Genomic DNA, 144179 nt, shown 5'->3' with positions numbered 1-144179 from the left:
ACTTCACATGTAAGGAGTTATCGGTGCATTAACAGTTGTGTGCTGTTGTGAGGTTTTGTCTGTGTGATCTGAAAGGTCTACCTGAGCGCAGCAGCTGTAATGAGTCATGTGCTGGGTGTGACAACTCTGTAATAATTCTCTTGCCACATTTGCTGGTGTGTTAATTATGCAGTGATTCCACAGTCAAAGGGGAGTGCTAATAATCTTTGTAGCTTTTGTCCGCATGAACTATAGAATGACTATTTACCTGTTTGTTCATGGAATTATACCAGCCAGACCTGAGGATAGAACCGGGAGAAGAATTATTGTTAATGTGTTAGTGTCTGTATGGTGAAGGTGAAATATATGATCTTGGGATCGTTATGGTGTTGGTGACATTTTCTGAGCATCTAATTAACTCCCACCAAACAGTAACACAAGAGACAAACAAGAGTGTGAACATTGTGATGGTGACACACACTGCAACATGAGATCGCTCTTCGCCCCTAAGCACCAAGGACAGCGTCTCTGGATGTGACTGCAAGGCGCGTTGGCCAAAGCCTGTCAAAACGTGAGGAGCCAATCAGGAGTGGTCTCTAACTCCTCACCCTCCAGGAAAAGTCTGGCTCAGCAGTAAGGGGAGGTAATAGTTTGAGTTTTGGGAAGTTCTAATGCTGCATCCTTTCTTCTGTGTGTCTACACAGATTTACCTGAGTGAAGAAGACCACACTCCCCACCTGCTGAGCCGAGTCATGCTCCTAGGACCAACTTGCTGCTCCAGCTTCCCTCCATTCTCCAGCACCACTACCCACCACTTGCAAGCTGCACTTGTTTCTTTGTTTTAAAAATAAAAAAGCACGTATATCTGATCCCTGACTGTGTGCCTCTCTGTGCATAACCGTGTTCCCCTCGCTGCGTGTTATGAGTGTTATGATACATATAAACTGCATTGGTTTACGTATTTTTTTAAGCAAATTTACCAAAACTGTCTTATTAATAGTGATTTGTTTTGTCTCTTTTTTTCTATCACTTGTCAGGTGAGATTTAAATACACTAAGAGACTTTTCAAATATCAGATGGTAGTGAGGTCCACAATTTTGGACCATAAGAAGAAAATATCCTATCACCCAGAGTTTGTAAATGAGTCTGAGGGGCATTGAAAAGACCAGAATTGGAGTAAGGTTTGGTGTAAAATGGGTTAAGATCTCAGCCAAATACTGAGCCAGAGCAAGGACTCCAAGACTCTAGAGGCAAGGAGTGCATTGCAATAATCAATGTAAGAAAAGACAAAATAATTGATCTGTGTTTCAGCCACAGAGAAAAATAACTTGGAGCATAATCTTGAATATTTCAGAGGTGAAAGAAATTCATCAATTATTCTGCCTATGTGGAAATAAATGAAATACATTTAAGGAGCAAATGTAAGTAGCTGGAGAGGAAAGCCAATGAGCATTATTTCAGGTGTGTCATCTCTGTGTTCTTTTCCTTGGAATAATGATGATTTGTGCTCAGTGCAGGCAGCTTGTTGAAGAATGGAGCAAAGTGGCCCTTTTTTATTTGAACCCTGAGGTATGCCAAAGTGAACTGAACCCATCATGGTCCTTCTTCCAACCACCAGAGAGACAATCTGAAAGATCTAAACTAATTAAAAAAAGCGGTTGCTAAGACTCCAAAAACAAGAGCGGTTGTTCCTAAATGTCCATAAAATTTGGCCTAGATGTATGAAAGGGACATAAGCAAAAACAAATATTACGATTCCCTGAGATTGACTCTGACAAGCACTGTTTGTGTTCTGATTTGACTGACCACCAAGACACAGTTGGCCAAAATGTAGTTATTTATTTACAATATATACAGTATACACAAAAAGCAAAACCAGCCAGTTAGAAGCAATATCTCAATTAGATGATTGCCATTATCCAAACAGTCCAAGCATGCTCCATTCTCTGCTTCCTCTTCCAGGTTTTCGGGGTGTTTTATCCTGCTCTCCAGACAGGATTGGTTTCATCTGTCATCTGTCAGCTGCATCTCCTGACAATCTTGCTAAACTTTCTTAGTGAAGCTGTTTCTGTACTGTGCAGCTGACAGAAAACCAGATTGAAGAGGTTCAAAAAGATTGTTCCCAGTGAGATGACGGTGTAATTAAGAAGCAAGATAGGAAAAGAAGGAAAAAGGAAAGTAAGGTTAGCGACAAAATAAAAGTTTTTAAAGTTATCCGAGTTAGTTTTAGTCTTTTTAGTTACCATTGCTCAATTCTTCAACAAGATAACTTCACTGAGCACAAATCATCATTATTTCAATGAGCAGAATTCAAAATGAATATAGACAAATGATGAGAGGAATCCAAGCCAGATATAAGAACAGTTTTTAACAGAGACCTTTTGTCATCAAGAGGATCTGATGGAGGAAAAACAACTTAAAGAAGGAAGAAGAAATCAACCTCAGGCAAAGGTCAGGAGACCAGCAAACAGTATGAAGAGGACAAAACAAAACAAAACAGGAATCAGGTAAGTCAGAAAGATGGGAAGTGAACAGGCGTGTGATCAGAGTGTGTATGATTGTATGTGTGACTGTGAGCAGGATGGTGCATGAGTGTTCTGTTACAGTATGTGGAGTACGATGCAGCTATATTTGTAGTCTGTGGTGTCTGTTGGGAGTTGGAGATTGCAGACCTGACACAGTGAAATCAGGCAGATCAACAAATTTCCATTTGCACTATTTTACAGTCTGAGTAAAGGCAATATTTGTGTGTGGTAATTCCATACTAAAAACAAGAAAATGGATGGACAAAAAAAAAAAATCAACAGTGTAAAACATTTGTAATAACAAGGTCTGATGTATGACCTTTGTCCTGTGTAGAACCTTCAACAAAAACAGATCAAATCACTTTTATAACATCTTTGGATGGCAGTGAGACAGGAAGATACACTCAGAATGAGGTCCCCAAAAGAAGTAAAGTGTGGTACAGACATTTGGCTTATGTTGTACTGTAGGGTATCTCCATGATACCACCTTGTGAATGCATCTTTCAGTGGCGTTGCCTGGGTGGGGCTTCAGTACAAGAAACCGTCTGTACATTAGAGCTTATTTTACATGTTCATTCCTCTATACGCACTTTTAAAAACTAGGTGTTAAACAGAACAGTACAGTGCTTGTTTCTGTTTGCAGGTGGCACTGTTGTTAGTATACAGCCATCGGACAGTTGTCATTCATTCATTCATTCATTCATTCATTGGAAGAGTTGGTGAGTCATATTCTCAAAGGCCTATGCCACTCATTTTTTCCAATCCTTGCAATGCTCCTGTTATCCACACAGCAGATCATACAATCCGCATATTTGATTTGGTATAGCTTTTACACCGGATGCCCTCCCTGACACAACCTAGCATAACCCCTCAGTGACAGGATCAGTTCCTTCCCCAGGAATCAAACGTGGGCTGCAGCAATGAGAGTGTGGGATCCTTAGTCTCTTGGCCACCTTTTTTTTTTTTTTTTTTTTAAATTGGGCAACATTTGCTGCTACAAATATTTTGCCCATTCTTCATCTTTGCTCCATTCTTCAACAAGCTAATGACACTGAGCACAGATCATCATTATTCCAAGGAGCAGAATGCAAAAAAGATAATAGTCTAATAGACAAAGGATGAGAGGAATCCAAGCCAGATTCAAGAACAGTATTTACCAGAGAACTTTTGTCATGAAGAGCATCTGATGGAGAAAAACTACTTAATAGAGAAACAAGAAATCTATCTCATTTGCATACTGTAAAATATGAATTATATCAGTTTAAAGAATCTTGTGTCCCTCGGTATTTACTGTGCTCTGTCAGATTGCTCAGCTTTTCTTCACTCAGATAGTCATGTTATCCTTCTCTCATAAAAACTAAGCTGTTAAGCAAGGTTATTGATGATGTTTTAGTTGCCCTGAGATTTAAAGTCACAACCTTCCAATCTGTCAATTAGCAACTTAACCATTCAGCTTCTACTGCCTTATTTATTTATTGCTTAGTAGCTTTATTCATCTATTCGCTTACTTTATTTATTTATATAGTTAAGTAGTTAGTTATCCAGGGACCCTAAAGATGTAAGGTGGCAACACTACCTGCTGCACCAGCATGTTATCTTATTTATTTGTTTGCTTACTTGCAGTTCTTTGATATAAAATGAATTAACCCGTATTCACTTCTCCCTTGGGCTTTACAACTACCACCATATCACACTGGGTATTTCTGCAGTTCTTTATTTATTTGAAATATTGATTACATTAAAATTCATTGCCACATACTAAACAGTTTTGATATCAAAAGGATTGCAAATAGCTGTAATAAATACAAAATTACCATATACAGTAGGGGAAGAGGCAGCAGTGGATCTTCTGAGCCTGAGCAGAGGCACCATCACTGTTGAAGCTGCAATATCATCCAAAATCCCATTTTTATTATACAATACAGAACACCACACTGAATTTTGGGATGACCTCTAAAGGAAGCTTAATCCCGCGGAAAGGAAATGAGTAAGGAAACTGACCCAACATACAGACTTTTATGATTGCATTGGAAAACATGGCATTTCATCATCCTCATGCAGTCACACATTTATTTGTAGCCTATCCAAAGATGGAGTGACTTTTCCTCTCAGGTTATTCATCATACCTTACCTATACAGAAAAGATCAACAGTTTAATATCATCCACGTTATAAGATGCCGGATATATCACTGACATTTATTCATGTGTATGGCAATAGAAGCATGACACTTATTATTTATATTAACAGCATTTGGCAGAGATCATTATCCATCATTATCCTTACAGTTACCTCATTTACCTCATTTACACAGCTGAGCTGAATTTGAGGGTTAAGAGCCTTGCTCAAGAGCCCAGCAGTGGCAGCTTGGTGGTCCTGGGATTCAAACTTGCAAATTAGTAGTCCAACACCTTGCCCACTGATCTTCCACCCATGGCAGCAAACTACCATTTCCTGAAACAGTAAGTTACCTTTACACTAGTGGTGTTTCATTCAGGAATGAAACTTTTAAGTGAACGAATCACTCTCAAATTCCATAATTCATAATTCATGTTCTCTGAATTCCCGTCTGTGCAAAACACGTGACTGCTCTGGCAACTTTACCCAGACTGCAGGGGGGATGCCTACAACAATATAAACAAACTTGGACTTGGTTGTGAACAAAGTCATATCGAAGATATGAGTCTTACTAGTTTAACAAGAGGAAACGGGGATGAGAGCCATGCTATGTAACACTGGAGAAGTTTTATATCTGTGAATGAAGCATAATCCCAATTGAAAAGTGTGTGGGATGCGAAGGAGCATGTCACTGAATTGTATTGAACAAATACACCTCTTACTGATCGAGACTTGGTGTTGAGCCTGAATAAGAGCTTGTACTAAACTGGTAATTGTCATTGACTGAACTGACTGATCTGGTAATTGTCAATCATTGGTGAACAAACTGAACAAAATAAAGATTTGCTGACCCACTGATGTACTGTAGTCATTTAGTTCACGACAAAAAGAGAAAGAATTCAAGTCTGTGTTGTCTTGTTTATAGCAAAATTCACCTGACCTGATACTATTTGTGGATTGGACATACCAATTCTTATAAGAATTAATAACTAAAACTCTCAAAAACGTGCAATTTTTAAATTAATTAACTGAGTAAAAGAAACGATGACTTTGTGTCTAAAAAGACAATCACTGGCATGGTATAATGATAAGATTTTACAAAATGGGCCACTGAATGAATCAGTAAACAAATCTGAATGAATCTTTTTGGTGAATCAACAGATTTGTGTCACTGTGATAAATCAAAATGACCAATTGTACTATACATTTGTAAGAAATCTTTTCCTTTTTAATTGGTTAATTGCTTGTTCTTTTGTGATACAGAATGGTTTCATTCCACATGGTCACATACTGTATTTGTATTTTTTTTAAATCCTTCAGTATAAAAAAGAACTTTATTCACACTATCTACTGCAACAAACTTTTTTAAGTAGTTGGCAAACTGATCTTGGTGACTTGATAGAGTGGGGATTTATCTGAGGGCCACATGGTGGGACAGGATGTATCACTGCCACTTCATAGCTGAACTGATCCTCAACTAAGGTTATTGTCTGTGTGGAGTCTCTGCACATGGTCTGCCAATCACTCTATGGGTAAATTCCAGGTTCTCTGAATATCTCACACATTCTAAAAATTTAAATATCCAGTTTATGTTTGTAAATGTGTGTGCATGGTCCCCATCAGGCATCTCATCCAGGGTGTACAGTAATCCCAAATGATGTCAGTTGATCCTTAGCTTCAGGTCCACCAAGACCATGAGACATCATTTGAAAAAGGTTAATATAATGTACGCAGCTTTCCAGGTATCGCAGTCTGTAAGCAAGAAACTTTCTGCTTTTTCATATCTTTATACTCCATTCACATTAAAAAGTCTATTGTTTTGCTCACAAACATGATAAAACTAAAGATATCTTCAGTCAATCCCTTAATCTACTGAAAAAAATGTGATACAAATTACTGTCTAAGGTCTGTTTAATTTTCACATGAATAACCTGTTATTTATATTACAAGCTCCTCTTACTGCATCAGTTGTTTTTGTCTGGATGAGCTTAATGCACTACATAGGATGTGTGTTTCCATGGTGTTCTCTGATGTGACATCTGCCAGGCAGACAGGTCCATCTGCGGTTCCTGCTACCATGACCAGGGTTTTAAAGAAGATGATAGACCCTTACATTGCTCAAGACCTCGGTGACTTTTTCACCTGTGGCATTTCTGATCTATACATGGCTGCTCTGAAGGGTGGTGTTACAGGGATGTAAATAGTTGAGTTTATTTTCTCTTTACAATTATCTGCTTCTATTTAAAATGGTAGTATCATCAAAAAGCATATTTGCTTCATGTAATACATAGCAATATTCCAGTATTATAAATGTATAACTATAAACCACTAGAGAAAACAAGAAGATAGAAAAATCAAGAGAGAATTATGAAGTAGAGATAATGTAGAGACAGGAAAAAAGAGGTAGAATGACAGGGAGAAAGAATAAAAATGAAAAGATGGAGTGTTGACAGATTCTAAGCAAAATTACTTCTGGTGTGTTGTATAAATATGTATAAATAATGTATGGAATGGCTGATTTTTTTTCAATATGTGGTAGCAAGAGATGTTAACCAGTAACAATAATAGTTTATATTGTTGTAGTACTGTAGTTTATAGTATATTTGTGTTTATATTTACTTATATTAATTCTGCAGGAAAATACAGATCAAAACCTTTTTCAAAACAATCACAAGACAAAATCAACCTATCATGAAGGCATTTGGATCCAGGTACCAGTCACAAGAACATATTAGAATGTGGGAACGTTAGAATCAAGTTTAATTTTTGAAAAAAAAAAAAATATATATATATATATATATATATATATATATATATATATATATATATATATATACACACACACTGTATATATACCAGGCAAAGTAAGGTTTGAGAAACAGAAACAAACCAGGATCACAAGACCAGACCAGGATCTAGGGAGAAGAACATGCATGTATTTGTTTTACAGATAAATGTGCAAGTACAGATGGAAAAATGAAAGGAAAAACAGGTGGCTCTTATGTTACAGGGGAGATTTTTCTGGAATTGTTTGGGTCCACTCACTGCAAAGTGACTGATCACTATTGCCCAGTGATGAAACATTCATACCCAGAGGGGAACAGTCTCTTTCAGAATGGCAATACAATCAGCATGGTGGGGTCACTGAACGGTTTGTTGAGTATGAAAACGATGTAAATCATACGCTATGTCCTTCACAGTCACATCTCTTACAAAGAGATTTTATGAGCCGATTTTTTTTAATAATTAGACAGCGTTTTCACCACCACTATCCCAACGTCAACTGAGCAAATATCTTGAAAGTTATTCATGGAAGGTGTGCTTGTGGCTCAGGACCTTACTAAACCACTTTATTACTGTTTTTCTTTTTATTTGTAATCTATCCATTGCATTACTTTTAGCAGATGTCTTTATGTACCGTAACTTACACTGGGTTTGATAAACACCTTCGGTTAGGTGGGAACTTTTACTGTATACATTTGGTTTTGTATGCAAATGATTGATGTTTTCTGAAGTTCTGAAGTCTAAGGTAACTACAGCGTGCCAGTGTAGAAAGAACAGGGCTAGAGTCTTGGTGAGACTGAAAAAACTGCATCCTGAATCAGTTGCAAGGATCAGGTGACACACAAAGGAAGACTTGGGAGAAGTGAGGTGCAGTAGATCAATCTTGAGATGACAAGGGACGGATACAAGCACCTACCCTATTATCTGTAATACAAGATTAGTAATATGAGGAGAGAAGGATGGTTAGTATGATCATTAGGTTATTAAACAGAGGATGGCAGGAGCTTGACATGGGAATTGCATCTTAGTTTGAATTATTTTCTGGTGATGAGTTGCCATTCATTATGATGATGTCCACCAGACATGCTGAGATCTCTATAGAAGCTTGAGTGTCTGTGGGAGGAAAGGAGAGATCAAGTTTAGCATCATCAGCATAGCAGCGCTATTAAAAAACTTTGTATGGATGTTACTGAAAGAACAGGCATGGAGTGAATACAGGAGAGGACCAAGTGGAAGGGAAGCATTCAGGATCTCTTAAGTAGAAAGAAGACGCTACGTGTTAAGGAGACAGGATGTGTATGGCATGTGCATATAGGAAGGTGTGAGTCTGTTAATCTACTTGTCAAAGAAAAGTCATCAGCTCTCAGGCATGTAAAAAAGTGTTGAAATGTCTTCTGTTGTAGGATCTTTCAGCAACAATCACATTAGAGAAAAGTGATATGAGTGTGATATATGAGAAGCATAGTTCCACTTTCTGATTTCCTTCATATTCTTTTGTCTGCCCTGTCTGACAGCCATCGAGCAGGATGAGAAGACTTTCTCGGGCTGGAAGATAGAGGGCAGAGGTGGTTCCATTACGGGATGATGTGAAGAGAGTAAATTATTTTTTGGTTGATTCAAGGGATATTGAGGAAAAGGAGTCAGGGTGTGGAGGGATTGTTCACATGACATTTGGTCTTTGATTATAAAAAAGACGGGAGTCTTCTTCTTTTTTTTTCTTACTCAGCAGCTTTTTGCCACTAATTAGATTTGCAGGTACGTATTGATTTGCACTAGTCTTTCGTGTGCCCTTATTTCATAATAAACACTGCATGGTCAGCTGTATGTAGAATAGTAATGATTATGCCTGTTTGACAAACGTAATTCAGCATGTTTGGAAAAAAACAGAATTTCAGCCATCTGCATAGCTGCACTCAAACTCAACCGAAATGTTTTAGCTCTAACAATGGAATTGAAAATCACCACAAGCTTTTACTATCTAGTGCTCCTATTAGCTAGTATATACATTATATGGTCCAAAGGGGGGACTCAGATGATTAAAGCTCTGGGTTGTTGATCAGAAGGTTAGTGTTCAAGCCAAGGCCCTTTATCCACTGTATCATAGCTGACCCAGTGTTCAATCCCCAGCCTACTAAACTAGAATATCGTCGCTGTCATTCGGAATCCTCGTATCTCCAAAACCGTTATTTTTCAGGAAATTAAAAAAACGCCGTACCTTATCTGTAGTGCACAGGGTTTAGTCCGCGTTGCAGTGGATTGTCATGCGCTAAATTCCTGTCCTCAGACGAGCACCAGAACTAGCGGGGGTCAAGATTTTTTTTTTCCTTGAGCCCAGTGTTTTGAAGACATTTACCTCAGAAGACGTGTTGATTCATTGCGACTCTTCTTGAGGAGAAATATGCTGCGAATCTCTCCCGCGGAGTGAAGAAGAGGTGGACAGTTGACGTGTCCAATGGAGTTAAGAGATTTGCGCTCAAGCTATTTTCAAGGCTTTAGATTGGTTAATAACGTAAAAATAACAGACCCACGTGGGTACTGACCAATAGCATCGATATGTGAGAAAATATGAATTTGACAAAATTTGGATATACGAGGTTTCCGCCTGACAGCGACGATATGCAAGGAAAGGAATTTCGCTGTGCTGTAATGTATCTGTAACAAAATAATGGCGTCTTATTGTTAGAATTATTGTTTATGGTAAAACAATAAACTCATGCCACAAAGCTTGTAGCACATAACTGTATTGAATATCTTTGTGTGCTGTTGTATTGCAATTTACCTTCATTAGAACTAAGATGCTAGTGGTTAGCACCTTCGCCTCACACCTCCAGGGTTGGGGGTTCAATTCCTGCCTCCGCCTTGTGTGTGTGGAGTTTGCATGTTCTCCCCGTGCCTCGGGGGTTTCCTCCGGGTACTCCGGTTTCCTCCCCCGGTCCAAAGACATGCATGGTAGGTTGATTGGCATCTCTGGAAAATTGTCCGTAGTGTGTGATTGCGTGAGTGAATGAGAGTGTGTGTGTGCCCTGCGATGGGTTGGCACTCCGTCCAGGGTGTATCCTGCCTTGATGCCCGATGACGCCTGAGATAGGCACAGGCTCCCCGTGACCCGATCGAGGTAGCGGTAGAAAATGAGAGTGAGAACTAAGATGCCAAATACTGTTCCAGTATGACAAAGCCCCGGTGCACAAAGTGCGGTCCATGAAGACATGGATTGCCAAAGGCCTATACAGAGCCCATCTATCTATCCATCCATCCATTCATCCAGCCAGCCAGCCTTATGTATATCAGTATCAGACCATTGCTACATGTCCAACACTTTATAAGGTGACTCACTATTCTGTAAATATACTCTCATGAATACTACAGTGATGCTGAACAGGTGGTACGTTTCATCTCTCAAACAATGTGCAATAATTACAGCAACATCCTACACCTTCAATGTGACTGGCGATGACACTGACCACCACTTCAGGATCACTATAGTGTCTATGAGTCACACGCTCAAGTGACAGACACTTATTTAGAAATTGACTAGAACTCACAAACATTCTATTGAAATTCCACATAGTCACCCAAGCCAAAGATCAAACAGAACCAGAACCAGAACCATTAAAACTTCTACAACTGCACCAGCTTTAGATTCTTTTATCAATCTCTGATAACAGAAGAAATTAAGTGTGATATTATGAGATAAAAGAAGCTGTGATCTTGAGCAAAACAACTAAAAACAACTATAAAAGAAAAAAGAAAATAACGATAAGGATAAGGATTCTTTATAAGGATTCATAAGGATTCTTTAAACTTACTGTATGCTCATCTCTGGACCACTGACATGGTCTAAAGAGTTTATTGAAGAGAAATGCACACACACACACATACGCACACAGATACATGCTGTACGGCCCTCATCTTATCCTCACTCAGTATTCGTTCTTCCTTACTTCCCTAATTGTGTCATTGTTCACCCTCTTTTTTTTCTATTCTTTCTCTTATTTGGTCATCTTTTCATTTTTATTCTTTCCCTGTCATTCTGCATCTTTATTCCTTACTCTACATTATCTCTACTTCATATTTCTCGCCTTTTCTATCTTCTTGTTTTCTCTCCAGTTCCTACTATTTATCCCATGTTTCTTTGTTGCTAATATCATCTTCTCTTTCTTTTTCTTCTTCCTCTCCCTCCATCCTTTTCTGTCTATTGTTCCTTCTTTCATGTACTTGTTACTTTCTATGTTTCTAGTACTGTGAATTTTATTCAGGAAATGCAAGTCAGGTTAAACATCCTAGCAAAGCATTATCTTTCAATGACGCACATTTTAACAATTAAACTAACACAGGAATTGTCAAGCACAGCTACGGAATCAAATATATCAGCAAAGTGTAAGAAAAATAAACATTGATTCTTTCTCCTGCACTTTGATTATCTCTAATAACACTCTCTTCTCTCTCCCCAAACTGTCTCCTCTGGCAGTTCTTTCTTGATGCCCTTTCTCTGCCTCCATAATTATTTTACACATGCTACCTCATTACAATGCAACACCTTTTTGAAAAGAAAAATGAAAAAAAAAAAAAAAAAAAGATTTAAACCAGAAGAGAACATGATTGTACTTTTCCTTCTTAGGGTTGATGACTTTTCAGTACCTCACCATTAAATCTGTTAAAAATCTGTCTTTCTGTCTCTCATTATATTCTATATTTTATATCATGTTTGTTCTGGTCATTTTCATTTACATAGCAAAAATATACAAGAGAATTTTATTATTGTAATAGTTGTGCTCTGGCAGTGGTCTTAAGTTGAGTGTAGCGTGTGGTTTTAACATGTCTAGGCATTTCAGCCTGAGTGACTACTCATTTTCAGTGTACTCCATTTGAACAAGCAAATTTTCCACTCTCACTGTTTATTTCCATGGGAAGGACAAACATCAGACAACTACAACAGAGCTTTCTTGTGTCCTGGAGGGTGGTGGCCACTAGACTGAAAATATTTTAGGTGCTTTTTTTTTTAATATTATTATTATTAGTGTAAACCCACAGTGCCATCATGTGCTCAACGTGTTAACTACACTTAAGGTAGCATACCATTAAGACAATATGAATCTGTTTCATACAATGTCTCTTCTCTGTAAGAGGCAAAATCATCCATTTATGAATCATCTACATAGCTTATCTACAGAGCACAAAGCAGGGTACACCCTGGACAGGATGTCAGTCTATCCCAGGACACAATCAAACACACCCATTCACACAATAAGGACCATTTAGAGATACTAGTCAGCCTACAAAGCATGTCTTTGGAAACTAGAGTACCTGGAGGACATTCTGGAAACGCTTGAGAAACAGGTAGAACATGAAAATTCCAACCAGACAGGGCAGAAGTGTGAGGCAATGATTCAAAACCACCGGGCCACTGTGATCCCTTAGAGCCAAAATCAGTTAAACAAATTTATTAGAGTCAAACATGGTCTTTGAAAAATATTACATTTTCCACATACAGTGATGGTGTAAAGAATGGATGGATGGATGGATGGATAGATGGATGGATGATTGGATGGATGGATGGATAAATGGATGGATGGATAAATGGATGGACATGAAACTCACCTGCACATTTAGCACATCACTTTTCATCCTGTAATGTTTGCACAATCTATACTGTTACTACATTTAACAAATAACATACTGGACATTAATATCTATTTCTTTTTATTTCTATTTTTATCTTTCTTAAATGTACTTAATTTATATGCACAGTCTAAGGAGCAATGGCTAAGTTTTCATTTGACTTCCAGTAAAATAAAAGGCAAATAAAATTTTCAGTCAGCTACAGACCTGTGCATTCTGTGATTCTGACTGATGCTGATATTTTGAAAGTTTGAGATGTCAGTCATGTTCATTACCATGTCAATAGCTGGCAGCTGGGTGCAAGGTTCGGTCCCTCTGAGAGATTTCCCACCCATCATCTGGAGAAGCCATGCATTCAGGGTGAGACAAGTAAAGAGCACACTGTCCAATAAACTCCCAGAAGAGCTCAGACCCAGAATGATGTATTAAAGGCAGGTTGTCCAATGAGTGTTAATCTTTGCTCCCATTAAAAATACAGTGTGCTTAAATGTCCCATAGTACTCTTGCCTCTAGAAACTGTGTTTCTACTGTACGGGTGTTGATGAATAAATGGCCAAACAGTGTCATTAAGAGTAATCTTGTTGTTTTATCCAGTAAAAAAAGAAACTCTGTATCTGGAAAATATATTAAAACTGATTCAACATAGTGTGTGTGTATATATATATATATATATATATATATATATATATATATATATATATATATATATATATATATATACACACACACACACTATGTTGACTCAGTTTTTCAGTTTTAATGGAAAATATCATCAGATACTTTATAAGCTGCCAAGTTTCAGTAGAGGCTAATCTCACTTAAAGAACTTTATAAAGAAGATTATAGACTTATACCTAATAACTGCAGCTGTTCTCGTAAAAAGACTATGTTGTATCTCATATTGAACATCCTTTTAACAAAAAATAGTATAAAGTTGTAAAAAGTAATGCCACTATATCACCCAGAAGAGTACAGTTGGTTAAAATTCGCTCCATTGTTGGTTAAATTTGTTGGTTTCCAAAAAATGGCTTAGCATTTTGCTAAAATGGTGACTAATGACAGGAAGAAGCATAACATCAGCTCTCTGTAGTGCATCCTTAAGTGGTGACTGGCTCTCAGTGGTGTAATCCCACGTTGTACTTAAGTGCACTCAGTAGCACCACACATTAAGAGAAGTGTGGGATGAATCAATGATACCAGCTTACCAGGCCCACATGTATGCACATTTTAATGTTATTGTTATAGGGAAATTAAGAACAGCTTCACTTTGTGCCATTTCAATGCTAACAAAAGATTTCCAGCAGTTTAGAGAGAAGGTTTGTCTAGAATCTAGAATTTAGCATTTTGGAACTTTTAGAATAGTTGAAGTGATGTTTAGCCTTTTCTGAAGATATGATAATGTGAACAAGACCATTTGTTGACCTGTTAGACCATTCAAAAGTCTTTAGTTGTTACTTCAAATGTCAGAACAAATGAAAGAGTAATTGTATATTGTGATACCCGTGTATACTCAAACAACCACTCTTTAGATTAATTCCTAAGGTCCTTGGAGACCTAGATATAGTCCACATTCCCAAATCCAGCATTAGAAGAAGTCCAGTTTCATCCAAATGAGTATGAGGTTCCCTTCTCAGTCTGGTTCCTCTCAAGGTTTCTTCCTCATATCATATCAAATCCCCAAGGAGTTTTATCTTGCCTCCATTGCCTCAGGTTTACTCATTAGAGACAGATTTTAGAGATAAATAGTAACTTAATTTTAAACTTTAATATATTAATTTTATATTTCTATACTTCTGTAAAGCTGTTTTGAGACAATGTCTATTGTTAAAAGCGCTACACAAATAAATAGTTCAGTTTTGGTTGCCACCCCATTGTCTCCAAAGCTGTGATTTGAAAACACTGCTTTAGTTTAAGTGTAATAAAAAAATAATAATTAAAAAAATGAATAAATAAATAAATAAATAAACACACAAACTAATGCCATTCTGTAAAGGTGTATGCCTGGCAATATTCCCAGGATAAGCTTTGGATTCACAATGATAAATTGGTTAGTTATAGTTATATTTAATACCGCTAGAGAAATAGAGGACAACATTAACTAAACAGAAAAGCAAACATCATGTAAATGATATAAAACACAGTCGTATACATCTGTAGGTAGACTTAGCAGAAAAGTATAAGGTGTAATTATACTGAAAACAGTAAAAGTGAAAATATTCCCAACAGTTTAGAAAGGAAGGAACACTAATCCTGAACCATGTTTCAGTTCAGCTTGAAATTCTAAGGAAGAGTACAACAATTTCTATTAAAGCTATTAAAATAATCTGAAAAAAAAGCAGCATTATTACAATGCAAATCATCCTAGAATACTTTTTTTAACTATTGACTGTCTTATAAACCCTCTTTCAGTAACTATCAAGGGATCTGTCTCTAAAATTAATTATTTAGCATTAGATCAAGGATCCAGCCTCCCACTTGCGCTCTAGCTTATTTAACGGTCTGCTACCCACGTAATACTTTCAGTGATTTTAATGAAACTCAACTCTTGCCCTTTATAGACCTATTCCCAACTTTCTTTTGAGAATGACTTTGATATTCTCAGCAGGACTATTTTGGGAATAGTACATTTTTTTGTTTTGTTTTGTTTTGTTTTTCCCTCACTTTTCTTTTGTACTTCCCAAAGTCCAAATCACACAGCCACTGACAGACTGTTAATAGTAGTAGTAGTAGTAGTAGTAGTAGTAGTAGTAGTAGTAGCGTCAAAGCTTGAAGTTTCTCAACGTATGTTGAGGCAGAATGGATTAGCAGCATCATACATATATAGAAGCATATAATGTATTTATTTAGCAAATATTTTACTAAGATCCAGTACTAGAGATACAGTATATCAAGTCAACATGAAAGACAATACATTTTAAACACTTTAAAAAGCATGCATTCTCTATTATTGCTAATTATTCTTGCATTAGTTAATGGTTTCTTATGGTGATGATGATGATGATGATGATGATGATGATGTGTGTTGGTGTTGTTGTTCCTTCACATGATTCTAACTATCTCTTTTACTGTCTTTTTATTTTCCCCGTGTCTCATTCCAGTAAGTTTGCTGCTTTGCTGCTCCAACCACCAAACTGAATGAACTATAAACTAGTCATGAAGGTCTACTTCAGGCACATGTTCCTGCTCTGTGCAATGAAGCTGACAAACTAGAAGGCTATCTATATTTGCTCTCTCCATGATGGGGAAATATTGTGATTACTTATCAGGAGGAACTGAACTGTTAGCAAGTGAAAGAGGTAAATGTATGCAAAGCCCTTTTGGAGATTTATGATTACAGAATTACTGGCAAATTATAGGCAAATAATTCAGTATTTTAAAAAATCTGTATTTTAATTTTGATTGGAATGGAATATGAAACTATTATTATATTTTTAGAAATTCAAAAAGAAATAGACATTTTTTAATTCTAAAGTATTTCATAGAGCTCTTCACACTGCAAGCCTAAATACCTATAAAGTACACACCTGAAAGCACATTCCACATTAGTTGGATCTGCTGGTCAAAAGAATAATACAAACTAATATACTTTTAGTGGATTCTGCAGTAGGAGATTTTTTGGGATCCAGCTAACAAACTGGTGCATTCTACTGCTTTGTGCATTTAATGCTACCATCAGCTGGTAGCAATAAAAAAGTGGTGTGTAATGCAATAGGATACTTCTGGGAATGGTTATATCTGAGGTTTACAGTGAAGCTGCTGAAAGAGCTACTTCATCTACATTTATCTCACAGGTGTTCACACAGGCGTTCACTTATTGCTTCATAGGCAAATCTTATCAGTTGTTAAATAAATTATAAATATGTGTAAAATAAAATTGGCTGTTATGAGTGATTTTATTTAATGATGAGTGCCAGGGCTAAGTTAATTGTTTATTATTATTATTATTATTATTATTATTATTATTATTATTATTATTATTATTATTATTGTTGTTGTTGTTGTTATTATTATTATTATTATTATTATTATTATAAATTATTTTTTCTTTAGAATTACTTTATAAACACCGTATTAAAAGTGCATGAAAAGTTCACTGCATGTTTATACAGGTGGGGATAAACAGCTTTGTCTACTGACCAGAAAGTACTGAATCCCAAAGCATGGTGTTTGGTTCAGTGAACCTGAATGGTGGCATCTGTTGTGGCATTTCTGATGCATCTGCTTTTATCACATTGCTGTCCAAACAAAGATCCCACATGCCTTTACCAGAAAGAACAGCTAAGCAGCTGTTACACTGTTATGACAACCTTTTGTTTTGCCATTAAAGCATTTTCCATGTCAGAGTAAACTTTCATAAATATGTTTTTATTTTATTATTATTTTAAACTAAATGATCACACAACTAATGTGTGCAGCACATTTTGAGTTTGTGTATTAGAACAGAATGGCCAGAATCATGATGTACATTGCCTTATAGGAACATGTCCTCTCAGTAAGCAACCTTGAGAGCTGCAATGTCTTTGGTTAGCTTGTTAGCCATTGATGTTTATGATGTGTTTAGTGCAAACGGACGAAGGGAATGACTTTAGCCCTGATACTCTCTTCTCCTTAGGCAGTTCAGTTGTTGCCTCATTAAAATAAGAGAAGGCTCTCATGCACTCACAGACCTTGTTATACTTTTTGGAGGTCAAAGGTGTGAGTGTAGTCCTCAGTATGACCAAAGCCGAACCAATTACATCTCTCAGGTTAAAGAGCAGCTGCAGTGTAGCCTACATACTGTTCCAGTGTGTGTCCATCTACTGTATCAGATGTAAAAACCTATTTTTTGCTAGACCTGAAATACTGTATGTTAGCTTTAGGTTCATCACTGTCAACTCTTTCTTTTCAATCATATTCAGAGCATGTGCAATGCATGTTGTGTATACAGTATATACGTGTACATGTACATGTACAGGTACAGGTTGTTAACAGAAGTATCAGCTACAAGGCATCATAGGACACCTTGAGTATTTTATTAAAAAATAAAAACCACATGTAACTGCTAGTTATTTGTCAAAGTGTACAAATGCTGAGACTCATTACTGTAGCTTTACGCACCTCTTCGTTTGCCTTCTTCTTTTCTTATTTTTATTTAGCCTCCCCATCCTCATTAATGCTTTTTTGGATGGGAGAATGTAAGTTGAATCTAAATTACTGTCCAGAATCACCCACCTGTGTTTTTAGTGTGAGCAACTGGTCAGCCAGTTTTTCTTCATCTTCTTGTAGATCGACTTTAATTTGATGCTTTCACTAATGAGCATGATGTTAGCATTGTCATTCTAACAGAGGTGCTACAGTCCCTGACAAAAGTCTTGTCGCTTGTGTACAAATTGACCTGAAGTGCCGCTGCAATATATTTCTAATCACGTTTTTTTGTTTACAAGAAATGGCTCATTTAAATCCCAACAGCTTTTGTAATAATGTTTCAGTGCAAAACGAAACTGTCAAAAAAGTATTCTAATATTCACAGCTTTGTAAAGCCCATTGAGTCAATTTTTGCAAAGACATAAGTGTTGTCGCCTTGTTATATGAGCTTCACCTGTGACTAATAATGGATCAGTTACGTCTCCGGTGTGTATAAAAAGAACCCCAGTACACTAGACCTTCACATCAACTGCAACTAGACCTCTGCAAACATGCCTAAGATTCACCCTGAGACTAAAGTTTTGATTTCAAGATCAAGAGGCTGAAGACCAGATCCACTGCTGATGTGGCAGACACCTTCAATGTGTCTCAGCGTCAAGTACAGAGTATAAAAAAAGATTTGAAGAGACTGGAGACGTTTTGGACAAGCCCAGGTCAGGCAGACCCCGCAAGACAACTGCTCGAGAGGACCGTTTGTTGTTTTCCAATGCAGCAGAGCTCCACGTGACCTGGTCCCTGTGTCAACCAGAACAGTTTGTCGTATTCTGTCTCGAAATGGCCTCCATGGTCGAATCAGTGCCCCGAAGCCAGCACTAAACAAAAGACTAGTGAAAAACCGTGTGGCATTTGCCAAGGCCCACTTCCTGTTAAAAGGATGGACGCTGGAAAAGTGGCAGAAGGTGGATTTTTCAGAAGAATCTTCTGTTGAATTACACCACAGTCGCCGCAAATATTGCAGGAGACCTACTGGAGCCTGCATGGAATCGAGATTCACCCAGAAAACAGTGAAGTTTGGTGGCGGAAAAATCAATGTCTGGGGTTACATCCAGTATGGGGGTGTGTGAGAGATCTGCAGGGTGGAAGGCAACATCAATAGTCTAAAATACCAAGAAATCTTAGCTACCTCTTATATTCCCAACCATAAAAGAGGCCAAATTCTGCAGCAGGATGGTGCTCCATCGCATACTTCCATCTCCACATCAAAGTTCCTCAAGGCGAAGAAGATGCTCCAGGATTGGCCAGCCCAGTCACCAGACATGAACAACATTGAGCATATGTGGGGTAAGATGAAAGAGGAAGCATGGAAGACGAAACTAAAGAATATTGATGAACTCTGGGAGGCATGTAAGACTGCTTTCTTTGCTATTCCTGATGACTTCATCAATAAATTGTATGAATCCTTGGCAAACCGCATGGATGCAGTCCTTCAAGCTCATGGAAGTCATACAAGATATTAAATTTGGATCTCACAGCACCACTACTTAATTTTCTGACATATTTTTGTATTTGCAGTAAATTTGTTCAATTTCTGTAAAGGCGACAAAACTTTTGTCTTGCCAAAATTTGACCTTTCTTTCTTGATTAAATGATAAATCTTTTTTTCAGTGAAACTAATTTATTTCAGTGCATTAAACATGAGCGACAAGACTTTTGTCAGGGACTGTATAGTAAGCAAATGTGCTGCTCCTGCATACCTGCAAACATCTGTCTAATGACATCAATCTTACTCAGGATGACATCTTTCTCCTGACAAACATATGCCATGCAATATGCCATTGTTTTTATGCTCTTATATAGTGTTTAAATACTGATATTCGGATAAGAGAGAGAGAGAGTGAAGAACAAAACACATTGTTTACACTAGGGACTCAAAAAATGACTTCCATTGCTTATAAACTACTTAAAGGCCTACATCAGATTTCCAATAAGTGAAACTTCATTACACACGTCCATGAAAAATTGTAGTTCCCAATTAAGGATTTTCAAGAATTCTGGCTTTGCGTGGTCTTGCTAATAGCGTTGTAGACTGGTTCATGATTGCACACTCACGCACTGCTCGGGGTGATGGGGCAAATCTTTCCATGTCTGAAAGATTCAGTCCTTGCTTTGGAAATCTGCAAGCAGTTCAGTTGCCATACTCAACATGCATGATTTTATATATCCATCTCAGTAAAAGGTTTTCCTTGCCTGACAATGTCCAATAGCAAAGCTAGCAGCTAATTTCTTTCCAAATCTGCATGTTAGCTTTTGGGCCATGCCTGCCTTCCCTGCTCGTTTACCCTGACTGGGCTACACTGCCAGCCTGCAAATCTTAGCTACTTTCTACATCTACTATGCACAGACATTCACACAAATAAACACAACTACAGACAATCCAGCACTGGTGATAACACAAAAACACATTCTTTAGGTAAGGTGGGAGAGACGGACATTAAGCCCAGCCTACTATGCCTGTCTACCCTGAACAGCCTAAATATGGTCAGGCTACACCACCAGTCTGCCCCTCCCTGCTACCCCCTGCATCCCCTGCCTGTCTACCCATCTGTCTGTCCCACCAATTCACATGCCTTACAATGCATCTATCCCCTGCCTACCTATCAATCTATCCTAACCCTCCACCTACCTATTTACCGAGCTACCTGCCTGCTAAACCACCCAGACACAGAACCAACATAATATTACCTACAGTACACACACATACCAAATGTCACACCTAACTATTCAAAAACGTACCTACCTACACAACTATCCACCTTGCTGACAGACCTACTGTACACACACACCTATACTGTACTTCTGCCAATTTACACACTTCCATACCCAGATCTTCACACCCCTGCACACAACTACAGACAATCAAGCACTGGCATGTGCACACACAGAGAAACAAACACACACACCTACCATAAATATATGCCTATCTACACATCACCTACACATTAGCGTAGGCTAGGAAATGTTAGCTAGATGTGGGTGTTTTGGTGAGGTAAGGTGTATGAGGCAGACCTAAGCACAGTTTACCCTGTGTGGCCTACAATAGCTGCCTTCCCTGCACACCTACACTGACCGGCCTAAATCCGCCCAGCCTATACCACCAGTCCACAATATCCTCCTCATATCCTTCTATGATGTTGATCACATCCTAAATCATATATATATAACAAGGAGACTGACTTCCTCCCCAAAAAAGCCCCCACACAATTATTCAATTCATTGACATCCAGTTTGACAGAGAAGATATACTGTACTATCACAGATACACAACAATATATTTCATTTTACCTCATGTAGGGTAGCATTTGCTATGGAAAAATCACTATATTTATTGTTCTATGTTGTAATTTTTAATGGTTGTTATATTAAAGGTGTACTTTCACATGCTTGTCTGATAAAAAGCCCCTGCCTGAAATTGCCATCCAGAGAAAAAAGTGAGCATGGCAATCGGGTTAGTTTTGCTGGAAGTGATGTTTTAGCGTGAGACAATACAATATCTCAAACTCCTATTTCCTAGAACAGATTGGAAAATTTTGATATATTATGTACAAAAAAAAGATATGAAAATAATTCTGAAGCCCCAAGTTACCTTATTAAATAATAGCAATGCTAGTATAATAATAACAATGACTAAATAAATAATAAATGTTACCTCACCAATCACGGAGAATGATTGTTTGAGCCTTGCAGATGTTTCTTGTGTTGATTTTCTTTGTGCGTTTCCCCAGATGTCTTTTTCTTTGTTTGAGTGTAGGCTTTCTTGACCAAATGCTAAGTATTTATTAGTCCCTTGGAATTCTAGTACTAGGACTTAATACTATAGAGTTTTGGTCTTCCAGAATCCATCAACAACCCATTCTTCTCCAAAATTCATAATCATTTTTCTCTAAATTTGAAAATGATCAGGTAATATTGCATGTTAAATTTTTAGATTTTATATAGGCAAAAACAAATGCATAGTAAAATGGCCAAAATAGCCTGAGATCACAAAAGGGCTAACACCGAAACGGACAGCTTGTAAAAATAGGATTAGAAGTTTAAGTTTAATGGAGCTAGATCCATCTCCTTGCTACTACTAGAACCTCTCCTGATGGATGTGACAGCTGTGCCCTCTTAGTCAGAGGATTACTGAACTGCAAGGCACAATATCCATGCTTTGGCAAATCAAGGATTACGAGGAACTTTTGGATTCCATGTCAGTTTCATTCTATGCTACCACTTTCATAGGCAAAAAGGATACTAATGTTCCCTAAGCAGAATCTCAATGTCAAGCCATTCACATTTCCTTCAGGAAATGTACGTTCTAGTTTATTTTGTTATCCTTGCGTTTTGGTCTACGTTTATCCCCCCTGTCCCTGACATCTATATAGTCGTGGACATAAGAGCAGCACTTTAAATCTTTAAAAACTGAAATAAATGCTTCGAACTGTTAGCATAATTTTCAGAACTTATGTATGCTTACTTTGTTACTTAGATCAGATGAAATTGTGTACTCTGGTACAATTGGTTATTCTTACAAAAACAACCAGAAGTAAAGTCTGCATAATCTTCTACTTATGCTGTTATGATGAAATAGAATGGAAATAGATTCATGTTTTGACTTTTAATAATGGGTTATGGCACTGGGACAGCAGAGATGTGTAATTCTCCATACATGTAAGGGTAACTTGATGCAGACATTATAAAGACATTGTGCCTTAATAATAAAGATATTAGACATCTTTTTTTTTTTTTTTTCTTCTCCACAAAACTATGATAAACAGGATATTGTGGTTACCATTTTATTGTCTGTTTTTGTTTTTCCTATATCACACAATAGATATCATTTAAATTCAGAGGATCGTCTGTTTGCAACATTTTTGGACATGCTGTAAGCTCACCTCCACATGCATGAGCTCATCTGCCACCCTAAAAGCTACACTTTACACACTACAGTTTGCTCCCTCACATCCCTGGTCATGGACGTGGATTTGAACTCACATCCTGTGGATGATAGCATTGAATTTTTTTTTTGCACCGCTTAGGAGCTGAGAGCAACTACAATTTAAATCCATGGATTTGACATGGTTAATATAACATAACAAAAAAAAAGCCATATACCATGTGTCATATACCATGTTACAGAATTTGTTCATCAAGGATGAATGTGCAAGAGAAATTGAGTTGTGAAGGGAATGAAGACAGGGTGCAAAGTCACCTAAACATATTTTTAATCATTTTATATTGATAACTCTCTTTTCAGCTAGCAGTAGATATGATGTAGATCAGATGTCCCCAGGCCCCCAGACCTCCCAGAATAACCAGCTTTATTAGGCATTGCCTGTTTCTATCTATTTTGACAACCTAGTGACTGGTCAGGGGCACCACGGCGTGACCCCAGAGAAGGGCATTAAGCAGGTTGGTATCATGACCCACAATGAAAGTGCAACCACACCATGGAAGCACCGGTTGTAAGTACACAAGAGAATAATCTGCCTCCATTGCTTGTGTTCCTTCACAAAAAACGATTAGATGGTAGTAGAGTTATTTTCTTTCCCTTCACCCTGACTGGCTATCTTAACAGGAGTGACTTGGGCTATTCAAACCCTATACAATCGCAGACTGTACATGTGTTTTTCTCTGCGAGGTCAAAATTCATACCATTTTGTGTATTTTTCTTGTGCTAAAGAAACTACCTTGTATATTTGGATTCATACTATTGAGATGTACCTGAGTCTACAACTATACCTTCCCACCATCAGCATTTTGATATTATGCTTTTTGAGCCCCGGCTTTTGTCCTTGTTTCCTATGTTTGTATGTATGACTTCTGTTTAAATAAATAACTAAATAAACGGTTTTGATGTGTACTAGTGATGTCATAATGTGTTTCAGTGTGAATATAATATATATTATGTAATGTAATAATGTTATGTAATGTCTCATTCACTTGATTTCTCCCATTTTCTGACTGAAGTTAAGATTCATTTAGGCTGTATTCTGCATTGCACTTGTTACTGTTCCTAATAAAGTGGCAGATGACTGGATTAAGAGGCATGAATTTAGAATCAGAATCAGATTTATCAAATGAGAACTAAAATAAACCCTCTGCAATAAGGTCATCACTTTATTGTACACACTTGAGTACCTCAGAAACCTTTGTTTTGTCTGTAGTGATGAAGTTTACACTCAGTTTCTAAACAACCAACTAACTTCCGGCTTATAAACAGGGATCCAATCAGCTTCGACTCGCCTCTCGGCAACCTATCAGTCACGTAGTAACTCCACGCCGTAACTGCTGCACGTGTCCGATGGAAACATCATGTAAACATCGTGTAAACATCGCTGCTAGACTCTTTATCTTATATCTAATCCACCACTGGAAACTCAGGACACGGAATGGACAGGTTTTGTCCGGATCAAATGTTTAAAAACATCAGTAGAGCTCGACTTGTTAGCATTTTCTGGGTAAGTAACTTCCAGACTTATTGTGTATGACAGCTCGTGCATGTGGAGGTCAAAAACAAACAAACAAACAAACATTTCTTATGGTTATGACGTCAGAAATCATCTATGGTGTATGTTTTCTTTAGGAACTGTGCTCTTGTGTACAGAATTGTGTCACTTTCACTTCATTTCATCTTACTTCTTACTACGTTGTTTAAATTCTAATAAACATCTTTTTGTAAACTTATATCTATTGCAAATACACTAAACAGTCCAAATTCTGACTATAAGAATTTGGCAGACAGATTTATGCAGAGAAATTTACATTTATCACATTTACTGGTTCTAATAGTCCTGATAATTGTTTTATTTTTCTCCCCCCCCCCCCCCCCCATCTTTTTTCTTCCCTAATTTGAATACAATATTTATGTACACTTCACTTAGTACAGGAAACATCTGTGAAGGGACTGAAATTCACTGTCATGTGTTTCTGTGCAGCGGTTTCTAGTAGATAAAAAATCTGTCTGACAATGAGCCTTTCTGAGCAGGATAGACATTGGGGGGAAAAATGGTCACAGAATACCTTTTAGTTATTTCAAGTGTTTTACATTTACATTTACAGCATTTGGCAGACGCCCTTATCCAGAGCGACGTACATAAGTGCTTAAACATTGCTCTAACATTGAATACATTAATGCTGGATCACTAAGTTTCATACTTAAGATACCATGAGTTTAAAACATTTGTTCATAGTTACAATGAAAAAGTGTCAAAGGTGTTTTTTTTTTGTTTTTTTTGTTTTTTATTAAAAATGGAAAAGATAAGGAAAGAAGTGCTAGTGTTTCCTGAATAAGTAGGTCTTCAGCCGCCGTTTGAAAATAGCCAGTGACTCAGCTGTCCGGACTTCTTGGGGAAGTTCATTCCTCCACCTTGGTGCCAGAACAGAGAAGAGTCTTGTAGTATACTTGCCTCTTACCCTGAGAGATGGTGGAACCAGTCGAGCAGTGCTAGTAGATTGGAGGGTGCGGGGTGCAGTGCGAGGAGTGATGAGGGCTTTGAGGTAAGAGGGAGCTGGTCCATTTTTGGCTTTGTAGGCCAGCATGAGTGTTTTGAATCTGATGCGTGCAGCTACCAGAAGCCAGTGTAGGCATCGCAGCAGCGGGGTGGTATGCGAGATCTTTGGCAGGTTGAAAACAAGCCATGCAGCTGCATTTTGGATCATTTACATAGATTTAGTTTTGTGTGACAGACTTAGTGCTGATTAAATGATACGGCTTTCCTGTTTGTTGGTGGTTTGCACGACTGTGTTTGTTCATCTGTCATTTAGAGTAAATGGAATCTTCTTAGCTTAAAGTTTATTGTAGCCACAAATACGTTTTATTCCTAGTGAAATCTATGCAACTACTATACAGTAGTTTTTTTTTCACACTTTACTTTTAACTAAAGTTCGAGGAAAGTTTCATATTTGTTATTTGGAAGTAAGATTAACAATTTCTACCCTGGGTTATGAAACTCTGCTCTGAAGCGGGATTAACACTGATTTTGTGGTGATAACCATGCATTGCAGTCTCACAAGTGTACAGCATGAAGCAATGTGGTGTTGTAATGCTATGGCTAGATGCTTAGGACCGGACACCTACTGTACTGTAAGTAATCCCCAGTATGAAATGTGAAACGGTGTCTGTTTACCTGGAGTTTACAATCACCATGGGGAACTATTTCAAGTGTGAAAAGCTCTTACAGTACATTTCCTGATAACTATATGCACTGGTATTGTGTCATTGCATACAGAATATTCTTAATTTACTGTGCAAAACTAACTAACAATCATGAGTTAAATAGTTATTTTAACTTCATGGTTGCAAATCCAATGAAACTCAGTGACATGATTGGTTATACAGTGGATAACCAGTCTTGAATCCCTAGACATCACCAGATGCCGTGTTTCTTCCCTGGTGTTGCTCTTCCAGCTTCTAGCTTAGTATTTCTTCCTGGTTGAATCTATGCATAAACCTACAAAAACTTCATTCCCGCTGCTTTATCAGCAGTCACATCAGCAAAAACAGTAAACCAGTCCCACTGGCAGCCATACAGGTCCATGATTACAGATGAGATAGTACGCAGATCACGAGCAGTTCTTTCCCTTTTACTCTAACTTAACTATGTGTAAACAATATATATTTATTTGCAATTTGCTGTTTGTCATTCAAATTCATGCAATTCATGCTGTTTGTCTGTAGACACATTCTGAGGATTGGTGACTATAGTATGCTGTGTAAAACAACACAGCAGTAATCAAGAAAGAAATATCCCCTATCCACATAACCATAAACACATCATAACGACTGGTTGCTGTGACAATATCCTTGATAACCTTTTGAAATAATTTGTTTCAGACACTGATCCTGACCATGATGCTGTATCCAGTCATGTCGATGTTGGTTGTTCAGATTTATACAGCCCTGAGCGGCAGTTACCTCGCCGGACATCATTCTATATTGCTCATCAACTGTCCTACTGAGCAAACTGCTAAAGATATCGGCAGGTATTCACACACATATGACCATTCTGAAATGAAACACTCTACTTTAAGCTCAGGGTAGTTGATTGGAGGATCAGAGTTCAAGCCGCTGTAGGGCCCTTGAGCAAGGCCTTTAACCCTCCCTGCTCCAGTGGTGCTGTATCATGGCTGACCCTGCGCTCTGACCCCAACCTCCAAAGTTGTAATGTATATGTGACAAAATAAAGACTTCTATATATTCTGTAATCAGCCAATCATGTGCCAGCTAAAATTATACAGATACGGGTCATCATCCTCAGGTAATGAAACTTCATATCAACCATCAGAATGCAGGGAAATATTTAATCTAATTGGTTTTAATTGATGGTCCCAGTTTGATTATTTCTATAAATGCCGATCTCTTGGGATTTTCACACACAACAGTCTCTAGAGTCTAGTGAATCCCAATAGATGGAAATGTCTTGTTGATGAAAGATGTTAATGAAGAACAGCCAGAATAGTTTACAGAAACTCAACGTTAGATCTTAAGGAGGATGAGCTACAGTAGCAGAAGACCACATCAGTTTCTACTTCTGTCAGAACTGAATAATCAAGAAAACCATTGTTGGCTTCCACCAGGCAGGCGATAATTGTTTTCTTGAGTATTCTTTGAGTATTGTTGTTGTTGAGCACTGGGCAAAAGTCTGAACTGCTTTCATGAACATGTCAATGAGTTTGATGATCTTCAGGGCTATAAAGATGCAGGCATTTTCACATGCGAGACATGTAAACATTGTGTTGGTGTATTTTTAGCAGCACTGTGTTCACTTGGCAAAAAATTGTAAGTTTATGGGTTGTTTGCAGTAACTAGTTTAAAAAGTTGCACAGAGCATGCACTTGTTCACTCTTGTAATAGTCTTGCATTACATTATACATTATACAACACAGTGAGTTTATTGTTTTATTACACAAACACAAAATATATTTTACCTACACTATCATACACAATCAAACAGGACACCGTCTTATAACAATCGAGTCAAAATACAAATAAAAATTGAATTTAAAAAGTAAAAAAAAAATGGAAGTAGGTTCTCAGATTAGTTTTACCGAACTGAGGAAAAATAAATTGACACAATATTTTAAAACTTCAGCATACGAGTACAGTAAAATAACTGATTATATACAGTATATGAACGTGAATATGGTGAAATGAGCACTGTTAATGAGTGTGTATGAAGTTTTGGTTTCTGGATTGGTATTTTGCACATGTAGCACATGTACATGTAGTCTCAATGAATTCCAAAAAGAAATTGAAAACTATTAAATGGATTGGAATTCAATAAAGTTTGAAACAATTTGTCATTTTGGTGTTAAAGTCAACACAACACCTACCGAATAATTTAAAGCAGCCCACATACCTCAGCCTGAAAACAGTAATGTGAGCACTGGAAAATAAATTGATTTTTAAACCATTATCTGATTTCTACGGCATTATTTTGTTTGTACGGAGGAACAAAAAATGTGCGGCTGAGAATGACTGGCGTTGTTTCAGTGGAAAATCTCATTAGTGCAGGCTGTCATGTGCAAGGGATGCATACAAATGTACACCTCGTGATGTGAATATATACAGTACACACAGTGTGTTTGTGTGTGTGCAATTCACGTTATGTACTATATATTTACTTCTAAACATTATTCCATTATTTAGTGAGGTAAGAAAATAATATGCTGCATTCAAACGGCCGGTGTGTGTGTGTGTGTGTGTGTGTGTATGTGTGTGTGAGCAAGTGGGTGAGAGAACACTGGTGTCTTTGACTTGGCATACAGTTCTACAGAGACGGCATTTAGAACTGCGTAATACTCTCTCTGCTCAGACACAGGCACTATCAGTTCACATGGTTAATCTTATAAAAGAAAATTCGGCTCATTTCCAACAGCAAATTTGAAATTTTTTATTTATTTAACAATTTACAATTTACAGTTTAACATCTGACATTGTCTCAAAGCAGCTTTGCAGAAGTATAGAAACAGAATAAAAATATTAAAGTTTAAAATTAAGTTACTATTTATCTCTAATATTTATACCTGATGAGCAAGACAGGTGACGGTGACAAGGAAAAACTCCCTGAGATGATGTGAGGAAGAAACCTTGTTTTTTATTAAAAATGGAAAAGATAAGGAAAGAAGTGCTAGTTGAAGTGTTTCCTGAATAAGTAGGTCTTCAGCCGCCATTTGAAAATAGCCAGTGACTCAGCTGTCCGGACTTCTTGGGGAAGTTCATTCCACCACCTTGGTGCCAGTACAGAGAAGAGTCTTGTAGTATACTTGCCTCTTACCCTGAGAGATGGTGGAACCAGTCGAGCAGTGCTAGTAGATTGGAGGGTGCGGGGTGCAGTGCGAGGAGTGATGAGGGCTTTGAGATAAGAGGGAGCTGGTCCATTTTTGGCTTTGTAGGCCAGCATCAGTGTTTTGAATCTGATGCGTGCAGCTACCAGAAGCCAGTGGAGGGATCGCAGCAGCGGGGTGGTATGCGAGATCTTTGGCAGGTTGAAAACAAGCCGTGCAGCTGCATTTTGGATCATTTACATAGATTTAGTTTTGTGTGACAGACTTAGTGCTGATTAAATGATACGGCTTTCCTGTTTGTTGGTTTGCACGACTGTGTTTGTTCATCTGTCATTTAGACCAAATGGAATCTTCTTAGCTTAAAGTTTATTGTAGCCACAAATATGTTTTATTCCTAGTGAAATCTATGCAACTACTATACAGTAGGTTTTTTTCACACTTTACTTTTAACTAAAGTTCGAGGAAAGTTTCATATTTGTTATTTGGAAGTAAGATTAACAATTTCTACCCTGGGTTATGAAACTCTGCTCTGAAGCGGGATTAACACTCTGTGTGCAGTCCCACGAGTGTACAGCATGAAGCAATGTGGTGTTGTAATGCTATGGCTAGATGCTTAGGAGTTTACCTGGAGTTTACAATCACCATGGGGAACTATTTCAAGTGTGAAAAGCTCTTGCGTTTCCTGATAACTATATGCACTGGTATTGTGTCATTGCATACAGAATATTCTTACTTTACTGTGCAAACTAACTAACAAAATTAAGTTACTATTTATCTCTAATATTTATACCTGATGAGCAAGACTGAGGTGATGGTGACAAGGAAAAACTCCCTGAGATGATGTGAGGAAGAAACCTTGAGAGGAACCAGGTTCAGAAAGGAACTCATTCTAATGTGGGTGACACTGGACAGGAAATAATGTAAATGTACATAATGTCTTTTCTACAACAGTTTATAGTCGAGTGAAATTGTGCAACCAAGAGCTCCTGAGGAACTAAAAGGTCAGTGTCATTTCTGAGTTTGTAACAGACTTAACACTAGTTCCTTTCTGCTGAAGCCTTCAAATGTTCACTAATGAAGACCCGTGCACAAAGCTGACCGACACAATGGCAGTTCAAAGACGGCGTGATTGTCTCCAAGTGGTTCTATCCACAGCAATCCCATGAGTCATGGACATTGATATTATTTCCTGTTCAATGTCACCAAATGAGGATGAGGTTCCCTTCTGAATCTGGTTCCTCTCAAGGTTTCTTCCTCATATCACCTCAGCGAGTTTTACCTTATCACCGTCACCTCAGTCTTGATCATTAGGGATAAATGTTAGAGATAAATAGTAACTTAATTTCAAACTTTAAACTTCCATTTTTTTCTGTATGGTGATTGAATGAATAATAATAGTAATAATCTTAAATAATATTCTTGCTCCCTCAGACACATCATGCAGAAAAGGATGGCAGCGTGTGTGAATATTCTTCCTCCTACATTCACCATGTAAGAACAGACTGACCTTTTTTTCTATTAGCCTTTACACACTACATCTAACACAAATGCAATATAAGGTCGAGGAACGTGAAAACAGAAACAACAAATGTCAATAAATAAGATTAACAATGTTCTATAAGTTTCAGGGTAAACATATTATGGTAAATATTTAATAACTTTGATATGCTAAGTTGGCAAATTTCTTTTGCAGAGTGGTTTTCTGTAAGTCTTATGAGTTAGGAAGTTTTATTAATGTTTATTTCTAGATTTATTTTGCATTGGCTGAGTTCGTAGTGTTGTACAGAATTTTAAGTTGTTGTCTTAGCTGTAGAGGTTTATAACATCTTTGAACAATAATAATTTAGCTTTTAAACTTCAAGTACACAATAATGGCAAGGCACTGACCAAAAGAACTGCAACAATTAAACTCATTCTCGCAGTACACTACAACTTTACCGTCAGATCTCAGATCGATGAATCGGACCTTTTCAATCAGTTTAAACTATTGGGTTTGTGTGTCTAGAGTGTCGTGATTTGAGTGTGTTTAGCTGCTGTAGGGTGATGGGAAAGGGGAGGAGGACATAAGACTGTACAACATCTCACAGGTACATTACGGCAGGGAGGAAACATACTTACTCAGGAGTAACCTCCACAGTACAGTTTCCAATCTGTATTTACTTGTTTTTACTTGCTGCTACTGGACACTTTACATTTTATATTTCATCTAAAAAAAAGAACTTATTTGCATATTAACTGCACTTAACTGTGTTGGGATTATGTTATTTCTCTGTATGTTGCTAATAGTATACCTCCATCCATCAAGACAATACAAGACAGTACACAGTACCATTTTACCAATGGTATAAAGATGGACAACAGAATTAGGAACAATTATTCAGCCGAAACAAGCTGAGGCTTCCTGTGTTTCATAGATAATCAAAAGTTTAGGCAGATTGTAGTGTAAGATTAGAATGAGGCTTCTCTAGTGTTACAAACAAAACAAACAGCGGCAGTAACCAGGCATCACTGGATACAGTAGAGAACTAGTTGGATCAAATTAAGGCTCATCATTCGAACTGCACTTAGTAAAGTCTAATAAATAAAACTTGTGGTTTAAGCTCATGTGAAATGAGTATTAAAGCTTCTAGTGGCAGCAGTGAACCAAGTGGTGATGGAGGAGGTGTAGAAGTGCACCATCATTGTCTTTGGAAGGCTGAACAACTTTGGCTGCTACAGGAAGTACAACTGCCGGTGCGCGTTTTTAATTAAAGAGTCTATGTAGACTAAGATTTCTTTCTCACATTATCTCAAGAAGTGTTTCCTTGCGTCTGTTGCCCAGTGGTTAATATGCTGGACTAATGATCAAAAGGTTGAGAGTTCAAATCCCACCACTGACAAGCTCCCACTGAGGGCCCTTGAGAAAGGCCCTTAACCCTTAACTGCTCAGCTATATAAAATGAGTAATCTAGGGTTTGCCATATATATATATATATATATATATATATATATATATATATATATATATATATATATATATATATATATATATATATACATGCATACATACATACATACATACATACATACATATTTGGCAAACCCTATATTACTCATTTTATATAGCTGAGCAGTATGTTAGGATATAAAGTAATCAGAAACATAGCCAATTATTTAAATATAGATAGATATTTACTAAATATTATTTCTTTTTTTTAGGTTCTACTGGAATGGGGAGATTCAAGATGCTTCTGAAATCCTGCTGGTGTGTCAGACTTTAATCTTTTATCATAAATATTAATTTAGGATGAACGTGAACATAAATGTTCACCTGCCCTAAAGAAATAGAAATAACATAGTTTAAGAAATACATTTTTATTTCTTAGCTGGTGAGGACCAGAACGTCTATGATCCAGCGACTCACTGAGTTTGTAAAGTAAGTGAATTTACTTTTATTTCAAAAGACACTTTTTTTTGCAAAAGATATATTCTGTGTCAAGAATTTAAAGATATGTTATTTGGATTTTTCATGCCAGTCTTTGTGTTCGTCTAGATCCATACATCCATACCATACTCCAGAAATCCTTAGTTTTCCCATTCAAGATGGAAGTGACTCATACTTCAAGTGGATAGATCATGCAGTTCCTGATGTATAACCCAATTGTTGTCCATCGTCGAATGGTTAGAGAACATTTAGTTCTGGTCTTTAAAGGTTGCTATATAATTGAGGAGAGGAAATGAAAAAAGAATCTTTATCACACATTTTACTTATTTTAACAACCAAAGAGTGTGTGAATGAAATGAAGACCTGCACTAACTGTACATCACTACTATAAACCTTTCTTTAGTGCAGATCACACGGAATTAACAAAAGCATACACCAAATGCAACTAGTTATCCATTATACACAGAGTTCACATAGATACAGGTTAGGCTATGCTCCAAAGTAGGCCATCTTCACTTCCTTACAGTCATCAGCCAATTATTTGGAACTAACCTCACAATTAGAGTCTTCAGAGTTATTTTATGCTTTAACGCTACAGTGATTTGCACTTTAGAAGTTCACTCATAATGCTAAAGGAAGTACCCAGCCATCTCTCAGCAAGCTTGGGTTGTTTCCAGAGAACCTTTCAGCCTTGCTTCCTGCCTGCTTCATTCATGTTTCCACCTGCCCCATGTTGTTGTTTCCCCAGTATTGGATTTGGACTGTTTGTTGGCTTGGATTATTGCCTGCCCTGTGTTGTTAAGAATCCTCTTTTGGTTTTGGATTATTGGACCGTTATTCTTACTGACACACACCCCCAACTCGGAAACTCTGAGCTAAAAAGAAAATCCAGACTCTCCCGGTCATACTTACCATCATGCTCAACATGTAAATATAGTTTTTCCAACATGAATTATATGCACCATGAGTCTTCTCCTATAATGTTCAATGAGATTCTTTCCAGATTCTCCAGAGTCCTTGGTCTTCTCTTGTGTACTGGACGCTGCTCCTCAACTCAGCGGTTTTAGGTGCTTTTTAAGTCAGGCCTGATTCTGTAAACTACTGGATCATTGACTTGCTAGAAAGTTCAATCGTAGATTCTTGGAAGAGGGAGATTCAGGGAGAGTTTAATTTCCTCTGAAACCATGGTGTCCATAATGCAATTTATTCTAACAAGGTTTCCATTGTTAATGAGTAAACATACCCACACAGAAAATCCTTAACCATACTCAGGAATGGGGACTGTTTTCTGCACAGCCATCCTTTTCTTTTTTTTTTTTTTTGTTTCAAGCCAACATTGAGTGTTTGTTTGACCGAAAGCTCTTTGTCAAAGTTCAGGTGCATTTAGCAAACAACGGCTGCTTATGCATGTGGATTGATGACACGAAGGCATAGAGATGGCATCTGCATAAAAATGTAACGGTGAAGGTTCAGAAACAGGATCAATGTTTATGTCCTTTAAGTTCACTGACAGGGAAATTTTCTCTACTTCTAGATTTAGAGACTTACCAGTGGAGAAATCTTAGCTGCTAACCTCCTCACCGTTAGTGTGTGGGTAAAATACTCACATCCTCTTCCTCATTAGAGCTCCAGAGGTACTTCTTCATACTTATTGAATTACACATTGTGTCTTAAAGGTGTATTGCTCTTTTCTATATTTATATCTTTATAGACTATTGGTTAAGGTGTTGGACTAGGTTTGCTAGTTCAAATCCCAGGTCCACCAAGCTGCCACTGCTGGTGTACTTCTGGGGAGCTCTCTGCAGGCTTGCAGTGATTTACAATCAGATGTGTTTACTGTATGCATTTTCCCCCACCATTAAATAAACGGCAACATGCATTTATACGACTACAGCTGAGTGTTGGATGAAATCAGATAAAATTTGGTAACACACAACTTTGACCACTGAAATGTCATAAATATTTATTTAATATTATTGAACAATACGAACTACAGCAGTGATCTACAGCACTTGCTCAAATAATAATCATAGTAGTAGTAGTAATAATAATAATAATAATAATAATAGTTTTGTTTGAGGCCACATCTGAAACACAACCATTTACAAGTAGTACTTGGCATTAAAAACAATGGCAATACAATTTTTAAGACACTTGGTGTTTTTTTTTTTTTGTTTTTTTTAACTCTCTTTTTTTTCTTCTTTTTTTTGAGTTTTAATTTCAATATCAGCAACAGATTCAGCGACAGTCTAAACAGATAATATTGATTCAAATACAAAACCCACTGTGAAAACAACGACGATCGCGGATCGGGGAAAACGGTGGGACAGGAGGCGAAGAGAACAAAATCTTCCGTCAGTCAAAAGCGTCGCACGCTCCTTCCTTTAATCATCAGGCGAGGATAAAAACTGCAGTGCAACAGTAATACACTGACGATCTGTATGTGCAGAAAAAATAGTCGCACAATTCCGCTTTTCAATCAGGTTACTACTAGTTTTGGATTACGGTTGTTGAGGCGAATACAGAGTCAGAAAAAAATGAAGAGAGGGCATGCATTAAGCGTAACACGATTCCAGCACTGTCTTTCCTATGTCTATGTATGCCAATGTTTCACGGGCCATAAACATTGGTTACCATTTCACAATTATAGAACTTAATTTCTTTATAGTCTGAATTCAAACCCTTAGCTGACATTAATATGAATTTTTCCCTTCTATGTAAACTGTCTGTGGCTTGTGAAGGTATCAAATCCTAATTCTAAGGTTTCAGTATACAAAATCCCTTTTTCAGTTTATAATTAGATTTTAAGGGAGGCATGCAGGTGTTCGGGAGCCCTTTAAATCCAGAGGCAAAAAAGTTTTTTTTTTTTTTTAAAGAGTGCACTTTGATAGTATCACACGTGCTAATGAAACAATGTTTTTTGTCTCCGCTTAATTGGAATAGCTATAGGTAGTGGTTTCTAGGTGGAGCTACTTGCCTCATGGGAGATGTAGTCAATGTCCAGTCTGATATATAACGCTGCTAATGGGAGTTGTAGTAGGAAAATGGCACTTGTGGGAGACTTCTGCCCTGTTTGCAAAAGGTGTGCGGGTCAAGATTGTTAACTTGGGTGTAACATAACATTTAACTTACCGATATCCTTTATTAATGTTTCAGCACTAAATATATTTAAGAAAGGATTTCTGTGTGTTTGTAACATTTTATATATATATATATAGTTTCTATCTTTTAACTGAAATAATTACAGTGTGCAATTTGACAGATAAATAGACAGATAATCTGATTTTGGTGCTTCAGATTTACATTCAGGTTTGGTTGCTATGCTATGCTTTGGAACTCATCCTGTGACCTGGAAATATAAGCTATGACCTTAAGTGTTCCATGGCTATGTTATCATTAAGTGTTTCGAGAGTCGATAAAACCTGATTGAGGCCCTGTGAGTTACTTCAGAAAGGATTAAGTCAAATCAAATTCTTATCCCAGAGCTTAGCTTTTTTCTTTTCCTTACAGCATTTTGATATTATGACTGTTTGCTAATTTCAGCTTGAGTCTCACTGAGCAGACACACACACGCACACGTACACACACGCACACACAGTGCATTGTAACCTTCCTATCACACTGGTTATTGTAAACTCACTCGGGTGCAAAGCTTTGTTGTTCCATTTCTACATCGCATTGTGTAGATGTGGACAGATACAAAAGTAAAAAAAAAAAAACAAATTCAAATAACATAAAATGTAAAATTAAAAACAACCAAAACAACAAATAGCACGCAGGTGAAGTTAGGAAGGGGCTACAGAAGACACACTGTGGGATTGTCATCACTTCAGGTCTAGAATTTCCTCTTCAAAGGATGCGGAGAGTGTTAAAGTGCTGGTCAGCGGTGGGCTGCCTTCATGGGGCTCCGCCTCTGAGCCAGAGGAACAATGCCGTTGAATATCGATGTCGCCGTCAACACACTCCAACCCGACTCTGGAGGATTAGACAGATCCTGTTTTAAAAAATGTTGTTTACACACTGCATCCAAAATAGCTGTGTTTTTAGACAGGATTACATGTGTAATATATTAAATGTACAGTATGTCATTATTTCATTTGTTTTGTCTTTTATTAAAAATAAAGCTGTATTAAACACTTACTAATTCTCTGTGACTGCAAGTGACTTTTCATGAGGCATAAGCATAATACAAAAAGTCCTGCAGATACTTAAACACAGATAATGACACACAAAATCTCAGTGACTGAACTCCATGGCTTTGACCATGGCATGGTTGTTGTTGCCAGAAAAACTGGTTCTACTTGGAAATGACTTGAGAGAACGATCAGACTGGTTGAAGCTGATGGGTCACATTTACAGTCACACAGGAAACCGATGCTGTCTGTTTAGAACAATATCCTTTAACAGGACTGTATACTCACTCTCACTCATTTTTTTTCCACACTACTTTATTTGTATGGCCTGTTTAGTGTGGATTCATGATCTATAACCCAATTAAGTGTATTTCAGTTACAGGGTGTAACAATTCTAAATGTGGAGTAGTTCAGAGGGACTGAACACTTTGCAAGGCACTTTATTTGAGGACGAGGAGATCATCCCATGACAACCATTTATTTTACAGTTTGGAGACGGAGCACTGATACAGAATGAGTCTTCAGATATTCAGGTCTCAAATAAATACAGAGCTACATCCAAATTGGGTCTGTGCTTGTCCATATTACTGTGGAGAACATAATTAGCTATTCTATACTCCTTTACCTGTGATCATACTTCTCACAATAAATAAACAAGTTTCCTCAAAAATGACTAATCATTCAAGCTACCTAGCATAGCCTGTTAAGTGTCCTAGGTGGACTACACAGGACAAAAAAGTTAGTTATGTTGAAATGATGCTAGTTTTAACCAGGAAGATTTGTTTATATTTGGATTAGCCTCTTGTCATTAGCCGAGATTAATACTTCATAAAGAATTCATCTTCATCTACTTAGCATGCTAACTCTAGTTGAACCACCAAGAAGTTTGGGAGCTGAGCTTTTTATACATTGGTGGAAATGAGGATTGGGCTCAATTAGTAAAAAGTTACAATAAATAAATAAATAAAACAATTTAATTTGCAGACAATTATTTTACCATTCCTGAGACTTATTGCTCAAATCAGACATGTTCCTACAAGTAACAAGTAAGGAGTTGTTTTTGATTCAACATTTATCTCAGAAATGTAACTTACTGCTCAGTGCTGGCGATCCCTTCTGGTCTCCTTTTTTCTTCCTCCTTTGTTTTCCTGCCTGTCTTCCTCTGTTTCGTGGAGCCACTGTCTGACTTGGTGCTGGGTTCTTCAGCTAAACCTGGAAGAAGGATGGAGGATCAACCAAAGAACCTTATTCACTAGTACTGTAGAGGTTTACCTACACACACACACAAACACACACACATACAGATCTCACCCAGCAGTTCTTTCCTTGTTCGGCTGGCGATCTCTTTGATCTCCATGCGAGACATTGAGAGAGAGGGTGTGGTTGAGATCACGGTGGTGGGTCCTATCACTCCAGGTGCTGCACCCATAAGCATCTTACTGACTAATGGCGATTTAAGCGGCCTCTCTATGCTTCGCCCCACTAGGTTACAGAGTGGGATCTTATAGATGTGTTTGGAAGGAGCTTCGCCTGTGATAAGAAGAGAACAAAAGGGACAAAGGCATTAGATATTGCAATTCTCTCTTCTCTCTCTCTTCACTTCAGCAAAGCTTAAAAGAAATGTGTTCAGCTGCAGAAAGTAAACAGAAATTAGCTCTGAATTCCCTTGAAACCTTTACTATGTTAGACTTACTATGTTTCTTGTTTTAAGAAGCTTTTATCCAGATCTTGCTTCCTTTCTTGTTTAAAGTTACAAATTTAAATCGACCTCTTCACTATTCGAACACTATAATCCTCTCCGTTCTGTCCAAACTTGTGTAGTCTGAATAGCATGACAACTTACAACCACTAGAGGTCACTTCTAGGTTAGTCTTTTTTTGGGAAGTCAAATAACATCCACTATAAAGCCATGACGTTAAAGAAGAGAACAAACTCCATCAAAATAAATAAATAAATAAATAAAAAACAGAAACGATAAACATATATACCACAGTCACTGCAAATGAATAGCTTGACCTGTTGTCATACAGTGACACATCAATTACACTTTAGTTCATCCTAAAGAGAAAAAAGGTCAGGAACAGATCATGACCTCAGACTAACAGTCAGCTCCAGGATGTCTTATGAAAAGAACATAAACTTAAAGCGGCCATGAGTGATTTCCTGTTGCGCAACAAGGTGACACAAAAGGCAAAATTCCCTTAGTCATCCATCGCAATGGGGACAGTTAGAGAATTTAGTTTACTGCGCTTCATAAATTCAATTCAATTCATTTGTACAGAGCTTTTAACAATCTCAAGAGCAGCTTTACCGAAATATAAAAAAATCTGAATAAATTAACAAAGTTTAAAAGGAAACCTATCCTCACCTTGGAGACACCAGAAAGTGTAATTATAAATAATGTTCTTTCTATAACTGTATATGGTCAAGTGGAGTTGTGTAAGCAGGAGTGTTTGAGCCATGTATGAATCAGTATAATTTCTGAATTCGATAAAGATTTAAAACTAATTCCATTAAGTATTCAAAGATGAATATAAAAAACCTAAAACAGACAGAATGGAACCTGCCCGAATGACATCATAGATATCAGAGTCATGGTGTCTGCTGTCACAGTAAGTGGGTATGACCAGCAGAGGTCACCATCTCCTGAGTTTAGTCTACTTCTCTCTCTCTCACCCTAGGATCGTTTCCTGAATCATATATGTACTCAGGCATTCCACTCAGTAACTAAAAAGTATCTCCAACCCAGGAGGACATTTTTCCTGTACGTCTGGAGTTGACTGTAGGTTCTGAATGGTATATATTAGGCATCAAAGTTTCCAACAGCTCTGCATTTCTCAATCTTCCAAAGAAATGTAATCCACCTTTATAGTTTAATACGGCCCTATGTTTCAAATAATAATAATTAATAAGTAGTTTGTGTCAGTGTATCAATCATGCACTATTCTGTAGGGCCTATAGGTTATAAGTAGGTACATTTAAAAGCTTTTTTTTGCTTTGACTTGAGTGCCATGAGCATAACTGTGGCATTAAACTAATAAACAGTTTATATCTGATTTTGAAGGCTAGACCAAAAAAATTGTTTTAAAAAAAGAATTAATTTCGAATTTGTTTATTAATTAATTAAACAGTTAGAATTAAGTTTAGGCATTGCATTTTTGACCAATATGCCATACAGAACCTGAAAATACCAAGGCCATGTGGTAATACTGCCATTCTTTTAACACATGCACAGGCGAATGGTTAGGGTTCCAACATATGATTATTTAACATTTACTGATATCTGTACTGTTACGTTTAAGAAATGTTTGAAGTCAGTTCAAACAATTTCACTTTTGAAATCAGTCGTGTATTGACCCAAACCCAAGGAGAAAACATATGTTGTACTCAATATACAATATCTGTATATATACACAACATATTTGTCTTGTGTTTCTGCACCATGGACCAGGAAATATCTATATGAATGCCAAATGATATTAAGATATAAATATGGTATGATTAAAAGTAAATGTCACAGTGTGTTAAACAATAGATGGGAAGATTTGTCCCATGATGCAGAGATGTCAGGTGCAGGTTACTGATAAAAGTACCACAGTACCCTCAGTGCCTCTCTAAACCGTTTGAACTGAATTACTTTGGAGAGAGAGGTAGAGAAAGGAAGAGAGAAAGAAGGTCTCTCTCTCTCTCTCTCTCTCTCTCATTCACTCACTCTCACGCTCTGTAGGATGAGTAAAGACACATTGTGCTTACTGGAGTTCTACTCAAAGCCCAGTCAGCATGTGTCTGTGAATAATGAAGGCTGGGACATGTGTGTGTGAATGTCTGTGTTAGTGAGGCATTCTGGGTAACGCAGGCAAACGCAGGAGTCCCTTCAGTACCTTCAGAATCTTTAGACATGTAGAGGGAAAGCTTGGTGCCGTAGGGGATCCGAATACAATCTGGACCAGGGGACGGAAAAAAGCATTACACCAACCCAAATCACACACATTATTCAAACTGAGAAAGAACAAAAGACGCATTTCGTTAACACACACACAAGCATACACTCCACCACAATGCAGACACTGACAAGAGAAGAACATACTGTCCAATGTGTGAAAATAATAAATGACGAACACACAAGCATCAAAATTCACTGATTAAAATTTCCCCATGCTTTTGTTGACAGTGAAAGATGAATGAAACAAGACATACCGTCTCCAAGAGGTGAGGGGAAAATGGGCATCTCATAGCCTGTTGGGGTTTGAGGAGAACTTTGGGAACTGGTGTCTCTAGAGCTACAGTTGGAGGCAGAGTTTACTGGAGCTGATGATATGAAGTAAATGTCAGACTAGAGGGGCAAAACAAACAAGCCATCAATAGAGCAGCACATGATAATGTCAACATTTACTATTGATCATCATTACTCGGTGTACACTGATTATTATAGCTGATCTAATGTAAAAGAATCATTATAACTGATCTATCTGATTTGTGTCATAGAAAGTGCTAGATAGTAATTAAAACTAAAAATATAGATTACATAGACTTCATAGTGACATTCATGACGCAGTTAATGGGCACATTAGTAAATTCTGCATTGATAAATTAAGAATGTAATGCAATGTATGTATAATTATTTATTTTTAAGTAGACTACAGATTTTGAGTTAGTCTATCACTATTACACTCACCCTAGATGCAATCAGATGAAGTTCTGGGACTACAGCAGTGTAAACCAAGTTTCCATTGACCACCAGTCGGATCTCTATGGAGTCAGTGGTGAAGGCCAGAATGTAGGGGAATGCACACACTGTAACACAGGAAGTGACATGGCACAGAGATCACTAAATCATTCCGATAATGAATGCATAAGAAAGTAAGCGATATTGTAGCATGGGGGATATACAACACTGTCAGTCTCTGGAAGGATGAAAATGACGTAAAACCCTATGAAGGAACGTAATAAAATTCAGTCTCTTACCAATACCATTAGGCATTTGATTCCAGCTGAAGTGAAAGTCTGAAGAGTTGGGCTGAATCATAGGTGTGGCCCCATTGAATGGACACACCTTCTTATAGGCGCAGAGATCTGCAAGTAAATAACTAGAAGTTATTAGAAAGGGAATCATTCATCTGATTGGTTATTTCTTAAAGTTGTCATTCAAAATATGATTCATTCATTCAGCTGCTAATGTAAGTCCATATCAAAAACTGACATCTCTTGACTGACATTTGGATAAGTATTCAGGCTCTTGGCTATGGCACTACAAACATAGTGAGCATTCTGTTTGCTTTGATTATTTTGTCTTGGGAAGCTGGACAGAGTCCATTTTTGGCACATTAAAGTGACTGGACATGACTTAGAAACACAGCTGCCTGTGCGTATACGGTCCTATAATTAACAGTGCATGTCCAAGTAACCCTGCAAAGATGTCTAGTGTCAAACTGTAGCTCTAGGAATTGAAGGGTATTAAACAATTCCCGAAATTTTTAATTTTCCCAGGTGTACAGTAATCATGTGAACTAGAAAATGTTTGGAACGACCGAAAACTTTCCTAGAGTTGGACATCAGCCAAAAGGCAGTAACTCAGCTAGAAGATTATGGGACAGAGAGGTGACCAAGCACATAACCTCAGACTGGGCCAAAGTATCATCTTTCACCATGACAACTACCGAAAGCTTAGAGCCAAATCAGTGTTAGCATAGCTTTAGCATAAGTCTCTGAATGTCCTTATGTGGATCAGCCAAAGCACAGAGTTGAGCACACTCCCCATCCAATCTCTCTTTTAGAGCTAATGAGTTAATGTGTGCATGATTAATGACAAAACAGCAATTGCAATCCTTTACAAAATAAAACTATAACATGAAATGTGCAAATTAAAAGCGCTGAACATTTTTGTAAGTCAATTTTATGGGCTCCCCAAACCTCATTGTTTGCCAGATTTTTCTTGTTCATCCTGGAGCCATTGCTTAATCAGCTAGGCAATAAATACTGTACACAACCAGCCAACGACATGATGTACTGTAAAAGAAAACATGGCCAGTCCACCTTCTTCTATTGATCCATGGCCCAGTTGTTTTGTTCATATTGTAGACACTTTTTCAGTCTTTTTGCTGTAGTAGCTCTTTTGTTGAATTGGACCAGAAAAGCTAGCCTTTGCGGCACAAACATGCTCATCAGTAAGTCTTGGGTGCCTGCAACCCTGTTGCTGGTTCAACGGTTTTCATTTCTTCAACCACTTTTGGTAGCCACTAACATCTGCATATCAGGAAGACCTGCCTTGTTGGAGATGCTCTAGCCCAGTTGACTAGCCATCACAACTGGGCCCTTGTGAAAGTCACTCAGATTCTTATGCTTGCTAAATTTTCCTGCTTAAAACACATCAACTTTTAGAAATTCACTTGCTGACTAATATATCTTACTCCTTGACAGGTGCCACTGTAATAAGATATTCAGTAGTTTAAATGTTATGGTCGATCAGTGTATATGCAGTGGTGTGAAAAGTGTTTGCCCCCTTCCTGATTTTTTATTTTTTTGCATGTTTGTCACACTTTAATGTTTCAAATCATCAAAAAATGTAAATATTAGTCAAAGAGAACACATGTAAACACAACATGCAGTTTTTCAATAAAAGTTTTTATTATTAAGGGAAAACAAAATCCATATCCACATGGCCCTGTGTGAAAAAGTGCTTGCCCCCTAAACCTAATAACCTAAACCTTGGGCCACCCTTAGCAGCAAGAGCTGCAATCAAGCATTTGCGATAACTTGCAATGAGTCTGTTACAGCGCAGTGGAGGAATTTTGGTCCACTCATCTTTGCAGAATTGTTGTAATTTAACCACATTGGAGGGTTTCCGAACATGAACCGACTTTTTAAGGTCATGCCACAGCATCTCAATAGGGTTCATGTCAGGACTTTGTCTAGGCCACTCCAAAGTCTTCTTTTTGTTTTTCTTCAGCCATTCAGAGGTGGACTTGCTGGTGTGATTTGGATCATTGTCCTGCAGCAGAACCCAAGTTCGCTTCAGCTTGAGGTCAGATGGCCGCACATTGTCCTTCAGGATTTTTTGGTAGACAGCAGAATTCATGGTTCCATCTATCACAGCAAGTCTTCCAGGTCCTGAAGCAGCTAAACATCCCCAGAGCATCACACTACCACCACCATATTTTACTGTTGGTATGATGTTCTTTTTCTGAAATGCAGGTTACTTTTACACCAGATGTAATGGGACACACACCTTGCAAAAAAGAAACAGTCCACAGAGTATTTTCCCAAAAGTCTTGGGGATCATCAAGATATTTTCTGGCAAATCTAAGACGAGCCTTTATGTTCTTTTTGCTCGTCTTGGAACTCTGCCATGCAGGCCATTTTTGCCCAGTCTCTTTCTTACGGTGGAGTCATGAGCACTGACCTTATCTGAGGCAAGTGAGGCCTACAGTTCTTTGGATGTTGTTGTCGGGTCTTTTGTGACATCTTGGATGAGTCTTCGCTGCCCTCTTGGGGTAATTTTGGTCAGCCGGCCACTCCTGGGAAGGTGTATTATCCATTTGTGGATAATGGCTCTCACTCTCAATTATTTTCTTTCTTTATGATTTGTGCCTGAATTTCTTTGGGTCTCAGCATGATGTGTAGCTTTGATGAGGATCATGATGAGGATCTTTTGGTCTACTTCACTTTGTCAGTCAGGTCTTATTTAAGTGATTTCTTGATTGCAAACAGGTGCAGCAGTAATCAGGCCTGGGTGTGGCTACAGAAATTAAACTCAGGTGTGATAAACCACAGTTATGTTATGTTTTAACAGGGGGGCAAACACTTTTTCACACAGGGCCATGTTGGTTTGGATTTTGTTTTCCCTTAATAAAAAAACTTTCATTTAAAAACTGCATGTTGTGTTTAGTTGTGTTGTCTTTGACTAATTTAAATTTGTTTGATGATCTGAAACATTAAAGTGTAAAACTAAAAAAATCAGGAAGGGGGTAAACACTTTTTCACACCACTGTACTCCTCACAAACGTCATTCATACAGCCGATATTTTTAAATAGTTAAGAATTATACTCCGTCACGCGTTACATATTCTCACAGCACTTGTGTTTTCAGCATGTATATTATTTAAAGTCAGATATAAAGCCAAATTTTAGTGATGTAAACTTAGTTGTAGATTATTGCATTATAATTATTATTAGTAGTAGTAGTGTTATTATTATAATTGTGATCATTTTCATGGCAGTGAACTTTTTACAGACACTGACTGTTATAGCAGAGCAGTAACCCAGCCTCTCCATCTTCATACACGTCTATAGCCGCCACAAAGTTTACCTGCGAACACACACGTCAAACAATCAGCCATGTGCCAGCTGACACGCTGTACATATGTACACATGTGTATATGTGTGTGCTGCTGACCCGATTGGACTCCACGTGGTGCAGCCTGTAGGCGTCCCCTGTGCTCTCATTGATCAGGTCAAACTGGTGTTTGTATGCCACGCAGATCATGTGATCATTCTCTCCTGTTGGCCCATCGATCAGCGCCATGACAACCGGAGAATCACACAAGCAGATCTCCTGTGTGACACACAGACAGGGAACACAAACAATGGTTTCCTGTAATTCCTGCACAGCGTGGCATATTTTATTCAGCTTCACCAGACATGAAGATTTGCTAACAGAGGTCGATGTTTGCTTTCAAGAAAGCAGTCTAGACAACAATACAAAACAAATGATAAGAGTTATGAGTTACGTGTGAACTGCCGAAAATGTAGTTTTTAGTTCTGATTCCTTTGGGAGGTTTTGACGTCTCCAACTGTCTAGAGAACAGTTCACTAGGATTGAAGAGTTTTGCCTTGCCATACTGTGCTATTTCACTAGTGAGCCTGCTGTGTTAGCTGAAGTCCTCTAACATGCAACACTCACTCACTCACTCACTCATATTCTACCGCTTTACCCGAACTACCTCGGGTCACGGGGAGCCTGTGCCTATCTCAGGCGTCATCGGGCATCAAGGCAGGATACACCCTGGACGGAGTGCCCTGGACGGAGTACCCGGAGGAAACCCCCGAGGCACGGGGAGAACATGCAAAATCCACACACACAAGGCGGAGGCGGGAAACGAACCCCCAACCCTGGAGGTGTGAGGCGAACGTGCTAACCACTATGCCACCGTGCCCCCCCCTAACATGCAACACTGGGGCCATAATTGAATTTCTCTTCCAAGCCTGTGGCAACATACCGCTTGAGCTGAACGGTTTTCCATTGGCATTCACTGTTCTCAGCTTAGTCCGTGAACCTAGCTTAGTATTCCACTAATACGCAGGTCTAGGGCTGGATCCCTCTCCACATACAAGACCCCTCGTTCATTTGTAAGATTTAATGCAGTCAGTGTTTGCATCGTCTGGACGCTGAATCTAGAAGCCTGCGTCATGAATCAACCCAGGATTTCTGGCCAACATAATATCACTCATATTTTATGAATCAATCAGAAAGCTTCCTTGTTTTTCCAAGGGAGTTGGTATTTAATGTAAATAATGGGTTTCTGAAGGTATAGACATGTTTTCGGAAGGTATAGACATGTTTGTGCATGCACACAAAAATTTATTTTTACCTGTGCTTCTGGTTATCTGCTGGTCATAGAACCACAGGCTGAAACATTGCACGGTATACAATTTAAACAAACTTGATTAGTATATGGCGCATTTTCATCCTCTCCTACCCGAATGTACTGGAACTCCTCGACTGGGGAATCACTCGTTCCTATGCTTGTGCTGACGCAGCTGAGGCAGTCGAGTCGAGGGTGTTTCCTTGTTATTAGGAGGAGCTTGTTCCTAATTGCTGCCACGATGCGTAGCTCCACTCCATGGTGTGTGTTTATGGAATACAAATGGCAGCCTAAAGCGACAGAACCAGCAAAAACCAAGAAGAAAACGATTACGAGTGCCCATGATAAAAAGATGTTTTGTAATCATTGCTGTGAATAAATGATGCTAATGCTGCATTAACCCAACAGACCCCTGACCTGCAGGATACTTAAAGTCAAATACTGTCAAATTTTCATATCCTGGGTGCCTCTGATGCTATTTGAGATAAGAAGATAACAAATGACAGAATTTCTATTTCACCACTAAGAACATGATTCATGGCTTGATTTCACACCTTAAAAGTTTATACATTGGTTTGTACAGATGAAGTCTCTTATACCCTTGGTTTTTTCCAGTTTGTTCTCTCTGCTGTCACATTTGGTGCGCACAAGTTGCCGCTCCTCTATTCCTCGCTTGAGAGCGCTCAGTTTGTACACGTAGAGACGAGCGTCTTTCCCTGAAAATCAAGCAACGTCACGTGGCGTGAGAAACGCAAGGCAGGTTATAGCGGTTTATACTGCATCGCTTTCACAACATTCAACAAGCTGTTTTTATGTCAATTCGATGTTGATTGTAGAAGAGACACTGTTGTCATGTTTTGAGTCCAACACAGCCAGGCAATAAATCAAGGCACAGTGGTTCCTCGTTACAGAAAGCTGAATTGATTTTCTTCAATTTGAAGAGCAGGTCTGTTGATTATCACTTTATACTTAACATAGCAAAACACGTACCACAATTCAGCACTGAATCACAATTATTTATGTTCGATTGATACATGCTGGCTTTTTAAATAAACCTGTATAAATTATACTAACTACGTCTTCTTGTCTTCCAAAGATATCCCTATTGAAATTTTGTGTGTGTGTGTGTTTGTGTGTGTAGGCCTGTGTTTGTGTGTGTATGAGAATCTTAACACCTAGGCAACCTTTTTTACACACACACAAACACAGATGTATACACAAACATACACACAAACACAGGTGTGTAGACACACACACAAAAACACAGGCATACACAAACTCATACACACAAACACAGGTGTGTATACACACACACACACACACACACACACGCAGATGTGTACACACAATCACACATATACTGTACACACACAAACACACATATACAAACACAAACCCAAGCACACCTTTATCAGCCCTCATAATGAGGAGATCCTGTGGTTCGAGTACGTGCATTTGTTTGACAGACAGAGTCTTATCGATCACTTGAACCGGAGGCAGGGATGGAGAGTCTGCGTTGGCATGGAAAATAACACAACAAGTAGTTATCTCTTAGCAAAGGGACAAAAACACTTCACCACAAATCATCCAGTATTAGAAATGATCCTTTGATATCATCCGTATTCTCTTCGTATGCAATATTTATTTCTGAGTTGAACATAATCTGTTATTCAAACTGTTATGTATTACAATTAATTAGAAATGAAATATGCAGCGTTTTAATTCACCTGCACTGAAGATACTGTATCTTACCTGCAGTGGAAAGCAAGGGATCTGAGGCTACAAAAAAGAGAAAAAACACACAAGAAGCAAGATTAATAAAATAGATTTCACCTATTTAGATTTAACCTGGATTATTCAACCTATTTATTGTTACTTCACTTCAATTAAACAATGACATCGGTACACATCTACATATACAGTATTCTCATACATTCTACATTTTTACAGAATTCTGGTAATATCCTGGTTAATAACTATAATGACATTTTACTGTATTTCCATCTCCAATGAAAGCAGTTCTTGGTTTGTTCATTTATGCTTCAGACATCAGTCCTGGTGTATTTAGGGTTGTGTTTAAGTAACACTGTAATACTGAGTTAAAATGAGAAAGCACTGATACTCCCTTGTCGGCTAGTAATTTCTGCCTCATTGTTCTTCAGGAAGAGGAAATGTGTTATGTTACATTTTCAGCATGTGCACCAATGGTGACTGATAATGAGATTTTCTTACCCTCTAACAGCATGACCCCGGCTGAGTCAGTGGCTACTAATAACGACTGTCCCCAGGAATCGCCACAGACGATTTCATGTGCAAAGCTACTGCAGAACGACTGAGACTCCCACGGCTGTGAACAGACAGAAAGCCAGTGACGGATCTTAATGTGGGTTTTAAATTTGTGCTCAAATGCAATAACAACTGTATTAGAAAATAATACGGCAACGATTGTTTACATTGCTACCATTGCACACACACACGCACACACACATACGCACACACACACACACACACACACACACACACACACACACCTTCCAGCATATCTTCACTCATTGAACACAATTATGCCTGTAACTTTATCCAAAAAAGGTGCGTTTTTATGCATTTTGATAAGCACAGTTTAAAACAGACTGCTTTTTGATCATGGCACTTTATACTGTGGTATGTGCTTCGCTGTACTGCAAACTGGATATCCTTCTTAATTTTAAGATTTCAATTTAATTTTATTTATATAGTGCTTTACAGAACGTAAAAGGTTTATGTACATTTATTAGAATTTGACCCTAAGCATCTATTCTGAACGGGTTGTTATAAAGGAGCGATCAGACTTTTCTACAGTTTCTACCAGTTCCTCTGTCTCTTACCTCTTTCCTGCAAAGACCCGTGTTTACTAGACTAGTAGGCGCGTCTCCTCTGACTATGGTCTTCAACTTCAGTGCCTGGTCAATCGTAGAAAAACATAAATCGCCAAATCATTCCATTTTCCAACAGACACTTTGTTTGTTTTCTGTGTTTCTTCACTGGGATTCAGCTTGGAATTTTAAGTCATTTATGAAAAATAACTGCAGGAGGGTTTAAAGCTCTGTGATCCTTGGTAGTATGCGTACATTACCTGCCCTATCCGGACAAACTCGGCCTGGCGTGCCTCTTCCTTCTTGCGGGCCGACTTGGGTGATTCAGGCAGCACGTCACTGAAGGAGCGACGGTTTAGCATGTTCTGTGGAGAAAACGGAACCTACAGAAGTAGTAACACACAAACACACACACACACACACACACACAAATACGGGTCTTAGAGAAGGACCCCAGAAAAAAAAGCAGAAATCCAGAACAGGGCAGTAGAAGGCATGCAGGAGGCATTAAAGCAGGCACCGGCTATTAGCATTTTAACAGTATTAAAAGTTTACCACAATTAAAACTCATAAACCCAGAGGCAGTGGCTAAACCCCAGGAGTGGAATACTATAGGTTTTTATAATTGCTTTTTTATAATAATTTTTTCAGCTAGAATCAGCCATAATAATACAGTATGAAAAAGAGGCATTTGAAGACTTAGCAAACATGAATAAAAATGCATGAAGACTAACATCATGTAACGCTTTAATAATACATATCACCACAAAAAAGTTGATCTAATAGCTACATATCTGATGAAGCAATATGACTATAATAATAATAACTGTCATCATCGTCGTCACATTATCATATGACTAAAACTGTTTATTCTATTTTTTCACAAATTACTAAACATTCATTCATTCATTTTCTACCGCTTATCTGAACTACCTCGGGTCACGGGGAGCCTGTGCCTATCTCAGGCGTCATCGGGCATCAAGGCAGGATACACCCTGGACGGAGTGCCAACCCATTGCAGGGCACACACACACACTCTCATTCACTCACGCAATCACACACTACGGACAATTTTCCAGAGATGCCAATCAACCTACCATGCATGTCTTTGGACCGGAGGAGGAAACCGGAGTACCCGGAGGAAACCCCCGAGGCACGGGGAGAACATGCAAACTCCACACACACAAGGCGGAGGCAGGAATCGAACCCCCAACCCTGGAGGTGTGAGGCGAATGTGCTAACCACTAAGCCAACGTGCCCATTACTGAACATAATATTCTAAATAATATTGAACCAATCACTCATTTCTGACATTCCTAAGTAGAGGGAAAATTACAGTGAGAACATGATTCAGCAGCGAAAGGTGGCAGAGGAAGGGTGAGAGAAAAGTGAGCTTTCGCAGACAGGGAGGCAGGATATTGAAGAGCTAGAAACAAAATAAAGAATGCAGAGAGGGATAGAGAGAGAGAGAGACAGAGAGAGAGAGAGAGAGAGAGAGAGAGAGAGAGAGAGAGAGAGAGAGAGAGAGAGAGAGAGAGAACATTGTTAATTAGCTTCTAATTGGTGCATGTACCTTGTGCAGGTCTGGCATGAGGTCCTGATACAGGGATCTAATCAGCATGTCAAGAGTCCGCTGACGTTTCTGAGCAAAAGTGGGTGTCTCAAGTGTGGCTTTCTCTCCATTTATTACTAGAGATGGATGAACAAAGGGCCACAAATAATGAAAGACATATTAAAGGAAACCCTGATGTGCTTTAGTGATTCTGGTGCAAATTTTTTATATAATAGAAGCTTTTTATATAAAGATCGGACTACATTACTAGCTACATTACAAACAAAGTAAGTACACATGTTCAAAATGAAGAAAAAAAAAAAGAGTAGACTAACATTTGACTAGTAAAAAGTCCCTGAACTCCTGGTGGTCTGTAAATACTGGAGGCGAGGGAAGAGGAGGTCCGAACAACGGCACGCTCTCTTCGGAGAAAATCTTCAACCTGCAAACGATGAATTATTTTATTAAACAGTTCTGTACAGATAAACTTTAGGCTAAGATCGCCTCTTAAGCCCAACAGGTACGTACTGTATGTGTGATTTCACACAAAGACTGATTTGTTAAGCAGAAGAGGAGTTAAATGTGATTTGTTATAGGACTCAAACACAGACATACCTGTAGCTGTCATTCTGACTATTGTATCTAACTAAGGCAAAAATATCTGGTGACTGAGTTAAGGATACATTGAAGTAATATAGAAAAGCATTACATTACATTGAACTATTCTATTTGTCTAAATCGTCTAATTGTTTCGTGTGAAGGGATACGTGTGAAATGAGATCGGATCATGGAGGGCTTGAAAGATGGTGAGGCGTCGTCTCCTTCTTGGAATACGATGGTGACGATGTCATTCCCGATGTGTCTCTTTCTCTCCACCTAAACGGCCGAAAGTAAAATGCATTAATACCAAAATATTGCATTCGCTGACTGTAGTGTTTCCCTTCTGATCATTACACTGTACCACTGGTGTGCCTGGCTGCTGCTTATGAACTCTGCAGTGTTAAAGCCTAGTTACTGGGTGTACGATATAGTAAAAGATATTGGTTTTCTAAATAAACTTTAGAAAATGTACTATTTTTTCTTGAAGCAGTAATATAATGAATGTGCTATAATTAATAATGCAGTTAATAATTTGGTATTGCGTCTAATGCGTCTAATGCGTAAATGTAACCCCAGTGCCATAGGTGTACATCAACCTGTGGACAATAATTGCCAGCACATGGTCCATTATGCAGTATATTTGTATATACAGTGTCTGAAAAGATCTAGATATATTCCCAGGAATGTGTGTGTGTGTGTGTGTGTGTGTGTGTGTGTAGTATGTGCTCTTTTCACAGTCGTCATTGATACACACAGACTGACAGTAAGAGTTCAAGTGGTGCTCGGTAAAGAGGATATAAGGCCTTGAGCGAGTGCTGGTGCTTTCAAAAGCCAGAAAAAAGCTCTGAAAAGCTCTAGAGCTGTACTTATCCTCAACCTCCTGTCTGATCTGATAAACAGAGAGAGAATAAGGCATGAAGGAAAAGCTGAAACTGATAACCAGCTGATATTATCAACGGTAAAGAAGGAAAACGTGAGGTGTTCAAAGCGAGATGAATCGACCGTGTCAAAACTGTAATCTATAATGGCACGTGGCTTTTGCATGGACAAACCTGAGCTATTCTGAGTCATTTATCACTAAATAAACACTACATGTTTGCAAGCTTGCATTATACTGTAGCTTCGTTTGTTTGATCTCCACAATGTTGATGTATATCAGAGACGATCGGTTTCAGTCGGGCCACAGCACAGTTTCAGCACAGTTTAGTGATTTCCCTGCTAAAAGACACCTGATTTATCTGACCAGGTGATGACCCCTGCTGTACACAAAGACACTAGATGGGGATCATTTTGTGAGGACAGGTAGCTGAGCTGAACAAGTACTGGCCCGAGACTCGAACCCCCAACCTTAGGGTTAGGAGTCAGACTCCCTAACCATTAGGCTACGATCTGCCCGATCTCTAATGAACGAACTTGTTCACTTTAAAAATGCACTTAAATAGGCAAACGGAGTGCTTCGCTAATATCCATTTTACCTAAATTACCTTTCATAAATGACTTAAAATTCCAAAAAACCTTTTACCTTACTGTCTTATTAACCCCAACATAATAACAAACACTACTGCGTGCTACCAAGGTTTTAAACATCTCCATCTGAAACAGATGACAAACTCACTTAATCCCATTCTCTCTTAGAGAAAATCTTAAGCAAACATTAGTACACCAAATACGACCGTGCGGTCACTGTCCAAATCAACCTTTCTGATTAATGCCCTCATCCCACCTCATAAGCTAATGGATTCCTGGAACAGGCTGCACAAATTATTCTCAGTTTCTTCTTCTTATTTAATATGACAGTAGATCCTGTGCTTTGGCTGCATCTGTGATTATCCTTGTGGATTAGTAGAAAAGACGTCAAATACGTACAAATGTAATAAACGCTATCACGGCACCATCCGGTTGTAATTAACCCATAAGCCTGATCTTTCAAAACGCTACAAATCTATTATCGTTTCAATTTCCCATAAAGGTGCTGTGGCTCGGCGGTGACTCTGGATGACTCACTCGTACATCGACAGCAGAAAGACATAATGTCCCTCCTTTAACTTATAGACAAAGCGTGGGATTATTAAGAGAGAGGAAGGGACGAAGGTGATGCTCTGAGAGCACAAAATGAGATGAACCGCTGAAGTCTGGAGCTGAGTAATGCTGCAGTGTCTAACAGAGAAAACAATATGTCCTCAGAGGAAACACAGCAGACATGCAGGAGAAAGTCCGAGTAAACCGAAGCGGAAATGATCAAGCTGATGACCACAGCTTTGGCCTTATAACCCATTTAATCTACTCTCTTACAGACTTTTACTACAATAAATGCTCTGTCTCTTTTCAAATGCCGCATCAGTCTCACTGTAGTCGTTTATGGGCTATGTGCTTTGGCTGGCCACTTGATCTAATGTATCTGCTCTGACACAAACAAGACAAGCAAGACTTTCATTTCATCCTCGGAACAAAACCATATTTCCACGTTAGTGACTATTCACGTCATGACTGCCGTTAAATCCGCTAATCAGATTGGGCCGGAGATGTGGATTTATTTCCGACGGTAGCAGGTGCAGATAAAGGCCAAATGCATAAAGCAGTGCGCTAGTTTGTATACGTGATCGTTTCTATGGCAACAACTCTGACATGCTGTTTTCTAACCAACAAAGATGGTTGATAAAGAATATATTTATTCGACATTTAAGAATGAAGTCTCCAAAGTCGGTGCTCGGTCAGGACACTCCTCTCTGTATCAGCCTGCATCACACCACACATACGTTATTAACTAATTCGAATCTTGTCAAAGAATACTTTATGTAACCTACCTGTTGCTTATTCTCTTTAGAGTAAGGTAGCATGGTGGATACATGGAACATGAGCTCATGACCCTGATATACTGTATAGATGGAGTGTATTCCTGTAGTGTCATCTAGCGAAGAAAGAGAAAGTGCAATTAATTGTGTGACCTTTAGGACAAAAAAAAAATGCTTTTTAGGATCGTCTTCAGGATGTATGTGTTCGTGGGTAGAGTCGGGAGGTTACTTTTAGTGTCCAGGCCTCCTCTGTAACCAGCCCAGCCTTGCAGGCAAATTGTGTCACCAAGCAGATTCAAAAACTTGTCAAAGTTCTCACTTCCTGTCTCTAGAATAAGAGCAACATTACAATTCGTATTAGCAACGATGTGCAAATCTTGCATAACAGAATTATATCAAATTGTTTATTGTTTAAGAGATGTTGTGAATGCTTGAGTTTACCGTTACTGAACATTTCATCATCCGTCAACTGGCCATCTTTGGCATAGAGGACTCCGAATTTAAAGTTTACACTGCCCTAAAAGAACAGATAAAATGGTTTACGTTAATGTATTAACTGTCTTATTTGTCTCTAAAATATATCATTCCAAAATCAAAAATTACCTCCTGCTCCTCCAGTACCAGTAAGTCCTGTGGAAATTAATGACAGGAATTGAAATTAATTATATTGAAATTTCAGCATAATTTGTTATTGTTTTCCTTCGGCTGCTGCGTCAGCATGATTGATATTGCACATTTTTTATGCAGGATGCACTCGTTAACACAACCCTCCCATTTTATCTGGGCTTGGGCCCAGCAGTGAGAATTAATTACCCCTTATTGGGTTGGCTCCCTGCCAGGGGTTCGAACCTGATTTAGCGTGTGCAGGGATCCTAGCTACTACACCATCAGTTAACGTATTGAAATTTTAACGCAAAATGCATACAATTTCAAATAAAACATATTCCCCTTTAAGGAAACGGTTCACAGAATGGAGCTCCTAGGTGAAGGCCAGGAAGTGAAATGAGAGACAGGTGTGACTCGCACCTTTTGGATCTCTGGGTTGAGGATCTCTCTGGGACCCTTCTCAAAGCGCTCCATGTTCATAGCACTGCAGAGACAGAGGTAAATGGGGGAAAATGGGCAAAGTGTTGTTACAGTTCGAGTTAACAGTGTGCCAGAATGCTAGTATTATTGTATACTATGACAAAAATGAAAAATCAACGGATTGTGATACAAAAGCAATAATAAAATAATAAATATTTTAAAAAAAGGTTTATTAACTTTTTTTCAAGAAAGCACATAGAAACGCAGTATTTAGAGAAAGCTGTAATGCTACACTTTTTCACATCATTTCATCATACCACCTAACAGCTCCAGGGTCTCTTGAGTTCAGGTTATTGTCTGTGAAGCGTCTCACACGGCCACTGGCATTAAGCTTGTCCCATACCACCACTAGCATGGGCTTTTCTCCCTCCTGCCATCAGAGTCTCTGTGCCACAACCAACAGACTAACAACAGCTTCTTCCCTGCGGCAACAAGCTTCAAAAATACTAAACGATACCAAATAAAACTCCACCCAAGGGCTTATAATGTAGCTGTCAGATGTCATTTCCCAGTTAAGTCGCAGGGTGCTCCTATGAATTGATGAAGTCTATATTCATGCTGTCATCATGCTGTGCTCCATTGTTTGGAGCATTTGCTCATCTAATCATGCTTCATGTGCTTTCAGTAATCACACAAACGAAAAGAGACTGAAGTAAACAAATTAAAACTTTATTGTGAGAGCATGTAGATCTGCTGCTGGTGTCCAAGGATTGAAAAAATCCTTTGTCTCTCACAAATGCAGCTCTAATAAATTTGGTCAATTTCTTAAATATTTCACCCAGGCGCTAAAATTGTCTCATATTATTATGACGTAGAAAAAGAAGAGCGAAGTCAGACCGAAGGGTCCACCATGTCACAGCGTTTCTGAAGCAGGTGAAGTTAGGGGCCTTTCTCAAGGGCCCAAGAGTGCTTTAGCTGGAACTCCTGACCTACTAATAGTTAGCCCAGAGCCAAAGTTGACCATTTTTTAAATAAAGAACATCTGGGATTATGAGTAGACCTCTTTGCTCATATAGTAATGAGCAGCGCTTATGTTGAGAAAGAAACATGAACATAAGAAGACTCTTTGATGCTTCGCAAATAAAGAATCGATAAATGTAATTTATGTAAAATGTCCAAGCTTTATTCAAAAAGTGAAAGTGTTACAAGTATGAACAGCTTTGTTGGTTGGTTGCTCATAAAAATAAATAAATAAATAAATAAATAAATAGATAAAACAAAAAACCTTGCAACTAGTTGGCCTTTTGTTGGGGACACGTCAGGACACGTTGCTGTTTAGACTACAAATGAGAACACATGCATCCCTGAACGTTTCCTAAAATGTTCTGAGTGATGGGATCACAAGAAGCACACGACGCCGCTCAGGCATGTATTTAGCACCGTCCGCTTGAACTCAATCACCAGAGACAGATGGTAATTCCACATATGGAGAGGGGATAAATACATCTCACCTGGGGTTGCTATGTTCATTATATTGAAATGAGAGGAAAGTTTTGCACTGAATACCCTGTTTAATACAGCGATGCCTTAAAGGTGAGGTGCACGATGTTTGAAAGCCAATGTTGACATTTGAAATCACCAAAACGAACACACCCCTAACCCAAATGGTTTCCACCCCTGTTTTGATAGCTCCGCCCTATACATACATACATAACCCAGGCAACTATTATGGCGGAACCTGCTGGGGCAGCTGGCCGAGGGGATATTTTTTATCAGTAAATGAACTCAATGAGTAATACTATTGTAATACAAATGTGTTTTTGTAGTACTGTGTGTTGTACCGTGAAAAGTTTAGCTCCGTTTCACGCGGAAGACGACGTTCAACACCTAGAACCCGAGGCAGAGGTAACGGCAGGTATCCACCATGTCAATGTTTCAATCACTTTATGCATGTCACACATGCGCACTGAACACTCTCTCTGCCACATATTGACAAGACACGCCCCTTTATGCTAATTGGCTACACGTTTGTTTTGTTTGTCGGCCCGATTTAGTTTTCTGAAGCATTTTTCCAACATCGTGCAGCCCACCTTTAATAAAAAGACTGTCTCACTGATTTTGTGTTGTCATACTACTGTATAATACCAGGACTAGGAGAAATGTCCAGGTAATGGCCGATCAAATGGCTTCTTTATGTGTGTGTGTGTGTGTGTGTGTGTGTGTGAGTGAAACTGCTGAGTTTCTGACAGCGTCATGCCACATGTGTGTATTGCTTACCTTAATATAGATTTGACTGACAGAGTTTTTGTAGGGCTGTAAGGAAGGCTAATCTTAAGAGTACCCTGTGGAAAAACACACAAATTGTGACAAGCATTAGACAGACAGCAATTAGTCTGAGACTCGGATTTAATAATATTGTGAGTTCTGCAGAAATAAAAGCAGATACAGCAGAAAAATGATGTTATCTATTAGGCAGCATTGGTTGTACATTAATCTGACTGATCCTAATATCTTCTGGTGGAATATATTTGTGTAATTATTGATTTATTTGGTGGTTGTGGGAAGGTGTGTATATAAAACAAGCACACACAGACGCACACACACACACACACACACACACACACACACAAACTGTGCTTCAAAATAATAAACCAGCCTCTTTAATGATATCAAACCAATGAGCTTCCCTGGACTCTTTTCTGAGTGGCTAAGCAGGATGACTAGAAAGAGGTGATGGTTCGGTGATTATAAGACACATATGCACACGTTCTCTCTTACCGTTTTGCGCCAAAGGATTGCTCGGTACTGGGGAACCCTCTGGTTGTTCTGGTCGGACAAAACCACTGATAAGTAGAATGGGTTTTTTTCTGCATCCACTCCGACGTAGTTCTGATGGACTGGAGGCAAAATGAAGAGCGAGCATACAGTATGAGAGAACTGAGAGAACTGAGAGAGAGATGTCAAACACAATGTATATAACCTAGAAATACACTCACACACACACACACCCACTGTATTTATACCTGTGTACAATAGCATTGGCAAAGCTCAAACATTTGCCAAAGCTAGTTTGGGGGGGGAAAAAAACAGACTGAAGATAAATGAATAAAACCTGAAATGTAATTACAGGATGAAGACTGTTCTGTTTCACTGTCCCCACTCTTACTGTGTCACATATTCATTCTCTCTCTCTCTCTCTCTCTCTCTCTCTCTCTCTCTCTCTCTCTCTCTCTCTCCTTCCCGTTGATCCCTCCATCCCACTCCATCCCTGAAAAGTATGTGTACTGCTTTAAACGAATTAGGAAGACATAATGCAGACATCTGCTTTCTGGCCATGCACTCATAGAGAAAAGAGTGTGTGAGGGAGACAGAGAATGATGAGAGAGAGAGAGAGAGAGAGATGAAAACATTGATGGTAAGCACACTTTGTGTATCAAATATAGCACACTTTGTGTATCAAATGCTCTCGTAAGTGCACGAGGGTTTGTATGCAGGAAAAAGTAGACAATTCAGGCTTTCATTAGACATATGTATCATGTTCCTGTGATAAGTATTGGCGGAGTTATCAGTTCATGTTTGTAACGTGTTTCAGGAAGAAGGGCAAGTTCACAGAGATGTCTGAATGCACATCCTGGTTATTTTCTTTATTTGCCAAAAGCACAGCATTTTGTTGTTAATATGAAGGCACTCAAATAAAAGTAGACACTTCACAGTTTCGAATGATGTATTACATGTATGTGTATGACTATGAATGACGGAGTATGTTAAGTGGATTTCACGTTGAAGAGGAAAAAATGCGCCAAAGACGCGCCGGCGCGTCGTTCGACCCCAGAGGGTTAATAATAAAGCATAATAAACAAGTGTCATTATTCAAGGCTTTTCTGAACTGATGCATCAGTATAAAATATCTACATCATCAAAGCGGAGTGGGATACGGTTCATTCAACAGTCGATGTGTACGCTGAAACAGTGTTAAGTGTTGTGGTCGCTGTTAGTTAGGTCTGTTATAATATGCAGTAGTGACCAGTTCTTAATGAATAAAAACAGGATGATCTGAATCTTTGCACCGAAGCAAAACCCCCACCTTTTCCCAGGAAGTACTTGAAGAACCATCTGGTGTGGTACTCTGGGTTCTCCAGATGGACATCGGTTCTCCTCCAGGTTCCTGGAGTGTAGTCCATATTCTACACAAGCAAAATAAAAATTAAAATAAATAAAAAAAAGTTTATTTATTACATTTATGTAAATCTAATAGGCGTTTATTCATAAAAAAAAAGAAATCCTGATATGTAAATATAATCATACTTTTATTAAAGGAAAGAAATTTCTTATTTCATACACATGATTAAAAGGCTGACAAAAAAAAATGTATCGATTAAAAGGCTGATAATCACATAAAGGAAAAACAATCACAGTGAGGAAAAATAGTGGTACAATGCAAATTAGTTTCTCTGAGGATGAATGGTCTCATTTATTCCCCTTCTTTAGCCCACACATGTGCATTTTTTTATTATCGTTTGTATTATTTCTGTGACTGGTGACTTGTCTTGTGGGGGCAATAATGACTGCATATGTCTAGCTCCGGTAGAGGGGGAATAAGAAGGAATAAAGGTGATAAAAGAATGCGACAAAGGAAAACGTTACTATCTGTAATTTCTACGCTAGCTTCCAGACCTGGAAAACTTTACACTGTGTGCATTTAACACACAGCACGCTGGTATGAGTATCACTCAAAAAATGTACGAAGAATCATTTTCTCCCCAATTAAATCCGTTTTTGTTCCGACTAATGGTCAAAAATTTAGAGACTATTAAAGAATTCATAGAAGGACAAAAGGTTTTGAGTGAAAAATGTTCAGTTGTGTTGAACCTGTCAAATTTTACACTTACAAAAAATGTTAATGGCGATAATTAGAAGGAAATTAAATGGAGTTCTTTGCGCTCCTGTGCAAATCAGAGCTTAAATGCTTTCAAACACTTTGACCAGCAGCAGAATAACTGAGAAAATGTTGCCTATGCGGACATTAGAGCGGCGATTTGTAAAAACGGATCGTTTTATTGAAAGTATACTGTTACAGTATATTTTTCAGCATTTAGTGCTCATTACTGAAGAAACGCCTGTCCGGTTGTTTTCAGAAAGATTCAATCTAATTTGTGATTTTAAAAAAATATTTAAAAGGAATTCAAATCTATATCAAACAAAACTGCAATCTGAATTAATCTGAATAAAATTAAGTTCCAACTTTTTCACTGAGCTACAAAGTAAGGCATGATCCCCACAGGAACCCATAATTAATTAGTTTTGACCGTAACAGATGAGAGATGATTTATTTATGATTGAATGACATGTGAAACAATGAAATAAGACTGTCCTTGATGACATTAGCCTACAAAGCCTCAGGAATCGGAAATCGGACTTCGAGTGCCCTGGAAAGTGTCTAAGAGTCATATTTGATTGCAGATTTCCGTGTTATCTGTGTGTTCTGCATATTTCTGTGTTGACGAGATGTTTTGAATGAGCAGGCCAGAGAGAGTACATTCCCCACCCAGAGACTGCTTGAGCCAATTGCCCCACACTTGTGACATTGTATCAGAGAGTAAATGCTTCCAAGCACCAGGTCTGTGATTATACTAAGGGCCAGTTACAGTAGGCTTCCTGCGAGGTTGAGATAAAAGTCTCTTGTTAAACGCATCAAAGTGAAATAAAACCATATTGAGAAACAGCTTTCTGGATATCCAGGATCACTCACTCTCTCATACACACACAATAGCTGTAATAGCGTAATGCGTTCCTTTAATATACCAGTCTGGCAAAAATATGGGTTGTGGTCCAGTTTGTGCCTGATGCTTTTATACGAAGAATGAAGCTGAGCAGTTAAATTTGAAACATCTTGCTCAAGGAACCGACCATGACAGCTTGGCATTGCTGGCTTTAAATTCATGACCTTCCAATGTGTAACCTCAAAGCCCTAACCACTGAGCCACCACTTCCCCAGTTTTCACTTCAGCAAGATAAATCATGTCAGATATTTTCCTCCTTTAATGTGACATAGCATACCAAGTCCTGTTCAAGTCACTCCGCTGGTTTTCCATAGGAAACCATTCCTTTATTGACTTCCTTTGGATTTATGTTTTGGGTCATTATGGTGACCCCTGATGAACAATTCCATCATGTTCTTGGTGCACATCTAAAGATCTCGAAACTCTTTTCAACTCTTCTCCTGCTCCACACTTTCCTACAGCGAGGTCCCAGACATGCTTTAAATGTTCTCTCAGGACGACCTCACAGTTGATTTAGGGTTAATCAGAATCACTTAATTAATGGCAAATGTGTGATAATTGCTTCTGAACGTGAGTTTGAATGTGACTGGATCATTCTGAGCACTGCCACATGCCCCAATCTAGCAGGGTGTAGACATATGTGATGTGACTTATCTTGATAAAAAAAAAAACAATTCATCACAAAAGACCTGAACATTTAACAGGACTCGAGCCGAGATCTATCTGAACAACCACTGATTCTGAATCAGATATATCAGCTATAGTTGGAGTTTATAAACCCACAAGGGATTGTATGGAATGGGAATAACGCGTGGGAAGGTACATGGCCGACACTACACAAGCGGCCTGTTCGCTAATAACTAGCTGCTACTGTGGATCGATAATGTCAGGGACAGTCTATGTGCCTCCTAAAGAGCAAATTGGACAAGTCAAATGCTGTAGTCATCGAGTAATAAATAAATAAATAAATAATAATTTAAACATTTATATGTACACACACACACACACACACACACACACACTCACACACACACACACACACACACACACACACACACACACACACACACACACACACACACACACACACACACACACACACACACACACACACACACACACACATATATATACAAAATGTGTATGGGTTTGGGGATAGTGGTTAGCACATTCGCCTCACACCTCCAGGGTTGGGGGTTCGATTCCCGCCTCCACCTTGTGTGTGTGGAGTTTGCATGTTCTCCCCGTGCCTCGGGGGTTTCCTCCGGGTATTGCGGTTTCCTCCCCGGTCCAAAGACATGCATGGTAGGTTGATTGGCATCTCTGGAAAATTGTCTGTAGTGTGTGATTGCGTGAGTGAATGAGAGTGTGTGTGTGCCCTGCGATGGGTTGGCACTCCGTCCAGGGTGTATCCTGGAGGGTGTGGGTTTTGTGTGGGTTTTGGGTCCTCAACAATTATAAGGTCTTAATGTCTTTTATGGCTACTTTTGTTCTTTCATTCAGTTAGCCATGTCATACAGTAAACAAATCAAATTTATATTTACTGAATGAATTTATTTAGGATCATTTTCAATATATTTTGTATACTATAAACATTTATATTCCATTTAGTTTTGCACATTTAAATATGAAGATAAATCTTTTTTTTTTTTTTTTTTAGAATGCATTGACATTTCAATAAAATTTCCAAAATCTATATTCTATTCTATTCCTTTGTTCATTCATTCATTTATTCATATTGAGCTATTTACATTCTGAGTCATTTAAATGTACAATGGGAAACTCTTTCTCTCTGATTTGTACGAGATTACTATGTAAGACAGACCCCTTAAAGCCCCAGTGGCCTGGCCACTGCTTAAATTGATGTAGATTTACCCCTGCATTCTGCATACTGATGAACAATAAATGTGCACACGCACACGCACACACACACACACACACACACACACACACGCACACTCACATCAATAAATCTTTCCTCAGTAAGACCACGGGTCGATACATGCAGCTCAATCATGCAAAGCTATGCCCCTTTACCACATTAACACACACAACACACACACACACACCAACCTACCACACCCTTTTCATGATCACAGGTCTGTCTCAAACTCTAATCAATCCTATCTAACTCGTGTACAAATGTAAATAGCTGTTAAAGTGTTATTAAGCCACAATGCCCATTGCACACATTCAGACGGTCCCCAGTCCATTGATGTGTTTTGATTTGCTTGTCAACCTTGAGATACATAGGGAAAATATAAAGGGGAGTAGGGATATCAACATCTTTTTCACATAAGCATCAAGGATGACATCACATCATGCCGACCAAATCTGCTAGAAAACAAATGAAACCTCCAAAAGTTCCAATACTGAACCTGCGTGTGAACTTTGAGCTGCGGTGCATGATATAAATTCATTGCATCTCCATGACAATGCTGTTGAAGATACCAACGACTCCTTGGACATCTTAACACTGTGCTAACCAAAGCTCACTCATTTTCTACCGCTTATCCGAACTACCTCGGGTCACGGGGAGCCTGTGCCTATCTCAGGCGTCATCGGTCATCAAAGCAGGATACACCCTGGACGGAGTGCCAACCCATCGCAGGGCACACACACTCTCATTCACTCACGCAATCACACACTATGGACAATTTTCCAGAGATGCCAATCAACCTACCATGCATGTCTTTGGACCAGGGGAGGAAACCGGAGTACCCGGAGGAAACCCCCGAGGCACGGGGAGAACATGTAAACTCCACTCAAAAGGCGGAGGCGGGAATCGAACCCCCAACCCTGGAGGTGTGAGGCGAACGTGCTAAACGTGCTAAGCCACCGTGCCTCCTGCTAACCAAAGCTGTTTGTTGGAATTTGATGAATTGCAAAGGAGATAATGTGTAAAAATGTGTAAACTTCCAGAAGACACAAAGCCCAAAATGGCGGACTTTTTATTAGGTAAAGAACGTGACAGAAAATTAGTATAACATACATCATAAAATAAAAATGTCCAAATGGGGCACTGCTGATGGACACCATTTGATCCGTGATTTACTTGACAAGTGCCTTAAAAACAGACAAAACAAACAAAAGCGTTTGAAGCCTCACAGCATGAAGGTTCCGCATGTGTTCGTTTGTGAGTAGGTTCCTCACCTCGTCTAAAGAACCGTTCTCCACCCTGAATCTTCCGGCTCTCTGTATGGCTCCGTCTGCATCGCTGGAGATCAGCTGTGATGAGACACAAAACGTTTCATCAGCATGATACGTGCTGTGGACATGCATGTGTGAAGTGACGATCCCAATCTGCTCTCACACGTTCTGAGCTGTTCTTGTGATGATAGTCAGATATTTCCAATCAACCACACTTAAATTATATCAGCTATGTAGCTCTGTAGATTGGACCTGTTTAATGATCAGTAATAAAAACAAAATAAAGACTGGTTGAAATTTACTTATGATGAGCTTTCTGAATTTACTGTACTGTAGCTGCAGAGGCAGAAGATCAACAGAACAGAACAGAGCTTCTTGTGCGACTTCCTTCTGAATGTCACCCCGAAAAATGTTTGAACAATAGCAATAAAATATTTTCAATTCACCATTTCATACATTATCTAATGCATTTTTACTCACTTACACTACTCATTTTTTATTGGCACTCTGTCCTCCGTGTTTGTATTTACATGCCTGCCATGAAACTCACAATCTGATTGGTTAGGACATCACACTGAAAACATTTTTCTGCTCCACTGTGACCGAATGCTGGCAGCATCGCATTTAAGAAAAGTGGCACCTTGTTTCCCATTGCACTGGGGTTCTTAAATCATGGCTATGATGGCATGAAGAAACAAAGTGTTGATTGGATTTGGATTTAGCCGACAGGACGTAACATGGAGCTGGTTAATGAATGTATCAGCAAAAAAGTTCTCTGTTGTAAATGTATCTCTATCTCTGGTTCTGGAGGCAAATAGTAATTTCATCCCTCTCATCCTTTCTTTTTACCTTCTCTCTCTCTCACCTCCTCTTTCTTTTTTTTCTCCACTTAGTGATTCTCCACTTTATTTTTTTTTTCCTAAAGTGACTCAGCTGGAGTTAGATGAGTTTGTGTTGGAGGTGAGAAATAAAACGTGGTTATGAAAGAGAGAAGGAGAATGGGACTTGGAGGGGAAAGTGGGAAAATGTTACTGAGGCCACTGTGGTACAAACTCTGCTATCAACACCAAATAATTGGCACACAGCAATACATACACACATGTGCTCATCCACACACACACACACACACAGTTTTGTTTACATGAAAGCCCTTCGATGACAATGGAGTACCAGCTGCACACACAATTTGAGACTAATTACAGAGACTGTATGCTTCTGTGTGTGTGTGTGTGTGTGTGTGAGAGAGAGAGAGAGAGAGAGAGAGAGAGAGAATGAGAGAGAGAGAGAGAGAGAGAGAGAATGGGTGAAGAGAGAGATTGTGTATTTCAGTACCCACTCTACATTTGCTACAACCTGAAAAAATTGACTCAGTAACGTATGAAGCACATTCTAGTGTGTGTGTGTGTGTGTGTGTGTGTGTGTGTGTGTGTGTGTGAGAGAGTGTGAGAGAGAGAGAGAGAGAGAGAGAGAGAGAGAGAGAGAGAGAGGGAGAATGGGTGAAGAGAGAGATTGTGTATTTCAGTACCCACTCTACATTCACTACAACGTGTAAATGACTCTTGGTAACATATGAAGCACATTCTTGTGTTTGTGTTTGTGTGTGTGTGTGTGTGTGTGTGTGCACGCATCTCAATCCCCTTTGACACAATGTAATCTCTTTTGCACTGGGAAATTGTGACATCCTCCAGACGGTACGACGTTGGTTGCTAAGCAACAGACGATAGAACCTCACCCATCCCCACTCTATTTGCAACCCACTCTCTCTTTCCCCCCTTTTACTTCCATCCACCTGTTGGTCAGCACACACTTCCCTCTTGCTCCCTCTCTCACTGTGTGCACACACACACACACACACACACACACACACACACACACACATATATATATATATATATATATATATATATATATATATATATATATATATATATATATATATATATATATATATATATACTGTATATAAATATATCAAGATACGATTTCAAATAATTGCCACTGAGCATCATTTATTAGGCTAAAATGACCTTCATAGTACAGCCATGACTTGACTGAAGTAATTAGCTCGTATCAAGAGCATGGATACCTTTGGACATGTTACAGTAATTCTGACTAATCAGATGAGTTTGATGACTGAATGACCAATGACAGCATGCTGGAGGTGAGAATAGGCCAGTGAAAGGACACGGAAATAAAGAGAATAGAAAATACATTCGTTTTTATATGATATGTTGCATTGTAATCTAAAGAAGAAATACAAGCGGTATTCCTGATGTACAGTCATCCCTCCTCGTTCTAGCGTGGCTGACAGCAGGCTGCCTTGTTCTTGAGGAGTCACAGGGCTAATAAAGCTGCGTGGTCACACTTGCACATATGCAATCACACATGCTAGCATACGCCCGACTTGATACGTGCTAATGTTTGAATGTGAAGAGGAGAGAGAGATGAGCAGATGAACAGCGTGCACTAGAACATTAGTTACATGTAGAAAGAAAAAATTAGAAAACAAAGCTTTGTGCTCGGTGAAAATGTTCCAGAGGACGTACTACGGCATTTCCTACTATACAAGTAACCTGACAAAAACACGTTAGATGTCAAACTGAACACATTGTTTGTTGGTTAAAAAAAAAAACGCTCTTTACTAGGGTTGGGTATCAAAAGAAATTTTCCGGTTCCGATTCCAGTTCCAGTTCTGCCTTACGATTCCCGGTTCTGATTCCGATTCCATAATAAAAGAAATGTGAAAAATAATGCACAATACTTAAACAATTCCATTTGTGTTTATTAATCACTCTTTAAATATTTTAAACAGAGCATTTCAATTCATATCAATTTAAATAAATCCAACATCAAATTTAACATCCAGAATTACAACTTAGCAAAACAGTTAGCAATTTTTCTGAAGAAAAATGAACATGTCTGCTTTCTCTGGGAGAAGACGAGACCTTTCCTGGCTTATTGTATCTCCAGCTGTGGAGAAAACCCCACAAAGCGTACCTCAGCACAGCAGCGCGAGTGACTGATATCTTAATTTGGTTGCGTGACTGCAAAACAATTAATATTCATGAGGTAAGACATGGCTATTTAAAGTGACCGCTCACAGCGCTTTGCCCGTCATCTCATCGGAACCACGTTTGGAACCGAAACTAAAAAATTTCGCGCGGTTCCGGTTCCTGTTAAAAAACAGAAGCGGTTCTGAATAAGAACCGGTTCTCGGTTCCCAACCCTACTCTTTACCCAGTACGTTGTTCTTAATGATCAGAAACGTTGTTATCAACGAAGAAAAATTTCAATATAATTAAAACAAAGCAAGTTCCCTCTGCAAGCTTTCTCGATCTGAAGTAACTAACGTAGCTAAGCTAATGTACTTAGTTTAAAAGTCAACTTGTAGGCAATAGGTGAACAGAAACAGAGCTAAAAGAAATGCCCAGCTGATAAAACTTAGGTGTGCAAGGTGTTTTAGTGTGATAGAGTAGTAGCGCTGTCTGAGGGAATAGATATGCATCATCTGTGAAGCTATGAAAGTTGATGCCAGGTTTGGTGGCAGCATATCTAAAAAAAAAAATGTCGGGGGTTGATCATCGATCCCTGTGGAACACCTTACAGAAGTAGCTTCATGAAGGAACACGGTGCAGAAAATTAGCAAAAAGTAGAATGGCACTGAATGAAAATGTAAAAACTCAGGATATTAGTTAGCTCGGTAGGTTGGAGGCTAGAATCAATTTCAGACAACAGAAGACTGCAGTTCTGTGAGAGTAACGTAGATGTCAAGTGAGACGTTTTGCATCCGAATGTGGATGATAACAGGGCCAGATAAAATACAAAACAAACAGGAGTGAAGACTGATAGCTGATCGATGCAGTAAGTACTCTAATGAATTCACACGTGCCGGCGCACATTTACGATTTGCTCCCTCTTGTTCATGACCTTCAGGGAGAGGTAATGTGTATGCATAGTTGCGTGTGAGGGAAATTAAACCCTTAGTAACGATGTCACGAAGATTAATGTCTGTATTGTTTTAAACACAATATTTTTTTGAATGTGTCTTGTTCCTGAAAGGAACAGAAAAGGGCTACATCCTCTTCTGAAGAAGGCTCACGACGCAGGAAAAGTGAGAACAGAAAGCTCGCGGGAAGAATAAATCAGTGATTGCAGATATATAATTGATCTCATCAAGGAGCCTATGAATGCGCTATCACACCTCACACACAGCAGACCCAGGAAATCGAGGGAAAAGAGAATAGAGAAGAGGTGGGAGACAAGGTAAAGAATGCATGCAGAAAGAACAGAGAGAGAGAGAGAGAGAGAGAGAGAGAGAGAGAGAGAGAGAGAGAAAGAGAGAGAGAGAGAGAATAGAAAGAACATCCTTGCAGCAAGAAGGATTTTAATCAAATATAGTCTGGTCCATAAGTATCTGGACAGTTCCATAATTTTTTACCACCACAACAGATTTCAAATGAAGCAAACAGGATGGGATTAATGCGTAGATTTTCAAGAGGGTTAACAAAAATCTCGCATTTAGTAATGCAATTTTAGGAGTCCCAGACATTTTTTTAACAGTGCTTCCATGTACATAGGCATAAAAGTAATTGACTAATTTGACTAATAAGCAGATTCATAGTGAGGTGTAGCCTGAGATAAAAGGTCTGGAGTTGATTCCAAGAGTTGGTGCAAGAATTTGTTAGTATTAAAAAAAAGGAATAAAAAAAAAATACTGAATCCGAGTGCACTGGGAAATTGTGACATCAAATATATATATATATATATATATATATATATATATATATATATATATATATATATATATATATAAATTTTTTTTTTTTTTTTTTTTTTAAAGAAAATACCCTGATATTTTCACTTGACGTGGTACCACAGGTTGTTCTATTTATGTATCTGATCTATTTATGTATCTGATTCTATTTATGTATCTGATTTTATTCGCAAGTCAAAAATAAACAAGAACAAACCAATAATAATATTCAACTCATTAGATTCTATATGGCAGAGCTGCTGGATTTTACACAACAGACACGTTGGAAGATATGAGAAGATAAGATTGGGACAATCTTGGGCTGCTGCAAATAGTTGAGCTTTCTTTAAGACTGACCAAATCGCAAATATTTTACTAACATCACTGTTCTTCAGCTGTACACAGAATGGCAAGAAAAGTGCTATGAAACCTGGACAATAAAACACAAATTGCTTATTAACATTCATTCATTTTCTACCGCTTATCCGAACTACCTCGGGTCACGGGGAGCCTGTGCCTATCTCAGGCGTCATCGGGCATCAAGGCAGGATACACCCTGGACGGAGTGCCAACCCATCGCAGGGCACACACACACTCTCATTCACTCACACAATCACACACTACGGACAATTTTCCAGAGATGCCAATCAACCTACCATGCATGTCTTTGGACCGGGGGAGGAAACCGGAGTACCCGGAGGAAACCCCCGAGGCACGGGGAGAACATGCAAACTCCACACACACAAGGCGGAGGCGGGAATCGAACCCCCAACCCTGGAGGTGTGAGGTGAACGTGCTAACCACTAAGCCACCGTGCCCCCCTGCTTATTAACAATTTTAATAAAACTGTAAACCAGTTCAGCTAATGGATTCTGTATTTAAACTTGGGTAAATATTCGTTTGTCTGTAAATCGCCTTTCCACTTACTTGTCGAGAAGTGGCGTTTATTAACATTTGTTTAAAAAGATTCTCTGTACTAAAAAAATGACTATTATTTGTATTAATTTTTTTTAAATGTCAGCTCTCATTACATGTCAGCTCTCGTTGTCATTCTATCCTGGTGGTTGTTTGCTGTCGCTGGACATTTCTAAGCAGGGAGCTTGATGTAGCTGGATATTCACTAATCTACTGCATAAAATAAAATAAAATAAAATAAACACACTAACATGAGGGTCTTACTGAGGAGAACTTCATGTATAATTCACTTATATATTCACAATACCTGTTTGAAATGTAGATTTCTTATATTAAACGTAACACATCATTAAAAATTAGACAGGTATATCGGAATATGGAATATCTATTAAATCCATTAATGTTGACTGTGGGATCTTTAACATTCCAGTGCGTATTTTACTTATTCGAGTACATTTTAAATCAAACAGACATTCATTTTCAAGATGTTTTAATGAACCGTTTCATCCAGATGTGTCAAGAAGCATGAAGAACCGTTTCATTAGCGCTTCACAGTAGCCTGAATTAAAGCAGAAATGTGTCTACGGTACAGACTCCCGTCACGACCTATCATACCATTTAATACGAGGTTCCATGGCTATAGTAGTAAGAGAAAAAAGAGAGGAGGCACAAGCAGCATTGATGTGGAGCTCCTTTATGTGCTCTTTTTATGTGCAGCATGGTATTGTGTGTAAAAGGTCAAAAGTGCGGGGGTCACAGAGTGAGATTCGACATGTGACCTTTTCTCTGGGTCATTATCAAGCCACCCAGAGAAAGGTTCCATCTCTTTCATTCCACATTGATTTACCTCTCTCTCTCTCTCTCTCTCTCTCTCTCTCTTATTCACTTTCACAAAGTGATGTGAGCATTAACCAATAAAATCCAAAACAAAGCAAAAACAGGGACCATCATACAAGTGGCCGTCTTTTTTATATTGTTTATGCCTGGACTGGAAAGTAGTCACCAGTTCAGTTTTTCAGTTTTTTCTATTTAGTGACAAGAGAAAGACAAAACCTAATTTTTATTTTTATTTTTTTTCAAAAACAAAAGGTTTTTTGTTTTTTTTTTCAAAACAAAGGTTTTGTTAATACTCGTATAAAAATAATATGTTGTATTGTGTTGGTGTATTGCTTTCCTCTCTCTCACTCACTCACTCACTCACTCATCTTCTACCGTTTATCCGAACTACCTCGGGTCACGGGGAGCCTGTGCCTGTGCATCTCAGGTGTCATCGGGCATCAAGGCAGGATACACCCTGGACGGAGTGCCAACCCATCACAGGGCACACACACACACTCTCATTCACTCACACACTGAATGCATGTCTTTGGACCGGGGGAGGAAACTGGAGTACCCGGAGGAAACCCCCGAGGCACAGGGAGAACATGCAAACTCCACACACAAGGCGGAGGCGGGAATCGAACCCCCAACCCTGGAGGTATGAGGGGAACGTGCTAACCACTAAGCCACCAAGCCCCCCCCGTATTGCTTGCCTCAATTCTGTAAATATAATCACACACTGCATAATAACATCGCCTGCTTCACTACACTCTCTGATTTTACGTAGTAAAAGTAACTGCTTCCAGTTAGTCCCTGGTGGTCTAGTGGCAGGATCCCACGCTCGCACCGCCACATCCCAGGTTTGACTCTTGGGCAGGGAACCAACCCAGCCTCTGTGGGGTTAACTCAGTGCAGATAAAATAAGGGGGTTGTGTCAGGAAGGGCATCTGGCACAAAACCTGTGCCAAATCAAATATGCTGATCGGATGATCAGCTGTGGTGACCCCAAACATTGAGCAGCTGAAGGATAACAAAACATTAATGCGCTATTTAACTTAGGATATCTAGGCTGAAATTTTTGGCCTAGTCTTTTAGGTAGCCAGGCAACATGGGACTGGGAAGCACACTGAGGTTTTAACCTGGCTAATGGTTGTGCTAATGGATTTATGATTTTATGACTGCAGCGATGTTAAGGTAAGTGGTACGTGCCACAAGTAACATCCACATGAATGCCAGGACCCAAGGTTTCCCAGCAAAGCATTGCCATTGCCTCCTCCTTATCTTGCCTCCTTCTCATAGATCATCCTGATGGCTTGAACTCAAGTGCCCAGGCATGAAAATGGCAGACATATCATCTATATATATATATATATATGTATACAGTTATATATATGCATGATGCCACCCACCTGCTCTTCCTGTATAGCAACTGTATTCGAGTATTTTTGAAAAGGCAACTTGCCTACATTATTGGCCCTAAAACATGTGAGTCAGGCCAGGACACATGTCACAATGTAGTGTCTTGCCAAATTACTTATTTTTATACTAACAGAGCCGCTGTGAGCTCTGTCTCTGGTAAACATATGTGTGTGGGGTTTCCACACGGCATCAGATTACTGTGTAGGCCTTTCATTGTTAAAAAAGAAAAGAAAAAAAAATGAACTCAGAAAAATGACATATGTACATAATAAAAATATGAAATAAATATAAAATCATATAAATAAGACTGCAAAAAAATCTAAGCTTAATTTGAGACAGGTATGACCAGGCTTCTTCTGCTGGCTCAACAAGATGGACAAAGAGCACTAGCCAACGCTCTTAGCATCACTGTCTGTGATGATTATAGAAACATGGAGCAGACACTCAGTAAAGTGTACTTCCTTGAGTGGTGGTGGTGGTGGTGGTGGTGGTGGTGGTGGTGGTGGGGGGGCTGAAAAGCTGCATCACCATAATGGACCGGCTCTCTGTGGTTGACCTCCTACACGTATAAACAGGAGGCTTCAAACTGCTCTGATGATATTACTATCAACTGCTGCCACTCGACTCTGCCATTATGGTCAATTATTATGAAGTGATAATACTTCATCACGCATGATAATTCCTCTGCAGCAATTCCACACTGTTTCAGCTTAGTGTCATATACAGTAACAGATGGAAATCCAGGTTTGGATGAAATAAGGTGTCTAAAATAATATATCCAAATAAGGATGTGTAAAATGAATGTGTTGCGTTGCGTGTTTATTGTTACAAGAATCATTTGTTAGGTTTTACTCTTATACTTCAGTGCAACTCTATTAAACTACAAATGGATTTGGGAGCACAGTTTTGCAGATTAAACCCATTTGACCTATTCTGTTGTGTTAAAATTCTCTGTTAAACAATCCTTTGTATTGTGTTTTGATCGTTTGCAATATGTTCACATTGCTGTTCATTAGTTACTTATTAATAGACAGTAATAGATAGTAAACGCTGGAGACGTGAGCCGATCCTGAACGCTGGAGACGTGAGCCGATCCTGAGTGTACTGTAAACTAAATTGTTCATGACTAATAACCGCATTTTTTAATCACAATGTAGGCAAACATTAGCTATTAGTTTAACTGGCACCTGGTGTGTTTTACTCTCTTCACTAACACTTCATGTGCTTCTCTATAAGTATACAATAGAAGACTGAAATTAACCATAAAAAAGAGAATCACGGATAATACTGCAGCTGGGAACATCATTTCTTGCCAAATAATTTGGGCCAAGGTGTGTGAATATAAGTAATAGTGATAACCATTTGAACGAGCTTCTAACGTCGGTTCCTACAAAACGTAATAAGTGATTTTTATGCAATAAATATGTAAGATTTTATAAGAAGCTTTTTCCCCGAATACGGAAAACAATTCCAAGCTTTTTATTTATAATTGTTATTTGTTGCCTTCCTGAAATTCAAAAGCTCAGAAATGAAAATAGCATTCGTGTTTCGTGTATTAATAAAATGTAATTAAGTACAATATACGATGTTAAAAGCATCCGGGTCTGTACATGCTTCAGAAAATACAGAATTTAAAAGCACACCTATTATGATGCACGAGAATACAGAATACTTTTGGAGCTTTAGTTTTCCCTGGAGGTTACAGTCAAGACACTAAAGGTTCTTCTGAATACTTAAGCACCTTTTTGTACCATAAGATGATGCATGTTATTTCAGACAGGCAAAAAAAAAAAAAAAAAAAGATGCTAGATTTTATTTAATAACTGTATGGGTGCAAAGTCCACCTCAAGTGAACAGATATTTGTATCGGACACGACGGTTTGTACTTTTCATTTGTTTCTTGCTGAAGGTCTCAGTTTGCAGTCAGATATATCTACAATGTGTACAGTAGTGAAACATCAACGTGGTCTAAAAGATATAGGTTTTTGGAAGTCCTGTATTCACTGGCATATGTTTGAGTTTTAGATTATGACATAACTGCTGTCCAACTCTGTGTCTTGGCTAGCTCCATTCAGCTACGTCATTTAGGGAATACTGCAACTCCAGTGCTCTTTTAATAAGACTGTAATGAATTCGAGCTTTTTTATAGTTTTTTTATGCTGCCACAAAAGTCACACAAACCCTAGTCTCAGTCTCAGATGTCACACCCACAGACTGTTGGCTGAACGTCAGATGCATACGGCACATAAAACTGGAAACACTTCAGGAGATTTGAAGTCGTCATCTGCGGGGAGTTTACAGGATTTCCAGGAGACGTGTGTGTCGCATTTTCTCACAGAATCTCACTGGACACAAAGCAGTCACGATGCTCTACTTCCATCATGAAAAAAGGAAGTTTACAACTGCGACAGTGAGCGTTGTTATGTTGAATGTTATGATTTACATTTACAGCATTCAGAGACGCCCTTATCCAGAGTGACTTACTTTTTTTTTTTTTTTATCTCATTTTTATACAACTGAGCAACTGAGAGTTAAGGGCCTTGCTCAGGGGCCCAGCAGTGGCAGCTTGGTGGACCTGGGATCAAACTCACAACCTTCCGATTGGTAGCCCAACACCTTAACCACTAGGCTACCAATGCTGGATATTCCAAATGATATAAAGTTCATGCTACAGACTCATTCGTTTGCCCAAATATATTAAATGAACGTTTTACCGTTGCACGCCGGTCTGTTTTTCTAGGGACATTGATTTAACATTTTAAATCCCATAAACATGACGCTGATAGGCTGCTTTACATGTCAGTCAGACTCCCTGTTTGGCAGACCTTGGCCAATAAAAGCTGCTGTGGAGATCCTCCCTACCATGGGGACGTTGTATCTTTGTTAACTTTGCGCTCTGACCCCAAGCTGTTATGTTATATGCGACTTACATTTCAATGTGTTGCAAAATGTACTGTATAAGACTCTTACAATACAGGGATGAAAAAAAATCAGTTTAAATATACTTACACAGCATGCATCCCCATGGGAAATCATACACTTATTCATTTCTAGCTTATCATTAAATTAGCTATCACGTTTTGGCCTAGCCAAATAAGTTTCCGGGCAACAAAAACACAGATCTAGGGAGCACACTGCAGCTTCCGGCTTCCTGCTGGGCCTGCTAATGAATGTATCATTGGCAATGTCATCAAATTACACTAATAATCCTTGGCAAAAAAATTTCCAGTTGCTTCAAACCCGGCTTATTATCCGTTAGGATGCCTGAAGGAGGTGAATGAAGATGATGAGCTCTTTCTTTTCTTTTAAGTGTTAATCCTATCTGCAATATTGCCTACTGTCTGGATGTAGACTGTAGACAAGAACATGTAGACTAATGCCCTAAATTGATACAAGGGTGAATTTGAATGCATTCATTGTCTAGAATCCGACAGCCATGAGGTCATTAATACCCAAAAAAATACTATTTGTTTTTTTACGTTACTATTTCTGTGAAATTATACAGTAAGTCTTAGTCCCTGTATATATTTGCTGCTGCTTTCATGGGCAGAGTTTGGAAGTGCATTACAGTTCTGTCACTGAATGTAAATTCGCTGCTGCAGTGATGACAAAGCAATTTTTTTTATCTCCCTGTTTCAAGCACTGAATCCAATGGAAGGTCCACCGAGGGGAGTCTGTCAGAAGGTTGCAGGAATTACTCGCTTCGTTCTTTGCTGACTCACTTTTGCAGTTTCTTACCAGGGGATCCAGGGGATAGTTTCAGTTTGAGTTAAATGGCTCAACACGTTAACGCCTTTATTTCCATTTGTTTCATGTCTCTGACAATCAGTCACTCAGACGCACAATTAACACCGCTGGCATGACATCAGTGCTAGTCATTGATCAAAATCAATTAACGTTACAGAGCCGAGGAAATGGAAAGTCGTACTTCAGCCAACTAATTTCCTAACAAAACAAGAGAGTCACACCAAGATTTGCACGTAATCTAATTATTAAAATGAATCAAAGCAGTAATTAAATGACGGAAAGTGCATGCACCTGCACTTTATCGCACTAAGGGAAAACGGTATTAACTGCATGCACCTGCGCAGAACAGGCCATCAGACAAATCATTAAAATATATCATGTGAACATTAAATGACATGTCCGGGGGTCAGCAGCTTGATGCAATTATTCCAAGCAAAGCATATGTAACCATGTATTAAGCATGTTTTTTATTTTTAATGCCCATATACTTTTTAGCTCACTTGTCCGAAAAGATGTTGAACAGATCTTGATGTAAAATTACCATCTATTGTCTCATATTCATGTTCTGATATGAGAAATATCTTCCCTGCATAGGTAAAAAAAAACTTTTTTTTGTTGTTGTTTTTTTCCAGAACATAATTCATGCACTTGCATAAGCATGTACTTTTCAGAATTATATAAGCAAAGGAATCATGAGAGGGTTTCCCAGGACAACACACACATTTCCCAAGCTGCTCTACTTGATAGCAAGAATGTGGTTTTGTCGCCCGGCTCTATCTGACGCAAAGCCGTCCATCTCGCACTACCCACAAACCCCTTAGTGAACTTCACAAAGGAAACAACAGTGAATGTGGTCTCCAGACATTTCCTATGTATCACTTATCAAGTCAACGCAGACTTCAATTAAAGAACTCTAGTTTCTAGTCTTCTCAAATACAGTCTATAGCACACGACTTCTCAGTCAAAAGCAATATGTCTTATGGCTCGCATCATCTCCCTCCTGGCATTTATAAATAAGGTTATCTGGATATCATGACTGCTCTTATTAATGCCATATAATATTGTATCATCTATTGAGAGACTGCAGATGTGCAGAGATGCTTTCAGGCAGGTCATTCACCACAGTGTTGTGATAAATACTGGAATAGTGGTATGTTATATCGATATATACTCAACATTACACCACTGTATCGTGTATATCAGCGAGACATTACACCCCTCCAGGCATTTGTATCAAGGAGACAGATTTTGCTGTAATCGTTTTCCTTTAATTCTCAGTTTGAAAGTCGTGTTTACTTTTCTGTAGACGTCCTTAAGAGCAACGTGTTCTTTATTGATTAAAAAAAATGGCTAGCAAGTTAAGTAACTTCCTTCGTTGTTTTATATAGTCTGTACTTGTATATGACGCCCATATATGCTAAGCTTGGGGGGGGGGGGGATTGTTACGCTAACTTTAACCACTCTTTACAGCCACAGTGAGCAGAAAAGCATCTCAGATGTACGACAAGTGCAAAAGACTACACTGGGCCTCGCTGCTGTCATCCAGGAACAAGAATGTGGACACAGGCTCGATGAAACTCGTCAACTGATGGGAAAAGACCAGGTGATTTTTTTTTTCTAATCTTCTTATCCAGTATCAGTTACCTATTTTTGCCCAAACTGCCACTCTCTGTATGTTTTTTGTTTGTTTTTCCACACAGTTCTTCAGAAACTATAAAGATGTGTGTGTGTTAAATGATCAACGCAGCCAGTCTGGCACTAAAAACCATGCCACGCTCAAAGATCACAATTTTTTCGTTCTGATATTCGATGTGAATATGATTTGAAGCTCTTGATCTGTATCTGCATGATTTTATGCACTGTGCTTCTGCCACACGATTGGCTGCTCGCATACAAGAGCTTCTAGTAAGGTGGCTAGTGAGTGTGTGATTATCTGTTTATAGACTACCAGATGCCAAAAAATAAATAATGTAATAAACAATGATTAATACTAATGATTAATAGTATTAATAATATACGTTTAAAGTTCTGATACTTTTCATATTTTTGTGGTGTAACTAAAAATATACGACAGATACATACCAGTTCCACTGATCCGTAGTGCTTCCTGCTAAACTCACCCCTCCTGCAGCCCAGGTCTTCAGACGCAGAGCTACAAAACACACACAGCACACAAAACTGGTCACAAGGGCGTCATGAACTTAAAACAGCGTTCGATACGGCGTTCATACACATACAGATAAAGGGAGTACATGAGAAGTGGACATTACATTAGCTATTGGCTCTTGCATCATAGTTTCAATCTTTCAGTGCAGACCCTTGAGCCAAGCAGCATTTTCATATGTATGTGTTTGTCTAATTTAGCCAGGAGGCGACCGATTTGAGGACGTTCATTCCTATAGTTTCCATAATCAAATTATATCCCGTATTAATCCAACATCACCAATGAGTCATACAAAGTAGCGTAAGTGTGTGAGTGTGTGTGTCTGCACGTATCAGACCAAGAGTGTGATTTTCCCCTCTTCTAATAGGACATGGTGAGGATTAGAAAGGAAACAAGTGTCAATAAAAAGTAAATAAACGTGAAATATTCCCAAAATGAACTCCTTATACTTAACTGAGCAACTCCCTTCGTTCTTCTTCCTGATCTGCTTGCTGGGGAAACAGGCTACAGCTATGCTACACATTAGACAAAGGTCATTCTGTGGTGCCAATTAGCGGTATTGACCAGAGCATCCCACATTGTGGCTTTGCATCTGTTTCTATCGATACAGCATTCAGAGAATGGTCGGACAAGGGGACTGGATTCGAACTGCATGAACGTGCAGTGATTGTGGTCCTTTAATAACGTGCATAGTCGTGACTGCACTCCATGGTTATTTGGTTCTAGATTGCAAGTAAAAGCTGGATTCTTGTAGCGAGATATGGTCTTATTCAGGCTGCAATAATTATACAAAATAGTCACTGATTTGTATCATCAATACATCATTTATTTCAACAACAAACCAAACTGGATTGTTACTCACTTACCTCACTGGTACATGTTTCAGTGTTTATTTTTTTTTTATGGGATGCGTTTTAACTGTCCTTCAGCTCTGTAACAGCTGCTTTGCTTTACAGTCAAAGCTTATGATGCTTTTGAAGAAAACAAATGTGATTATTGTAATATTTCAAACTTGGACCATTTACTTGTTTAACCGATCGTCTGTCAACAAACTACACACCTTGGCATATATTGCTATTAAGCCATGCTCCGCTTCAGAGCCACAGTGAAGAGGATTTATGCACTGTCCATGCTTATAAAGCTACAGTTCCATGTGCTACAGCTGTGAGCTTTAATTATATCTGTCATATGAACAGCTATGAAATGGCAAACTGGATAAGGAGAGATGACATGGAGCGAACCGGGAAAGTGTTCCACATCTCAAATAGAGGCCTAGCGGTTTCCGTAAGATTTTTTTACGTTATGAAACCGACTGCTGTTGCTCATGGTTATACACAGGAATAATAACATATATCACACTTGCCAAATTCATCATTGGGATACTATGTACTTAAGGTCTGACATGTGGGTGAACACCCAGAAAAGATCCCAGCATGCCAGAAAACACTTGTGTTAAAAGTTCAAATCTGACCTTGAAATAAGGAAGTAAAAACAAATCATATTTCATTAGTACAATATGGCATTGTGCTGAGTCACGAATGAACACTTTTAGGTAACTGAATACCTGGAGATATATGGGACTGCTGTTACCGTGGTCGCTTTTGTGCTCGGGTCGTGTTAAAATTACGATCACATTATCATATAAATATAAATGAAAATCTTTAACTCTGTAATTCTATTTCTTTTGATATTTCTGTAAATATGCTTTGTGACAGTGTCCATTGTTAAAAGCACTATAGAAATAAAATTTCGTTGAATAATAATAATAATAATAATAATAATAATAATAATAATAATAATAATAATAATACATCAAGCCTTATACGGTGATAATGAATTCTTCCTAGACTTTCAATTTTATGCTCTTCACCTGGTCACCCTTTGCACAAATGCACAGGAAAAGACAAAATATATGTCTTCCACATCCAAACAAACCCTGCCTTACTTATGTGCTTCATTACAAGGAAAATAAGGTGTTGGAGAGTCAGAGAGATACCTATAAATATATAATGGCAAATTTATACAAAGTGCAGAATAAAATGAATATTTCTTTATAAAACTACCAAGTTTTGTTAGATTTTATTTACAGAAAGCTTCTGGAACAATTATTAATGATAATATTAGTTCAAAAGAAAGGTTTTTCTTAATTGCATGCTTGGTTACCATTGAGCAGGCTACGATCTTGCAAACCACAGGATATAATTCAGGTTGCCAGGTTGCTTTTTTTTTCTTGACATTTTGGGATCACTGCCATTTATACCATTATTACTACATACATACTGTACATAACCACTTGTGAATGATTATATATAAAAGGATGCACCTCAAAACACAGAGCTCAAACAAGGAGAAGACTTTGAGGAGTTTTGTTGCTAGGAATGGAGTGATAATGAACCAATATCAATATCAAGAGCACTAAATTACACAGATTTGTATTTGAAGTCAAAAATATCATCTGAAAGCATGTCTGGAGAATGCCAGAAAGCAAGCGAGCAACCCAGCTGCAATGTGGGGAAAGAACCCATGGTCAGATGAGACCAAGCTTTATGGCCAAAACTGAAAGTCCTGGACACACCACCGCTACAGTGAAGTATGGTGGTGGCTGTGTCATGCTGTGGTGATTGTAGGGACTGGGAATCTTGTTAGACTTTAAAGAAGAATGGATGGAGCAGTATAAAGAGAATTTATGCAAAAGAACTAGCTTTGGTCTGCTACAAAACCAAAGTTTGGAAAAGTCATCCTTCAGAAGAACAAGGATCCCAAGCACAAAACCAAAACAGCATTGGAGTGGCTCAAGAACAAAAAGGTAAATGTCACACAGTGGTCCAGTCAAACTGATCTTAATCCCACTGAGAATCTGGTGCACTATTTGAAAATTGCCATCCACAAACATCACCCAACCAACCTGAAGAACCTGGAGAAAACAGGCCAAAATAACTGTCACTGTGTGCAAAGCTGGTACATACAAATCCCACAGGACTTAAAGCTGTTAATGGCAGCCAAAGTTGGCTCTACCAGATATTAATGTGTGGGGGGTTGAATGTTTATGCGAGCAATTTTTACTTTTCAACATAAATCCTATGTCGCCTTACGATTGATTTGTTTTAAAATAAAATATCAAACAGAATGAAATTTTAGCGCTCCAGGTGTAATTCAGTGAGGAGAGACTTGGGCAGGGATCTGAAAACTCCCACTTGTGACAAAGTTTTATCAATGTCCACTTTCAAATAACTGTATTAGGTATGTTGCGCACAGCCACAATGAACAAACAGGTTTTCAAACAACAACCGTGTTTTTAATGTCAACAATATTATTCTTTTATAGCACAACATTTTAATTCAGTAGCTGTAGCTTAATGAATACATCAACATATATGAATTGAGCTACATTCTAAATCCAACATGATTTGATCATGTTATGTATCTCAGAGCTCTGAATAAACCTACACCCCTTGTCCTCACCTGTCGAACCGCACATGCTCGTTTAATACTAAAGACAATTTTGAACCAAAAAAAATATGATTTAATAACGATCGATTTAATATAAGCGAAATCGCAGTTTGATGGGAAGCTAAATAATATAATCCTTTCTGACCACATAATACCTTTATTCAGTGCACTGTTTGGGAATGATATTGAATTTGTAACACTTCATAAGTTTTGTTAGCTTTCCTGGTGACACACAAATGTGTGTGGCTTTTACGATCGATCGAGGCTAGAGACAGGGATGTTGTGTAGGCATGTTGTAGCCTAGTGGTGAAGGTGTTGGGCTACCAGTTCGGAAGGTTGTGAGTTTGATCCCAAGTCCACCAAGCTGCCACTGCTGTGTGCCTGAGCAAGGCCCTTAACCCCAAATTGCTCGGTTATATATATAAAAAAATTAGATAATGTATATTGCTCTGGATAAAGGCGTCTGCCAAATGCCGTATGATCTGACGTGTCCGCACTATTGAAACACATCTGTATGCTTGGCTGTTTTCTGTAATATTGACAGTGTTGTTCATTTTCCCAGTGAGTTTGTAATGTAACTATATACACGCTGTCTGGGATCCAAATCTGACAAATAAAGGAATGAATAAAAGAAATGAATGAATCATTTATTGTAGGATTGTCCAGTTACAGAAATCTGACAGAAAGCATTAAAATTCTGCGCCTATATAAGCAACCTGTTGTCCTGGGCACTGAAAGCCACTTTAATCCTCTGCAGGCTCGCGCGCGCTTATTTATGCGTCTTCTCCTGTTACCGTAATGTCTGGAATACACGGGAACTAAAAAGTCAGAAAATAGCGTTTAATCCTGAGTGAGTGTGTGAGTGTGTGTGTGATGTGTGTGTGCGCGCGCGTGCGTGCGCTATAATCGTCGCTTGCATTGTATTTTAGAGCATTAACATGAATAATTAACACTTTTTCCGTGTCGTCCCTTGGTTTATGACACGCGCCACACGATACAGTGTCGGTTATTTAATAAACGTCGTTTTAATCAGTTCCAGTTCAAAACAGAATAACAAACTAATGCACTGAGACGTTTTTGCTGCAGTGACATGTTAGCAGTAATATAAGGACATAGTATATGTATATAAATGTAATAACAGGGCTATGATCCTCTCACCGCTGGGTGAAGTTCAACAGTTTGGTGGCCGCCGCGTCCACGCCGCTCATCGCCCCCGGTTCCTTCACTGAAGAGGGCAGGTGACCATGTTCTCTCTCTCTGTCTCAGTCCCGCATTGTTGTCAGTGCGGCTGGGTCTCTTCTGTGTGCGCAGTCGTGATGGAGAGATTCATACGGAGAGCAGAAAGCGCGCTAAAACAAACGGGGCTCGAGCGCAACGGAATCCCACCGTTTCTCTTTTCGTTGGCACGCGCGCGTTTGGGTTTGCAGGTGGTGGGTCGCTAATTGTAGAGACTCTGTCTGTTCTCTCTCTCTCTCTCTCTCTCTCTCTCTCTCTGTCTGTCTGTCTCTCTCTCTCTCTCTCTCTCTCTCTCTCTCTCTCTGTCTCTGTGTTTGTCTCTCTCTCTGTCTCTGTGTGTGTGTGTGTGTGTGTGTGTGTCTCTCTCTCTCTCTGTCTCTCTCCCTCTCTCTCTCTCCTCTCTCTTTGTGGTTTCACTGAGGCACACACTGACACAGACACACACACAGACACACGCGTACACACACACACAGGGGCGTTGGTGTCGCACTGCACTGACACACTCTACTAAAGTGATCATGTTATAACCCAAACAGAAACATTATGTCCCTTAAGTCTCTAAATACACTGCAAATACAAAGCCATTTATGATCTATAAATGATATATGGAATTTTGGTGTTGAGAGATCAGAGAGAGAGAGAGAGAGAGAGAGAGAGATTGCCACTATTAGCTGAAGTAGCAGTTAAAACATAGAAGAGAAGTGTCATTAAACCCAACATTATAGAAATGACCAAGGTTTTTCATTCATTCATTCATCTTCAGTAACTACGGTATCCTGGTCAGGATCGCTGTGACTCAGGAGTCTACCCAGGAATCACTGGGAATACTAAAGCAGGAGGGCATTCCAGTCCATCACAGGATGATACCAGTGACAAATAAGCATGGTCAAGCCATCTACAGTACCAGCACTCTGTTAGGTACAAATCCAGAGAACCCAGAAGAAACCTGTGCACACAGGGAGAAAGTGCATGCAATAACCTAAGCTCTGCCTCAAGCCTGGGGCTGCGATGCGCCGTGCAACCCAAATGAGGACGGGATCCCTTTTGAGTTTTTGTTCCTCATATCACACCCACTGCTGCCTCTCACTTGCTCATAAGAAATAGCCATAAATTAAATATTAAATATTATCATTTTTATTCAGAATTATTAGATTTCTGTAAAGCAGCTTTGAAACAATGTCCTTTGTTAAAAGTGCTATACAAACTGAACTGAACTGAATTGAATACTTGAAAACAGACAACTGCATTAGGTCAGTGAGGAAGTATGAATAATAAAAGGTACATCTGAGAGTACAGCGCTATTGTGGTGTGCAAGTTAGAGACATGCATCAGGACGTTTCGGACATTTCAATATAGGCATAGATTAAGTCCATATTGTCAGAAGTGATGCTGAAAATGGCACACATCTTAGATGCATTTCTTTTTTTTACCCTCCCTTATAATAGTTAACCACTCTCACTCATTTTCTACCGCTTCTCCGAACTACCTCGGGTCACGGGGAGCCTGTGCCTGAGCATCTCAGGCGTCTTCGGGCATCAAGGCAGGATACACCCTGGATGGAGTGCCAACCCATCGCATTGCACACACACACACACACACTCTCATTCACTCACACAATCACACACTACGGACAATTTTCCAGAGATGCCAATCAACCTACCATGCATGTCTTTGGACCAGGGGAGGAAACTGGAGTACCCGGAGGAAACCCTCGAGGCACGGGGAGAACATGCAAACTCCACACACACAAGGCAGAGGCGGGAATCGAACCCCCAACCCTGGAGGTGTGAGGCGAACGTGCTATCCACTAAGCCACCGTGCCACCTAGTTAACCAAATAGGTGTTTATTAAATATCCTAACTAGTAATAAAATTTGACAGAATGATAAATACTGAGAATGGTACCGAGTGCCACACCGTCACTGGTGTCACTGCTGGGACTGGAACAAATTATGCTCTAACTGCCCCATCTATAGTTAATAGCAAAGTGGGTGTGTCTAATAAAACTGATGTCAGAGGAACGCATGTGGACGCAAAGTGCATGGTTGAGATGGTAACGTCATCGCCGACAGATGTGCTCAAACGTTATTTAAAAAAATTTATTATTGTAGGCTTAAAGGTTTAAAAAAGTGCGAGACTCCTATGAATGTGTGCTAGCTGTGCTAAGCAATGCTGTTGCCATGGTTACCATTATGGTTTGTTTATTTGTTTTTCACCTGCCATATCAAAATCTGTGCTAAACAGGACTTTTTATTTTTCATATGTGTACTGTAGAGGAACAAATGAACCAGAGAGCGATTTGATGCCTGTCTGGAACACGTTGTCTAGCAATGTTTAAATCGCCCAAATCCACAGATATCAAATCTAATCAGTGCAACATCAACTACTTTGCTCTTCCGTTATGCGGAGAGAGGTCCAGCTAAAGTAATATCTGGTCAGCGTTGGTTGTATGATGGACACTTTTCATTATGGAAGCTGGGCTAACATGGATTATGTGACACTAAGTGGGACAACCTTGGCCCTTTGGTTCCAAGGGCAAATAGGGTTTACTTCATCGGGTGAGTCTCTTTGAATCCATACGTATGGACAATCAATTTAAGGAAGTTACAGGACAATAAAAAAAACACCTCAGAATCACTTGAGACCTGTACTGTAATTCAAAATAAATAATTACCTTTGTGATGTGTGTTATTCTTTAGACTGTACACAATGTTCTCATTGGAGCAAGTCTCCAATTACATACATAAATAAACAACAATTTAAAAAAAGCATGTGACATTCAACATACTCTGTAGTTATCTTTTTTTTTTAATTGAAGATTTTATTATTTACCTCAGAAATCAGAATCAATGCATCCTTCTACAAACTGAAACCTGACTCAAATGTAAGACTTCATGCGTATTTTTGTTTCTATCTAAACAGAGAAGGAAAAGAAAACCAGTCATACTGCTTAAATTTGCATCGATTATAATTCCCATTCCTCCAAACAATGAGACAACAGAAGTCGTATCACTGTTGTACAGTAGGTGTGTGTTTGTGTAAAGGTGCATTCCTATTTGAATGTTTCCACAATGACAGGAAAACAAAATGCCTGACGTAAAGTGTGTGGTGAAGTAAGCGATATGTGTGTGTGTGTGTATGTGTGTGTTATATTACAGTATAAATGGGAATTTGTCTCCTTTATCCAAGTATGCCTTTCAGACCACTACTAACAGTCATATCTTGCATGTGTGTGTTTTCGTAGAGAACAGTATTCGTGCACAAGCTCATAACAATCACACACGACTACCCATAATCCTCCTGACTAGTCTTTAGAATGAAGATGAAGTCATAATCACATCACACATTTACATCCATAAAGTTTATGCTGGGGGTGTGAAAGTTCCTGTGCTTTGTTACTGTGTCTTTATTGGGCTACGTTGTGATACTGAATGCCACCTAATATCACTCGTCTCAGCACACACACACACACACACACACAACTCACCGTTGAGTAACATGAACTCATATGTGATATTCAACTCCGTATCCATTGACGTTACACAGACTGATGAAATGATGATCATCAATATTTTACAACACACAGCATTATGGGTAATTGCAGCAGTGAAACACTAAGCCATAATGGAATATACTGAAAACAAGTTCTAATTAGTAGGATTGTGAGTATACCAGCAAATGGAGTAGCAGCTATATAGGGTGTGTATGCGCTTATATGTGTGTGCGTATGTTGAAAACCAGGCTTTTGTGCATTCAAGCTTGTGGCTAAGACAGCGTCTAATGAAATGTAAGACTGAACAGCTCAGTGTCAACATGGGTTTTCAGGTTACAGCCAAAACAATGACACACACTCACCCTCACATACCACAGCACTGTGGAAGCATTATGGCTCTGTGATGGAAAAACCTACCTGCACACACACACATACACATACACACACACACATGCATGCACACACAGCACACCATTGTACAAATCCTCCAGCTCTATGACAGGTAAACATGCCTGCAAGCAAAGAGAAACTGTAAACATACACAACATACAATCATTTTCCAAATGCCAACTCCTAAATCACAGACATTGCCATAAATCAAACCTGAGACCAAGACAGAATACAGTCTGTTCTTATGGCTCATATTGAGATACAGTAAATCAGCCAAAACCAATTAAAAGTTGCCACTCTGATTATTTGTCACATACTTTGGTTGTATTATTATGCTGCTTCCTGAATGCCATGTTGAGTTGGGTTGGATGAAAGTGTCAGATACCAGGTCAAAAATAGACAAAGCAGCTAATAATAAACCATTTTTACCAGTACACCAGAGTTCCATTCTGCTGGCGAAATGGAAATCAGACATTTTCAGAAAGAAATGAAATACAGTGTTAGTGGCATAGTGTTTACTTTAAAGACAACTAACCATTCTGATTTTTTATTTTTTTTAATATATTGTCCCTAATAAGCTAGATACTCTAGCTTGAACGCTTACATTTGCATTTATGGCATTTGACAGACACCGTTATCTATAGCAACTTACATTTGATCTCATTTTTTACAGCTTAAGGCTAAGGGCCTTGCTCAGGGGCCCAGCAGTGGCAGCTTAGTGGACCTCAGACTCAAACTCACAACCTTACAATCAGTAGCCCAATACCTTAAACACTAAGCTACCACATCTCTTAAAACCTGCCATTAAGCACCACTGTGGAATGTGACACGGACACAACAACAACAAAAAAGGCGGAAATTTCTTTATTTGGCCTCTTTGTAAAAAGGGTTTAAAAAAAAACAATGAAGCAGTATCAATAAAAATGAAGATTATAAACACTTATCTGGCTTGTTAATGAGGAGATTAAATTAGAAGTGTGATTTTGGCATAATATTGATGAAGCTTTGAGCAAATCTATGTGCAAAGTTAACACAAGTACAGTACAAGAATAATAAAACACACAGAAAAGCCCGGGACATAAGAAATCAGAAATGCAAAAAAGATTAATATGACGTTGCACTGTGGCTTAGAAACAGCAGGGAATACAGAGAAAAACTAATCAAGGATTAATAAAATACAGGTGAACACAACAGGTAACATAACAATGACAGGACAGGAACAGAGACAGAGATAAAACCATTACAACATAAACAAATACACAAAATATTTTCCAGCTTAGTTGTGACAAAGGGAATTTGTGACAAAACACTTATAATTCCTCTCAGAACTTGTGTAAGATTGTCTGATGTGAGCTAGCTAGTTATTGTTAGCAGAACTAACTCCTTTAGCTTGATAATCTGATCAATTAGCAAAACACAGGACAAGCTGGTCAAACTGTGTGCTGGTAAAATGGAAATATTTTCTGATTAGAAATTCACAGACATTTATCAGTAAGCAGAACAAGAAGTTTATCAATAAGAAAATCATTTCCCAGAAAGCTTGACCACCTCAGGCTGTGTTTTACCACCTGGTGATCTAGCTAGTTAGCTAGCAGTAACTAACTTTAGCAGCAATTTTGTTCCCTTAAAAATGGATCGCAAGAACCACTGGTTTGAGTAACAATACAGCTTCTCCTTCTACTACATGACTAATAGCATTCGTGCTTGTTCCAGATGCCCAACTGTTTCCTCAACATGCCCAGGAAAAACTGTACATAATCCAATGTCTTAAAGGTTGTGCTAATGATAAACCAAATGTAATCAGGAATGAGGAAATTCAGGTTAAAATGGGAGACGTATGCATTATTTTGCAAAAGACATTGCTGCACTTGTGTAGGAAGCCCATATTTCCACCAGTTATCCTTCTCTCTCTCTCTCTCTCTCTCTCTCTCTCTCTCTCTCTCTCACACACACACACACACACAAACTCTGGGCAGTACAGTTCCAACGAACCTGAAATCCCATGAACATATTGTGTGTGTGCCTGCCAAGATGAGTTCACAGCAAGATATTTTCCCACACGGATCAGTCTACTTCCTAAAAAGCCATTACTGACCTCAGCTCTAACACAACTACTACCTAACGAGAACGATTTATCTGCAGCGCTGGAACCAAACAAAAATATCAAATCTCTCATAGCATGTCCATAGGGGACATATTAAAGTTACTGAAGATATTATAATACATTATAAAGCGTGTATAATGAGGTTATCGTAGGCACAGGTATAAGACAGAACCCTGCAGTTAAATCTTTAAATAATAAATAAATATCATTTATGTAGTCCAATGTCTGCCCTCGTCAATCCCGTGACTTTATTTCAATGACGTGGTAATTATTTACAATTATATTTTCTGTACTAACTATCAGTGTATTTTTTTACCCATGATTCCTAAGAAAAAAAAATGTACAGGCACGAGTGTTTATAAAACAGTGTTTAATTGTACCTATGTTTATCATTGAATTAATTTTTTTGTACCACTCCACAGTGGTGCTTAATGTGAAGCTCATATGAAAGCAGACACTCAGGTCCGTAGTTTTTTTGCCTAATAGGGGCAACATTTATTAATAGAAAAGCTGCTTTTTTCCAGACAAATCTTTCTATTTTTAAAGTAAATGAGTGATTTGAGTTTCACCCTCTGAGATGCCCCAAGTTCTTATTCATAAGTATTTCAAATTTGAAGCGTTTATCTTCAACCACTAAACAGTGTCCTGACTCATTTGTTATCAGATATCTCAGGTTTACGTTTTTTCCATCAGCACTTATATCGAAGTGCTAACTGAATGCTGCATCCTCATTGCTCAGAAGAAGTCTATAGGTAATTAGACTTAAGCAGAGACTAGTATAGTGGACATATAACTTTTAGAAGTCTCCGGTGTCATCTTTGTAAAAGTCAGAGGTGAAGGTGAAACCTTTAGGTCATTCAAAACAGAATATGAAAATGTCTGTCATATCAGGTTTCTTTGCCATATTAACTTTGTTTAAACTAGCTTTATACCTTATAGATCATTTACAACGATTGACTTATTTATGAATCTTAAATCTACTATGTTTATTTCCAATAAACTTTTTTCCAATAAACTTTTTACTATATAGCTGATATAATATAGGGGGGCACGTTGGCTTAGTGGTTAGCACGTTCGCCTCACACCTCCAAGGTTGGGGGTTCGATTCCCGACTCCGCCTTGTGTGTGTGGAGTTTGCATGTTCTCCCCGTGCCTCAGGGGTTTCCTCCCCCGGTCCAAAGACATGCATGGTAGGTTGATTGGCATCTCTGGAAAATTGTCTGTAGTCTGTAGTGTGTGATTGTGTGAGTGAATGAGAGTGTGTGAGTGCCCTGCGATGGGTTGGCACTCCGTCCAGGGTGTATCCTGCATTGATGTCCGATGACGCCTGAGATAGGCACAGGCTCCCCGTGACCCGAGGTAGTTCAGATAAGCGGTAGAAAATGAGTGAGTGAGTGAGAGTGAGTGATATAATATCGTATTATATTATGATAATATAATACAGATATTATATTTAACCTTATTTTAAGAGAGAAATACAGAGAAAACATTAAGTACGCGTGTGGGTGTGTGGACGTATGTGTTCTCCAGAAGCTAAAAGGTAAATCGTGATATAAGGCTGACTGATTTCTCCACCTTGACACATGTATGCAGGCTGCTTCAGTTAAAAGGTTAAGTCGTTTAATTATGTCAGAGAAGGGACCATCCTTCATTGCTCTGTTGAACACAGTGACATTTCCTCAGGCGAGTATGAGCCTCACTGGCATTTTAGCTTTAGACTCAAACTTGGCCCACACAGAATCTCACCCCTGAGGAAGGGCAGCTTCCCAGGGGGCATGTTTATAATAAAACCAATCAGCCAATCACGTCACAGCAGGACAATCATGATGCAGGTGAAGAATATCAGTTAATTTAATGAATCTTGCGATTGTCATGGACAACATTCTCGAGTATTGAGCTCAGAGCAGAACGACTTGACTGCACTGTTTCAAGATGACAGGAAGGCTATTGCACGTCACATAACCACATTTTAAGCATCTCCGATTGGTGGATGAGCTACTGTCAGACAGGAAGACAAATCTGTGGCTCCAGTGGCTGCGGCTTACTTCAAACATCACCCAGTCCCATGATTTACTTCAAATTAGTCCTAATTTTTCAGTCTATAATTTGGGTAACAGCCCAGTGATTATATCTCAAAGCAGCCTGAATAGAAAGCAATCTCCTATTGAACATTTAAACTACTGACGTGTGGAATATACCAAATATATGATGGGGTGAATGTGTTTAGGAAACAGAGCTAAGCGAGTGTTAAGGGGGAAACAGTGTACATTGCTCATAACCTATAAAGGATGACTTGTGGACAAATGTATAGATTCATTAAAAAAAAGTCCTGAATATTAAATAATGACACTTTTAACTACATCCTTGATTAGTGGCTGTTTTTTTTTTCAGACATAAGTACTTTAGAAAAAAACTTTGTATTAGTATGGGCTTTGTATTAATATGAAAATCTTTACATCGTATTATTATTTTTTTTCCCTTAAATTTTTAGTATTTATTATATAGCTCTACTGATATACATTTTTTTTTATATAAATTAAGAAAATACATTTAATTTATTTGGATTTTATTTAATGAACCAAACAAAATTGTTCAAACTAAAAAAAAAAAAAGCGATTGTAAATAACCTTAAAAATACATGACGTGTTAGAACTCGTTTACTGTCCCGCGCTGCCCTCTAGTGGTCACTTCTGGTTATTGTATAACCGCATGTTAGGTTTAGGTATTGGTTTGTTTTGGTTTTGGGTTTTTTTTTTGTTTGTTTTTTTTTAGTTCTTGAATCTGTGTCGCTCAATGAATATGGAAGCTTAAACTTAGAGTTAAAATAAGAAACAGTAAGAATTAGATTTTTATTTGAAATTTAGCATTTTTTACTACAATGCTAAACTGTTAGTGATGAACTTTTGCTCTGCTTTTACTCATTGTGTTGAATACGATGACGTAACAGTTACATGTAGTACGTCATAATAATGAATTATTTCTTGCAACCAAGGTGCTTTAACATATTTTAGGTAGGCAGTGTTGCCAGATCAGTCGTTTTCCAGTGATATCCACATTCATCCTGATAGGTGTACTGTGATTGTGTCAGGAATGGCTTGGACTATTCCCTGCTTGGACACTAGGGGGACATTCTGGGGGACATTTCTGTGCCATGTACTTTTGTTTTTGTTTTGTGTATCACGTGTGTTGCCCCGCCCCTTTCTTAATCCACCTGTTCCTTGTGTTTCAATGGTTGTCATCCCTAATTATACCTGTTGTCTTGCGTTTGTTTTGTGTTGAATCCTTTGGTTTTTTGGTTTGTTGTCTTGCCTCCTGTTTTGTTATTTCAGTTCATTTGTCCTCCTTAGTGGTTTTCTATGTTTTTGTTGGTTTCCTTAATAAAGCCTTTTTTATGTCATCCTTGCACTTGGGTCTGGATTTTTCTGTGAGGACACCCCTGTTTTCTGACAGATTTTGGACCTCCAATGAGACGAGGATCCTGAGGCATCTAGAGATTTACCAGCCCCAGTTAGACTCTGCTATAATAAAGAGGAGATTCCAACTCCATGTGGTCTTTGAGAACAACAACCTCCTCATCAATACAACATTTGTTGAACTGTATATTTATAATCACACCCTCCAGTGTCACCCCAAAAAAAGGTTGAGGGTCCCCTTTGAGTCTGGTTCCTCTCAAGGTTTCTTCCTTTACCATCTAAGGGAGTTTTTACTTGCCACAGTCGCCTCAGTCACCTCAGACTTGCTCGTTGGGGATAAATACAAACACATTTAAATATATCTAATATTAATCTTGAATTTTGTATTATATTTATCTTTATTCTTTATAACAACCTTTTGTTCTGTTTATGTTCTTTAAAGCTGCTTTGAGACAATGTGAATTGTAAAAAGTGCTATACAAATAAATTTAAATTGAATTTATAGTATAAAAGAATGAGTAAATGACTTGCGTAGTGTAAGTTCATAATTAGCAAGTCATTGGACGCAGCTATATTAACCCAAACAGATATCAGATTTTGTGATGTTTCAGTATGTGTAACAACTTCAATTTCATAACGCTCTGTAAGGTCCATGCCGTTTCCTGTTGTAACCCATTAATTCAAACCCGAATACACTAACCTTCAAGATCTATTGTGCATCATTACTTTTATTTGTACCATCACTAAAATTTGGGCATCAATTATCAATCTTTTATTAAACGTGTATGGCGTAAAAGTTTCAGAAACACTGCTTTTTATTTTTTGTTCATGCTGGTGTGTATTTATCAAATGAAAGGCATGAAAGGCAATATTCTGAAAAGTGAGGCTGATTTGCAATTAGTGACACCCACAAAAGTTTATAAAAGGCAAAGATCTCTGAACTAAAATTACAGGTAAATGGCTAAAAAGAAACACTTTCTCAGAAATTATTTTTAATGGCTGAATATATATTGTATAACAGCCTTAAAATAAAATCCTTTAAAAATATTTCAAAGGTGAGTTAGATAGAGATTGCATGTGGGATGTGAAAAGGCATGACTGGGAAAATATATATTGTAGAACTACTGTAGCCAGATGAACATCCTATTGAAACATTTCACATTTTTTTGTTTGAAGCAAAAAGACACACACACACACACACACACACACACACACACACACACACACACAAACGATAGACTTCATGACTCTACAGTCTGTACTAGAAAGAAATCAGGACCAGCCTCATTTTTTCTTACCATTCTCTGTATTCATCTTAGGAAGCATAATCCACCATAAAACGTGCAAATACTCTTTAATGGCCAAAAAAAAAAAACTTTCATGTGATGTCTTTTTAGTTATAAAAGACAGGGGGCTCTGCTAGCACATTTATATCAACTGCTCTTGTTGCCCAATAGGTGTTCACTCTCACTCACTACCTCGGGTCACGGGGAGCCTGTGCCTATCTCAGGCATCATCGTCCATCAAGGCAGGATACACCCTGGACGGAGTGCCAACCCATCGCAAGGCACACACACACTCTCATTCACTCACGCAATGCATGTTTTTGGACCGGGGGAGGAAACCGGTGTACCCGGAGGAAACCCCCGAGGCACGGGGAGAACATGTAAACTCCACACACAAGGCGGAGGTGGGAATCGAACCCCCAACCCTGGAGGTGTGAGGCGAACGTGCTAACCACTAACCCACCGTGCCCCCCTCAATAGGTCTTCATGATATTTAAATATAAATTGTACAAAAAGAAAGTCAGGTATGGGTGATCAGAAAATTTAATATCGACTCATACATCATAACACACACATTCACACACCCATATATGGACTCTCTCTCTCTCTGCCCATACTACCATGTTTCCAGTGCACCCTTGTCCAATGTCCAAAAAATCCCTTTCACTACTAGCATTTTAAACAACAAAAAAACACCTTCTCTGCGTCCAGCTTGGTAATAACGGGTAACGTTATTTTCTTTTCCTCCTTCTTGGAGAGAAAAAAAGAGAAGCTAGTATGTAGGTATGCGTCTTTAAGCCTTAAATGGAAGCAGATGTGGTGAGCGGAGCTCTGAGTTTATACAGAGCTGTAATCAGAGCAAGACTCATTCTTTTATTCCTCTGCCTGATTTCTTCTATTTTTTTCCCCCAGCCACAAATGAGCAGAAGAGTGCAGGCCGCACAGCTGAGAGTGATTAGCGTTAACCGTAGTGTTTGGTTTTATCTGAAGGCCATGGTCAGAAAGGGTAAGAGAGAGAAACAATACTGAGTGATTGTCGGTTTATCTTTATCTTTTGAAGGCTTTACTTCTTTTTTTAATGATGGTAGTTCTTTTTTTTTTCTTTTAAACACTGTGGCATTGTGTCATAACCTCTCTCTTAGTGAAAAATGCTGGCAAGACATCGGGGACATGTTTAAACACACTTGCACTTGATCGAGCACACACACGCGTTATGAATCACATAAAGTGTCTGGCATCCCTGGAAGTGTCAACATGATGAGTCTGTTTCTCTGCCTAACTTTAAACACCGCTTTCTCTGTCTGGAAATGTAGGACTGCACAATTTCACTACTGTACTGTAGCACGGTCCAAATATTTGCGCTCAACATTGATACAGATTCAATTTTTTGATCGTTTATCAAGCCAAATCTATGTTAATCGTATTCCTTAATAGCAGTAGTCACAATAAAACTAAAGCTAGGTTCACATATAGTGATTATTATTTATATTAGTGAGTTTTAGATATTGAACTTAAGTTAATAGGTTTTTCAAATATGAAACTAAGTAATTCATTGTCTTGACTACTTATGAGCTGAAGCAAAGCTCATCTTCGAGTTTTCTCATGTTAAGGTAGCCAGTGAAATTTTATTTTCAAGTTTAACCACCTAGAAATGTCTTCCTGTAGGCGTGGCTACTGGTTGCTATAGTAATAACTTTTGTCAGGTGATCAGCAGTTCAGTTTTGCTAAGATTGTGCTTCAACTGATGAGCCGTCATTCACGATGATTTGTCTAACAGAGATCCGAACAGAAGCAGTGGTATCTTAGGGTGGGAAAGAGAAGATAAGTTACGTATCATCGGCATAGCAGTGGTATGCCGATGAGAACCCATTTGAGGAAATAACTTCACCAAGAGAGTGAGTATACAGGGAGAAATGAAGAGGACCAAGTACTGAGCCCTGGAGTAGATGTCACTCCTCTCCATGTTACCTGATATGAGCGTCCTTCCAGGTAAAAACAAATCATTCCCACGCTGATCCGCAAATCCCAAGACTCCTGAAGGTGGACAAGAGAATCTTGTGGTTGACTGTATCAAACACTGCTGAAAGGTTGAGGAGGATGAGGACGGATGACAGCTTGGCTGATCTTGCAGCATGCAGTTTCTCAGAGACATCCAAAAGAAGATAGACAGACAGTTGATTATAGAAAATGCTTGCAAGGATTTTTTGAAAGAAAAGAGAGAAGTGATACTGTTCTGTAGGTACTGATGTCTGATGGATCCAGAGCAGGTTTCTTCAGGATTGGAAGAACCCCTGCTCTGTTGAAGGTAGTTGGTACATGACCAGATGTTATGGATCCATTGATGATAGTGGTGATTAAAGACAGAAGGTCTTGCAAGATGGTCTGGAGCATAGTGGAAGAGATCCACTCTCTTCCACTATGCTCCAGACCATCTTGCAAGACATTCTGTGGGCAGGTGTGTAGGATTGCAAGATCGGATGAGTTGTAACATCTCTTCTGCTGCTACGGTTGAGAAATGCGACAATGAAGGAGTACGGGAACCCTGACTGTGAGTTGTAGGTGCAGTCAAGGCAGAAGTGAAGGTCCTGCAGATTTTCTCAATCTTCTCATGGTAGAAAGAAGCAAAGTCTTCTGCAGTCAGGGAGGATGAAGCAAGAGGAGTTGGGGGGTTGAGCAGAGAAGAGATGATGTTGTGGAGCTTATGAGGGTCTTGTGCCGAAGCTTCAAGCTTCTTCTTGTAGAAGGAAGTCTTGGCAGATCTGTAGGATAGGGAGAGTGATGTTAAAGGATACCAGGTGATAATAGGAGAGGTGTTTTGGGGTAGCAGTCATGTCTGTGGCTGGGGAGAAACCGGTGAAAACCAGGTTCAGGATATTTCATCCTTTGTGTGTGGGGACGTAGCTGTTGAGCGTTATATAGCTGTTGAGCGTGAATGAGTGTGTGTGTGCCCTGCGATGTGTTGGCAGTCCGTCCAGGGTGTATCCTGCCTTGATGCCCGATGACGCCTGAGAGAGGCACAGGCTCCCCGTGACCCGAGGTAGTTCGAATAAGCGGTAGAAAATGAGTGAGTGAGTGAGTGAGTGAGTGAGTGAGTGAGGTGAACAAATCTAATTCATGTTCACGTAATCCATTGACTCATCTCGTTCAGTGGATGCAGAGTGCTTGTTTATACATTCATTAACATACAGAACATTACTCCACGTTTAACTAGATTTATTAATGTGTATATGTCTGACCAAATAATGCTAGTTATGCAAGAAAACCTTGTGCTTTGGTCATCTGAATCACTTATTTAGACATATTTATATAAGGAGTAGATTAGGCACACATTTTAATAAAGCCAAATCAAGTTTTTGATAAAAGTAAATATGTCCGTTGACTTAAGACTTAAGACATTCTTTTTTGCCCCTGCTGGCGTATTTATGTAATATGATGAAATGGTCACTGAACCAATCAGTGAGAATCATTTTGGTGAATGAGCTGAATATGAACGAATCTCTTGAAAGAAACTAAATGTATAGCACTATTGTCTTGTCGCTGAACACACCCACATCTAGTCAACAAAGTTCACTGGAAATCGGTAGCACTCTTTGGAAATGATGAATCTTCGGTCGCTTTTTGCTGCGAGTCGCCGTATGTGTGAATGTAGCATGACATACTGTGTGTATTGACAAGAACAGTTAAAAACTTGCATCATCTGCATTGCATTGTGCAGTTCCCATAAACTCCTTGCTTCTATATTACATTTTCATATGCAAATTACTCCGCTAAAGGTCCTAAATGATATAATATTCTTGATTAACATGTCGACTGAGCACATATATAATAGAATAAAATAATTTAAAAACAGTTGTATCAGAGTTTGTAGCCTGCTGTTGTTTAATTGTTAAACCGCTAAAAGCAAAGTGTAGCAAAAAAATAAAAAAGCTAGAAAGCATGCTGTGGGTCCATGTGCAAAAGTTTATTTACAAAGCAGACGGCCAAATTCAAATCGCACTCCGAAGCGATTAAATGCGCAGCTGTTGACTGGAATGAAGACGCTATCCAAAAGCTAAGCAACGATCAGAGCACAGCCAATCAGAAAAACAGCCAGAACAACACGGCTCAGAGGTTACTAAATGGTGCAAGACTTCACAAAATGTGAAGGCAAAAAATAAATAAATAAATAAATAAATAAATAAATAAAGGTTCTTGTAAATGAGGTGCAGGTTTTGGTGATCGAGCTTGATTCCAGGTCCATATGCAACATTCAGGTGAAGTTACGTCCCAAACAACACACAACACACTATATGCTCTAAGGGTGTTCGAATAACGTAATCAAAAGCACATAATGCTTCAACACTAGCTTTAGCAAAATACGGTAAATTTTTAAAATGATGAAAAATAAATTACAAAATAAAAATTAAAAGACATTTCTTAGACATGTCTTGTCCACAGGAGTCTCATCGGCCATCTTGATTTTTCTTTTTTCTTACACACCTGCGTCAGTACCGATAGCCCCGCTCCTTCCACTGCGCGACAAAGCTGCAAGTGTTGACTGCAGGAAGTGTCCAACACACTACAAACACGGCCTAAAATAGTGCAGACGTATGCGATTTGCAATTTTCTGGGGGTCCAGCTTTATAAAACTAGTTACAATTTCAACCACTGATGATTAGTTCCAGAAGCAAAAATAAATTAATATTTACACTTTACATCCAATCATGTCAGTTTAGCACACAGTCAACTGGATTTTTTGAGCAATGTGAAAAGGTCATGTAAATTTGTCATCTACTGTCAAGGTCTCATGCTACATAATTTAGTTAGCACTAGAGCTATTCCTGTGCATCTGAAGACAAATAATCCTTAAGGGAGGACCTCGAGGATGATCAGCTCCAGCCCTACATCACTAAGATGCTGGAGTAAACAAAGACTTGTGTAAAATTTGGTGAGTAAATTTCCTTTGCCTCACTAGAAGACTAACCACATTTGAAAGCATGTGTTGAGGTAAGTTTTTCTAACTTGTTAGCATTGTCTGGCTGTATTTAAATAAAATTAGACTAGTGTTGATTTTAGTATCAACCATAATGGACTATATGCATGAACATTACCAGTGTCAGTTCAGCGCTATATTATTGTGACCCTGGGTTTAAAATTCTGTGTTCCTTCTGGGATATCTGATCACCAACACTAAGACTAGCCAGCTAGGTTGCTAATGCTAGCTTGATATTTCAAATACAAGGTTCAATTTTGTTGAAGGGGAACGGAGTTAGATGGCAAGCTGAGGGAGGTTTGTGAGCCATCTGGATAGAGGACAAACTCTTGATGAAGGGGAAAAACTCCTTACTGGTATGATGCCTTTGGCTTCTGTTAATTCATATCAGAAATGCTGGGGAGGGGAACTAGCTGTACTTCTGTTTGCAATGATAAAGGACAGGTATTCAACTAATATATCTGCTTTATCAAGCTGTTACAAGTGAATTTATGCATAAATCGTTGGTACAAGTGTTTACAAGGCATTTAGCGTTCATGAAAATCCTATCCTTTTTTGTATCCTACATATATTCTGGAGTTTGTATAAATTTTATATAAGCAGGCAAATATAAACAGGCTTAATCGACTTCATATAATTTCCATGGATTACTGTACTGTATGGTGTACACTGTTTGTTTGGAATAAACTGCTCATTTCTATTACTTGTATAGTATTTTTTCCAGCGTTTCGTCCCGGAAAAAGATTACGGTTAACAATTTTTTAAAAAAAATACATAATATTAGGATTAAGTGAAAAATATACAAAAAATAGCATGTCACAAATAAATCAAGAAAAACAAATAAATAAAAGAAATCATTCAATTATGTCAAAAGAAACGGAGCTCAATTCAATTAAATATTAATAGATTTTGGCACAATAAAGTCAAAATAAATTCCAACTGGTTTTATCAGCACTGATGCAAATGAACTGCAATGTCTGCACTGAAAATCAGCCTTTCTGCAAAATTCAGTAGAAAATTTTAACTAACATTTTATTAAAGGATTCAAATATTTATACAGTTTCTCATTTAGCAGATATGTTTATCCAACACAACACATCACAATACAGTACAACACCACACAACACAACACAGCACATCACAATACAGTACAACACCACACAACACAACACAGCACATCACAATACAGTACAACACCACACAACACAACACAGCACATCACAATACAGTACAACACCACACAACACAACACAGCACATCACAATACAGTACAACACCACACAACACAACACAGCACATCACAATACAGTACAACACCACACAACACAACACAGCACATCACAATACAGTACAACACCACACATCACAACATAGCACAGAACACTACACAACACAACACAGCACACCACAATACAGTACAACACCACACATCACAACACAGCACAGAACACTACACAACACAACACAACACACCACAATACAGTACAACACCACACATCACAACACAGCACAGAACACTACACTACACAGCACAGCACACCACACCACAATACAGTACAACACCACACAACACAACACAGCACAGAACACTACACAACACAACACAGCACACCACAACACCACACAACACAACATAGCACAGAACACTACACTACACAGCACATCACAATACAGTACAACACCACACATCACAACACAGCACAGAACACTACACTACACAGCACAGCACACCACACCACAATACAGTACAACACCACACAACACAACACAGCACAGAACACTACACAACACAGCACACCACCACACCACACAACACAACATAGCACAGAACACTACACTACACAGCACATCACAATACAGTACAACACCACACATCACAACATAGCACAAAACACTACACAACACAACACAGCACACCACAATACAGTACAACACCACACATCACAACACAGCACAGAACATTACACTACACAGAGCCCCACAACACAAGCCCCACAACAGTACAACATTACACAAAACACAGAATCATAGAACACTACACAGCACAACACAATACAGCATAACACAGCATAGCACCACAAAACACTACACAACACAACACAGCACAACACAATATGACTCCTCATAATACAACATTACAGAGCACAGCACAGTATGGCACAACACAGAACAGCTCAATGGACTACAGCACAGCACAACACAATATGAGTCTACATAGCACAACACTACACAGCACAGCATGTCACAACACAGCACAGCACAACGGACTACAGCACAGCACTACACTTGTTTTTCATTCATTTGGCAGAAATGAACAGAGCCGAGTGCCGTGTTTCCCTATGACAAAGAGAAGAACCCATGCTGAGTATTTCAAGACACTTTGGATGACAGACACCAGTTGGATTGGCAGAACTGGTACTGATGCCATTACAGGGTTTACGGATGGCATTAAACGGCACTGATGGACAAACTCATTGGCCTTCAGCTATAAAAATGCACAATTTCTGTGAATTATTGATGTCAAACATTAAATTCCCATTAAAGGAGCTTTGCCAGGGATCTTTGGCAGCTAGTCCTAAAAAGACATTAAGTTATTGTAAGCAAGAAAAAAGGGAGTGAAACAAAAAGGGGTCTCTGTGTGTGTGTGTGTGTGTGTGTGTGTGTGTGTGTGTGTGTGTGTGTGTGTGTGTGTGTGTGTAGAGAAACTGCTTTAACAGACATACCGCCAGATCTTCAGACTGGATTTGGCGACGACTGCCAGTTCACATACATATGGAAATATTGTACAGTGTGTGTGTGTGTGTGTGTGTGTGTGTTTTAAATTCAGTACATAAAGTATACCCAGTTTTTTCCAATTTGATGCTCAAACAAAATAGGGTACAAATTGAGTAAAGAATAAAGCAGGATGCAGTGTCATGTGACCCGAAGCAGCTTTTATTCTTCCTTTTATTTTTTTAACCTGTTTATGTAAAATGTCTGCCTGACAGAAGACTGTAAATTGTTACTATAGAAACAATAGGGCTCATTTATCAACCTGGATGTAACTGGATTTTTTATACATCGCTATAAAACATTCATAGAAGTGTTTACATGATGAATGTGGGATTTGTGAAAACTTTCAGTTTTAGTTTGGTTTCAGTTTAGTTTGAGAAACCCAGTCAATTCTATTAACATCAAGACACAGACATATCATATGTCAACATCATTTTTATTGGAAATCAAAATAAATAAATATTCGTATAATGAATTGTCATGCAAACTAAACCTGATCTAGCAGAAATACCCGATAAAGAATCTACACCAAGGGTTTCCTTATTAAAATTCAGTCCTGTTCCACTTTTGCTCCAATGCATCACTTTAACACAACTCAACCTAAACACTTGATGAAAACAGTGGGTGCATTTAGAAAGAATGATATGCAGAGCAGGCTTGTGTAAGAAACATGTACCACCTCCGTGTTCTTGGAAATCAGTCAAGTTTGCATTTTTTGTAAACAATTAGCTCACAGTTCAGTAGCGAGCGCCGGACTATAATTAGCTGTGTCCATTAGATTCTTCACACAATCCAGTAACAAAACAGCATTTTTTGTGTTATATCTACCGTGACCATTATTTGTCCTGAAAAGTAGATACCTATGATTTTTTTTACATGTTTTTTATTTACAATTTTGCAGTCTGCTTAATATTATATAGAAGAGCGATTCCCAACCTTTTACAACAAACACTTCTGTGCTCGCAGAACAGAAGCTGAGTTAGACAGCACATTCATCTAGCTTACCTTGTGCTGTCTTGGGAGTCAGTTAACCTGAAAAAGAATACTTTCAAGTTTGAGTTAACTTTTGAAATGGCTTTCTATAAATAAATAAATATATATATATATATATATATATATATATATATATATATATATATATATATATATATATATATATGCAGATTTATATTTAATTACATGTATATACTTTCCTCGATTTTTTTCCCGCTTTTTTTGTACAGAAAATTCTGCTACTTTTTTATTATAATTATTTTATACTGTTTTTATATATAGGTGGCAGAACGGCTTTATTTTATTTTTATTATTTTTTTATTATTATTTTACACTATTTTATATATAGGTGACAGAACAAAAATATTTGATATTTATTTTTTTATTTGTTTTAATTATTTTATATAATTTTTATGTATAGGTGGCAGAATGGAATTATTTTATTTTTATTTATTATTATATTATACTATTTTTATATATAGGTGACAGAACAATATTATTATATTTTTAATTATTATTTTTTGCATTATATTATACTATTTTTATATATAGGTGACAGAACAAAAATAGTTTATTTTTATTTTTTTATTATTATTATTTTGTGCTATTTTTATATATAGGTGGCAGAATGGAATTATTTTATTTTTTATTTATTATTATTTTATACTATTTTTATATATATTATTAAAAATTTTATACTATTTATATATAGGTGGCAGGACAGTATGACTAAATGTGCAACTACGATTCCACAAAGCAGTCAGTATTAGATTATATTTTTTTAGTCACATGATCACATTTTATTAGTAGGTTATCTGTAATAACCTATTCTTTAATGATCATTAGTAATTTTGTACAAAAAAAAAGCACAAACTACCTGCAGTACCTTCACATCCCACTGGAAGGCTGAAGTCACATGAGTCTCACACCTCTGATGCTATGTTATAATCATTAGAGGACCTTTCAGTCCCTGAGGATGCTTGAGGTGCTCTCACACATGCAGAGGAATTTATGAAACTGTTTGCAAATAATACATTTTCCTAACTAAACACTGGTTTTAAAACGATACTAGAAGTGTTACTGGTTCTGAGTGAGCAACAAAATGAAGAATTGAAGCATAAACCGCCTATAAAAATATGCAGCTTGATAGATTCATAGGAAACACTGAGCACTTCATTATCACCTCTATGAACGTACAACAGGGCCATTTGCTTAGCTGTTGATCTCATATTAATTCGTTAAACAATCTTTTTACATATAAGTAAGTGCAGGGATGAATTACTCCTTAATTTTCCCTCAAAAACTAATCCCCAGGTCCACAGTGAAGGCTGACTGTGATATTAGACATCAGTTCTGAAACCTATTAATAGCTTGTGCAATGCATTATATCATGAAGTTTTAATATTACATAATAAGAATGATGTGGGGCAATCTATAACACTCTCTCTCTCTCTCTCTCTCTCTCTCTCACTCTCTCTCGTCGCTCAAAGGCAGATATGCAGCTGCATTTGTGAATTTTTTTTTGTGTGTAAGTGTTTCAGTCTGTACTGGGTGTACGCCATTTTTCCACCTAACACCAAACATGGTAAACAGAAATTCCCTTTCTTTTACAAACACACACACAAAATAAATCAACCTTACGGTTCTGTCGTCTGTCCTTCTGTATAATTTTGAACTCCATTTGAAAAGAATTATACAGTATGTGCTTGGTTTATCTATTTCTTTAATTTGTCTACGTTTCTCTGAGGCTGAAGGAGTAAATAATCCACAATCATAACACATTACACTGTATTACAGGTGCACCTTCTAAATCGCTGTCGATGTTACAGATGGAGAATCTCACTTGGGGTAATTACCTGACACGGCTGTCACCGACTGTCTCAAGTCAAGTCAAGTCAAGAAGCTTTTATTGTCATTTCAATCATATATAGCTGTTGCAGCACACAGTGAAATGCGACGTTTCTCCAGGACCATGGTGCTACATAAAACAAAGACGGAGATAAGGACTTAGTAAGTTAGTCCTAGGTACATAAAGTGCATCTGTGCAACCTGGTGCAAACAGTGCAGGACAAGACATTAAGTTTACACAAAAACAGTAAACAAAAACAGCGCAGACTAGTGTACATACTGTATGTTCAGTCAATACTGCGTGTGCAGAAGTACTGGAATAAACACAGTATTATAGCAGCAGTTTCATGAGGTAATGTAAAGTATTGTGCAAATCTGCATTAATCTACAGTTTACGCTGTTTACGCGAAATCAGCCCTAGCATCACTACTTCATACCATCCCGTGTGTACATACTATCACTGTATATGATCACTGATTCAAAAACGAAATGAAAAATTTAAAGGAACATGTTTTTTACACTCTTTAAACAAACAAATAAAAATACCCTGAAAGAGAGCTCTGTCAAAAATAAAGATTTGTTTTGTTTCGTTGTTTAGTTCTTCCTTGTGATTTGATAGCCGTCATGTATGATGCAAATAGGAACATGCAAAGATAGCAATGTTTACAACACTAGTGAATTACACAGCCAAAGGGTTTTCAGAGCAGTCACGTGATTTTACTCAACAGCCAACACAAAACCTTCTAATCAGACTGTGAGTAACCTTGAGACCATAACAGACTAACTCACCATGTTCGCTTCTCATATTCCAACACATGTATTTTGAAGTTATTGTAATTGAAAGGATTTTGTCTTTTGACTTTGCCTTTTTTTTCATTCATAACAAACGTGTCTCAGTGAACAGTTTTCTAGACTACAGATCAGAAAATTGCGGGTTCAGATCCCACTACTGCCGAGCTGTCATTTTTGGCTTTGTTATCCTCATCTAGTCATCTTAACTCTATGCTGCTCGATTTGAATAAAAGTGCCTGCCAAATGCATAAATGTAAATGCAAAGGACAAAAGGAATCTAACTGCTCACAGATGCCCTTTGAAGCATGATGGCCCCCATGAGTAATCTATATGGCATTTGGGAGCTTGCACTTGATCTGTTGCAGATGAGTCCAACTGTGTTACTTTACGGCTTGCAATCTTGCAGTTGGTTTGTCTTCCTTCTCTCTCTCTCTCTCTCTCTCTCTTACACACACACACACACACACACCCGATTCAGCTCTGTTACTCTCCAGAAGCAGGGAATATTTTCTGGACTCCAAACTAACGGGTCTACAGTTGGGCTGCACGGATACTGAAAGCACTCAATCAAACTGACACCCGCATGCACAACACATCCCACTGATGCAGCCACGCACACACACACACACACACACACACACACACCGATGCGGCACGGCGACACCCAGCTAACGGCACTTTGTGCTTTGTGACATGACCTTTGACGTGACTCTTAGATGCATTCATCTGAATTGCAGTATTGACATAAATGCAGCAAAGTGCAACTACCGTGTCAATATTCATGCGTTTTTGCGTGCGTGCGCTCCTTTCCGTGAATCCTGCAAACCCGAGCACTTCATGCATGCACACTTTGTATAGTGGAATGCCACGATGAGTGTAACTTTTTCCTTCCCTACACATCAATTTGTCCCGTTTCAAAATATATAAAAACAAAAAACAAAGAAAAAAACCCTCAAGACTACAAGGTAGCCAAAATTGGCTCTGATCCTGATCCCTACAGGCTGCACACGACGCTTCAGTGCATGCGGTGTTTCCCAGGAAAATTCCCACTCTGGGATTCCATACAGTACCAAGCCCTGATGCATACAGAAATGATTCCCATGCAGTTCTGGACTCACCTTGTAATCTCAAAGCTGCAGCCTTTCCTCAAGAGGAGGGCTCTTTTTCTCATGAGTCCTGATTTCTCCCGTCCCAGGTACATGTTAATGTCCGAATTCATCCTGTATTATATCCACGGATCCTCCACAGTGGACGACAAAGAAGAAGGAGGAAAAAAAACTGCAGCAGTCCCTTCTGCTCTAGCTGTACAAGCGCGGAAAGAAACAACGAGACAACACACACAGAGAGAGAGAGAGAGAGAGAGAGAGAGAGAGAGAGAGAGAGAAACACGCATGCACACACGCACACGCGCGTGAAAAGTCTGCCCGAAGACTTTCCCTGTCTGTAGAACAAACGCACACAAAAGGCGGGTTTTTACGCGTGCAGGACGCACTGGAAGCGCCACCCAAACTCCATCCACACCAGACCTCGTGCCTCAGCTGCGGCTGTTAAACAAGTTCTGCCTGGGCTCAAGGCAGAGAAAGAAGCAACACCGATCCAATGCTGTACGTTCACAACCGGTTGGTGTTACACTAGCCAGAGCGCGAGCCGCCGAGTCTGCGCGGTCCTAACGTCTAACGCCCATCTGTACTGTACGAGCAGCATAATGGACCCCTGTGGGTTAGTCATGAAGCAGAGGAGACCATGTCCTGCTCTCTGTTCTGTGGGATTATTGCTGAGGGATTACTAATATGATGCACTTAATATGCCTTATTTTTTGCAAGCTTTTGCAAAAACCACTCCCCCACACATACACACACAAACACACTCTCTCTCTCTCTCTCTCTCTCTCTCTCTCTCTCTCTCTCTTCTGTTGTTTGTATTACTAGATTCAAGTGATGTGTGTATTACTGTGTAGTGAAACAATATATTGCCTCTTCTCACTTCCACCCTATTCTATATATATATATATATATATATATATATATATATATATATATATATATATATATATATATATATATATATATATAGAGAGAGAGAGAGAGAGAGAGAGAGAGAGAGAGAGAGCGCATCAGTTTGTATAAATTTTAAGTCAATCTTTTTTAAATTAATATTAAACTTTAATTGTATGTATTAATGTATTTATATTTATCCTTTTCTTCTTCTTCTTCTTCTTCTTCTTCTTCTTCTTATTATTATTATTATTAGTAGTAGTAGTAGTAGTAGTAGTAGTAGTATTAATAATAATAATAATAATAATAATAATAATAATAATAATAATAATAATAATATATTTCTTTCTTTTTCTCTCTCGCTTCTGTTTCCATACTTCTGTAAAGCTGCTTTGAGAGAATGGGAAATTGTTAAAAGCGCTATAAAAATAAATTGAATTGAATTGAGTTGAATTGAATGAATTACACTATATGACCAAATGTTTGTGAACATCTGAGCATAACACTCAACTCATGTGCTTTCACTCATATCAAAAGTCTTTGGGGATTTTTTACATTCGACCACAAGAGCATTAGTGAGATCAGCGTTCCAGTTCCAGTTTACTGCAAAAAGTGTTCAGTTGGGTTGAGGTCAGGGTTCTGTGTACACCAATAAAATTCTTCTACTCCTTCTACTCACTGTGCCCTTATGGACTGTGCTTTGTGCAAGGGCTATTCCTTTTTAGATCCAATTAATAAACAATATAATGTTATTGCATACACCTACAGTACAATTCTCACTTACTCACATATGATAATGATGGGCAGGTTTTCGCCATACAGAGTATGTTGCCGCAAGGTCAAATTGTGTATTTCCAATATCATGGATCTAATTTGTCCCCAAAAAGACATAAAAGTATGGCAGTTTCTAAATTCTGAAAACAACAAACTTTCCTGAACTCAACTATGTCTCTTTCTTTTGCATTTATCTCTTGTGGACCCTAAAAGTGAAAAACTAGGAAAACTGGACACACTGCTTTGGAACCATTGGCTGACCCTCTTGCCTGGTGGACCATGTTGAATGAATTTAACGAATTACTGTCATGCAAGGGCAAGGATGTTGTTCTGAGAATGGTGAGTACCCAGTCGAACTATCCATATAGAACAGGTCTATTTGTTCAAAGATTGTTGGACAAGAACATACATTTTTCTCTAGGCATTATTTCTAGTGGGCCCAGACTGCTGTTGCAAATATTAAAGAACTGTATTTCTGGAACATTTATTATTACAGAGTTACTATCTGACTGCAAATCTGACGTTCAGTTAATGATATCTGCTACCTCAAACACAGCCACTTCACTACTCCATCATCTTAGTAGGACCAAAATGCTAACCTTCAGCTTCAGAAGCTAAAATATTTATTGCAAGCGGCCAGGCTGTGTTTCTGTGTCTACTTGCTTACTTGTTGTAACCCAGGCATCCTGCCAAACCTCATGATCTTTCCTGGCACACATACCCGAACTCAAAAGTTAACAGAAACCAGCTGGCTACAGATGGCTAATATATCTTATTTTATTCAACAAAATTTACCCCAATCTTAGTTTTTGACCTGCTATGCTATGTTTTATTAAATCTATTGCAAATTGTGTCTAATATCATTAGGATAGGCCACTGGCCATAAAATTTATCTGATCTGTTCTTAGAGTGTAACTAGTGTTAGTTACTACTAGACTACAACATACTGATCAGCCTCAATTCAAGAAGCAGCCTTTTCAGAATGGCTGAGAACTGTTCAGCATGTGCATGAACTCATCATAATGATCCTTTTTCTGTTAGAACAATCACACCTTTTTCTATAGGTAGAAGGAAAAATGGCAGACGTTCTTTGGGACTAAAGTCTTGTCAAAGCTACGTAACTTGGTTCCATTCTCCTTGGTCTCAGTCTTCTTTGCAATCATCATAGACACCTGCATGCCTTTCTTGTGGTTTCTTTGCCTAAAGATTCATTCATTCATTCATTCATTCTCTACCGCTTATCCGAACTACCTCGGGTCACGGGGAGCCTGTGCCTATCTCAGGCGTCATCGGGCATCAAGGCAGGATACACCCTGGACGGAGTGCCAACCCATCACAGGGCACACACACACTCTCATTCACTCACGCAATCACACACTACGGACAATTTTCCAGAGATGCCAATCAACCTACCATGCATGTCTTTGGACCAGGGGAGGAAACCGGAGTACCCGGAGGAAACCCCCGAGGCACGGGGAGAACATGCAAACTCCACACACACAAGGCGGAGGCGGGAATCGAACCCCCAACCCTGGAGGTGTGAGGCGAACGTGCTAACCACTAAGCCACCGTGCCCCCCTTGCCTAAAGATATACTTCCCAAAACAGACTACAGACATACAACCAGAATACACCAGCATACAAACTAGATAGATAGATACTTTATTGATCCTAAAGGAAATGTAATTATCCAGAAACAACATACAGTGAGATAAGACTATCACAGTAGCCACCAACCAAAACATGTGCAAATGAGGTGATTTCTCATTTCATTATTTTTTTTTAATGAAATGTAAAAATGTTAAAACATACTTTCTCATCCATCAAATGGTATGGATTTGTAGTTCGTTTCATTTGTCCAGGGTCAGTGTGGCTTTTCATGATGCAGTGAGTTTAGTGGTACTCTTATGGATGGTCACATCTTCATTCCCTTTATTGAGAACCTATTGATATTCATTAACAAAAACAGGTTTTGGGGTAGACCACTTAGATCCAGTGATGTTTAAAAAGACATTTTGTACATTCTGTTCTTTCAACTATGTTGCTGTAATTCAGGTGTCCATGTACTTTAGACTATATTATTGGACTATCTACTTTACTTCTGTAACACACCAAAAAGTTTTCCACGACAACGCAACCCAAGACACTGTGTGTGTTTTTACAACTGATCTTGGAAGTTGTTTCCTTAAAGAATAGTCAGCAATGCACTCATCAATATGGTGTCTGACCTGACTTTACTTTCAACTGTTCTGAAAGACCACCAATCATGACTGTGACATGTATACAGTATATCTCTAAGATCTGCCAATCAGCGAGTGTTTTCAACGTAATCGTCGTTAACCCATAATTAGGAAAACTATTACTTTTGCTTTCCAAATGGTTGGATGAAGTAGGAAAATGATAACCATTCATTACCTCACTAATTATGTTTTAAAATGAACAAACATTTGTACATTCAGTTGAACTGACTCTCCTTAGACTGCATTAAAATGCATTTCCTAATTAGATTTTCACTGTAACTCTTGGGTGATCTATAACATTGTCTGGAAGGGAGGCAAATTCAATTGAAAAGAATCTAATGATCTGTTTTAGATTGTATCACATGGAAATGTTTTGATATGGAGTCAGGGCTAATTGCACCACTTTTAGCTAGCAATTTGTTCAGCTTCAGTCATGCTCTTGTACTTCAGTCGTTTATTAATATAAAATGCTAGATATTTTAAAAAGAATAAAAAATCCTCAGAACGTTGTAACTTTTCAAAATGTTCCAAATGTGTATCAAACATTTCACAGTGCATTGAGTACAGAAGATACAACGCCTTAGAAATCATGTCAGCAGTTCTTGACCTATTACACATAGGTATAAGCACATGTGTGTGTGTAATGTCCTTTAACAGACTGCTATTCAATTCACCAGACTCTGACCAGGATAAAGAAGACAAGTGAATGAATAAACAGTGTTAGGCCACACGATTGTAACAATAAGTTCTAATGTAATAAAAATAGAAAGATTCGTTTGTCTTTCTTTGACCCACTGAAGTAAATACACAAAACATTCTCACTAGCACAGCATTGGGTGGAGTTACTGTAAGTTTTTAGAGGAAGTGGTTAACTATACATAGTTGGCTCATACATGGCTGTATGATCACCAGAGTTATACAGTACTACAGAAATAAACATCATTCATATAGCTTTATATAGCTTTATATAGCTATAGAAATAGCATTTCTAGACAGTGCAAAGTCTGGAAATGGTGATCTTCTAGATTACAAATCATTCAAGTGTCTTGAATGCATATTTCCAAACACATAGAAACACACATATGGTGTCGCTTTTAATAATGAAGCTGTAATGTGCTGGCAGCATCGTGGTATCATTAGCCTTACTCTGAGATCCCTTACAAGTTATAAAGTAATAATACCAGGATTTTTTTTTGGACGTCAAAGGGAAAAATGTGTTCAATATGTTAGATAGGCAGTTAAGCAACAGGGTTACACAATTACTGATACACTCAACATGGATACATTTTTAGTAATGTAGAAGCAATGAGTTTAGCGTTATATACATATAAAAAGTCTGATGCAGGTTTGAAATGTGCAGTGTGCAGTAGTATTGAGTTATACAGGGTTAGGCAGTTGATCAGCTGTTGATCGTTGAGAGGCAGCAGGGTGTTGAGTAATCTGATTGCTTCAGGGAAGACACTGTTGTGCAGGCTGCTGGTGGTGGAACGGATGCTCCAGATGGCAGGAGTGTGAAGAGTCCTTGAGATGGCTGAGAAGGGGAACTTAACCAATGGACTCTACTAAACCTCTAAAACCTCAGTGGCTATGTGGCAGTGGCTAAACCTCAGTGGCTATATACTTTTGGTATAATGCTCTCTGAAAGCAAACTGTGAGAATCGTAAAACTAATGATCACAACTATTATTAAGTATTACATATTATTAGCTATAGTAACATAGCATTTTAGTTATATGTTCGCTACAAGGAGCGACAGATGCCAAACTCACAAAGAGAAACCATACACAGGGTCAGTTGTGCTTGACTGAAGAGTTGTATGTATTAAATTAGGAAATCTGTTTAAACACAATTAGGAAAACAATGTATGTATGACTTAAGGCATTAAATGCTTGCTGTAATGAAATATTGTCATTAATGCATCAATAGTATGGCACATAATCACATACCCATCTCTGTAAGGAAATACTACAAACAAATTCAAAGTTATTACAATAAAAAACTGATAAAAAGTATCATAAATGTTTTATCATTTTAATTGACCATAATCCAGTGCCTTGTCGGATGCATTGTGTTTGAGCGTAGTTTGACTTTCTAATTAAAACATTTTTATTAATTACTGCAACTCAGCAGGGACTGAAATGAGATTTTCCATATGTACAGCCCTAATGCTCTGAAAGAAACCCCAAGACTACAGTAGTACAAAGCTGATTAAGCACATTACTGCAAGACATTAGCACTTGTCTCTGTTTGCAAAGCTTTTTTTTTTTCATGTAAATCTTGTAACTAATATATTATATATTGAAACATTGGCATGGCATCACAGACTATAAATTTGCTTCCTGCCTTGAAAGAAGATTTTCACCTTAGATCTATTTTCCTAAATATATTTACAAATTCCTCAAATTAAACATTTATTCATTCAGATCTCAGGTTATTATTTGGGAAGCAGAAGGAAAAAAGTGATCCATGAGAAAACCCTGATGGTGTGAGGCCAAAAATCTACCCAATGTGCATACATAAAAAGATACAGGTCATCAGTTCTTTGTTTAATTTTTACATCTTGACCTTGGCATGGTTGTCGTTACCAGATGGGCCGGTTTGAGTTTTTCAGAGACTGCTGATCTACTGGGATTTTAACACATAACAGTCTGTAGAGAATTAAAAGCCAAAAAATTCATTCTGCTCTGTACTGAGTGAGGAACTGTCCTGTTATTGAAAAAGGTCTGTGGAGAAAAGGCATAATGGGTCAAGCTGATAGGATGTTTACAGTAACTCTTTGCATCTATGCTGAGCAGAAACGTATCTCTGAGCACACCAACCCTTGAAGCGAATGAGCTACAAGAGCAAAAGGTCACATCAGCTTTCACTCCTCTGAGAGAGGAACAGGGATCTGAGGCTACAGAAGGCACAGTTTTACTAAAGCTGGCCAGTTGATGCACAGAAGATTCAGAAAAGAAAAAGCTAAAGACTTTTCAACATTACATTTGCTTGATGCTGGCTATAAGACATGTATGTAACTATATTCTAGCTTTGCTTTTAATTGTATTCCAGTATTTACATATTTGCGGGTTCTAACATTGCCTACCACTTTAGAAGTGAGTTTAGAGAACATGTCTGATTTTGAATTAACATTTTATTACAATTAGATCTGCAGTAAATAAATATAGATCTAAAAAAAAAAGACTAGAACCTGTTAAAGATGTGACCTCCAGTCACTGCATTGGCCACATGGTTATATTGTGTACTGTATATTTAAAGTGTGTGTGTGTGTGTGTGTAAGCCTAAATGTGACAGATCTGGCAGACCGGCAGCATTTGTAGCCAGTCGCCTGTACAGAGACAGCAGGAAAGAAAAGAGCAGAGGGATGGAGGAGGGGAATCGTTCCTCGCATCATCCTTATTTCCCCCCTTTTCTATATTCCGCCCTCACACTGCCTGTCTTGCTCCTTTCCTTGTCTTTTGTTCCTGTTTGCTTTATTTCACCTAATTTCATCTCCCGTTGTGAGAATGCTGAAAACAATCAACAACAAGAAAATGAGTGAAAGACTGTATAATTCAGATCGAGTGGAATGAATTTTGGTTGAATCTAATTATCTCTACTATTATGATTGCCTGAGAAAGGCATTCATGTCATCACATCTACAAGGGTTTAGTTCAGTCATTACACACAGTCATGTTCTCCTGCTGAGGTATAAATTGTTTGTGCAAATTTCACTCTTCTGGGTGTAACCGCTTTAACGGCAAACGTCTCACACTAGATCAATGTCCTAAGTGTGCAATATACAAAACATTGGTTTCAAAATATTAAAAATTATTTAATTTCGGTTAAAAAAAAGGGTCTAGCTTGGATTTTTCCCCTAATTTCCCCTTGTGTATCAAAAGGTAACTTTTGTATTTTCAGAAAAATCTATTCTTTCTTTGTGGGCTTAAGGATTTACTTTTTCTATTTTTCCTGAGAATAAAGAAACAGACTATTGTCAATTCCTGTAGCATTTATTCAGCTTTTGTCATTCTTAGCAGGTCCTACTGTGATAAATGATTAGCACTTAAGAGCATAGACTCTTACACAGTGTAAACTTTCTTTCTTTCTTTCTTTCTTTCTTTCTTTCTTTTTCTTTTTTCTCCATTTCTTTCTCCAATAAACTCTGGCTAATTTTGAATATAAATCTAAGAATTAAGGTCAAAATCCATGGTGGCGACAGGGTCATAAAAGATAAAGTTATAAATAAACATGTCCATATTCAGCAATTATCTGTGTTCTATCTAGACTTCAACAAAACCAGTCAGAATTCCTGATTTCATGCCATGACACTAAAGTAGCTAATTACCACACGATTCAGCAGGAGCGATAAAAAGGACTGTGAGCGCAACAGCAGCCACTTCGCCCAGCTATCTGCAAGCTCTTGCAGTGTGAAGTTGATTGAAGCCAGAGTTCAGTCGATCAAAGAGCTGACGAATAAAGCCCTGATCCATTTCAACGAGCATATAGTCATGCCAAGTGCCAGACTGGGCGTTTGACACCATTTTGTGCCTCAGCTTCTTTCTCATCTCTTTTCCCACTAGGTCATCTTCATGGCTTCTTAATCTTACCCCAAAGATATATTAGATTAAAGGCATATCTCTTCTCTTTCTTCACTGCTACATTATTTTTTGCACTGCTGCATTTTTGCCAAGGATGAATCTACCTCATCAGATAGCTGTTTCAAAGAAAAATAAATAAATAAATAACAGAAATAAAATTTTACAAAGATTCTTTGAATCAGGGAGCTCCATACTTCGGAATGGAATTTTTCAACCTATTCACTGAAAAAACTTTAATATTCAGTCAGTCAGATTTGAGAAAGCATATTACATATATCCATCCATTTATCCATCCATTTATCCATCCATCCATCCATCCATCTATGCTTACCCTGCTGGGTTACAGGAACCTACACCTATATATATATATATATATATATATATATATATATATATATATATATATATATATATATATATATATATACAGTATATATATATATATATATATATATATATATATATATATATATATATATATATATATATATATATGCATGCAAAAGCACTGGGAAGATTTAAAAAAAAATAATAATAATAATAATAATAATAATAATAAAAGCAAATAGCATATATTTGAATGTTCATCATGGAGTAAAAAATTATATATATATATTATATTATGTGAAAATTATACATTTTACTCATTGACTTGTATAAATGAAGTATACAATTCTCTAATTGTGCATTTAACTAGCTTGAGGCTATGTCACTGTAGATGTTAGCATGCAATAATGTCAAGTGTTTGTTTTCCTACAAGAACAGAAAAGAATATACCTGAAATAATATACTATATACTAAATGTGTGAATGTGGCTTTTTGTAAGTTGAGAAGAAAGTAATTAAAGAAAGACTCATTACAGACTGAGAAGAGAAGAGCATGATGTTCTGAGAAGAGCATTATGCAAGTTGAGGGGGTGGGGATAAGTGGGTATGTATTGGGGTGGGATAATAGGGTCTAATGAGGCAGGTGTCAGCATCTTCTGTACTCTGGGAACAGAAGCAGGAACTGCCATTAAATACTGAAAGCACATTACCAAAACATACAGATAAATGACAGCTAGAGTACAGTACAGTACAGTGCTTAGTGGATAGCCAAAGGTATTCATACTTCAGGACTTCATGATTAAAACAAAGGCATTTTGACTTAAGCATGAAGAAGGTGGTTTCCTTCCCACAGGGAGTATTAATATATTGCTGATTCTAACAGCAAGCATTCTGAGATGCCTGGAACTGACACAGCCCTCAGTTGAATTATGGTTGCTTTGCTTTGCAGCTTCACCCAAATTCACAAACTCCGTCTTCCAAGATTCTGTCACGTATGGAAAGGCTGAGAGTTTAAAAATGTAGATAAAACACTTGGATAAAGTTCAGGCAGACAAATCCAAAATTTGAAGCAAGATCCAGGTCAGGAACATGGGAGTAAATATAGATGGAGTGTGGTGCGGCCATGTTTGTAGGCTGTGGTGAATCTTGGGATTTTGGTGACGTGACAGTAGTAGGCAGTACTTTTGTTATTTATTTTACTTCTTTTATTTATTTATAAAATATCCTTTATTCTTACTTCCCTTGATGACTTGATTTGCAGAGTAGTAGCCCCATATAATGATGCTCCCACCACCATGCTTCACTGCATATATGGTGTTTTTTATGATCGTAGACATAAACCTTCTTTCTAGAAACTGGACTAGACAAATTATTGTTTGTTTTAATGACTATAAATGAGCTTTTAGATCATTGTGCTTCTTTGTAGTAGAGGGGTTTGCAGTGTACAGGTTTCCCTCTAAAAACTTGTCTATTTTAGTTATGGCTAAATGACTTATCAGGATAAGCTTCAAAGGCTACATACTGGAAGTTCAGTGAGTTCTGACATCACATCTCATGTACCAGCTCTAGACTTTCTTGAAGACTGTTTTGACCCATAAATCTGTTCCTTTTCTTGTTGCTATTGATAGCAGAAGTAATCTATAATGTCTACCTAACAGACCCTCAGTGTTCACCAGGAACAAAACACCATCCTCCAGTTTTAGCAGAAAGATGAGAGCTTTGTAGCCTTGCAGCGGATACGTTCTGATAATTGGGTAGGATCCGATTAGGCTATAAGTGAGTGCAGCTCTGAAGAATGGAGACGCTCATGAAGATTCTGCTCTCAACTTCCAATTAGTTATAATAGATATGACAGACCACTGGCAAAGGGATAATCTACTTGTTATGACTAATGCATAGAGATCAACAGTTCTGGCTTAGAAATAGCCTCTAAATCAGGCACCTTGATTCTATCTACTGGAAAATGTTCATGTTGAATTGATCAGGAAGGTCTCTGGGTTATCTTAATGCTTCCTGTTGCTTATCTATTAACCAATTATTTATATTTATGAAGGAACTATATGAAATAAACGACTGTACCTCCTAACTGGTTAACACAATATTGTTGTTAAACCCTATTTCAAGTGGAAAGTCTACACTTATATCCAGGAGTCTTAAAGCAACTTATGATTATGAGCATCAGTGTAATTACTAAATTCATTATATACTAAAGACGAATTCCTTTCTGCAGATGATGGAGACTTGAGCACAAAACTGACAGTCCAAAGCCACCTACATGATTTTCTAGTGATACCATCCACAGCAATTCCATGTGTCTCCAGGCTGTCCATGTGGCACCATCCTCATAGCAGTTCCAAGTGATTAGAACTTTAACCAAATGTAAGGCATCAGGATGGATCATGCAGGTCCAGAGAGCAGAAGCGTTCAGGACTTCATATTGATTGCAAAAACATCTTGATTGTATCATTTCAAATTTATTTTTGTGGTGTTCAGAGGCATGAGAATGAAATCTGTACAGTGTCATATACTGATAGACCCAAAAATGAAGTATATCAAGTATCAAAACAATTAAAAACTAGAAATCAAACATAAGCACTTTCCACTGGCTTTAATTACTTGTTTTTGGATTCTGTGTATTAAACTGTTTTATTTGTTACTGGGTCCTAAAACCTCATCATATTTTTGTCACAGTTTCTAACATGCACCTGGTAGTTCTTACTGTCCTCAAGACTCCACATCCTCTTTTTTCCCCGTTTGTTATAATTAGATTATATCTCTATAGCAGAATTCCCTGTCATGTTTCATTCCTTGCACAATGTATTCTGACTGTTACATTTCATCTTTTGTTTTTTGTTCAATCCGCACTCAGTCTGGTTTCGTCTGTGAGGTTCGCAGACAACACTTACAACACTGCAGCGACTTTAGTAGTTGTTCGAAAAAGCTCCTCTAGATCTTCTAAAACAGTGAAGGATTTTTTTCTAGCTTTCTAAGAACCCGTTGAATATTTATTGACTAATATAATAGCACTTTATTATTTACTGGGTTGTGCTTGTAGAAAGAAATTTCTTCAGCAGAGACTTTTTACTGTATTTAACCGTTTTACCACTTAATACATTTGACTTTTAAATACTACATTTCAAAAGGAATATTTCTTCTTTTCACTTTATTTTAGGTGGTTTTCCCACCGATTGTTTGTTGTGGTCTTAATCTGAGAATTGACTCATTTGAGTCAATTCAACCTTGGTGTGTTTGCGTTCATCACAACACGACAATTGAACACTATTATAATTATTATTATTTGTTGTTATTATTATGTACAGTAAGCATCATCACCTCTTCAGCGTCCCACGGTGTTCCTCTGCCACTCATTGGAAACTAATGATATTCATCATCAGCTAAAACACACTCAGGTCACTTTATTGAACAAATGTGGACATGAGTACGTGCTGTGTTTACGTTCACGGAAATAGCAGGACAACCGAACTCATACCACCTCAAAAGCTACTAAGCTACCAGTGTAAAAAAAAAAAAAAACTGTATCATGACATGTCTTTAATTATATAATGTAAAGGAAGAGAATGTACACTTTGTGTGTTATTGTCACGGAGTCACCAGGTCCTTCTCTCACTCACCAGCACTCACATTCCCCTGAGTACTAATCAGCATCACCTGCTCCACATTCTTCAATCAACACACACTCTATATAAGCCACTCTCAGTCACTCAGTCATTGTCTGGTCTCGTATGTGCTAATGAGATTTTTCCCCACAGTCATTCAAGCTCCAGACTCCCGGTTGCTTCACCAACAACCGGCTCTCCTTCCTTCTCTCCTGCCTTCGGGGCGATCGGATTACCCTACTACCACTACTAAGTTCCCGTCAAGGATCCTGTCTCTCTTATCATCTGTGTTTTTCCCCAGCGTGTGTGATCTAGCGTGCTGCAACATTGTTGTGCTTCATTTGCATTCTATGCGCGATACATCTGTTCACGGACTTCAATAAACGAATCTTTGGTTTCATTTACCCCGGCCCGTGGCGTGTGTATCATTACAGAAGACCAGACCTTAACCGGAAGCACGATGAATGTTCCCGCGGCGGATCCCATTCGCGAATTAGTGGATCTTCTGCGCTCCTCGCTACAATCCGGCGCCACCGCACCAGTCACAGCACCGTCTTCTTCGGCGGCCGTAGTCGCATCTCCCATGGCCAGCCCGGCGCCTTACTCTGGTTCGGCGGAGAATTGCACCGGATTTCTGCTTCAATGTTCTCTAGTCTTCGAGATGCAACCTCACCAATATCCCACCGAACGCTCGAAAATAGCCTTCATCATCTCTCATCTCCGAGGAAAGGCTCTCCAATGGGCAGACTCATTGTGGCAACAGAACTCCCAGACGGTACAGTCATATGATCTGTTTGTCTCTCATTTCAAAGAAGTATTTCATATTTCTGATGCTGATTCCTCAGCGCGTGACGAGCTGTATCACCTACGACAAGGGAACCTGACAGTCACTGACTATGCCTTAAAGTTTCGCACCCTAGCAGCTGTGAGTGGCTGGAATGAAGCGGCGTTGATTACCGCCTTTCGTAATGGATTGGATCCATCTTTACGGATACATCTCGCCTCGTACGATGATCAAATGGGATTGGAGCGATTCATTCAACTGTCCATTCGCACGGACCATCGCCGACTGGGGTGCCTAACGATGGAAGGTTCACTACCCAGATCTCCCAACCGACCAGTGTTCGCTCCTCCGGAACCCACACCCATGCAGGTGGACTCCATGCATCTCTCTCCATCAGAACGTCAGCGAAGGTTTAATCAGAGATTGTGTCTGTACTGTGGAGCTTCGGAGCATGCGGTCTACTCATGCCCCATTCGCCCACCACGACACCCGGTGAGTGTTATCCAGTCTGAGCCACCCCTGTACTCACCCTTACAAACCCAAGTGTTGATAGCTTTCCTCCGTCACTCTATGTCTGTTTCAGCTCTCCTCGACTCCGGGTCGGCGGGCAACTTCATCTCCTCAAACCTCTGTCACGCCCTTCAGATCCCCAAGACCAGAATACCGAGGACACTCCAAGCCCAATCCATCACCGGCAAACCACTAAATAGATCCAACATCCACCACAGCGCAGGACCAGTGACGTTGACCGTGGGAGCGCTGCATGTGGAGGACATCACCCTTCTGGTCTTGGAAAATTCCACTTCAGATGTCATTCTTGGGCGTCCGTGGCTCATACAACACCACCCGGAGCTCTCTTGGGAAACCGGTGAAGTAAAGAGATGGAGTTCTCACTGTTTGTCGACCTGCTTCCCTCAACTGCCTTTACTACATAGGCCATCAACAGCCAGAGTACGAATATGTACCACCTCCATCGAAAGCCCTCACCAGAACATCCCCTCCAAGGTCCCGGTCCAATACGAGGAGTACGCCGACGTATTCTGTCCCAAGAGGGCTTCTCAGCTACCGCCACATAGACCTTGGGATTGTGCGATCGAGCTCCAACCAGGTAAACCAGTGCCCAGGGGACGGATCTACCCGCTCTCCATTCCCGAACAAAAGGCCATGGAGGACTACATTCAAGAAGCTCTTGCACAAGGCTACATCCGTCCCTCTACCTCTCCTGCTGCTTCCAGTTTCTTCTTTGTAGCGAAGAAGGACGGGGGCCTCCGACCCTGTATTGATTACCGACTGCTCAACAGTATCACCACCAAGTTCCGCTATCCCCTTCCACTTGTCCCCGCGGCCCTGGAACAATTGCGTGGGTGCAGAATCTTCACAAAACTTGATTTAAGAAGCGCGTACAACTTAGTCCGAATCCGTTCTGGGGATGAGTGGAAGACAGCGTTCGTGACTCCGACTGGCCACTACGAGTATTTAGTAATGCCGTATGGGTTAGCGAACGCGCCCTCAGTCTTTCAGGACTTTATGCACCATGTGTTCCGAGACTTCCTGAACCGGTTTGTGATCGTCTATATTGATGATATCCTCATCCATTCCAAATCCATGCCAGAACATATTCAACACGTCACGGAAGTCCTGGGGAAGCTCCGGGAACACCAGTTATACCTCAAAGCCGAAAAATGTGAGTTCCACGCCTCCCAGATAGCCTTCTTAGGTTATGAGGTATCAGCGTCCGGAATCTCTATGGATGAGGGGAAGGTAAAAGCGGTTCAGAACTGGCCTATTCCTAACACCATCAAGGAGCTTCAACGCTTTTTGGGATTCGCAAATTTCTACAGACGATTTATCCACAACTTCAGCCTCATAGTCACACCCCTCACTTCACTCCTCAGGGGCAAACCGAAATCCCTGAGATGGTCTCCCTTGGCTACAAGAGCCTTCGATGAGCTGAAGGAAGCCTTCACCCGAGCTCCAGTCCTCATCCATCCCAATCCACAACTCCCTTTCACCGTAGAGGTCGACGCCTCCACTACCGGTGTCGGCGCGGTTCTTTCACAACCTCACAGTAAGACCCAAGTACTCCATCCATGCGCCTTCTTCTCCCGCAAGTTCACCCCGGCAGAGGCCAACTATGACATAGGCAATCGCGAACTCCTAGCCATCAAGCTTTCTCTTGAAGAATGGAGACACTGGTTAGAGGGCGCCAAATCCCCATTCACCGTTTTCACGGACCACAAAAACCTACTATATCTCCGAGACGCTAAAAGGCTGAACCCTCGTCAAGCTCGATGGGCCCTGTTCTTCACCCGCTTCAACTTCTCCATCAGCTACCGTCCAGGAGTAAAGAACAAGAAGGCTGATGCCTTATCCCGCATCCACACGCTTGAGGAGGAATCTGACCACCCCGAAACCATCCTTCCATCCTCCATGATCGTCAGCCCAATCCAGTGGGCACAAGACAGAGCGAACACTGTCCATCCACCGCCAGAATGTCCGGCTGAGGTTCAGTTCATTCCTTCCTCTCAACGTATGCCCCTCATCAACCAAGTACATACCTCAGTTGGCACTGGTCACCCAGGCATTAGCCGAACCCTCTCCCTCCTCCAGGGGAAGTTTTGGTGGCCCGGTATGGCCCGAGATGTCAGGAGGTACGTGTTAGGATGTTCAGTCTGTGCTACCACCAAGACACCTAATCATCTACCCACGGGCAAACTTTATCCTCTTCCCATTCCTAACCGCCCATGGTCCCACCTGGGGGTCGATTTCGCAACAGACCTACCTGCCTCTGAGGGTAAGACCTGCATTTTCATCATAGTCGATCGGTTCTCTAAATCTATCAGGTTAATCCCCCTCAAGGGCCTCCCCACGGCTATGGAAACGGCGGGACTCCTCTTCGAGCATGTATTCAGGTATTTCGGTGTTCCCGAAGACATTGTCTCTGACCGTGGTACTCAATTTACCTCCAGAGTCTGGAAAGCTTTCCTCAAACGCCTAGGGGTGGCTGTCAGTCTATCCTCCGGATATCATCCTCAGTCTAATGGTCAGACGGAACGGAAAATTCGAGACGTCAGTAAGTTCCTTCGAGCTTTCTGTCAGCTCCACCAGGACAGCTGGGGTTGGTACCTCCCATGGGCCGAGTACGCACAAAACTCCTTGAGACAGCAAACTACTGGCTTAACGCCTTTCCAGTGTGTACTCGGTTACCAACCACCTTTGTTCCCCTGGTCTGATGAGCCTTCAGATGTTCCGTCGATTGACCACTGGTTCCGAGAGAGTGAGAAGGTATGGAACTCGGCGCATCATCAGTTGCAGGGGGCCGTCAGGAGACACAAGAAGGCTGCTGACACCCGTCGTTCGTCCACTCCGTGTTACCAAGTGGGTCAGAAGGTATGGTTGTCCACGAGGAACATCCGTCTACAGCTTGCCTGCAAAAAGCTGAGTCCCCGGTACATCGGACCCTTCGAAATCATTAAGGAGATCAATCCGGTGGCGTTTCGACTTAAACTCCCCAGCGCCTATCGTATACATCCTGTCTTTCACGTGTCTCACTTTAAACCATATCACTCACCAGTCTCTCTCCCCTCTCTCCCAGGTCCTGGTGCTGACGAAGTACCCCCCCTACCTACCCTAGAGGAGGACACCGGGATCTACTCGGTAAAGGAGATCCTGGATTCCAGACGCCGAGGTGGGGCTCTCCAGTATCTCGTTGATTGGGAGGGGTTTGGACCTGAGGAACGTTCATGGGTGCCCCGGGATGATATTCTAGACCCCAATCTTCTCCGGGAGTTCCACGAGTCTCGCCCGGACAGGCCTGCACCTCGGCCCAGGGGCCGCCCACCTCGGCGCTCTGGTATTCGCCGGTCCTCGGGAGCGGACCGTGAGGGGGGGGGTACTGTCACGGAGTCACCAGGTCCTTCTCTCACTCACCAGCATTCACATTCCCCTGAGTACTAATCAGCATCACCTGCTCCACATTCTTCAATCAACACACACTCTATATAAGCCACTCTCAGTCACTCAGTCATTGTCTGGTCTCGTATGTGCTAATGAGATTTTTCCCCACAGTCATTCAAGCTCCAGACTCCCGGTTGCTTCACCAACAACCGGCTCTCCTTCCTTCTCTCCTGCCTTCGGGGCGATCGGATTACCCTACTACCACTACTAAGTTCCCGTCAAGGATCCTGTCTCTCTTATCATCTGTGTTTTTCCCCAGCGTGTGTGATCTAGCGTGCTGCAACATTGTTGTGCTTCATTTGCATTCTATGCGCGATACATCTGTTCACGGACTTCAATAAACGAATCTTTGGTTTCATTTACCCCGGCCCGTGGCGTGTGTATCATTACAGTTATAAAGCCAATAAACCAAGCTTTTAACATTCATACTGTATATTTTGTATCTGTGTCTGATCTGTGTCTGATCCATAATCTCCACATGCTAGCTAGCATGTGGAGATTAGCAAAAAAAAAAAAAAAAAAAAAAAACAGCTGTTTTTAGTTAGCCTTAGCTAATGTTTTCCCACATTTTCTGTGTACTTAAATTAATGTTTTGTAAGTATGTGAATCGAGGCAGTCTTTGTTCTGCATTTATTTTGGAGCCTGAGGTAAGTTTTAAGAGCTTTCTACTTTAATATTAGCTTAGAATTCAAAGCTGCACTTCTGCACTTTTGTGTATTAGTATGTATTGAATTATTAGTTTGTGGTTTGGACTGTGGAATGTTTATTAAGTATTTGATTATTAAAAATACATTACTGCTATTATAAGGGCTAAAATGGTAAGTCCCTCAAATCCACAGACACACAATTGAAAACACACATAACCCTGTAGAATTTTCCACAGGCATTAGTTAAGTGTGTTTTGATGTTCTTCCCCAGCGTGGATCTCTGGTCAGATGCTCTTGGGGATAATCCTCCTCCCACACACACACACACACACACACACACACACACACAAAGCAAGTGGAGGAGAAAGTAAACGAGGGGGAACACTGTGTCCTTGAGCTAAAGCAAAATATGCTAATTAGAGTTTAATTCCACTTGCTTAAATAAAGCCATCAGAATTCACACACTTATATCACTCTAGGAGGATTTTGGTTGCTGTTTAATCTTAACCTCAATGAGTTGTGGTTCTGTTTGCATTTTTTTTTTTAAATCCAGTCAGTAATTTTCTTGTCGTTTGAGATTTATTTTGAGAATAAATCCTATCATCATTAGAAGCAAGTCAGAGAACAACACATGCACTCACTAAAAATACATCCTGTCTTGCCCACTGCATTTCATCCTCGACAGCCCACACACTCCTCCTTGTCAATCTCCAACATTACCATTAGTCTGAACCCTTTCTTCATCAGACGAGTTTAATCGTATATATGATATTGACCTCAGATCAGTTTAATTATGATGATTTATCAGTATTTTAATAAATAAATAAATGTTTAAACACAGATAAGTTCTGCTGCTAAGCATCTAGACATAACATTATAACACCGCATCCTACAAGTGAAATGTTCCTTTACTCAAGGGTTAAAAGTGGGGTTTTGAATGACGATAACCCAGCGTTAAGCGCAATATGAACAATCACAATTTTTTACTTTTGCATTTAAATGAATAGAATTCAAAGAAGAGGTGCACTTGTAGTCATCATTTCACTGTGTCCAATCAGGAACAAACAACCTTTCTGTTTGGAGCTAATATTGATAAGTGAGATATATTTACTAGTCGTCACAACAAAACAGTGTATTTTTAGTAGCCATAATAGACATTGTCATGCTAAATGATAAGTACTGGATTTTCTAGCAAAGGATTACTATTAAAGTTATGACCCTTATTTGAAATGATAATCATCTACAACCTTGAAGAGTTTGTCTTTGACATTTTAATAACAACTAGCAAAAGAGTTGAAGCCGAATATCGTTTTCAGTTTTTTTAAGCCTTTAATGTAACAGCTGTAATTAGCAAGCTGACAAATGAAACAAATACAAGCAAAGGATTCTGTCTGTTTATAAATCCCCACCCACAGAATGTTAATGAGTCTGAAGCTGGATGGATTGGTGTTTATATATATCTCACCGATTTTGCTGTCGATTTCAAGTAACATGGTCAATCTCTTAAGCACTTTTCTAAAGAGACACAATTCATTTTTGGCACACCTTCACCATCTTCACCATGCATGCACCCAATTAGAGGTTTCTGGACCATGTTCCTCAGGTCATAGTTGTCTCTCTGCTGCTCCAGCTTCTATTCTGCCTTTGTTCTCGATGATCATTTACATCTAAAATTTGTTTCATGTGCTCATGCTTTTGTCTTTACAAACTCTTCCATGGTTGTTAGTCACAATTCGTCTTCGTCATGGATAAGCAATTATCAGACTCTCCTGGATTTTCAGGCATGCAAGCAAAGTCTTTGATAACACCTGCGTTTTGTCAGAACATGATTTGTCAGAAGCCTTACGGAAACGTTCAAAGTGGAAGCCCCCCAAAAAAAGCACTGGACAGAAGTTTGTGATTAATCTGAGAAATGCTGTTTACGGTAGATGAAGTACAGCTAGTCTAAACACTGTGAGTGCGATCCCGGAAAGCATTGACGTAATCTCCCATCAGTGTTCAGTAAAGTATCAACTACTTATTATTGTCCAGAATGAGACGTTTATTTGCTTAAACCAAGGGTTTTTGGAACGTGTGTTGTGAATCGTCAGATTATGAATTGTTAACCCGGGGTAAAATATAAAGTATAAATGTAAATGTATAAATTACAATTCTCATTCAAGAAAAGCAATGCATTATAGTTTAGTTTCAGATAAATGAGTATGATTGGTGATGTCTTATAATAAAGCAGGCTTCATTTCCCTTTTTAAGCAAACACAGTTCTGACAGCGACAAAGACTCTATTTCAGGAGGTAATAATACAGAAGGACATAACAGGGCCATGGATAATTTCCCTTTTTTCTGCCTGACACTGCATGCCAAATGAATAAACAAACAAATCTTTGACATTCCATATGCGTTTGTACTAGTGCATTGTTTTGATGGTGACTAGGTGACCCTGTCTTTAACTGCGCAAATTCTTAGCTTTATCTTAACTGCAGCTCAAATGGTCAAATAATGACATCATGATGTCCTGGGAATATTTGAGCTTTTAACCCTTTATGCCAGTACACTGTTGTTCCATTCCACCAGCAGAACAGAAATCAACTTATCAGACATTTTCAAGTGTAATCGTATGCATTATTTTGCCGCCATAAATCTAAAGGACTTATTTTAGTGGTTGACAAATAGATAACGCCATCAAATCAGAGAGCAGAAATGGGTTTCAGAGCACCATTTTCTTTTGAAGATTTGAAGAAACCTACTGCTTTTAAACATTTTTTTGTTTCTATAAACATAACCTAGTTAACCAAGGTGAAAACAAAAATACTTATAAAAAGGTACGAGTTCCTGAGTGTGTACTTTTATATGAGCAAAGTTATGTCAAAGAAATTCATTGCTGAACACGGACACGACTAAAATAGACACAAATTTCATTTTCTGGCCTCTGGTAAGAAACTATATTATTCTTCTGGTTAATGCATACAGATTGGACCCAGTCTGTAGTTATTCATTGTAATCTCAGCATTTGCATATTTCCATTTCCATGAAATTCCATAGACAATTTTCTGAGATTTCATTAGAATATCCACAGGAGCTTGACTGAATATATATTATAGTCGATCAAGAATTTCAACAATACAGGGGTTAGTATACAAGGCAGGGAGAAATGAACTGCTTTATGGGAGGTTATGGAACAACCTGGTAGACATAGAAGCTGACTAAATACTTCACAATTAGTCATGTTGTGATGTGTGTTGTATTTAAAGTCCTATATTGTATTTATTGACTATTGTTTATTTCTCAGTGTACCTATTGTTCTGTTTATTGTTATGTTTGTTGTCTATTTAGCCATCCTTAAAATTTACACTACAGGTTGTTGAGATCTTCAAAGTTTTACAGTAAACACTAAACCTCTTTACAGTAACCTTAAACCTCTAGTCTAATTAATCTAATCAAATCTACTTAGGCATAATATGACTATTTTTCCTTTAATATAAATAGTCCTCAGAAATAAATGCATGATTAGTCTCTAATGAAGACATCTAGTGACTGTCTCTTCCTCCATGTCTCTTGTGCCTCTCTAACACACACATGCACACACTTTCACACTGATTATTGTTCATAGTCTCTCCTACTTAACTGTATGTGCGTGTGCAGTCAGAGACCCTTCGAGACCACAAAGTTGTGACTGTGACTCGAAACATTCTTATAGCTTCCAAAGAAGAACCCAATGGGACAGTAGGTCTGATCTTGGGCACCCTGTTGCTATGACTCCCATGTCTGCGAGATCTGTGTTTACAATGCATGTTTGCTGGGCTTTATTTCCCTAAGGGCCAGCCGCAAGTGTGCCACTGAATTGGTGATATTATTTATACCAGTTTATAGGCATAGATACACTATTAAAGAATAGAAGTGACCACTGCAACCAGTATACAGTAGCATGCCTGCTCTTTTACTAATTGACAGCTCAGTGCATTCTGAAATGCACCTGAGAGCTTAGTATATTTTGCAGACATCCAGGTTACTCAGGTATTATGTAATGGATTAGACCATATACAGTATGGTGGCAGATCCAGCTTTAATTTGGCCAAGACAGCCTTAAAACCAGTCTGTATTGTATCTAGTGCTGCTACTGTGCTGTGTTTGAGGTTTTCAATCTCAACTCTCCACTCTTATCTTCCAAGGACACAGTCACTGACAGCACATGAGCATCTCTCTGTGAGGTAGAGGTACTAGGTTCATTGTGCGCTCTTGGATTTCGTCCATCCCTTCTGCCTCCATCCCTTAATCAGCATTCTAACTCAGGAAAGATACCGGCTCTGATTCTTACATGGGACTGATTAGTGAATGTTTTCTATCCATTTCTAAACCAGTCACTGAAACATGGCAAAGGAGCTTATCCTATTTTAATCCCAAAGGGTTTTACAACCAGCAGGTGATGAATAGCAAGCAGTAATGCAATAGCTTTGGCAGCTGTGCTTCGTGCATCGCTAATGACATTAACCTGCATTTAAGCTCTGAAAGGACCTGGTGCAGATGTTCAGGTGACCAGACAATTAGGTCACCGATCATGTCAATCGTCTGAACAAACTGCTAGCTCTCCTGTCCTGAATTGTGAAATACACATGAGGTTGGGATGGCTGACAAAAAAAGAATCAGAACATTAAGACAATTCTACAAATTACAGTGGGGCAAAAAAAGTATTTAGTCAGCCACCAATTGTGCAAGTTCTCTTACTTAAATAAGTATGAGAGAGGCCTGTAATTTTCATCATATGTACACTTCAACTATGAGAGACAAAATGAGAAAAAAAAAATCCAGAAAATCACATTGTTTGATTTTTAAAGAAAATAAGTATTTGGTCAATAACAAAAGTTCATCTCAATACTTTGTTATATACCCTTTGTTGGCGAATGACAGAGGTCAAACGTTTTATGTAAGTCTCCATAAGGTTTTTACACACTGTTGCTGGTAGTTTGGCCCATTCCTCCATGCAGATCTCCTCTAGAGCAGTGATGTTTTGGGGCTGTCGCTGGGCAACATGGATTTTCAACTCCCTCCAAAGATTTTCTATGGCGTTGAGATCTGGAGGCTGGCTAGGCCACTCCAGGACCTTGAAATGTTTCTTACAAAGCCACTCCTTCGTTGCCCGGGCGGTGTGTTTGGGATCATTGTCATGCTGAAAGACCCAGCCACATTTCATCTTCAATGCCCTTGCTGATGGAAGGAGGTTTTCACTCAAAATCTCACGATACACAGCCCCATTCATTCTTTCCTGTACACGGAGCAGTCGTCCTTGTCCCAAAGCATGACAACTCAAATAATTGGCCCTGTTTTTGTTCTGCAACACAGTCAAAAAATTTTAACTACAATATAGTGCACAGAAAGGTTTTTTCTATTTATCACTTTAAAATATTAGCAAAAGAAAGAAAAAAATGATAGAACTACTATTGATGCTTAGCAAGGATAGTCCAGAAGGAATTCAGCATGGTGCTCCGGGAGGAATAAAAATATTAACAATTATTTAATTGTAGTTTCCATGATATCACTGTTGAGAACGCTATTTTATAACATAAACATGAACAGTGCTTCCACACTGCCAGCACCTGTAAAAGAAAAAGGGCTCCAACACACTACCAGAGTAATTCAATTAAAATTTGTAATAACTTTTAATATAGACCACAGACAAAGCTCATTAAGAACAGCTTCACAGAAATCTGGATCCCTAATGAGCAATCCAGTGGAAAGATAAACCTCCTGAAGGTTTTATATAGAGAAGAGGAGAGGAGTACAGTGTGATTACAGCAACAGATATTATACAGATTTTAGGCATTACCTTTTATTTGCAGGTGGTGCAGGAGGGTTTCCTGGATCTCCAGCTGAGATTCCCCACAGCAGCAGGCGGTAAATCACAAGCGCTGAAAGAAAGCTCCAGATGACGAAGCTTGAGGACAGCAGGAGTAGAGCATCAGGAGCCTTTGCAGAAGGGTTGAGTCAGGTTCGGGCACTGGTATCACATCAGGCAGGAGGAGCACATGTTCAACAGGATAGACAGAGAGAAAGATCATTAGTGTCTGATCTATTGTGATCAGAATGTGAGAAGGAGTCTTGCACATCTAGGTATAAACACATTTTTACATTTACATTTACAGCATTTGGCAGACGCCCTTATCCAGAGCGAAGTACATAAGTGCTTAAATCTCTAACATTGAATACATTAATGCTGGCTCACTAAGTTACATACTTGAGATACCATGAGTTTAAAACATTTGTTCAAAGTTACAATGAAAAAAGTCAATTTTATATATTTTATATGAGGGATCGCAGTAGCGGGGTGGTATGCGAGAACTTTGGCAGGTTGAAAACAAGCCATGCAGCTGCATTTTGGATCAACACATCTACTGTATCATCTATCAACACATCTATCTATCTATCTATCTATCTATCTATCTATCTATCTATCTATCTATCTATCTATCTATCTATCTGTTTGTCTTTTTATTTATTTATTTATTTATTTATTTGTCTGTCTGTCTATGTGTTCATTAACAAACATGACTAAAAGACAGAGGCAGATGGTAGCACATGCATGAGGGGACCCTAGGACAATATTTCACCGCCAACAAATCCCATGAGGAAAGGAGGTGTGGTTGGGGGAATGACAGTCTCAAAACATCCTAGTTTACCAAAACTCTCTATGCCCATAAAGTACCTATAGCAAAAAGAAGAACTACTTACCACAAACCCTGATTAGGTAAACATGTTACTTGAGTCTTTTCCAAATTCCTCTGTCTAATTTTGGTAATCCTGTATCCACTGCTTCTGCTTTTGTAGCCCATACACCCTACTGTGTGATGTTCACTACATTCTGTTATGCTTTTCAGTTTACCGTGGTTGTAAAGAGCAGGTATTTCAGTCCCTGTAGCCTTCCTGACTCTGGTCATTCTCCTCTAATGTCTTGTCTTCTGTAATATAGGAAGGTTCTGACATACTTGGGATGTTAGTCTGCTATGGACGATCTTTATGGGTTATGAGCAATCCTTTTCTTTCTATACTGGGACTGGAAAAAAGACATTATTTCTTCATTATTTGGCTAAATGCATGGCCACAGTCTGTAAGTATTCATGTTGGAATCTCAGCATTTGCATTTTTCAATTTCCGTGAAATTCCATGCATAGTTCCATGAAGCACAGTATTGAGATTTAATGAGAATATCTACAGGAGCTTGACTAAATATATATTATAGTCGATTAGAAATTTAAACAATGCAAGGGTAAGTATAGAGGGCAGGAATAAATTAACTGCTGTATGGGAGGTAATGGAACAACATGATAGATAGAAGCACAGAGGCGGTTCTGGCTGACTAAATAAATAGTAAATTAATTAAACTTTTAATCTTCTCTTAACCCTTGATGTAAAGTAGCTGTTGAGATCATGTGAGTTTTTAACTTTAACAACTATAGTAACAATTATAGTAGTAGGCTTCAATATTTTATAATTAAATAAATTTAAAGATTATGTTATTAAAGGATAAAAGATTATGTAATCAAATTACTGGAAATTTTCCAAGAAATCAAGACAAATGAGTCAACAATGAGTGAGTGTAATTGAAGAACGTCAATGTATAAGCTCTGTCCTCAAGATAAGCAGCGTCTCCAATTAAAAATTGATCTCATCTTTGAAGAAAATAAACAACCAAACAGGGACTGTAGGAATAAAAAATAATGTTTATGTATAAAAAAAGTTAGGAATTTTAATTTGAATATAAAAACCTGCACTAATTTCAAGAAGTCAAAAAGCAGTAATCTAGGGATGGGATGTGATGAGATGAGATGGTGATGGGAAATCAGGTTCCCAAGTTAAGGGTTTGATAACTGATTTAAATGATTAATTAAATAATTGTTTAAAGATTACTTCTGGTACTATTTCTTTGCTCTGGATCCAGTACAGTATCAGGCTTCTGGCTTTGGTGAAAGGATTCCAGACGCTCCGTACATTGTTGGTCTCTTTGTCTTGGTGGATGATTATTCCTAGTTAAATGTGTTATTTGACAGTATTTTCTCGGATGATGCCAACCTAGCAGCTCTAAAGACTGATGACTTGAAGCATGTCACTTTGAAAACAAAAAAAAATTTGAACAGCCTGCATTTCCTGATTTGCTTTACTGGTGGATGAAATAGTTCTTACCTCTAATCAGCCAGTGAAATAGCTTGTACCTCTGCTAATCACTTATAGAGTACTTGGGAAGTAAAGTTACCATGGAATCAGTATTTAGTGACTAAAAGCAAGTAATTTCATTTTAATCAAGCTCTAAGAAAACCTCATACCCAAAGATTACCTGAAATACTGTACCCACTCCCCTGGCTCCTGTTAGAGCTGCTGTTGCCCCTAAAGACCTAGCTAATGTCTGTAGTGAACCTTTATCAGGCTTCTGACTGCTTTACTGAGCCAAATTTCTAACAATGCAGTGTTTGTAAGGCACAAGCAAAAGGAGGACAGCCTTAGTAGAAAATAGTTTCCATTCCCCAGGTACTGTATCTTGTATTTTATCACTGTTTTAGGAATTGTGATGTGGACAATAATACACTGCTTACAAAAATCAACTGCTGTCTTCCTATTTCGGATGATGAATGTAGATGTTTCCACTGACTGTTGTGCTATTATTGATGAAATTTAGCCTGCTTTTCTGTTTGTGTGACTGATACACAAACTCACAGACTGACTCACCAAACTCCCCATATGTACTGTATATATGAGACATGATGAAATTTTGAGGATTCATTCCTCCTCCATTGGAAGACCTTGAATATGCTGTACTGCTTATATCTTAAGAACCTTAACTGTATACGATAACAGTTTTATGTGTGTCACTATTGCCTTTTCAACTCCATTGATCTCAGTTCAGGTTAACATCAGTGGGTTTGCACTCCTCTTGTTTGCTTTTCTGTCTCTGGCTGTCCTCCGATATGGGTCCCTATGGCAATCAAAATTAATTGGTTACAGGACATGACCAATGGGAAAGCAGGACCAAAGAAAATAGAGCTTCAGTTTCAAAGCACCACATTGAAGTCCTTGTGTCATTTCCCTTGGCTTACTGTTAGCCTGTTGTTTTGGTACTTAGCTGGCTTTTGTTTGACGTTTTAGCCTAGTGTAGTACACTTGTGTTATGTTCTTTCTCCAAGACGAGACTAGTGTCATTACCTCTAGCCTCTTGTCCTACTCATGTCTTTTTTCAGGGCTTGACCATAGGCTTTTGGGAATGAAACAGTGAGCAAATAATCAATGATAAATTCAGTCAGTTTTGTCCTGTTGTCTAAATTTCTGGTTATTAAAGCCTTGAGATTCTTTGATCCTTGTGATACTTGCGAATCTGTTTATTTGTCTTTTAGATGTGTAATGGTGCAGGTGCACCACAGATACGTTGACAGCCGGTAATTGAAGGGATTCGGCTTAAGTCTGATTCACTTGATCAAATTATGAATAATGTTTCGGAAAAGTAGAAAATGTCAAAGTATGTTTTCCAAAATTGGTTTGTAGCGACATCCGAAGTTTTCCCAGGCATTTGACATCTTTAAGAGGAAAAGAGTATATGAAAATGTGCAAAAAAAAAAAAAAAGTGCTGAGCGTTAACATACTGTAGGTTGGTGGTCAGAATATCACTAGAAGCCAGACAGTGGGATCGGTACTCTGAGACTGTAAGTGCTCTTGTGATTTTATTACATTCCCTATCGTCATGGGCAAAAAGCATAATTTGCCTCAGCACAGTGTAGGTGTTGTACATCAGTCTTTAGTAGGCTCTTCTATCATTAACCAATGTATCATGGATGGAATGAAAGTCATTGTCCTTACAAGTCAAGCCTTACAAAGGCAGCCTTTTTAATCAGATTTTCTCAAGTTTTTATTGGTTAATTTTCTTGCCCCAAAACACAATCATGTTGTATACTACGCATATGAGAGAACTGCATACATGAAGCACCCTAGTTTCCAGGCAACTCTTTCCTTACTTGTATTGACATTCTAATCAAGTCTATCATCCAACAGTATGCCCGGGTACTTGCAGGTCTTCACCGCCTCACTTAACCTAAAGAGGCTTAAGTGCTCAAGCCATCGATCAATAGGCTTTGTTATAAGAGGACCTTTTGTGTCAATATCTTGATTTTCCCATGAATCACACACACACACACACACACACACAAGAAGAACCTCAATCTTAAAAGTTCTTAATCTTATTCCAACATATTTTGAATGTGAAGTGAAAAGTGTATATTACCAAGAGATTTGGTGGTTGAACTAAATATACAAATATTCAAAGTAATTTAGTGTGTGTTTTTGGTTCCTGTGCAAGTGTGTGTGTATGAGCTATTTCCTGTCGTCACTGTTAATAGCTATTATAGAATTTCCATGCTGGCTTCCATGACAGTCATAAATTATTGGGTGTCTTGATGTCTGAGTGGTCTGAGTGTCTTGAACACTTCCTTTAGCATAGTGGTCTGAGTGCTGTAGCAGACTTGTGCTAAATGGGCAAAATTGATAACACCTGGAAAAATAATGGGGTCTTTTGTCTTTCACTCAGTCAACAGACGCACAAAATTATGAATAAAATCATGCTTCAGGTTATGTACACTTGAATCATCAGAATGAAAAAATGTGACTTTAACCATGACATTGTTGTTGGTACTGGAATGTCTGGTTTGTTTATTCTGAAACATCTCTTGAAATTTTTTTACACACAATAGTCCTTCACAAAATAGTGTTTAAAACTAAGTTGAAGACTGGAAAAAAATGCAGGTGATTTTTTGCTAAATTTGGTGTAGTCTACTGCTGTTCCACCTGAATGGGCACTGTATCATGGCAGACCCTGCGCTCTGACCACAACTTCCAAAATTGGGATATGCGAAGAAAGACTTTCACTGTGATATAATATGTATGTGACAAACAGCTTCAATCTGGCTGTTTTTCTTTAACCTTGCTTATAAATGTTTTTGTGTGTTTTTTTTGCACAATTCTGTATAAACTCTAGAGACAGGTTGTGAAATACTCAAACCAGCCAATTTCTTACCAACAACAACCTGGGTTAAAATCGCATTCTGATGTTTGATGTAAATGTTAACTAGAGTTCTGACACATGATTGACTGCTTAGATAACTGTATGTAAGTCCAGGGCTACCAAGTAAAGTGTTTTGTGTGTGTGTGTGTGTATATATAAATATATATTTTACAGATATTGTTATAAGCAGGGGGGCACGGTGGCTTAGTGGTTAACACGTTCTCCTCACACCTCCAGGGTTGGGGGTTCGATTCACGCCTCCGCCTTGTGTGTGTGGAGTTTGCATGTTCTCCCCGTGCCTTGGGGGTTTCCTCCGGGTACTCCGGTTTCCTCCCCCGGTCCAAAGACATGCATGGTAGGTTGATTGGCATCTCTGGAAAATTGTCCGTAGTGTGTGATTGTGTGAGTGAATGAGAGTGTGTGTGCCCTGCGATGGGTTGGCACTCCGTCCAGGGTGTATCCTGCCTTGATGCCCGATGACGCCTGAGATAGGCACAGGCTCCCCGTGACCCGAGGTAGTTCGGATAAGTGGTAGAAAATGAGTGAGTGAGAGAGTGTTATAAGCAGGTACAAATTGTTGAAATATTTCCAGACACTTCCAGAACATGCAGTTCCAAAGATACACCAGTTCCTGAGATAAACCAGAAATAATCACATTACCACACATACTCATTTAAAATTATTCCAGTCCAAATTAGCTTAAGAAAGCATTTCCGCATGTTTTTCCTTTATGTGCAATAAACTCACACGCAGAACTCGCATGATAAACAACAGAATGAACCTAACATGGCCTTAAACAGCTTAAGTGACAGACACAGAGATAAAGGAAAAGACCATTTTAAAAATCACTATGATCATATATTAAAAGGAAACAAACAAAAAGAACCCTGCCAATGCATCTCATGTGGATTTAAGTAAGGATTTAACTGCTTCTATGCTCTGGAAGTTAGTCTTTTGCAGGAGCTCAGTATGTGGCATGCGGTCTTGCCACTTTTAAGATTTGCTGCAAGCACTTTATGTGGAAAAAATCCAAAGACTTTAGGTGGTGATCATAGAACGTATTTAGGAAGGTAGAGATGGAGATCACCTGATAAACATAAGTCCTGGTATGAAGACAGAGGTTGCTGTTACCGAATATCCTTCTTATTCTTCATGTTAAGGATGATGAGGCTTGATTGATCCTGTGCAGAATGTCTTTATGCATTTCTTTAAGGAAAGTCTTTAAGTATTTGAATTGTAGTATGGCATGGAAGAGGGGTCTGCAATGTCCAATGAAGACTTCTGGGGTGTGTACAGAACTAGAACATGCTCAACCACATACTGAATTTCCAGCACACAGACTAAATAGAGCTTGCTCACTGCCTGGAACTTCCTAATGTTAATAATGTTCCCATTCTGTCTGGAGGCCATGATCAACCCACTTTCCACCGTTCAGCAGTGTTAAATCAAGCAGTTGGAAGATGTTAAATAGGACTGGTGTGGGAACCTGTACACCTTATGAAGAGGACAGACTCCAATCCCACTAACTGCAGACCCACAATCCCATCCAAACTGCAGGATCACTTTTCATAACCATTGCAGAGTTTATTAGATTTCTTCCAGTTCTTGTTAGCTCTATTTAAAGGATACAGAAGATGGATTATTGAGATAGGAACTGTGGGCTTTGTTCGACCCATAACTGGGCCAGACAGAGATGTGTGTGGGGTTTTGTTGGAAGGTGCCAGCGCTTCAAATGTGGGACATGGCATCTTAAAACATGTTCTTTGATATTATGAGAATGTTTCACACAGAGACTCAAAAGTATTACCCCATTAATATTGATATGCCCAATGCTGTGATGACCAACAACTCTATCTATCCCAGATATATCACTGCTTATAAATGAAAGAATAGTTGCCTAAGCACTGAAAAAATTGTCATGCTTTTTAGAAGAAAGGGGAGGAAGAGTGACCTTAAATATTTATTTATGTCAGTGGTGCCTCAGTGAGGCTCAGGAGGAGGAAACAATTTTTAATTCTAGACGCCCTGAAATGTTGACATTGTGTATATTTCAGTGGTTGTTATTCTCTTTGGAAGAGGCGAGGTGATAATTGTAAGAGCATGTCATTATGATTCAGTTACAGCAAGCACACAGATAACAAGGGATCTAAAAAGCACGTAATTTTAGTGTGTGTGTGTGTGAGAGTGTGAGTGTGAGTGTGTGTGTGTGTGTGTGTGTTCTGGGCATTAGAATGCATAGACATTTTAAATACTCTTGTCTCAAAGGGTATAAAAGCAGAAGATTATTTGGTTTTATGTCATGAAATTCTGTGCCTGTTTAATAACAGTAATTATTGCTTCATCTCTCCCTGACAAGCTCTCTGAGTCATTGCATGGGGTGTGTTTATGGAAACAGTTTTGTGCTCTTTTTTGTTACAGCCCCCAAACCCTTTCTAACAAAGCTCTAACTCAAATTCATATCTCATATCAGAACACACAGGAGGTACATAAAATGCTGTCATATGAATAAATATATTCTAGTTGTGTTATGCTTTAGCACTGGAAACATGTTCTTGTTAGCTTAACCTTACTTCGTGACTATGGGACAATTTGACGTTCGGAAGTATGCATGATGCATGTGTGCATATATATGTATGTACAGTATAAGTGTCCCAAATTGTCAGTTACACAATGTTGGCTACGCAAAATGAAACAACTTTATCGCATGAGTAAATAGCAGTAGGTGTGTTTTTATATGCGTGACTGAATCACATCACGATAAATCAAGCACATCTCTCACCTTAACTGCCAAGTGAATTGGACAGTCTTTTCCAAATAAATGCTGCCTCATTGCACCCCTCAAGAAACACAATAGTGGCTTGGATTTAACTCTGAAATTTGTTTTCTGAATGACTTTTTTTTATGTTCAGAATGCTCAGAAGAATTTTGGTTCAAGCACTCCAGAGTTTCTGTTTGTAGTTTCAAATTCTATCATACAAGTGAATTAAATTTGGGGTTTTCTGCTGTTTCGGGTCATTAGAATGTTAAAAATAGCATATGGCTGAACTTTGATGAAAAGACTCAAAGAAAGCAGTATGTTGGTGAAAATGACTATCACTTTGCTTTCGTTTAGTACCAATTACTTTTGGGTTTTAGACATAAACCTCTTAAAGTAAGATGTTGCAGTTACTAGTATAAACCCAAGCCAGAAATTGTTACCACATGGAAACTAGTTCTGTGGTTTAGGGTCATAACATTCTACTTACTTTCTGTCTATGTACATTTCATGAATCAAAGTTTTTTTATTCGATCGGGAGCAAACTTAACTCTTTCGTGCACATGCATGAAGACTCAGACGTTTTGAACCTCAGTCTATGATTAACAAATGCCAGCTGTGGTCTGTGGCTAGCCTGCGGCCTTGATCTAAGTTTAGTTTGAGGTTCACCAAAGCACTATATAACATCCCAGGATAATGAGAATGTACATTATCACAGCACTGTGAAGTTAAATGGCAAACAGGTTTGAAAAGAAAAGAAAAGAAAAGAAAAGAAAAGAAAAGAAAAGAAAAGAAAAGAAAAGAATAGAAAGAAAGACAAAAACTGAAAAACACAACAGCAATTTTGTACTTCTCTCTGGATAAGGACATCTTCCAAATGCTGTTAATGTAAATGTAAATGTAAGAGTAGGTGCGAATTGAACATCACAAGCTGGCTGTTGATTGCTCAATACTTGTGGTTGTGATGGTGTGTTTTCTGATTTACTGAAGTAGTTCTGAGTTTGCTGCTTGTTTTCTGATTGCCACACTGCTTTGGTTTGCTAACATATTTTCTCCGTCTCTAGCGTTTGAACACTGACCTTTTCATACACTGGATTTAACTAACTATAACAGTATTTATACTGAAACTGAACTAAGAGATCGTTACACTGTCTTCCTAATCAGCTTAATGACTTAATTTCAGCTTAATTTTCTCCATTTTTGTTCTTTGCTGCTGTAAGCTTTGTAACATTACTGAAGATGTCACTCTAATTATTGCCTAATAAGGTTCCAAGCCCCCTAAAACTTTTTTTTAGGTTATTAATAATGGGCAGCACTTAATATTTCACCGTAGCACAGCACAATGCATGCTTCCACTTGGTAAAATGTTACATTTATAACCTCAGTACAATCATTAACCATGCAAAGAAACCTGAATAATCCATTTTCTAGCACAGCAATTTTTACAAATCCATTAAAAGTGCAACATGACATCATAAAACTAACAAACAAAAAACATTGGATAGCTAAATGTTCTGCTTCTATTGGAACACCCACTGTTATGTTTTACTAGCTTACCTCTGTTCAGTTTAGCAGCGTTCCACGAGGACGTTTCATGTTTCCCAGTTTGAAACGGTTTCTACAGTATTGTTAGTAACATCATCATCAGAGGAAAAGGCAAATGATACATTTCAGGTATATAACTTCTGATCTAAAATATGAATGCTCATCTTTTTCTGGCTTTTCATCTCTTTTGGTGTCAAAAGAGACACCAATTTTACCAGAAACTTTTAGCCAGAATGTAAACATCAGCGCAAGGTAGCTAGCCAGCTAGCTGAAGAGCTTTTGACTATATAATGTCCAAAATTTCACCTAGGTACTATATATGTCTTGTTTGTATAAAAGCAATATTGCACTTGGAATCGTGTGGTAATGCTGTGAATTGCTGTGGCTGCTGTAGCTAATTCAGTAAATGCAGACTAACCATTGCTAACTCTTGCTTGTGGGAAGTTTAAGATTTAAACATTTACTATTATTTATCCAAAAAGAACTTTCAACTATGGCAGGATAATGATATATACATACAGATACGTTCAACAGTTTAGGGTAAATGTTCTTGCCCAAAGGCCCTTGTAGTTTTTGTCAATCCAGGGATTTAGGCTCCCAGGCACTATTTATTGCCACAGAATTTCTTTCACACTACTCACCCAACACACATCATTGGTTTTTTTTAATTGCCTTGTTTACCGATTTTTAGAATACACACAGTAGCCATGGTGCCAGGTCATTTGTTTTCTTCTGAATTATTCAGTCCTTATAAAGATAAATAAGGAACCACTGTAGCAACAACTGGATATTATGAATATTTTAAACATGTATATATTATTAAAAAAAAAAAATATATATATATATATATATATATATATATATATATATATATATATATATATATATATATATATATTTTTTTTTTTTTTAATTCATTCATTTTAATTTACTTTGCAGACATGCATTTAATTGTCCTGGCTAACTGCCAAACTGAGTGTGGTTTGAATGATGGCAAGAAACTAAAGAAACTATACTTTGTAACTGAAGCCACAATACATTTTGGTTCTGCCGGTCCATCATTGTACATATTGTTCTTGAGATTTGATACACCATGCTTCCTTTACAAAAAAAAACAGTTTGGGGTATAGTTCCTGGAATCCTTATTTATTGAGGGAAGAAGGGAAAGGAAGAAAAAGCAACAGAAATAAAGAGAATGATAATCTGAGCATGGGAATACATACCCACCAATTTTATCCAGACTTGGGACCAACACTGAGTGTTAACCACTCAGTGGCTGGTTCAATTCCCTGCCAGAGAATCAAACCCCATCCGCAGCACTGGGAACACAGGATCCTAGGATACTAGGATGCATATTTGATTAATATAACATAAAAGATAGCAATCATTCATCAATCAATAATCACTCATTACTACATCTGTAAAAGATTTTGTTAATCCTTGCATCCTTTAATTTCTGCAAATGTGTCTTGTACTGTCTAAGATTTTAGACAATCTTTTTCTTTTGCTCAATTCCTGTCTTTTGCTTTCCTGCAGTGTAATCATATATTTAGCATAAATTGTGACTTGCCAATGTCTTGCTGGAAAAGTCTGGATCCTGTGAATCAGCAAATCAATCCAGCCAACCATGTGAACACCATTTACAAAGCAGCAGACACTGAAGAGAATAAAAAGGGTTATATGCATGATACTATTACATTCAAAAGTGTTTCCTGGACCTCTTGCTTGGTCCACAGAGACAGGTTGCCAAAAGTTGCCATTCATTTGGGACAGCACCTTTGATTTGGGAGAGACTGCTAAAAGTAGTAGTGTGCCCAAGGTTTTCTGGGCCACAAACAGATCTCTGTGGACTTGTGGTTGAATTATGTACAGCACTAGAAGCATCAGTGGTAGAGGAGAAAAAAGTTGTGAAGCCAGTCATGGCCTGTCATCCTGTCCCAGTGGGCAGTTCATCTCTGCCAGGGAAATCCACAACAGGAAATTTGTTGATTTGGCGGCTCAGCTTGCTCATGGTAGCTCAGCTAGTAGAACATTATCAGCCTGGATGATAGATATTGCATCCTAGGTAGAAATAGCATGCTATGTTTGTCCTTGGATAAGAAGTGGGAAAGGTGGCTGGCCAACTGTAAAGAAAGCTTTGTAGAAACTAAGCCTCTGATTTGTAAGGTCTCAAATCCTGAATCACTCTTTTTGCCTAGAGTCATGTCTGCCAAGAAGTCATTGATTTGAGCCAGATTCAACTTTGAGCCAGAATATAAATCTGCCTGCACAGTGTGTTGTGGCAATATCGGCATCACTGTGCATTCAGAGTCAGGCCATGTCCTGGAGACATGTTGATTTCAAGCTGGTACCCATCTTTCAAAAGATCCCAACACCTATTGCATGAGTGTTTGGCACTTTTGGTATAGCATGATCCAGAAGAGAAATATCACCCAAGTGAAAAGAACAAGGGAGTATTTGTGTGGACAGAAAAGCAAACCCAATTCCAAAGCTTCATGTTAACAGAAACACAGCCAATTTAGCAAGCTCACTAATAAACAGAAAATGTTTGGCTAGATAGAGGGAATTGTCAACCTGGTGAGGCAAAGATGAAAGGTAAATTCTGGATTAACATGCCTTATTAGTTTGTAGGCTTTAAATAAAAGTTTATATAATGGTACTTACATATTGAATATTAAAATGAAAGCAACCAAATCAATAAATAGTAGTTGTTTTTACATTATGGTGGGATCTTTAATTTGCAATATTCTCCTTTTTCTCATTCAAAGGTAGGTAGATGTTTGAGGTAATCGTTCTTCTTGTTGAGACACATGCAAAAGAAAAATGATTGCATTCAGGAAATTTCAGAACTATATATAGTAGAGAATGTCAAAGCCTTGCCTTCTCAGAACATCCGTCTTCTCTGTCCCTTGTATAATGGTTTCTAGAACAAGTTTTTTGTCAGATCGTTTTTCTTTTGAGGGAACCTCTAATATGCCTATTTGATTCTGGATAATATCATCCTTGTTATTACACAGTTGAGGCTTCAGGATTGTTCAAATATTTCTGAGAGCTCTCCAAAAACACCAGCTCTGTTTGGCTCAATCAAGTTCAGTTTCCAAAGGCACAGAGCATCTGCTTCATCCTTAACAGAGGTCTGTCTTGTTAACCTCCCTCCCTGAGAGAAAATCTTTTTAAGAGCTCTGCCTGCCCATTTCCCTCTAGCTTTGCTTCTCTCTCACTGACCCTTTTCTCCTTTGCTGGAACAAGGTAATGTATATTGATGGACCTCTCCTGTCTGTCAATATGATGAGGATCTGAGGTGGGGGATGAATCACAGAAATGGAACGAGCGTTAACATGATTCCCTGAATCGATTCTGTAAAGAAGGATCTCCCTCTACTCCTCACATTCTCTTCTTTCTCTCTGTGCAGTCATCTCTTCTATTTGACCTGTACTGTATGTTATTGTGAGGGATTCCTGGTGTACCCTTCTTCACAGATCAAGTTGAGAGGGGACTCCTTGCAACATCAAATGGGTAGTGTTAAAATTCACCATTTTCTTGATGTCTTGGGTTACAAAATATATCTGTCTATCTAGCTTTTTTGTGGAATTCACTTTACTTAAAATGTTTACATCGGAACGCTCTGATGACCGGCCTTGCCAGAGCAGCAAACAATAGTAGCCTGTCTCTTCTCACCAGAAGTCCAGAAACTTAAACACTTACCCAAAACGTTTCCAAAGATCTCAGGCATCTGAGATTGCATTGAGGAAACTAGCTTCAATTAAGTAATTACAAATTAATTTGACAGATGCTACAACATGTGAAAATCAAAATAGAGCCTGTGTAGGTCAGAAAACAGAAAGGTGCTTTTAGTTTGTTATTTGGTAGGTTATTAGAATTAAGTGAAGATCCTCAGAGCCTAAAAATGCAATATGGTATCCCTCAAGGTTCTGTTTTAGGTTGTTGTTGTTTCTGATTCAGTTGTTACACCCTTATATCCATTTTCTTAGACTTTTAAATAATACACAAATATATAAAATTGCCTACAATGATGATACACTTTATATTTTATATATATTTTATTATTAATTACTTTAACCAAATTGAGCAACATATCTACACAATACAAAAGACTTTAAATTAAAAATTAAATTTACAATAAATCTTGAATACATTTTATGCCCCAAAATTTTAATTAAACACTAATACCAAAATCTGATTTCACCATAGATCTGGTTGTATATACGGTGAGACCTAAAGGAAAATTTAACGTCATAATCTCGGGTATAATATAGCTGATTTTTTGAAGTGGCATAGCACTGTCTGTTGCTTAGCTGACTTCCCAAAAACTACTTGTAGTTTAAAAAGCCTTTCTATAGCTATTCTTACATCACTTTGAAGAGAATGTTGGGAATACTTGGTCTATAGATGGCTTACTCATAATTGTACGTTGTGAATAATAAATGTCCAATACTCAATATAAAAAAAAAGCTATGACTGAATATTATCATACATTTTTTTAATCAAGGTTTTTCAGTTTGTCATTTCTTAAGAAAGATCCCATGTAGAAAAATAGAACCTTGAAAAAAAAACACTGAGAAAACCCATTTTCTCAAAGTGTACATATCTTCATTGCACTAATTAATAATTCATAGCTGTTATATATTAACATGCCTTAAGAAGGGTTACTGAATAATACAGATGTTTAAGGGGTTAACCCTTGCAGTACTATGAACTCAAACAAGATGCCATTAGACCAGGAGACACTGCAGTTTAACTGTAGCACTGAAAATGCATTTAGGCAGAAAGAACGAGCTGTAATGTTCCTGAGTTTAGCTGAGTATGCAAGATGGCGCCAGGATGTGAGAGATACAGCAAGAACATGAGTCATCGTGCAGGCTGAAGAGGCTGGCCAAGTCAATGGATGAAACCCCAGGTTCATAACCGAAACCCTAAGGACATCTGGTCACCAGAACATATTTACAGTAATGAGTAAATGGATAAACATGGAAAAATAAAAC

General features: G+C 38.7%; 2 protein-coding genes across 7 annotated transcripts; one reads left to right on the top strand and one right to left on the bottom strand.

Annotated features, from left to right (window-relative positions):
- Window positions 1–24487: 24487 nt before the first annotated feature.
- On the top strand, window positions 24488–37040 carry zgc:63972 (protein CutA homolog). Of its 2 annotated transcripts, XM_060862474.1 has the most exons (6): window positions 24488–24648; window positions 27024–27172; window positions 30908–30967; window positions 32675–32720; window positions 32842–32891; window positions 33009–37040. In XM_060862474.1, exons 1-6 carry the CDS (start codon window positions 24580–24582, stop codon window positions 33109–33111), a joined length of 477 nt encoding a protein of 158 aa, XP_060718457.1. In that variant the 5' UTR covers window positions 24488–24579; the 3' UTR covers window positions 33112–37040. The 2 variants fall into 2 exon arrangements, with proteins under 2 accessions (XP_060718457.1, XP_060718458.1); XM_060862475.1 differs by lacking the exon at window positions 30908–30967.
- Window positions 34852–106681, bottom strand: garnl3 (GTPase activating Rap/RanGAP domain like 3). Of its 5 annotated transcripts, none has more exons than XM_060862468.1 (31): window positions 106049–106680; window positions 78102–78171; window positions 64370–64444; window positions 59521–59620; window positions 58215–58333; window positions 57714–57778; window positions 55437–55500; window positions 55014–55040; window positions 54852–54927; window positions 54640–54738; window positions 54423–54526; window positions 51786–51894; window positions 51634–51679; window positions 51354–51460; window positions 51040–51155; window positions 49727–49849; window positions 49479–49553; window positions 48847–48961; window positions 48367–48393; window positions 48021–48125; window positions 47214–47330; window positions 46729–46904; window positions 45426–45584; window positions 45272–45338; window positions 41999–42106; window positions 41709–41827; window positions 41231–41366; window positions 40915–40974; window positions 38345–38563; window positions 38128–38245; window positions 34852–36875 (listed from the first exon to the last, which is right to left on the bottom strand). In XM_060862468.1, the coding sequence occupies exons 1-31, from the start codon at window positions 106147–106149 to the stop codon at window positions 36725–36727; spliced, it is 3153 nt and encodes a 1050-aa protein (XP_060718451.1). In that variant the 5' UTR covers window positions 106150–106680; the 3' UTR covers window positions 34852–36724. The 5 variants fall into 5 exon arrangements, with proteins under 5 accessions (XP_060718451.1, XP_060718452.1, XP_060718453.1 ...); XM_060862469.1 differs by having other exon boundaries at window positions 49727–49831; XM_060862470.1 differs by lacking the exon at window positions 106049–106680 and adding an exon at window positions 82791–83137.
- Window positions 106682–144179: the final 37498 nt, after the last annotated feature.

The sequence above is a fragment of the Tachysurus vachellii genome, chromosome 26 (genome assembly GCF_030014155.1).
Source record: "Tachysurus vachellii isolate PV-2020 chromosome 26, HZAU_Pvac_v1, whole genome shotgun sequence".
Lineage (NCBI taxonomy): Eukaryota > Metazoa > Chordata > Actinopteri > Siluriformes > Bagridae > Tachysurus > Tachysurus vachellii.
The sequence above is the reverse complement of the archived record's forward strand: the minus strand, read 5'-3'. Positions and strand labels throughout refer to the sequence as shown.

Bases quoted from the DNA above. Each gene is read 5' to 3' on its own strand.
- garnl3 (XM_060862468.1), bottom strand. From the start codon at position 106,149: ATGAATTCGGACATTAACATGTACCTGGGACGGGAGAAATCAGGACTC. The intron at 49,850-51,039 runs GTACATGCACCA...CTACTTCTGTAG, and splicing joins TCATGCCAGACCTGCACAAG to GTTCCGTTTTCTCCACAGAA. The intron at 45,339-45,425 runs GTCAGCAGCACA...GTGTGTTCGCAG, and splicing joins ACCACGTGGAGTCCAATCGG to GTAAACTTTGTGGCGGCTAT.
- zgc:63972 (XM_060862474.1), top strand. From the start codon at position 24,580: ATGGACAGGTTTTGTCCGGATCAAATGTTTAAAAACATCAGTAGAGCT. The intron at 27,173-30,907 runs GTATTCACACAC...TTGCTCCCTCAG, and splicing joins ACTGCTAAAGATATCGGCAG to ACACATCATGCAGAAAAGGA. The intron at 32,721-32,841 runs GTGTGTCAGACT...TTTATTTCTTAG, and splicing joins ATGCTTCTGAAATCCTGCTG to CTGGTGAGGACCAGAACGTC.